The 122,752-nt window shown below is 49.5% G+C and overlaps 5 protein-coding genes across 5 annotated transcripts; 4 read left to right on the plus strand and 1 right to left on the minus strand.

Annotated features, from left to right (window-relative positions):
* The first annotated feature begins 5,507 nt into the window (after positions 1-5,507).
* On the plus strand, positions 5,508-27,909 carry TMEM8B (transmembrane protein 8B). The gene is made up of 14 exons (XM_078615107.1): positions 5,508-5,786; positions 9,274-9,463; positions 11,810-12,017; positions 12,798-12,931; positions 13,912-14,016; positions 15,342-15,523; positions 15,829-16,115; positions 16,826-16,919; positions 18,171-18,291; positions 19,591-19,736; positions 20,258-20,436; positions 23,058-23,204; positions 23,785-23,901; positions 24,193-27,909. Exons 1-14 carry the CDS (start codon positions 5,723-5,725, stop codon positions 24,523-24,525), a joined length of 2,307 nt encoding a protein of 768 aa, XP_078471233.1. The 5' UTR covers positions 5,508-5,722; the 3' UTR covers positions 24,526-27,909.
* Positions 27,910-28,752: 843 nt separating this feature from the next.
* On the plus strand, positions 28,753-50,435 carry NADK2 (NAD kinase 2, mitochondrial). The gene is made up of 12 exons (XM_078615105.1): positions 28,753-29,542; positions 30,974-31,062; positions 32,811-32,899; positions 33,801-33,882; positions 35,261-35,344; positions 35,944-36,080; positions 37,012-37,099; positions 37,418-37,513; positions 44,069-44,124; positions 44,564-44,617; positions 45,533-45,656; positions 47,130-50,435. The coding sequence occupies exons 1-12, from the start codon at positions 29,162-29,164 to the stop codon at positions 47,266-47,268; spliced, it is 1,419 nt and encodes a 472-aa protein (XP_078471231.1). The 5' UTR covers positions 28,753-29,161; the 3' UTR covers positions 47,269-50,435.
* Positions 50,436-50,529: 94 nt separating this feature from the next.
* On the plus strand, positions 50,530-57,742 carry LOC144733283 (thioredoxin domain-containing protein 12-like). Its single transcript, XM_078615106.1, has 8 exons — positions 50,530-51,175; positions 51,415-51,556; positions 53,580-53,643; positions 54,130-54,182; positions 55,076-55,149; positions 55,877-55,940; positions 56,216-56,296; positions 57,233-57,742. The coding sequence occupies exons 2-8, from the start codon at positions 51,475-51,477 to the stop codon at positions 57,280-57,282; spliced, it is 468 nt and encodes a 155-aa protein (XP_078471232.1). The 5' UTR covers positions 50,530-51,175; positions 51,415-51,474; the 3' UTR covers positions 57,283-57,742.
* Positions 57,743-60,561: 2,819 nt separating this feature from the next.
* SPEF2 (sperm flagellar and cilia associated 2) lies at positions 60,562-96,443 on the plus strand. The gene is made up of 34 exons (XM_078615108.1): positions 60,562-60,858; positions 61,956-62,058; positions 62,782-63,034; positions 63,439-63,609; positions 64,146-64,286; positions 66,007-66,083; positions 66,997-67,117; positions 67,561-67,749; positions 68,229-68,416; positions 69,727-69,889; positions 70,926-71,145; positions 71,814-71,902; positions 72,545-72,616; positions 73,537-73,640; positions 74,380-74,657; positions 76,112-76,166; positions 77,457-77,626; positions 78,728-78,895; positions 79,689-79,784; positions 81,126-81,247; positions 82,224-82,351; positions 83,077-83,215; positions 84,144-84,281; positions 85,864-86,229; positions 86,515-86,674; positions 87,433-87,549; positions 88,244-88,382; positions 88,792-89,021; positions 89,965-90,071; positions 91,697-91,879; positions 92,535-92,612; positions 93,440-93,610; positions 94,107-94,247; positions 95,051-96,443. The coding sequence occupies exons 1-34, from the start codon at positions 60,801-60,803 to the stop codon at positions 95,216-95,218; spliced, it is 5,103 nt and encodes a 1,700-aa protein (XP_078471234.1). The 5' UTR covers positions 60,562-60,800; the 3' UTR covers positions 95,219-96,443.
* A 1,213-nt stretch (positions 96,444-97,656) lies between these two features.
* On the minus strand, positions 97,657-115,857 carry LOC144733287 (uncharacterized). The gene is made up of 12 exons (XM_078615109.1): positions 114,782-115,857; positions 111,980-112,103; positions 111,031-111,224; positions 109,475-109,629; positions 108,119-108,275; positions 107,825-107,927; positions 106,959-107,143; positions 105,683-105,837; positions 105,045-105,225; positions 103,215-103,293; positions 101,978-102,062; positions 97,657-100,271 (listed from the first exon to the last, which is right to left on the minus strand). Exons 1-12 carry the CDS (start codon positions 114,879-114,881, stop codon positions 99,114-99,116), a joined length of 2,676 nt encoding a protein of 891 aa, XP_078471235.1. The 5' UTR covers positions 114,882-115,857; the 3' UTR covers positions 97,657-99,113.
* Positions 115,858-122,752: the final 6,895 nt, after the last annotated feature.

Genomic DNA, 122,752 nt, shown 5'->3' on the forward strand with positions numbered 1-122,752 from the left:
GCAGTGAGGAACCCCGCAAGGGCACGTCTCGATTGTGCCAGTAAACAAGGGGTATTGGCGAATTGCTTTCATTGTATCTGTTTCCATGGCAGCAGGCTCAACGTCCATTGATTCCATTGGATCAACATGTTTCCATAGAAACAAGCTCCACTTGAACTGCTTCAATTGGACCTGTTTCCACGAGAACGGTCTCCATGCCAACTGCTTCCAATGGACTTGTTTCCATGTGAACGCGTTTCCATGGGAACAGACTCTGTAAACTGGTTCCACTCTGGACCTGTGTCTGTGGGCACAAGTCAACAGTGTTCATGGGCACGGTCGCGTTGGTGGACTGTTATTGTTTTACATCAGAACAAGACTCTGCGTGAACCGGTTCTATTCGGCCCGCCCGCACGAGAACAGCGACGAGCGTGAACTGCTTCCGTGGCAACATCGATACGAGTCAACTGGTTCCCGTTGGACCTTGTTTCCATGGCGACGGCTCTCGGGGATAGGGGGGGGACCCAATTTTGGCAGGAGAAAAAAGACCCCCGGCTCCACGGGGAGGCGCGGCGAGGGGGCTGCTGCGTCGTTCATCCCGTGTACACGTTCTCTGTTACCGACAGTGTCATGTATATTTCAGTGTACACAACCCTTAGGCATGTTTGCGCCTGTGCGTTCTTCAGTTCTATTTCCATGCTGTGTAATATGCTGTTATTTCTTGCTTTCTCGCGGAGCCATGAACTACCAACAATTAAATAAACATCTTTTGTTGTCGGTAGCCGTGTTGTCTGTCCCGGGCCCCCCAATTTGGGGGGCTGCCTCTCGCAAATCTTACACCTTTGCCTGGTTTTACCCCGACTATGTTTTTTTTCTTATGGGGGGGGGGGTGGGGCAGCTGTCATCGGTGGGGGGTGCCTTCGGCCCATAATAAAACAACTCCCGTTGGCCATCGAAATGATTGAGACGTGATGATGCAAGACGCGTTTCGGCTGCGGTGGTGGGATTTCATGCAAATCTTTACTCAGGTTGCGTCGCAGCAGAGGGCAGGGGAGGGAGGGTGTGGTGTTCCATGTTCGCTGTACAGCTGCGCTCATGTCCAAGTGTAATCCGAGGCAAATGACTTACATGAGTGCGGTCACCAATGACTTACAAAGCCCTTTGTTCCACACGTGGTTTGGTCAAATTCGGGTTCCCGAGATTTTGCAATGTCAGTTCGCCACGGAACGAAATGTTATTATTGTGCGGCAGGTCAAGGTGGGAAAAGTGCTAGCCCTGCCCCGAGTGTTGATAAGACATCGGTTGTCGGAATCTCGGAAGTAGCTCTCTGATGGCACGTTCCGCGGATCGGTTTTCTCACGACGGGGGGACACCGCGATGCTCTTGAGGCGAGAGCAAACCTTTGCAGGGAGGGGGGTAGACAAAAACATTGAAGTTGATGGCCGCGGCGCCTTTAATAACTAAAGGCGTGGACGACTCGATTGCGTACTTTAAGAATAAAAAAAAATATTCCCGATAAACATGCAGCAACGTGGTTGGGAACCGTTAGGCGAACGTTCCAAGTTTTTGCTGCCGTATGGGGCCATCCATTTAGTGTCAACTTTACCCCCCCTGTACGCAGGCGGACTTTTTACACCTTTCACCTGCGTACGTTCGCCTGACGCACACCCCCCCCCCCCCGAATCCTATAGAACGGCCGATATTTATTCCACGCAAAAACGATCAAGGGTTCCTGCGGAGGGAGCTGGGAGGAACGTTGGGTTGCTCGGTCAATGGCCAGGGTCAACGGCGGCGTGGTGTATTCTGCAAATATGCCCGACTGTGCGGGCGGGCACAAGCCGGCGTGAGTAGGTTAAACGTTGAGTTTTATAAGGGCACCACGGGGTGACCTGCCCCTCCCCACCCAGCCCCACCATCCCCACCCAGCCCCTCCCTGCACGACGGACACAATAATCCCCTGTGGGCTGGTGTAACCAGGAGGTTCCTACCAGTATAATATTAACGTGTTCAAACGCCGACTGAACCCAGTCGAACAGGTGACTCATTGTTGGGATTTGGTCAACACGTGCAGTGTCAGACTGAAGCACAGCAGAGTGATTGCTGCAGTCAGGGGCACGGTGACACGTGACATCTCTACCAAAATCCCACGTCTCCCGCTAGTACTTGGGCTGACAGCTGAAGAAACTGAACTGTGGCTCATTTGAAGGCCAATGTCGACAAATAACACTTGTCAACACACGTTTTCTGGCATAAGGTATTCCAAAGGTGTTAAGGTAATTTTGGGGTGCTGATTCCAAATTTGGCATCAGTTTTTGTCTATCACATCAGGTTTTTGAGATGTCAAATATTGCATTTTCAAAAAAACTGCAGAAGAAAAATATTAAATAAATGTGGATATCTACATTAAATTATATAAACACTATCCTAAAAATACAGCACCATATTTTAGCACTAAAGCAGTCACTGACTCGCAACAACTTGCAATCATAAGTGACAGAGTTAATTTCGGGTAAAATCAAAGAAAATGGGGTATGGCGATAGCATAAAAATTAGATGTGATAGAGCAGGAATCGGCACCCTGAAATTAGTCTAGAACAGCTGCAAAAGTCGAGGCCAGAAAAAAATGATTTTTTTGTTGACCAGTGTAATTATCGAGGCTTCAACCCCTCCCCCCCCGTTACCTATCCGTACGTACAATGTCAGTAGACCCCCCATACGCAAACCGACACATTTGGGTTAACCCCTCCCCCCTCTCCATGCGTACGTCCTAAATGGATGGCCCCATGCACGGCGGCGTGAGCGTCCGAGCCGCGAGTTTTGAGAACCGCGTGACATTTGTTCAACACGCCCCCTGCTGACCATTGTTGTGTACTACGGCGTGTAGCAGATGCGCATTACCTTGGGTTCACACCGTTCAGGAACATCCAATAGCCATCGCTCTTGATGATTGGCCACAGCCACAATGGTCCCCAGTTACAAATTGTTTTTTTCTAACTGGCAAGGCACACTGAGCTCTGTGTGTATCTTTTTCAAAAGCGACCTGGGCATCAAACACGGTGGACATTTATAGCAGCCAAACTCTGAAACGCATGTTTATAAATGTGGAGGGGAAAACCGGACGACCCAGAGAAAAAAACTCACGCGACCATGGAGAGAGAGAGACACGCAAACTCCAAATATACAGCAGCAGGCGTCAGGGTCGGGACCGAACCCACGACCTCCTGTATACCAGGCGAGGTAGTTAACATCTCCCAGCCACTGATGATGAGAGAGAGGCACGCAAACTCCAAATATACAGCTGGCGACAATATACAGCTGGCGACAGGATCGAACCCACGACCTCCTGTATACCAGGCGAGGTAGTCAACATCTAGCCGCCGTGATGATGATGAGAGACACGCAAACTCCAAATATACAGCAGGCGTCAGGATCGACCCCACGACCTCCTGTATACCAGGCGAGGTAGTCAACATCTCGCCACCGCGGCGTTTCCATTCGTCCCTCCCGGCACCATCCTGAGCCGTCTTGCATGCATTGAGAGCCAGATGAGCCAAAATGTGATTTTGGAATATTTACGTGATTCACCCATGGACTTCCACGCGTTCACTTTTCCAACTGAGCGGATCTTGGCGAGTAATGCCCCGTCTGTGTGAGTTAAGTTAATTTACATGGCACAGTAGGGGGCATAGCTGCTGCATCTGCCAGTCATCTCGGTCGGTCAACCCATGGCACCTGGGTCTATCCCATGACCTGGCAGCGAGCCTTCGACACTTCACGTGGCCTCAATGTGCACGTAGCCTGGCACAAGCGCTGTGGTGACGTCACCGCCATTTCGTGGCGAATGGCGGCTTATACATTTCACGATATATCATACTCTGGTTTTTTTTGGTAAAGTCACGTAGGTAAAAAATAAATAAATGAAAAAACAACTAAATTAAATCACGGCGGTTCGGAGGCAACACAAGCTTCCGTCTTCAGGTGGAACCGTCACAGCCAAATTCACTGTGATAAGTGAAGAGAGCTTATAGAGAAACGCGACGATATAGGGTAAGAGGGGGGGGGGGAGGAGCCAAGGTAGGGGGGAGGGGTGTCGGGGTAAGGGGTGGGGGGGTGTAAGGGGTGGGGGGTGTAAGGGGTGGGGGGGTGTAAGGGGTGGGGGGGTGTAAGGAGTAGGGGGGTGTAAGGGGTGGGGGGTGTAAAGGGTGGGGGGGTGTAAGGGGTGGGGGGTGTAAGGGGTGGGGGGTGTAAGGGGTGGGGGGGTGTAAGGGGTGGGGGGGTGTAAGGGGTGGGGGGGTGTAAGGGGTGGGGGGGTGTAAGGGGTGGGGGGGTGTAAGGGGTGGGGGGGTGTAAGGGGTGGGGGGGTGTAAGGGGTGGGGGGTGTAAGGGGTGGGGGGTGTAAGGGGTGGGGGGGTGTAAGGGGTGGGGGGGTGTAAGGGGTGGGGGGTGTAAGGGGTGGGGGGGTGTAAAGGGTGGGGGGGTGTAAGGGGTGGGGGGGTGTAAGGGGTGGGGGGGTGTAAGGGGTGGGGGGTGTAAGGGGTGGGGGGGTGTAAGGGGTGGGGGGGTGTAAGGGGTGGGGGGTGTAAGGGGTGGGGGGGTGTAAGGGGTGGGGGGGTGTAAAGGGTGGGGGGGTGTAAGGGGTGGGGGGGTGTAAGGGGTGGGGGGTGTAAGGGGTGGGGGGGGTGTAAGGGGTGGGGGGTGTAAGGGGTGGGGGGTTGTAAGGGGTGGGGGGGGTGTAAGGGGTGGGGGGGTGTAAGGGGTGGGGGGGTGTAAGGGGTGGGGGGTGTAAGGGGTGGGGGGGTGTAAGGAGTAGGGGGGTGTAAGGGGTGGGGGGGTGTAAGGGGTGGGGGGGGTGTAAGGGGTGGGGGGTGTAAGGGGTGGGGGGGTGTAAAGGGTGGGGGGGTGTAAGGGGTGGGGGGGTGTAAGGGGTGGGGGGTGTAAGGGGTGGGGGGTGTAAGGGGTGGGGGGGTGTAAGGGGTGGGGGGGTGTAAGGGGTGGGGGGGTGTAAGGGGTGGGGGGGGTGTAAGGGGTGGGGGGGGTGTAAGGGGTGGGGGGGTGTAAGGGGTGGGGGGTGTAAGGGGTGGGGGGGTGTAAGGGGTGGGGGGGTGTAAGGGGTGGGGGGGTGTAAGGGGTGGGGGGGTGTAAGGGGTGGGGGGGTGTAAGGGGTGGGGGGTGTAAGGGGTGGGGGGGTGTAAGGGGTGGGGGGGTGTAAGGGGTGGGGGGGTGTAAGGGGTGGGGGGTGTAAGGGGTGGGGGGGGTGTAAGGGGTGGGGGGGTGTGAGGGGTGGGGGGTGTAAGGGGTGGGGGGTGTAAGGGGTGGGGGGTGTAAGGGGTGGGGGGGTGTGAGGGGTGGGGGGTGTAAGGGGTGGGGGGTGTAAGGGGTGGGGGGTGTAAGGGGTGGGGGGTGTAAGGGGTGGGGGGTGTAAGGGGTGGGGGGTGTAAGGGGTGGGGTAAGGGGGGGTGGGGGGGTAAGGGATGGATGGGGGAGGGGATCGTGACGTCACCGCGCTGCCATTGGCAACCCCGCGACGGTCACGTGGCGGCGCCGGCCGCGGTGACGTCACGCGCAGGTGCGGCTTCCGGGCGATGAGGAACGCGAAGCGGCAGGCGGCACGAAGAGGAGGAGGACGACGATGATGATGAGGTGGTGGAGGTGGTGGTGCGTCGATCAGTGAGGAGTGCCCAGGTAGCCCAGTGACCCCGTGAGCTCTCGACCACCACCGCCGCCGCGACCGTTCCGAGTGGCCATGGACTCGAGGCTCTTCCTGGGCCTCGTCCTGAGCCTCGCGCTGTGCCTGCGTGCCGGCTCAGGTGAGGGCAGTGGCGTGGGGGGGGAGATGGGCCGGTCGGGGACGCGGGCAAAAGGGCTGACGGGGAATGGAAGGGGGTCGAAGGGTGGATTGGGGGGGGGGCAGAGGGGAGACAAAGGTTGTTGGGGTCGTTGGGTGTTGTGGTGGTGGTGGTGCTGTCTGTGCGTTGTGTGGTGACTGGTGTTGCCTCGTATACTTAGCGTTACATATGGGCCTGGGTGTTGTCATCGTGTCATTTTGTTGTGCGGTGCTGATTGTTATGGTGGTGGTGCTGGGTGTTGTGGTGGTGCTGATTGTTGTGGTGGTGGTGCTGATTGTTATTGTGGTGGTGCTGATTGTCGTGGTGGTGCTGGTTGTCGTGGTGGTGCTGATTGTTGTGGTGGTGCTGATTGTCGTGGTGGTGCTGGTTGTCGTGGTGGTGCTGATTGTTGTGGTGGTGCTGATTGTCGTGGTGGTGTTGGGTGTCGTGGTGGTGCTGATTGTTGTGGTGGTGCTGATTGTCGTGGTGGTGCTGATTGTTGTGGTGGTGCTGACTGTTGTCGTGGTGGTGCTGGGTGTCGTGGTGGTGCTGATTGTTGTGGTGGTGCTGATTGTTGTGGTGGTGCTGATTGTTGTGGTGGTGCTGGGTGTCGTGGTGGTGCTGATTGTTGTGGTGGTGCTGATTGTTGTGGTGGTGCTGATTGTTGTGGTGGTGGTGGTGGTGGTGCTGATGTGGTGGTGCTGGGTGTCGTGGTGGTGCTGATTGTTGTGGTGGTGCTGATTGTTGTGGTGGTGCTGATTGTCGTGGTGGTGGTGATTGTTGTGGTGGTGGTGATTGTTGTGGTGGTGCTGGGTGTCGTGGTGGTGCTGATTGTTGTGGTGGTGCTGATTGTTGTGGTGGTGCTGATTGTTGTGGTGGTGCTGATTGTCGTGGTGGTGCTGATTGTTGTGGTGGTGCTGATTGTTGTGGTGGTGCTGACTTGTGGTGGTGCTGACTGTTGTGGTGGTGCTGACTGTTGTTGTGGTGGTGCTGATTGTTGTGGTGGTGGTGATTGTTGTGGTGGTGCTGGGTGTCGTGGTGGTGCTGATTGTTGTGGTGGTGCTGATTGTTGTGGTGGTGCTGACTGTTGTTGTGGTGGTGCTGATTGTTGTGGTGGTGCTGGGTATTGTGGTGGTGCTGATTGTTGTGGTGGTGCTGATTGTTGTGGTGGTGCTGACTGTTGTTGTGGTGGTGCTGATTGTTGTGGTGGTGCTGGGTATTGTGGTGGTGCTGATTGTTGTGGTGGTGCTGATTGTTGTGGTGGTGCTGACTGTTGTCGTGGTGGTGCTGATTGTTGTGGTGGTGCTGATTGTTGTGGTGGTGCTGACTGTTGTTGTGGTGGTGCTGATTGTTGTGGTGGTGCTGATTGTTGTGGTGGTGCTGATTGTTGTGGTGGTGCTGATTGTTGTGGTGGTGCTGACTGTTGTTGTGGTGGTGGTGCTGATTGTTGTGGTGGTGCTGGGTATTGTGGTGGTGCTGATTGTTGTGGTGGTGCTGATTGTTGTGGTGGTGCTGACTGTTGTTGTGGTGGTGCTGACTGTTGTTGTGGTGGTGCTGATTGTTGTGGTGGTGCTGGGTATTGTGGTGGTGCTGATTGTTGTGGTGGTGCTGATTGTTGTGGTGGTGCTGACTGTTGTTGTGGTGGTGCTGACTGTTGTTGTGGTGGTGCTGATTGTTGTGGTGGTGCTGGGTATTGTGGTGGTGCTGATTGTTGTGGTGGTGCTGATTGTTGTGGTGGTGCTGGGTGTTGTGGTGGTGCTGGGTGTCGTGGTGGTTCTGGGTGTTGTGTGGTGCCGGGTGTTGTGGTGGTGCTGATTGTTGTGGTGGTGGTGCTGATTGTTATTGTGGTGGTGCTGATTGTTGTGGTGGTGCTGATTGTCGTGGTGGTGCAGATTGTTGTGGTGGTGCTGGGTATTGTGGTGGTGCTGGGTGTCGTGGTGGTGCTGATTGTTGTGGTGGTGCTGGGTGTCGTGGTGGTGCTGATTGTTGTGGTGGTGCTGATTGTTGTGGTGGTGCTGATTGTTGTGGTGGTGCTGATTGTTGTGGTGGTGGTGATTGTTGTGGTGGTGCTGGGTGTCGTGGTGGTGCTGATTGTTGTGGTGGTGCTGGGTGTCGTGGTGGTGCTGATTGTTGTGGTGGTGCTGATTGTTGTGGTGGTGCTGATTGTCGTGGTGGTGGTGATTGTTGTGGTGGTGGTGATTGTTGTGGTGGTGCTGGGTATTGTGGTGGTGCTGATTGTTGTGGTGGTGCTGATTGTTGTGGTGGTGCTGGGTGTTGTGGTGGTGCTGGGTGTCGTGGTGGTTCTGGGTGTTGTGTGGTGCCGGGTGTTGTGGTGGTGCTGATTGTTGTGGTGGTGGTGCTGATTGTTATTGTGGTGGTGCTGATTGTTGTGGTGGTGCTGATTGTCGTGGTGGTGCAGATTGTTGTGGTGGTGCTGGGTATTGTGGTGGTGCTGGGTGTCGTGGTGGTGCTGATTGTTGTGGTGGTGCTGGGTGTCGTGGTGGTGCTGATTGTTGTGGTGGTGCTGATTGTTGTGGTGGTGCTGATTGTTGTGGTGGTGCTGATTGTTGTGGTGGTGGTGATTGTTGTGGTGGTGCTGGGTGTCGTGGTGGTGCTGATTGTTGTGGTGGTGCTGGGTGTCGTGGTGGTGCTGATTGTTGTGGTGGTGCTGATTGTTGTGGTGGTGCTGATTGTCGTGGTGGTGGTGATTGTTGTGGTGGTGGTGATTGTTGTGGTGGTGCTGGGTGTCGTGGTGGTGCTGATTGTTGTGGTGGTGCTGATTGTTGTGGTGGTGCTGATTGTTGTGGTGGTGCTGATTGTTGTGGTGGTGCTGATTGTCGTGGTGGTGCTGATTGTTGTGGTGGTGCTGATTGTTGTGGTGGTGCTGACTTGTGGTGGTGCTGACTGTTGTGGTGGTGCTGACTGTTGTTGTGGTGGTGCTGATTGTTGTGGTGGTGCTGGGTATTGTGGTGGTGCTGATTGTTGTGGTGGTGCTGATTGTTGTGGTGGTGCTGACTGTTGTTGTGGTGGTGCTGATTCTTGTGGTGGTGCTGGGTATTGTGGTGGTGCTGATTGTTGTGGTGGTGCTGACTGTTGTGGTGGTGCTGATTGTTGTGGTGGTGCTGGGTATTGTGGTGGTGCTGATTGTTGTGGTGGTGCTGATTGTTGTGGTGGTGCTGGGTGTTGTGGTGGTGCTGGGTGTCGTGGTGGTTCTGGGTGTTGTGTGGTGCCGGGTGTTGTCTTGTGTGTGTGCTGGATGTGGTGTACGCGACTGGGTGTTGTTTTTGTGTTGTCTCGTGGCCGTTGTTATCAACCCACACTGAAGTACAATCAAACAACCCCCACAGTCTGCACGGTGTGGGGAGTCGTTCATCAGCAGTGGATTGACGATGGCGACTGTGTACGGACAATGTTTTCGTGACTCACCTCTCCCCAACTCTCTGTCCCCCTGACACCCTCCCATGCTCAGGATTGCGAGTCGTCACTGAATACTTCACCCAAGGTCCCGAGAAACTCTCCTTTTACCACTTCTACACCAACGTGAAGCTCTTCCACTTCTCGCTGCCCGAGGACACGACGCTGGCGCTTTGGAACCTGGTGGCGTTTAAAGAGAGAGGCGCAGGGCTGGGACAAGACTGCCCCGACCATGACATATTCGTGTACGTGATCTCCGCACTTGAAAAACTAAATTTTTTGTCGTCTTCGCCAGTGGTTATGCCGATTGTGTAAAAACAGCACTGGCAGAAATACAGAGTTCCCACCCCCCATCCCATCAACGAGATCATGCGCTTCTGTCAATGCCGTTGTGTGCATTGTAGTTATATAAGTGTGTCAGTACTCGGCACACTTAAAAATGCAATTGAGTTGCATTTGTTGTTGTGTGTGCAGCCATTGGTGGTCGGGCTGACACCCATTGCCTCGCGGAGCCTTGAGAACTCGGTTTAATCGCAAGCGGCTGCCCGTATTCGAACACAGGTTCACGGCGGTTGCTCATCTCTCTGACCTCTTGAGTCGCTTGGACCACCTCTCGCTATGATGGAACTTGGTGTCCTTAAACCGGCAGTGCCGGTATTGTAAATAACCCTTCACATTCCTCCGAGCGATTCGAATTCATTGATATATGGGTTTGTGGTTGGAGTCAAGAATGTAGTAAATGTTATCGTGTGTTTGTCTTCATGGAGGTGTTAAAACGTTGCATCAGTTCACACGTCGAATCGCAGGAAGTAAGAATCGTAGTCACAAACCGCACCTCTCCATAGCAAAGGCTCAGTCTTTTGTTATGCAGTCTATTCTTAGTCTTAAGCCTCATCTTACCATATTAATAAAAAGTGTGCCGTACTTGGCCCTTCCCCTCTCCAACCATTATATATACGGAGTGGTAGCTCTTGTAATCTCTCATTTACTTGATACAGCTGTCGTGGCTGTGACGGTTCCACCTGAAGACGGAAGCTTGTGTTGCCTCCGAAACGTCGTGATTTTTATTTTATTTTACTTTTATAAAAAAATTTTACCTACGTGACTTTACCGAAAAAAAAAAAACCTAACAATAAGAATACATTTGTATCAATTAGACGTAAATGTATTCACGTAATCTCTGCTGCTTACGGCTGGCCTGGACATTCACCTTTATGTAAAACGAAATCAATATTTGAATCGGCACTGTGAGTCATGTTGACTATTCGTATTGATTTTCGCCCGCACAACGAGTTGATGTTCGCAATTACGAGAACAAGAATTTATTTCAAGTGATGAATCACTCGTTGTAACTTTAAACCCCTAATCTTAGGGATAGGAATCAATGTTGATGCATTTTAATCGATGCATCATTACGTGCCTCGATTTTCTTAGCCCCGTGTGTTCGCTGGCTTTTGCTAAATAACTGGAACGCGCCCGATCGTGACCACTCTCGGAAGCCAAAGCAGGGTTGAGCCTGGGTTGTGCTTTGATGGGTGCCCTATGTGCATAACAGGTGTTACAGGCTGCAGGGCCACGTTGTGGGCAGCAGAAGACAGCTTGGCAAAATCTATCGCACGCCACCTCTCACTTCCATGCCCCCTGCCCCCCTTTGTTTGAGCTCTGCGGTCGCCACATGGTGAAATGTTAACTACCCCGCCTGGTATGCAGGAGGTCATGGGTTCTATTTCGACCCTGACACTTGCTGTATATTTGAAGTTTGCATGTTTTCCCAATGGTCGTGTGGATTTTTTTCCGGGTCCTCCGGTTTTTCCCTCTACATCTAGAATCAATGTGCATTTAGCGTGGATTTGGCTGCTATACATTTCCTCGTGATAAGCCACTTCGTTAAGCTACCATTATTTGTGGCCAGGTCTCTTGTGAAAAAGAGTTGCATAGCTCAGTGGGCCTTACCTGGGAAAATAAATAATACTGCTGGTGTATTTTTAACAAAACATGTGGTATCTGCTTTATAGTGGATGTTAAATATCGTTGGCAAGTAATTTTTTATAGTGTAGGTGATGTGTGCCAGAGTCATGGCCCCAAACTTGCCAAATTATTCGGGTTGTAAAACTCGCCTGGCAACATAAGCCCCCTTTTTGGCATATACTGTACTCATTTTGCAATCCTGTGCTGCGCAGACCTTGTGCCTCTTGAGGTGTGATTGCCACTGGAGTTGCCTTAGGCTCGACCCCCACAGGGCAATGGAATAGTTGAGGTGGCATGTGACGTGTTAATATTAATGATACTTTTTTTTTAAGCGCTCGCTCAAAGACGCCCCGGCATATTGGGCACGATAAACGACTTGCGTCGCGGCTCCCACTCAACACTTTTGAAAGGGCGGCAACCCCCAGTGGCAGCTGTCCGCCCCTGTGTGGCACAAGTTGACTTGGCGCCTGCCCAGCCAGCGGGGATTAAGTCACTAGGTGGGCGATGATTCCCATGCGTTTATACCGACTGAGTCATTTCTTGGGCCGCCTCTCTGCGTGATACCGAGGCGCTTCGATTACAACTGCAGCGTGTAATTTTTTTGCGCGTGGCGCTGCGTGCAGGTACCTGCGGGCGGGGGCACCTCCGGTTGTAAACCCCCTCAACACCAGCTTTCCCGACAACACGCTCGTGCCCGGCCTGCTGAGCCTCACGTTGCCTTGGGTGTCGCCCAACAAGACCACGGGTAGCCTCAACATCACCGCCCCACTGCCCGGCCCGTGGTTTCTGGCTGCCCATCTGCCACGTGACGATGGCAAGATTTCGGTCAAGGTACGTGCGGAGGGGGGGGACCTGAGAAAAGGTTGAGTTGGCGTGGAGGACTTTGATGCAGTGGGCTCTGAGAAGGAATTCAAGAGGCGTATTGTTTTAGCAGGGTAGGTTTTAGTTTGAAATCGCACTTGAAAAGAGAAGAGAGATAAGTGTATATGTGTGTAGTGTAGAGGTTAGCACGCTGTGCTACGAACCCGGCCTCCCGAGTGCAATTCCCGCTCGCGGCCAACACCAGTGACGATTATCTGAACCGGTCCTGGGCCTCCTCTCGGTCAACTCCGTCTCAAAATGAGTAGCTGGTGCGGTGTGTAAACATCGCCACTTGGGAGACAAAGGCGGCCGGGCGTGGTGCTGGCCACCCACCCTCTCTTGTGTCATGCCGGCCTTCATAAGTGCTCGCTAACAGCACTTGCTCCAACATTCTGTCAAGGTTATATGGGGGATCTCTGTGTGTAAAGAAAAGGGTATTTGAGGCAGGGGTGATATCTGTTTTTACTGTGTTAATCGGAGAGCTTGGACCCGAACTAAACAGCCCGAAAATCAATTATTGGCATTCGAGCACAAGTTTCTGAGACGGTCGATAGGCATTTCTTGGCGAGACGGGATAAACAATGCACACGTCCAGGCTTGTAATGGAGTCTTACACGCTTGTTTAACACTGAAGTTCGTATGCATTTGTGCATGGGGGGGCTATTGTAAGACTCTGTGCTGGGGTTGTTGTTACTATTGTTGCTGTGTGTATTTATTCTGCGTATTGTTTGTGTGCGTGGAACCCCACAGGGCCTCACGGCCGAGTGCCACTACTTGTTTCAGCCACAGCTGATTGTGCAACGCGTCACGGGGCTGCCCATCCTTTACCCGCACTCGCCCCTGCCGCTGGAAATTTTAAATGGCAACAGCAGTGTGCTGAGCAAGTGAGTGGCTCGATCCCCACGTGGATTCGTTTTTCGTGACGGTGGCTCTGCGTTTGACACGTTACGGACGCGTTCCTGAAAAGGGCCGCATTAAGCGAAGAATGGTGAAGCTAAAACATCGAACAGAGAACAGCAACGGAAGTATGTTGCGCTGTCCCTCCCTCTATTGGTCACAACAAAACCCCACGGCAGCCTGTAACAACAACAACAACAACCGCCATTCACCACTAAGCGTTTGTCTGATGAGATGGAATGCATTCCAGGTGGTTTGATTGATCATAGCCACTGAGAATTATGACTAACCATAATGCCTTTTATTTACTGATGATGAAAGCCTCATAACTAAGGCTTGAGACTTGTTTTCAAGAGGGCCAAATTCAGATGGTTGGCCAATTCCTTCAACTGTTTGGCCTCGTGCGGGAAGAAACGCGAGGACTCGGAAAAAACCCACACACACACGCTGAGGGTTTATACTGAGAGATCGGCACAGCCGGATAGAGCGCACAGTGGGCGAGTCGCGTAAATATTCCCTCCCAAAGCATCACGTTCCGGCTAATCCTTATCTTTGATCGTACTCGAGACTCAGAATCACAGTGCGGGGGAGGCCAATGGATTAATTTGGGAAGACAACAACCGGAGAACCCCATGTGATTGCACCGTGCACGTCAAAGGGATGCGCATAAAACTGCGGCCATCTCACCACCTCGAAGCCCAAGCCTACAGCGGCTGCTATTCCCGGGCAGTCACCCACGCAAGTACTAACCGTGCTCAACCTTCCTTTAGTTTCCAAATACGTGATGACGTCAGGGGTCTTTGAATGGTGATTGGGTTTGGAAAATATCGTCCAATTGGGAGCACGGCGCAGATGTAGCGGCGTGTCCTCTAAATGAAACCTATAATTTGCCTGCAATCAGGCGTGACATTTATGTTCAGTGTCGCAATGCACTTATGTTTAGCGGTGTGACCGCGTGTCTCTGCAGGGTGTACGTACCAGAGTTCTCCACCCTCCTGACTCTCTCCGTCACCAACTGTTCCGTGGCTGGCAGCCAGGCGGGGAATGGCTCCCTTACCAGCTGTCCCGTCAGGTAGGGCGGGCGTAAAGAGATGCGTCAACACGACGCAAACTCGCCTCTGATTGTGCTCAGCGTTGACGGTTCTTTTAAATGCGAAGCTTCAAAGATGAAATGGCGGAGTGGGTGGCCGGGTGTCTCGGAGGTTGGAGCGTTGAGCCGGCACCGCCGAGAGCCTGGGTTCGAATCCAGGTTTAAGCCACTGCCTGTGGTTACAGACCCGCTTCTCAAGTTGAGTGAGATGATGGTCTCAGCCTGGTCACACCCCCCCCCCGCCCCCCCCAAAAAATATGATCTCCAATTAATTTGTTCAAATTTCATCTCAGAATATTAAAAATATTGGATCGACTGTCGTGTGATAGAGATTACTCTCTGTGAGCAGTGTGGGATGAAAAAGTGCAACCCCCTACCATGCGGATCAGAGCTCACTTGAAGGAATCTCAAGAGGCAACGACTCTGCGATACCCACTCCCGTGGGCCGTTCTTTTCACGTGAAAAGATTCCAGCGCTGTTGTGAGAATTCCGAATTGGTTTTTCATCTCGTGACGTGGCACCGATCACTCAATCGGGAGGGGGAGGGGGGGGGGAGTGACAAAATTCGTTTCACTGCTACGTCGCTATTCGTGGCTGCGCTGTTGGGCTCTCCGATGTCGTACCGCGTGGCGTCGTTTGGTGCAACTGAAGAAGCCGCCCGGCAAAGCAAGAGAGAAACGTCAAACAATGCCGCTCGGTAACGACCAGAAAACACGTGGGAGACCTATAGATGAATACACAGTAAAACCTTGGATTGCGAGTAACTTGGTCTGCGAGTGTTTTGCAAGACGAGCAAAATTTTTAAATAAATATTAATTTGATAAACGAGCGAGGTCTTGCAATACGAGTAGCACGTGTTTACGCTTTGTCTTCCGAGCGTCACGTGATCACAACTGATATACGAGTGATTCTAGATTTGAAGCTTTCGTGACTGCAAGGATTCATACTCTTAGTTTTTTCGGTAAAGTCACGTAGGTAAATAATTAAATTAAAATTAATAAAAGTAATAATAGAAATTAAAGGAGGTTTATTATTATAAAAAGTTTTTATATTATTACTTTTATTAATTTTAATTTCATTTTTTTACCTACGTGACTTTACCGAAAAAACTAAGAATATGATATACGAGTGCTTTGATATACAAGTGCTTTGGATTCCAAACACGTTTCCGGAACGAATGATGCTCGCAATCAAAGCTTTTACTGTATATATATACTGTAAACTAATTTAAATGAGTTAAATTGCAAACACGCTTTCGCGTCGCAAAATCTCTTTTGCCCGTTTTTGTAACCCGACCCCGAATTCAGAATTCAGCTCCGCCCCAAAGCCCCGCCGGTGAGCAACTCGAGCGCCCGGGACTGCCCGAGGAGCGGAGGAGCCGAGTGCTCGCTCTCCGTGTCGCCCCTGTGGGGCGTGTGGTACTACATCTCCGTGGAGAAGCTCGCCACAAACGGCAACGTCACCTTCCTCATCTCCGCGCTCGTCACAGGTGCGCCCGCGCGTCGGGGGAAGGGGGGTGTGGGGTGGTGGAGCGGGGTGTCCGCACCCGTCCGCCATTTGCCGCTACAGCGGAATCGTACCGAATACATGCGCGTGCGCGCCACGTCTTGTTTGGCAGCGGAAGCTAAGCTGAGTTGAACCTGGTTAGTACGCGGGTCGATTATGCCATCGGGGTACGGCACCTTCTTCCCGCCATCTGCGCGGGAACTCGGGTCATTAAACGGATAATGTAGAGGGTCAGAGTTGACCACCATTCCACCCCGCCCCACCCCCCTCCCCACAACCTCCTCACAGACTGCTCCCAGTATGGCCCCGTCGTCAGCGGGTACCAGCGCGACGCGGACCTGTCCCTGTCGGGAAACTGGAGCGCGAGGATGGACGCCCCCGCCGGCGTCCCCGAACTGTGCCTGCCCGTGCGGCCCACGCTGCGCAACGACCTCAACACGCTGTCGACGCAGTTCTTCGTGTTCTACGGCCCCAACGTGACGGTGACCAGCGCTTCGCCCGTCACGCTCAGCCTGCAGCTGGGGCCGCTTCTTGACGGGGGAGCCACGCTCAACTTTGAGATCGCGCTCAACATGGTGAGATGGGAGGTTTTTTTTTTTTTTTTCGGAGGCGGCGGGAGATGGAGCGGCAATTGTCGACTCGTGCACGGGGACTAGACTAAATCGAAACTATTTTTATTTTAACAGGTATGGCCCACTGGGCTTGTATAGTCTTTTTTTTCATAAGCGACCCACCCACAAATGATAGCTCAACGAAGTGGCTTATCATGTGGACATTTATAGCATCCAGATACTCTAAACACATGTTGATTCTAAATGTGGAGGGAAAACCCGGAGGACCGGAGAAATATCCACACGACCACGGGGAGAACATGCAAACTCCAAATATAAATGCTTCAGGGTCGTGATCGAACCCACGACCCCCTGCACACCAAGCGAGGAAGTTAACACCTCGACACCACGACTTGGGCGGGGGTGTTCGATTTCCTGTAACGACAAACATCGGTGACGAATATCTGGACTGGTCTTGGGTCTCACCTAGGTCAACTCAGCCTTCAATGAGTACCTGGCACAGTTTGTAAACATCAGCACTGGGTATACGAAAATGGTCGGGCGTGGTGCTAACAACACCCCACCTGCTTTTGCGCCGTGCCGGCTTTCATAGGTAGGCACACTCACAGAATTTTCCACAACAGCCTGTTTTAGACTATACGGAGGGATCTTTGTCATAGACATACACGTGTACCCCCGCCCCCCCCCATGCCCACGTGTGTGTGTGTGCACAGAGCTCCGTGCAAGGCCACAACGTGACGGTGCTCGCCTGCCTGAACCCGGACGTGCCGCTCGTCTCACTCAACTCCACCCTGGCGTGCAGCACCAGTGAGCACCGCAACCGACACTCACCCTACGCGTCATCACCACGACGCCACACCAACACTCATCCTACGCGTCATCACCACGACGCCACACCGACACCCTACGCGTCATCACCACGACGCCACGCACCGACACTCACCCTACACATCATCACCGCGATGCCACACCGACACCCTACGCGTCATCACCACGACGCCACGCACCGACACTCACCCTACACATCATCACCGCGATGCCACACCGACACCCTACGCGTCATCACCACGACGCCACGCACCGACACTCACCCTACACATCATCACCGCGATGCCACACCGACACCCTACGCGTCATCACCACGACGCCACACACTGATACCCTCCCAAGACGTGGAGTGTAGCATCTGTATTTATCACGTCGTAATCCATTTAACCCGCTCGCCAGCTACGTGTTTGCGGCCACGTGGACACCGCTTGACTCACCCACAACAAACGAATAGCAGCTGCTAAATAATACAAATACATATACAAAATCAATTCGTGAGCACGGTTAATCCACAACCCAGGTAATCCGCCCACAGAGGGTGGAGGTTTAAATGTAGGTCTTTGTAGTCAATGCTTTGATCCACATACATTTTTTTATTTGGGTAAAAACTACATTTAGTAGTTTTATGCCAAAGTTCTTCTCATTTAACCCTCACTGCCAAAAAAGTCTGTTGGCGATGCTGCTGCGTTGGCAGCGGTCCACAAGCACAATTAACAGCAAAAAACAACCCTCAATACCTTCATCTATATCACAACTACCTTAAAAATAACAACTGTGCAATGGGCAACGTTTCGGGAAAGGACCCTTTACCAGGTAAGGCCCACCACTGAGCTATGTAGCTTTTTTTCAGAAGCGACCTGGCCACAACTGATAGCTCAACGAAGTGGCTTGTCACGTGGAAATTTATCGCAGCCAAATACTCTAAACCCACGTTGATTCTAATAAGGAGGGAAAACCGGAAGACCCAGAGAAAAATCCACACGACCACGGGGAGAACATGCAAACCCTAAATATACAGCAGGCATCGGGGTCGGGCTCAAACCCACGACCTCCTGTATACCAGTCGAGGTAGTTAACATCTCGCCACAGTGGCACCCCATATAGAGAGGCCACCATTACCAACTAAGTGGCCGAACCCAAACTATCTATCCGAACGTGGATCAGACGGTGGCGGTTGAGCGGTGCGTGTGCTGTGCTCACGGAGTTGCTTGTGCGCCGCCTGCGCTGCAGTGAGCTCCGAGGGCAGCCTGGTGTGGGTTCGGCCCGGAGCCGAACGGGCTCGCCTGCTGCTGCCCTTTCCCCAGCCGGGGCGCTGGTACGTGACGCTGCGGACCCTCTGCGGGACAAACAGGTACGCATGAGACACTGGCAGCCACCCACAGTCGTATTGGTGTGTGTGTGTGCGCGTCTGTGTGCACGTCTGTGTGGGGAGCGGTAGTGTCGCGGTTAGTGCGCTGCGCTACAAACTCGGCAACCCGATTTCGATTCCCGCTCATGGCCAACAGCAGGGACGATTACACTGGTCAACAAAAAAAATACATTTTTTTCTGGCCTGGACTTTTGCAGCTGTTTTAGACTAATTTCAGGGTGCTGATTCCAAATCTGATCTCAGATTTGCTCTATCACATCTCATTTTATGCTATCGGCATACCCCATTTTCATTGATTTTACCTGAAATTAACTGTCACTTTTGATTGCAAGTTGTTGCGAGTCAGTGACTGCTTTAGTGTTAAAATATGGTGCTGTATTTTTAGGATAGTGTTTTTATAATATCATTTTATGTAGATATCCACATTTATTTAATATTTTTCTTCTGCAGTTTTTATTGAAAATGCAATATTTGATATCTCAAATACCTGATGTGATAGACAAAAACTGATGCCAGATTTGGAATCAGCACCCCAAAATTACATTAAAACCGTTGAAATACCTTATGCCAGAAAAAGTGTGTTGACCAGTGTTATTTGAACAGGACCTGGGCCTCCCCTAGGTAGACTCAGCCTTAAATTAGTACCTTGTCCAGTGCATATGCATCGCCACTCGGGAGACGAAGGCGGTCTGGCTTGGTGCTAGCCACTCACCCTCTCTTGTGCCGCTCCGGTCTTCAGAGGTACTCGCTAACAGCACTTGCCCCAACAGTCTCTTAAGGTTATATTGGGGGGGGTCTTTGTCTATGTTTGTATGAATGTTTGTGCGTCTGTGAGTGACACAGTCATCCGCACCTCCGATTAACACGGTTGGCTACGCACGACACAAAAGAAGTTCAACATACATACAGTGGGGAGCTCAGGTGGTACATCTTGCAGTCAGTTAACCCACAACGCCTGGGTCTGGCCTGTGATGTCCTGACAGCAGCGAGTCTTCCACACGTCACGTGGCCTCACAGTGCACCTAGCCTGGCACAAGTGATGCGGTGCAGGCGCCGTCTCTTAGTGGCAACTGTTGTAGCTGTGTGAATTTGCTTGTGTTTCTGTGCTGTGTGTGTGTCTCTGTGTCCCTCCGTGTGTTTGCGTACGAGCTGTGTGACGCCAAACACACTTGGCCGTGTGATCATTATAGTCACGTTGTGTGTGCACGCGCGCGCGCCTGCCTTGTACATCGCGCGCTCCAACGCCTCCCCCCCCCTACCCCCCCGCGTCTTTGTTGTCAGCTCCCTGGCGGAGTGCGCCAACACGAGCGCACAGGTCAGCCTCCGCATGTTCCTGTCGCCGTGCATCGACAGCTGCGGGACGTACGGGGAGTGCCACCTCTTGCGCTCCTACTCCTACATGCTGGCTGCCTGTCGCTGCCGCGCCGGTGAGCACTCGACGCACCGGCTGCCTGGATTCTATTCTGACCATTTCCTGAGTATTGCTTGACGTCGTTTCAAGCAGGAACTTCGCGTTCCTGGTCGCTAAATTTGGTTCGTGAGAATCGTCCGCCGGCTCGCGACTGCTTGGCGAGTCGAAACGGTGATAATTGTCACGTTCGACGCTTGCACACCACGTGACATTTTTCTTTGTTTTGGCTGTGCATAGATGTTGCTCACTCGCAGTACCTACCCCAACAGTCTGTATGGCTATACGCCGGATCTTTGCATTTGTCCTGCTTGTGTGCATGTGCCCACTGTCACTGGGGAGCACAGGCGGTGCATCTTCCAGTCATCTCAGTAAGTTAGCCCATGTCACCTGGGATCGGGCCTGTGACATCCTTACTGCGAGCCTAACCACACTTGGAAGTGGCCTCAAAGTGCACCTAGCCTGGCACAAGCGGTATGGTGAAATCGCCATCACTAAGTGGCGAATGGCGGCTTCTGCTGCTGCTGTTGTTGTGTGCAGATTGGGATGGCTGGGGCTGCACGGATGGCAGCAACGCTCTGTCCTACGGGGAGCAGATGATCCACGTGATTCTGCTCACGTTCAGCAACCTTCTCTTCATCCCGCCCATCGTCATCGCCTTGCGTAACCACCTCCTCATGGAAGCCTCCGTCTACACCTACACCATGTTCTTCTCCACGGTGAGGTCGCGCCGTGCGGGCTTGCGCCTGCTGAGGCTGACTCGTCGTTTGTATACGCCACGGGTTGTGCCATCATGCGTTGCCTTGCTACGCCCGCGGTGAAGTATGGGTGGAACGATTTCACTCGTTCGCCGTTCGGGTTGCCACCTGTCCTGGTTTTTCCAGGTTTGACCTTTGCCGAGTAGCTTTTCCTGGGAAATCTGTAAGTCTTCATAATAATAATACCACCCAATGCAATACATTCACATACCGTTCCTCTCCTCTTCTGATATTGAGATAATCATCTTCCCATGATATTTCCCGGTTTTTATTCCCTCCGCAAAGTCAACGCTACTCGTCCACTCACCTTCCTCGGTGATTCTGACGAATCGTAGTAATTCGGGGGACTACATTTGCTTTGAAGACTCGAATCTCTGTTCAACAATCTCGTGAATGTAGCTCCTCCAATGGCTACAGGGGGTCTCGTGAACCCATTGCGCGTACACAATAAAAAAAGACAAAGATCCCCCGTTTAGCCTTAACAGACTTTTGGGGCAAGGGCTGTTCGCAAGCCCATATGAAGGCCCGTAGAGCGCACAAGGTGCTGAGTTGAGTGGCTAGCACCGTGCCCGAGTGCTGATGTTTACACATTGCACCAGGTACTCATTTTAGGCCGAGTCGAACTACAAAATGTAGACAGATCCAAAAACACTCGATTCTTACACTCGTGATTCAACGCGTGTATCACGAGCTTCGGAAGTGACAGTCGAAGAATCTTTGGGGATCGATTCCTACTTGAGGTGTTGTTGGCAGTATGGTTGTTTTTCAGTTTGCAAATATTTTCTTTCACGAGTCGACATTACCACCTGCAGTCACAGGGGTCATTCTATGACTAGATAATGAATCGCTGCTCGAATAAGCAACAATTAATTGAATCTGTACACCCCTATTCAATCAAGCCTAATGGAGGACAACACTTTACACATGAGAAAGAATAAAAACAATACAAATGTGATGACTAGAAAAACACATTATTGTATGTAATCACAATCCCAAATTGTGGCTTTTTGTCAAATAGCTAGTTGGCGAATCATCACGTGCATTGTAATTAGATTCAGAGTTAATATATTGAATGCTTTGGGGACATGCTCTCACGTGAAAGAAAAGAATGATCATCCGCGAAGCTCACTCACACGAGAGCTGAGCTTTTCTCAACACCTGATGATGCCGGCTGTAATTTCCAGCGAAACGTAAAACACACGTAAAAAAATATATTTTAAAAAAACGTTCCTCGTTTTTCATCTCTCCACCGGTTTGTTGATAAACCAAGGCAGTTGGCATGTTTACCCACGTGACGGCTTGATTTGATTTGCTCTGTCGGGTGGGTGACGGAGGGCCTCGTTGAAAATTAGCATTATACACTACACGTTCAAAGAAACAAATTATCATTCATGATATTGGTCACGGAAGCCCACGTATGAAAGTAAATTAATGTATGGAAGTATGTTGAGCTACTTTCGCGCCGTACATAGCCAAACGTGCTGATGATTCTTGAATTGAATCGTGACCGTGAATCGTGCTTGACAAGTGATTGAATTGGCTGTAGATGGCAAAATGAGGAGGGGGGGAGGAAATGAGAAATGCTACAAACGGAGATGACAAATAACCCGTTCATGAATCTAATCTCAGTTCCAAATCGTCGTAATTTAACAAACTACTGTGGTGGGTAAATTGTTTACAGGCAAAATATAAATCACTGAAGCTGCATGCCCTGCGCATGCCTCGACTTGTGCTGTCTTGTGTAAAAATACCCGCAGGTGAGGAATGTACGGCGTCCTTCGTAGATGTAAACGGCATTATTTTAGCTTTGTACGTCGGCTTTTTTTAACTTCAAGGACAGTGCATATCATTATCAGAGTTGTTTCTTTTTGTTTGCATTTTGACTGCTTGTGTTGTGGTTATTGCAAACATGACCCCTTGTATAAAGGTGCCAGTTTTTGTACCAGTTGAAAGGGTAAAAACCTATTACTACAATGCACTGTGAATTATACGTGTGTTTGGGCGTGGGGAGGCAGAGACACAGCGATTAGCGCGCTGCACTACCAATTTGGTGACCTGAGTTCGATTCCCGCCCACGATCAAATAACAGTGGCGAATATTTTAACTGGTCTTGGGCCAGTTAAATGACTACCTGTTGCGATGGTGTCTAAACATCAGCAGCTACTACTCTCTAACCAGCTCTTGCCGCCCCAACAGTCGATGTAGGCTTCACGGGGGATCTCTTGTGTCGCTTGCAGTTTTACCACGCCTGCGACCAGCCCGGGGTGACCGTGCTGTGCATCATGGATCTCTTGTGTTGCTTGCAGTTTTACCACGCCTGCGACCAGCCCGGGGTGACCGTGCTGTGCATCATGGATCTCTTGTGTTGCTTGCAGTTTTACCACGCCTGCGACCAGCCCGGGGTGACCGTGCTGTGCATCATGGATCTCTTGTGTTGCTTGCAGTTTTACCACGCCTGCGACCAGCCCGGGGTGACCGTGCTGTGCATCATGGATCTCTTGTGTTGCTTGCAGTTTTACCACGCCTGCGACCAGCCCGGGGTGACCGTGCTGTGCATCATGGATCTCTTGTGTTGCTTGCAGTTTTACCACGCCTGCGACCAGCCCGGGGTGACCGTGCTGTGCATCATGGATTACGACGTGCTGCAGTACTGCGATTTCTTCGGCTCCCTCATGTGCGTCTGGGTCACCCTCATCTGCATGGCTCGCCTGCAGACCGTTGCCAAAGAGGTTCGTACCCGGGAACTAGGCCAACACGCTCGCCGCAACGTCAGCCTGTCGTCTCCTGTGGGTGGCCACATTCACCACTCAACAAATGGCTTTTGTCTTCTTGGTTCTTTCGATAAAGTCACGTAGAAGGAAAATAATAAAATAATAAAAATCAAACATAATAAAATTATTCTCACGACGTTTTGGCCACAACGCAAGCAGCCGTCCTCAGGTGAAGAACAGGTCTGTCGGAAAGACAGCGTCTGAATCATTCAGACGCTGTCTTTCCGACAGACCTGTACTGAATCATTCAGATGAATCCCTGCAGTCACGAAAGCTTTAAATCGAAATGGCTTTTGGTTTGGTCAGATCACGAAAATAAAATGTTGTGTCGTACACCCTCCTCTACCCAATAATGTACTAGCGTCATCTCTCGGTAGAAATTCGTATTTTTTTACGTACGAATTCCTATTCGCGGATTGTTATTTTCCATCAGCCCTAATGAATGTTGTCTGCCTATGTTAGTGTTTGTTCTGATTTTGATCGCGATCCACATGTTGGCCACCCGCTGCCTTGTGACGTTGATGCGTTGCCGCCGCAGGTGCTTTACTTGCTCGGAGCGCTCGTGCTCGCCATGGTGGTGCAAATGGACCGACACGGACTGTGGAACCTGCTGGGGCCGACGCTCTTCGCCCTCGTGTTGCTGGCCATTGCTTGGGCAAGGCACCGCACCGCCACCGTGCAGCAACCACAGTCAGCCACACCACCACGAGAGAGCGTGCGCACCCCACGGCGGAATCTTTACGCCACGGGAACTTTCCAATCCGGGAGTCACCGGTTCTGTTCGATCTCCCGGCACGGCATTTGAAACTAATTTACTAAATTTCCCCCCCCCATGTCCCACCACCTCTGTCTACCCAGTGGTATAGGTGGGTACACCGCAGTTGATTGGTAGGTTGCGTGTGGTGTAATGCGGCTCTTGTGTTTGCGTTGTTGCGCCCGCGCGCAGGCGGTGCGGATGGTGCGGCGCCGGCACTGCTACCCGCCGTCGTGGCGTCGGTGGGTTTTCTTCCTGCTGCCGGGCACCGTCATCGCGCTGACGGCCGTGATGCTCTACGTGGTGGTGGAGACGGACAAGAACTACTACTACACGCACTCGCTCTGGCACATGCTCATCGCCGGCTCGCTCTCCTTCCTGCTGCCGCCGCGCGGCCGGCGCGTCACGCCGCTGCAGAAGGTGCAGCGCAAGGGCTGCGGCTACCGCCTGTGCATCGACGAGCCGGACGACACCCAGCCTCTCGAGCCAGTGCTGCTCAACGTCAACAGCGTGTGTCCCTTGTAGCACGGACGGTGACCTGCTTACTCATTCGGAGCCTGCGTTGTTTTTTTTATTAAGCGGTCGCAAGATATTTTTCCGCCGCTCAGCGAGATCGCGTTGCAGTGCGCCTTGTCAAAGCGTTGACGCGCAGCCTTGTGATGGCCACCCAATGCAAGAGACGCGACTGGCATTTTTCTAAATTTAGGCTGCAGATGGGAAACGAGGCAACTCTACGGCAGTTTTATCCTTGCTAGTGCTTGCGATCAACATCGATACTCGTCCGTATGGGTTCTTAAGTTCACGAAACATGCGTTGAATTGTGCAAGGGTAAATGTTTTTTTAATTGCCACCAAATCCACTAGACGCGCTGCCATTCAATGCTTTGTTAAAATGGTGGCCCGGTGCATTAATGGTCACCCAGACTCTAAATTATTTTTGCACCTAATTTGGATCAATTCCAACTCTAAGAATTAAATGTATTGGTTTTACTGTCATGCGATTAGCACCACTCTTTGTGGCACAGCAGGTTGGAAAGTCCGCTTCTGTGGTACTCACTTCGGTGAGAGCTGTTCTCTGATGTAAAGAGGTGCTACAAATACTAATTGACTATTGAATCACGACCCAGAATCGTGACAATTCGTCCAATCGCAGGGAACGGATTAATCATTCCACTCCGAGAATACAGCTACCCAATTTTGGCCAATCGCTGGCTACCACTGGCCCAAGAGGCAAAACAAACCTTGGCTGCTGTACATTTAGACCATCAGAGGACATGTCGGTTGTGTGTTTTTGATGTTGTCGCAATGCTGATGCAATGATGCAATGCAATTGGACGGTTTAATGTGGACTTACCGTATTGGGATCGATTCAGTCTATATCGCACGGGCTGTGGAAACATTCGCGTTGGCTTCCTGCGTTATGTTTACAACTGTCCGAGGTGTTTGCCGCTGACAAACGTGCCATCGTGCCGTGACGTGGACCGGCAGGGTTTGTAAGGTTAGCCGATTGCTAAGTAGCTCCAAATTGGTGCCTGATCCAAGGGGTTTATGTAATGTCACCAGACCTTCTGATTTGGCAGGGACACTCTCCTCAAAATCAGAAAAGCTGTCCTGGTGTCCTCCAGACGCTTGTGTGTAAATGGGGATTTTGTCTGCGGGTTTAGAATGTTCTGCCCCTTGTACTGGACTTGTGATGATACATGCAGAGTAGTGGGCAGGGTCGACAGAGAAGAGTAGGCGAGGCCTATGAGCATTGGGTGAGGCCCAGTGTCGGAAAGAGTGAAGCCCACTCTTATGTCGATGCCAGGAAGGGGTTCCAGCCCCCACAACTATGCCCTGGCGGAGCCTCCCAAGAAAATTGGTAGTTTCAGATGATTTTGGGCGAGGTTGTGGCCTCGCGTAAATGTGTGCAACAGGTTTGGTACATTCTACCGTCCTGTGTCAATGCACTGCTGGATGAAGGCATCAACGCGCCATGCGGGCTTGTGGAGTTTGTTTGACCGTGCTTCAATGCTGGTCAGCAGGGGTTGGTGAAGGCAGGGGGGAGTATTTGAGAGCAGTGAAGTAAAGCTGCGCAATGGCGCACCGTGCTGCCCACCACATAACTCCACAGCCTAACACAAGCTGTGGTGCGCGTGGCGGTCGCCTGTCCAAGCACCGGCCAGGCCAGGGCACGCTTAGCTTCTAAGCTCCGATGAGATCGGGTGCTTTTCCTGGCGTTGTTGGTCATTCGGCGTGCGACAAGTGACCGTGCGAATTACAGTCGCGACTTCACCGCACATCTCTCTGTTGGCTGCTATGGACGTGCGATTATTGGTATCTACAAGTTGCACATACAGGGAACGGTGTCTTTTTCTTTTTTGTATAACCTCTGACTTTTAACCTTGCATCTGTTAAGTGGGCGGGGGGCGGGTGATTGTGATGCACGAGAGGAAATCACTGCACATTGATCATTTACGTACATTCTACAAGATATTTATTTTGCATAACGTGACGAGGACTCATGTGTGCGTGGATTTTTTTGAGTACCGTATGCAAGTGTCGAGTGAATCGTACGCGCACGTGAATTGTGTGTGTGTTTCCTACTGCTACAGCTCAGGTTAATGGACTAATGGAACTACTGTATAAAATGTAACAAATTTGGTGAATGGACTTATTTTGCAAGTACACTGGGTTTTTTTTTTATTTAAACGATTACATGTACATTTTGTCGGTGATATGATTGTGTATTTTATTAAGGTAGAGGACTACCTTCCGTCTCTGTAGATTGCGGGTGAAATAAATTGAGTGGCACAGTTGTCCCTGCAGGTTTTCGTCCAATGACAGACCTTCCTTGGTTTTTGGTTCAGGTTTAGTGTTGTTTGGGGTTAGGGTTTAGTGTGTTGGGGTTTCATCAGGAAAATAGCAGTGAAATTAACAAAGGGCAGCACAAAAACAAACACGACTGGTGGACAATACCCATTTGCAGGCTGGTGCTGCACCTCCGATCAGCACGGTTGGCTATGTACGGTGTGAAACAAGTTCATCAAACGTACACGTGCTGCGTGGGGACAGTTGCCGCTTGGGGTCCCCTAGACTAAAACAACTGCGCTCTGAGATGTCTTACATCAGGGGCACAATAATACACACGTTGTTGATGTAATGTTTGATCTCTCCCAGACTGCCACAGGGCAATGGAATAAAATGGTTGAAATTCGATTATTTTTTTACATAAGGCGCTTTAAGATGCTGAGGCATATTACCGTGGGTGTAATAACCAGAATACTGGACTACTACATGCCATCTGTTTCACGTTGGACGTTAAAGATCCCCTGATGTCATTGGCAAGAGGAAGCCATTGTGTGCTGGCGCCAAGGTCCAAAATTTGCCAAATTCTAAAGTTAACCACAAATGAAATAAATGGGATTTTTTTCATGTTTTTTTTGGGTTAGAATGAAATTACACGATCTAGCCCCAACCCCCCCCCCCCCCCTCTATTATAGATATTGGTCGCAAAAGCCTATGTGTTTAAATGAGATTTTACACCATATTCATTCCCCATTATTAGGAGAATGATGCCTTGCTCCAGGTCACGCTTGCAAATGAGACTCATCCTGGTCTCGCCAGATTAAACAAATCCACCTTGAAACTGAATGCACATCTTTAACCCTAGTTTTAGGGGTTAGTGTTGGGAATTAAGGTTATACTTAAGGTTTAGGCCAAAGTTTCAGTTGGGAGTTAGGGGTTATAGTTAAGGGTTTTGGTAATAATCAAAGACCAATTTTCTTGCCATGAATCTGCAGGGACAGTACCATATACGTTTATTAATGGTAATGTATGACTTGCAATCACCATTTTCGGTATTTATATGATTCTTTTAACGTGTGTAAATATTCTGTACTTATTAAACAGCTTCAAGCATTTGAGGGAATACGTCGTTTGGGTGTTCTTGACGTTTTACTCATTGATGGTCTGCCACAATAACCCAGATTGTCAATTTAAATGTGATTGAAATAAAACTGTAGACTATTGAAAGACAAAATAAGATGTTAACTACCTCGCCTGGTATGCAGGAGGCCCGTGGGTTCGATCCTGACGCCTGCTGTATATTGGCGTGTTCTCTTAAAGAGTATTTGGCTGCTATGAATGTCCGCACGATAAGCCCACTCCGTTGAGCAATCATTTGTGGCCAGGTCGCTTGTTAAAAATAACTTCAGCTCAGTCAGCCTGACCTGGTAAAATAAAAAATATATGTATCGTTATTGGAACCGCATTTGCCAGTAGCAAAATATGATAATTGTTTTTTTTACCCTTTTATCTGGCAACAAAACTGACACCTTTTTTAGAAGGAGTCATGTTTGCATTGACCACAATACCTGCAGTCGGAATGCAAACAAAAAACATAACTCTGATAATGTATGCACTGTCCTTGAAATTGATTGGTCCACACCCGAGACAGCTTTCTGGTGCATTGTCTTTGAGTTGTGTGCCTTTTGGCGTCATATGGTCCAACACCATGTGAGACTAGGCTCTAAAGAAAGCTGTCTCGGGTGTGGACCAATCAACTTCAAGGACAGTGCATACATTATCAGAGTTATGTTTTTTTGTTTGCATTCCGACTGCAGGTATTGTGGTCTATGCAAACATGACTCCTTGTAAAAAAAGGTGTCAGTTTTGTTGCCAGATAAAAAGGTTAAAAAAACAATTATCATATGTATCGTTTTTAAAGTATAGTCAGGGTCCTTGACTGTTTAAAGGATATGGGAGGGGGAGGAGAGAGAGAATATCTATTGTGGAAGACAGGATGATGAGAGAGGAGTTGGTGTGGTTGAAGATGGGAGGAGGGTTAACGGGAGACTTGATGAACAGAGTGGGCAGTAGGTGAGGACTTTGAGACCTGAAGGATAAGAGTTCAGACGACTAAAGGACTTGCGAACGACAGGACCGAGGAGGGGTGGAGGAGAGGACCTGGGGCAGCCAGGAATGAGGAAGAGAGGAACGGGGTTGAACTACTGGTGGTGGGAGAGACCACGGGGGGTGGAGGGGGTGAGTGAGCACTTGCAGGGCTCGAGCTGATAGGAAAGGAGAGAAGTGGGGAACAGTCGTAAAAGGGTGACAGGAGGAGAGGTGGTGGAGCAGGAGGAGGGGACAATCTCACTACCTCGCACTCACTCAGCGGTGCCATGAGACGACTTCTCTGTTCGGGTTTCCTCTTATCTCCTCTGGGCCGCAGAGCCCTGAGTGTATCTCCCTGTCCCCACACTTCACCACCATCGTCACCACCACCACCACCCGGCTTGTCTGCTTCTATCGGAGAGACGACGACATCGGCGGCGACTGCTGCGAAACCATCGGGCCGCGTGGACCCCGAGGGGGGCGGTCGGTCGGACTGCGCCCGCCCGGCGAGGCGTCACTTTCCCGGCGGGCCGAGCAGGAAAGGCGCAGGCTCCACGGAGCCGCCCCGCGTGGCCCGGGCTCTGGTGCTCGAGAAGACGACCCGCTACGAGTTCGAGCAGCAGCGATACAAATGCGCCGCCCTGTCCGAGGAGGACCTCAGGCAGCTGGTGAGCAACAGGCGCTCACCCTCACCATGTGAGGAGCGGCTTTGTAGCGATACTCAACACACGCGGCTCGCATCTTCACAGTGGGCATGTGACTCGGCTCTGTCACCTTGTCCTGCACGCTTCGTGTGCATTTAGCACACTCGCCAACACTCACCAACCTCACCAACACTCACCAACCTCACCACAACACTCACCACCCTCACCACCACTCGCCAACACTCACCACCGCTCATCACCACTCAACAACACTCACCACAACACTCACCAACACTCACCAACACTCACCACAACACTCACCACACCACTCACTACCACTCACCACAACACTCACCACAACACTCAACAACACTCATCACCACTCACCAACACTCACCACCGCTCACCACCACACTCACCACAACACTCACCACCACACTCACCAACACTCACCACAACACTCACCAACACTCACCACAACACTCACCACAACACTCACCAACGCTCACCACCACTCACCGCAACACTCACCAACATTCACCACAACACTCACCACCACTCACCACGCTCCTCACCACGCTCCTCACCACACTCCTCACCCACTCCTTGAGGAAGAACTTTAGGCAACTGGTGAGGACCCCTCACCCTGTGCTCACCTTACAGACACATGCACAAACCACTCACCACGCTAACTCACCCTGACTCGCAACGTTTGAGCAAAAAAATCTCTTCAGATTGTTGCAGACCAGTCAACCCCTAATCAGTGCCTACCTTATTACAGACCAATTCAGACTTTATTGGTCATCTCGTGCCCTGACAAATCTCAACGTTCATCCTACAAAGTCCCATCACAAGGGAGAAACACAACACAAATTGACACAAACATGACTTTGCCCGTATATCAACGGCCGTACGCCGTATGGACCTGTACAACTAACTTTCCCTGTACAAGAATAAGGGTTAAACGGATGGGTTGACAGGTCTGCTGTTGCTACTTTTGACAATTCGGTGCCACGGTGGCAAGATGTTAACTACCTCACCTGGTATACAGGAGGTCGTCGTGGGTTCGATCCTGATGCCTGCTGTATTTTTGGAGTTTGCATGTCCAACTCCCCGTGGTAGTGTGGATTTTTCTCCGGGTCCTCCGGTTTCTTCCTTCATATTTAGAAACATGCGTTGAGAGTGTTTGACTGCTATAAATGTCCACGTGATAAGCCACTTCGTTGAGTTATCATTTGTGGCCAGGTCGCTTCTGAAAAAGAGCTGCATTGCTCAGTGGGCCTTACCTGGTAAAATAAAAAAAAATCATCACCATCACTGGGCAGATAGTCCTCTGTACATGTCATTTGTTTCCACTTTCTTCTAGTCTTGTGCCAATATGCTCAAGTAAAACAAAGATGTAGTTTATAGTTTGTTGTTGAGTTCAGTCTCTCTCCGTGTGCCTGTTCTCGCTAGCTGGCATTGCGGGGCTCCAACTACGGCGGCCTTCTGGAGCGCTACCACGTCCACCGAAAGCACGTCCTTCACCTCATCAGCAGCTTGCAGTACGTGCCGACCTCTGCTGCTGTCTTGCACGGCGGTGGCGGTGGTGGTGGTTGGGGTCCCCTACTGACCGTGGGAGGCCAGACACGACCCAAGACTTCACTTCGCCCCGGCCACATAAAGGGCCGAACGCTTTTGTAACGGCCTGCAAACAACAAATTGTCTGTGCGCCACTCCGAGCGTCTTGAGCTGCACTAAATTGGCAACAACACTGGGTTTCTAATTTTGTCAGTGTCAGTCAATTGTGTCACTGCAAAGACCGTCTTGTAGTGACAGAAGTGACCAAGGTGTGTGTGTGACACATTAACACACACACCAAGGTGGGTGTGTTAATGTGTCACCAAGGTGTGTGTGTGTGACACATTAACACACACCAAGGTTGGTGTGTGTGACACATTAACACACACACTAAGGTGGGTGTGTAACACATTAACACACACCAAGGTGGGTGTGTGACACATTAACACACACACCAAGTTGTGTGTGTGTTAATGTGTCACCAAGATGGGTGTGTGACACATTAACACACACCAAGGAGTGTGTGTGTTAATGTGTCACCAAGATGGGAGTGGGACACATTAACACACACACCAAGGTGGGTGTGTTAATGTGTCACCAAGGTGTGTGTGTGTGACACATTAACACACACCAAGATGGGTGTGTGTGACACATTAACACACATAAAGGTGGGTGGGTGTGACACATTAACACACACCAAGGTTGGTGTGTGACACATTAACACACACACTAAGGTGGGTGTGTGACACATTAACACACACACTAAGGTGGGTGTGTGACACATTAACACACACCAAGGTGTGTGTGTTAATGTGTTGTTGCCGACCAAGTGGGAGCGGTGGTGCAGTGGTTAGCGCGCTGCACAACTAACCCGACGACTCGAGTTCGATTCCCGCTCACAGCCATCGCCAAGGGACGATTATCTGAACCGGTCCTGGGCCTCCGCTAGATCGGTTCAGCCTCAAATGAATACCTGGTGCGTTGTGTAAACATCCCCACTCGGGTTACCAAGACGGCCGGGCGTGGTGCTGACCACCCACCCACCTCGTGTGCGGTGCCGGCCTTGATTGGTGCTCGCTAACAGCACTTGACCCAACAGTCTGTTCAAGGCTATACGGGGGATCTTTGTCTTGCCTGCCAAATGTATTTATATAAGTCCCCTTCGGGGCAGGTTGTACATTGCAGAGTGGATCAATTCCCTCTCTCCACCCCTCCCCGAGTGATGCAATGAAGAGATTCCGGTTCAGTGATTCATTCGTTTGTTTGAGTTATTGTGGTGACTCGAGGTGCACCTGGTGGCTGCGGGGGTTGCATTAACGCATTATGTTCTTCATACATTAATCATTTATCATTTACAGCCCCTCTGCCAATCCACTGCTGGATGTAGGCCTCCCCAAGCCATGTCAGTCATTGGGAATGTTTGACCATACTTCACCGTGCTCGCCAGGGACTCCCAAACTCGTGCTGCTGGGTTTATCGTGCGGTGCAGGAACCAATGCACCATCGTTTCCCCTGTTAAGTGATGTCCTTGAATCCACCCAGGCAAACCGTCACTGAGTCTCGACACTCATTTCCAGGAGGTTCCCGCTACATCGACGATGTTTGGCCGATTGCATTCACGGGCGTTTGGCGTCATGTGGACGGAAACTCAGAGAGCCCGGCAGTACGCAGAGCTCCACGCAGATGGATTCAGGAATCTTTGTTGCGCCATCATACGCGCGTTGTCTTGCAGGGAGAGCGGCGTGGAGGTGCGCGTGGTGAAGAGGCACGACTACTGCGAGCACGACGTCAGTTGGGCTGACACCATCATCTCTGCGGGAGGTGCGTGTGTTGGGGCGGGGGGGGGGGGCGCGCCGGCGTGCTCGTTGCCAAGTCCCCTTGCCCAAGTGCATCGTGGTGCGTGGTCCTACGCCAACGCGGCGATGAGCAGTCGTTTCTCTCAGTCAAGGCGGCCGACAGTGGCGTAGCTATCGAGTGTGCGGGCGGTGCAAATCCACCGTGGCCCACGGGCCGGATGGGTCCAGGCATTGGGATACGAATAGGTGGTGGATGGGGGGGGGGGGGCAATGGATGGGGGGGGACAGGGGGGCATATCATTTCTTGCACCAGGGCACATGCCAACCACGCTACGCCCCTGGTCACCTCGTATGTATCGTTCCTCCTTTGCTGCGTCTCGTTCGCATAGTTTTGTTCAATTCGTTGGCCTAAATGCAGCATTGGCGTATCGTTTACGTGTCGCACATCCAAGCGTGGAGCGGTCGGTGGCGCGGGTGTCGGTGCACTGGCGTGGTGAATGTCGCAGCGGTGAGCAGAGGTCTCAAACGGGTTTTGATTCCTTACCCGTACCCGTACCCGGCCGCACCAGGGTCGCAAATGGGTACCCGTACCCGGCCGGCCGGGTACGGGTACCCATTCCCTACCCGTACCCGTACCCTACCCGAAATGAGTGACAAACTCACGGCCCACCCGTACCCGTACCCGGCCGCACCAGGCTCGCAAACGGCTAACCCGTACCCAGCCGGGTACGGGTAGCCGGGTATCGGGTAGGGTACCGGTATCGGGTACCCGGTTGCAACCTCTGGCGGTGAGTGATATCAAAACCGCCCAGCCCAGAATTCTCATACCTCTGCCTGGCAGAATGAGTTACGATTCCCATGCGGCAGCGTCCCCTGGGAGTGCTCACGGAGGCGTGTGTTGTGTTTGCTCTCTGGTTTCGTGGCAGGCGACGGCACCCTACTTTTGGCGGCCAGCAAGGTCCATGACCCCAGGAAACTAGTCATTGGTGTCAACACCGATCCAGAGAGGTACGCGCCCATCGGATTGTTCTTGAACGTTTTCAAGGGCTACGCCACCGTGCAGTGAGGCGGGGGTGTGGAGTGGTGGCGCCGTGGTTAGCGCACTCCGCTGTAACCTTTAGTTTGATTCCCGACCACGGCCGACGTCACTGGCAAATTATTATTGTTACTGTTTTCATGATTACGCTTGTTTACCCAGGACAACCTCACTGAGTCTCAAGACTGTTTCAGGAGGGTCCTGCCAAGGTTACGCAGTAGGGGGCGATGTTGCTCCTCTGTGTGTAATCCCAAATGCGTAATTTGCAGTGTCAATTTTCAGCATTGGGCCAATAACAGTTTTGGCCATAACAGTTACGTTTTCTTTACGGAAGTAAACCGGAGAACCCAGGGGAAACCCATGCACAACAGGGAGAACATATGAACTCCTTACAGAAAAGCACCAGAGTTGGGAATCGAACCCAAGTCCCTTCTCACTGTAACACACAAGTGTTACCAATGCACCGCCTTGCCATCAAAATAATGTATTGCACGATCCTGATCGCCCGCCCCCTAACATTCGTCGGTTTTCTCCGGGTGCTTCGGTTTGCTCCCACGTGCAGTATAAACACTCACCAATTGACTGAAAATATCTTAACGTAGTGAACTGCAGAGCAATCTTTGGCGACGGCTCGCCGCACGGCCAGCCTTACAACTTATCTGTGGTTCCTACTCAGCGACTGCGAGATGCAATTTGCATGAACGACGACATCGCTATATACAACTAAACATTCGATTTTTTTTTTTTGCAATCGGAAGGTTACAAGGTCAAATCCTGGTTGGCAGGGGTTGACTTGGTCCATCGTCTTCCCTCCGAGGTCAATAAAAGTGAACATCTATTTATGGCGAAGTCAGTGGTGGCTGTCCTATGGAAAAACCCACCCCTGCCATAGGAACATGGAATTCCCTCCACTGGCTCAGCACTCATAAACAGTAGATGAGCATTCATACCTCATTGCTCATTTGAGTAGGAATTCACAGTTGTAAGTATGTTGAACTTCTTTCGCACTATACAGTGAGGGAAAAAGGTATTTGATCCCCTGCTGATTTTGTACGTTTTCCCACTGACAAAGAAATGATCAGTTTATAATTTTAATTGTAGGTTTATTTGAACAGTGAGAGACAGAATAACAACAACAAAATCCAGAAAAACGCATGTCAAAAATGTTATAAATTGATTTTAATAATTATAGACTGATCATTTCTTTGTCAGTGGGCAAACATACAAAATCAGCAGGGGATCAAATACTTTTTTCCCTCACTGTACGTAGCCAACCGTGCTAATCGTGTTGAGCCGGGGGATCGCGTGCCGGTGTTGTTAAGCTACCGCTGTTGTTGCCGTTTGCTGTAGGTCTCAGGGCCACCTGTGCCTGCCCGTCTGCTATACCACCAACATGCCTCTCGCGCTGCGGAAGTTACAGAAAGGTGATTTCAGGTGAGTGTCGGGCGTGCAATTGGCCCGCTGAGGCCACAACCATTGGGCGTACCCATTGCAACACAACGTCTAAGTAGGTTTATCACAGCCAATGCCACGGTTTGTAATAGTTTTTTTTGGGTTCGGCCACATGACGGGTCTGGCCGAAAGTTATTTGTGTAACTCTCCACCGCCCGACATAGCCAAACAAATGAAATTGTCATGTGTGCACGCGTTTAACATGCCGATCATTATCGATGAAGGTCACTCATTCACCATGAGCTAAAGGGTTCTCACAATCAAATGTGGTCGCGATTAGTTACGCGCCGCGTTTCGCTGGAGTGTGCGCCAAGCAACTTCAGGTCCGAAACCAAGAAATCACAACGACTTCCTGGTTTAATCCTGTGACACAATGCATCTGCTCAGGTTCTCATCTGCCTATCTCTTCTCTGAAGTACAAAGAAACAAAAACATTGGTAATCACAGAATAGTCTTTTGACGACGGCACTAGTGTGACCCCTCTTGGCCACCAGACGGAGTATTCGCCAACGTAACCATCCCCCGAGGCGGCGCTCTGACCCAGGCTCGTGTTGGCGCGCCCGCGACCCAATCGCGGCCAGGTACCTGTGGCGCCAGCGCATCCGCGTTGAGACGGACGGCTCGGGGCTTGGCCTCGTGCCCGTGGACCTCCACGAGCAGCAGCTGAGCCTGGCGCAGCACCGCTCGGCGCATCTGGCCGCCGCTGCCAAACACGCAGGTGACCGGCGGACAGGCGGGTGGGCGGACAGGTGGGCGGTCGGACAGGCGGGTGGGCGGACAGGTGGGCGGTCTGACAGGCTTGTGGGCGGGCAGGCGGGCGAGCGGGCAGGCGGGCGGGCGGGCAGGCGGGCGGGCTGGTGTGTGGGCGCCTTGCGCCACTTGGTGCCACCTTGTAGTCCACGGGCCAGAGCAGAAACCGGTACCGCCTAACGTAGAAAAACTTCAGTCGTGCCAATGTATTTATGCGTTAAAGGGGAACTCTTGGATAACCCCATTAGTTTCAAATTATTATCATTTGATTCACTGTTATTGGTCGCGTAAATAAATTGGAACCAGCTAAGGTTACGGCAGCGCAGGCGATACCGACAAGTGAAATATATGTTCATGAAGCGTTGTGCTGCATTCGCATGTGCTCCGGAGTGGGTGCTGGCCCAGCTGGCTTTGTTTTTCCTTGATTGGTCTCGGGTGCAGTCTCAAGGTGAGTCCACCGCTGCTCGGTGTGTCAATGAGGGTTAGGGTGGGAGGATGTGACGTATGCAGCACCCAGGGTAATGGAGTCATACGAAAGATGAAAAGGGCACAAATGAGCCTGGAGAGATGCATGCTTGGAGTTAGCAACGAGAGGCAGGAGGAGAGGAACGCATGGATTAAAGAGTTCGCGCGCGTTATGGACATCGCGTGAACTGTCGAGAAAGGGGAGCGGCCTCGGGCAGGCCGCGTCGTCACGGCGAGAAGAGACGACGACGGTGGAGACAAGCGATGGAGCGGCAGCCAAAGGAGGGAACGCGCCCGAGAGCACGTCCGACGCGGAGAGATGGAGCGATGGAGTCGGCTGGTGATAGCTGGCGAATGCTTCAGGAGGGCTCCGTCTGGCAGTGGATAGAGCATGGCTGGTGACGATCTCGGCGTTGGTGTTGTTGTGTCGACAGGGACGACACTGGGGTTGGTGGGCGGGCCCAAGCGACTTCCTGTGTGCGCGTTGAACGAAGTCTACATTGGCGAGTCCATCTCCTCCAGGTGACTGCTATGCCGAGACACGGTGTACCCCACATCTGTCTACAGCGAACTCAGCCTTAAATGAGTACCTGTTGCAGTGTGTAAACACCAGCACTGGGAAGGTTGGGAGGCAAAAGTGGCCGGGAGCCGTGCTGGCCATCCCCACCCCCCTCGTTTGCCGTTCCGGCCTTCATAGGTGCTCGCTAACAGCACCTTCCCCGACAGCCTGCGTGGGCTACATAGGGAGTCTTTGTGTGCCTGTGTGCGTGCGGGGAGCGGCAAACGTCGGTGGTGACCTTTTTTTAGACGTTCACATCTCCCGTTCACGTGTGCACCCAGGGCCTCCTACTACGAGCTGAGCGTGGACGGGGGCCCCTGGGAGAAGCAGAAGAGCTCCGGGGTCAGCGTGTGCACGGGCAGCGGCTCCAGCGCCTGGTAGGCCATTGCTGCTGCCTCCGCAGACCCCACACGTTACGCGCCAGCGTGGCCTGCAGTGGTATCAACGCATTGCGGCCCATGCCATGCTCGCGTCTCTGCGCGTCTCTGAGCGTCTCTGCGCGTCTCTGAGCGTGTCTGCGCGTGTCTGCGCCAGTTTGCGCGAGTGTGGGGAGCGATGGCGTAGTGGCTAGCGTACTGCTCTACGAGCCCGGAGACCTGAGTTCGATTCCGTCTTACGATCAGCATTGGTGGGAAATACCTCAACCGGTGCTGGGTCTCTCCGAGGTCGACTTCGCGTTGAATTGAGTACCTGGTGCACGGTGTGTAAAAAAACATCAGTGCCGGACGTGGTGCTGGCCGTACCCCACCCCCTTCGTGCACCGCCCCGGCCTTCACAGTTGCTTGCTTAACAGCACTTGCCTTCATAATCAACGATTTTTGGGTTTAGATCGCGTTATTTATAAATGTGTCGTAACCCTCCACCACCCGACACGGCCAATCAGTAAAAAAAGTGTCACGTTGACAAAAGACAAATAGTTCACTGCTTTAGCCCACCGGTGTGTTGAAGCGTGAAACCACAACATTTACAATTTGAGTACGACGTTTCGCTGGTAATTGCATCCAGCATCATCGGGAAATTCGCCAGAATGGTGAGGCTCTGCTGTGTCTCCCGTTCTTATATAGAGCAGCAGCAGGGTGACGTCATCATTAACTCATTAACTCATCAGGTGCAAAGATTTGAGGGGGGGTTATTGTAATTATATACTTGATTAGTAATAAGGCTATTGTTACGATGCGAGTTGTAGATTAGTAATCATTTGGAATGTGTTCTATTGTGATTATGCTACATTAATAATCAGTTAGTGCTTGTTTCCCTTATAAGGAATTGTAATGCATCTTATTTAATAATACGCTTCCAGGCCGCACTAAGCCTGTAGCTGTCTGAGCGATTAAAGTTATTTCTGTTTCTCTCAATCTCAATGGATTCTCTAATTAGTCTTTGCCAGTAGTAACTAGTTTTACACAACACTTCAACGTTGTCAAAATCAATTGAGTGTCCCTGTTGACAAGCATGTTCTGCCACTGCCGACAGTTGTGTTTGCGATAGTTTAATATTTCTCTGGTGTTCTTTTAGTCTTACACTAACGTTACGCCCTGTCTGTCCAATATAGCATCTGCCACATACACAATTAATCCGATATACACCTTCTGTTGATAATTTAGGTAATTCGTCTTTAGTGCACGTTACTAATTGTTGAATTTTGTGTACTGTACCAAATCTTACTGTAATGTTTTGCTTTTGCAAAACACGGGCTAATTTGTCAGTTACTCCTGAGATAAATGGTATTTTTATTGTTTTAATAATCTGATCGCTTTCAGCAGTGTTGCTTTGCGATCGTGATTTGGCATTTAGTGCTCTGTTAATTTGAGCATTATTGTAGCCATTCTGTCTTAGTGCTTCTTTAACATGTTTAATCTCTCTCACTAGACTTTCATCATCTGACACTGTTTTAGCCCGATGTATGAGCGTCTTGATTAGAGAGGATTTCTGAGCTGGGTGATGATGCGATTTCGCATTCAGATAGGCATCAGTGTGCGTTTGCTTTCTGTAAACGCTGTGTGTTATTTTACCATTTAGGCCATGCCCAAGTAAAATATCTAGGAACGGGAGTGTGTTATTCACCTCCATTTCCATGGTGAACTGAATGGCCGGGTTTTGTGCATTGAGATGATTTAGAAAATCGTTAAGTGTATCTTTACCATGTGGCCAGACAACCAAAGTGTCATCCACATATCTAAACCAAAAGGATGGTTTTAATGTGCTCGAGGCAAGTGCTCTGGTTTCAAAGTTTTCCATGTACAAATTTGCTATAGCAGGAGATAAAGGAGAGCCCATTGCTGCTCCCTCCCTTTGTTTAAAGAATTCACCTCTCCATAAGAAGTAAGTGTTATTTAAACAATGGTCAGCGAGTTTCGGAATATCTTTTGGTAAATCTGTATTCTTTACCAGTGTATCAAGTAATTTAAGCGACTCGCTCACTGGAACCTTAGTGAATAGCGAAATCACATCAAAACTCACCAAAATATCATTAGGGTTAAGCTTAATATCTTTGATCATATTCACAAGATGTTCTGAATTTCTTATGAATGATGATGTCCTACCGATGTAGGGCTGTATTTGTTTAGTTACATATTTTGCTAATTTATATGTGGCAGAGCCAATTGTACTGACTATGGGTCGTAAAGGGATGCCGATTTTATGGATCTTTGGTAGCCCATACAGTCTAGGTGGTTTTGAAGCCCTTGGCTTAATTAGGAATTGCTCATTTTTTGGGATTAATGAATTTGCAATGATTGCAGTAGTCTTACGTTCCAGAGTATTAGTTGGATCTCGTTTAATTTTAATGTAGGTACTTTCCTCTAATAAATCTTTAATTTTATTATCATAATCGGCTCGTGACATCACTACAGTAGTGCGGCCCTTATCCGCTGCTAGGATTTGAATATCTTTATTTAGACGAAGCTCTCTTAAGGCTTTTGCCTCGTTCGAGCTAATATTTACTTTCGGTATTTTACTATTCTCAATTATTTTGGCAACCTCGTGTCTAGTCATCTCTGCCTCATTATGTGGAAGAAGTCTTACTGCTGATTCTACCTCAGCAATTATCTCATCCACTGGAATTGTGCGTGGGGTAACGGCAAAGTTAAGGCCTTTAGAAAGGACAGAAATCATGTCAGTGGTTAAATTAGTGTTAGTCAAGTTCATTACGGTTTTGTTTTTAAATTGTTCGTTTTTAATAGGGATTTGTTTATTGTAAAGTCTAGAAAATTTGTTAATTTGGTTAGCATTTGTTAGATTAAACACATTATCAGCCGATTGTTGTGTTATAGTATCGATTATATTCCAATCATGCATGGACACACTATTGCTTATATTTAAATGTAAATGCTTTAGCGATTCAGAAATGCTGGATAATTCACTCCTGTTGTGTTGTATTCTCTCTATTAATAATAATTCGCTAGCTTTGTGTAGTATTTTGTTAGCTTTAGAAGACTTTATGTGATGTGTTATTTTAACTGCGTTTGGTATTACCTTCGAATCTCTGCACCTTTTGAGGAACGCCAATGAAGATATCAATTTCATCCGCTTAATGCGGAGCTTCTCCAATTTTCTGGTTTTAAGAAAAGTATCCTCCCCATAGAGGTTAGTCAGTTTAACACGTAGGCTTTCGCGACCAATATTGTTCAGGGTGACGTCATCATTAACTCATTAACTCATCAGGTGCAAAGATTTGAGGGGGGGTTATTGTAATTATATACTTGATTAGTAATAAGGCTATTGTTACGATGCGAGTTGTAGATTAGTAATCATTTGGAATGTGTTCTATTGTGATTATGCTACATTAATAATCAGTTAGTGCTTGTTTCCCTTATAAGGAATTGTAATGCATCTTATTTAATAATACGCTTCCAGGCCGCACTAAGCCTGTAGCTGTCTGAGCGATTAAAGTTATTTCTGTTTCTCTCAATCTCAATGGATTCTCTAATTAGTCTTTGCCAGTAGTAACTAGTTTTACACAACACTTCAACGTTGTCAAAATCAATTGAGTGTCCCTGTTGACAAGCATGTTCTGCCACTGCCGACAGTTGTGTTTGCGATAGTTTAATATTTCTCTGGTGTTCTTTTAGTCTTACACTAACGTTACGCCCTGTCTGTCCAATATAGCATCTGCCACATACACAATTAATCCGATATACACCTTCTGTTGATAATTTAGGTAATTCGTCTTTAGTGCACGTTACTAATTGTTGAATTTTGTGTACTGTACCAAATCTTACTGTAATGTTTTGCTTTTGCAAAACACGGGCTAATTTGTCAGTTACTCCTGAGATAAATGGTATTTTTATTGTTTTAATAATCTGATCGCTTTCAGCAGTGTTGCTTTGCGATCGTGATTTGGCATTTAGTGCTCTGTTAATTTGAGCATTATTGTAGCCATTCTGTCTTAGTGCTTCTTTAACATGTTTAATCTCTCTCACTAGACTTTCATCATCTGACACTGTTTTAGCCCGATGTATGAGCGTCTTGATTAGAGAGGATTTCTGAGCTGGGTGATGATGCGATTTCGCATTCAGATAGGCATCAGTGTGCGTTTGCTTTCTGTAAACGCTGTGTGTTATTTTACCATTTAGGCCATGCCCAAGTAAAATATCCAGGAACGGGAGTGTGTTATTCACCTCCATTTCCATGGTGAACTGAATGGCCGGGTTTTGTGCATTGAGATGATTTAGAAAATCGTTAAGTGTATCTTTACCATGTGGCCAGACAACCAAAGTGTCATCCACATATCTAAACCAAAAGGATGGTTTTAATGTGCTCGAGGCAAGTGCTCTGGTTTCAAAGTTTTCCATGTACAAATTTGCTATAGCAGGAGATAAAGGAGAGCCCATTGCTGCTCCCTCCCTTTGTTTAAAGAATTCACCTCTCCATAAGAAGTAAGTGTTATTTAAACAATGGTCAGCGAGTTTCGGAATATCTTTTGGTAAATCTGTATTCTTTACCAGTGTATCAAGTAATTTAAGCGACTCGCTCACTGGAACCTTAGTGAATAGCGAAATCACATCAAAACTCACCAAAATATCATTAGGGTTAAGCTTAATATCTTTGATCATATTCACAAGATGTTCTGAATTTCTTATGAATGATGATGTCCTACCGATGTAGGGCTGTATTTGTTTAGTTACATATTTTGCTAATTTATATGTGGCAGAGCCAATTGTACTGACTATGGGTCGTAAAGGGATGCCGATTTTATGGATCTTTGGTAGCCCATACAGTCTAGGTGGTTTTGAAGCCCTTGGCTTAATTAGGAATTGCTCATTTTTTGGGATTAATGAATTTGCAATGATTGCAGTAGTCTTACGTTCCAGAGTATTAGTTGGATCTCGTTTAATTTTAATGTAGGTACTTTCCTCTAATAAATCTTTAATTTTATTATCATAATCGGCTCGTGACATCACTACAGTAGTGCGGCCCTTATCCGCTGCTAGGATTTGAATATCTTTATTTAGACGAAGCTCTCTTAAGGCTTTTGCCTCGTTCGAGCTAATATTTACTTTCGGTATTTTACTATTCTCAATTATTTTGGCAACCTCGTGTCTAGTCATCTCTGCCTCATTATGTGGAAGAAGTCTTACTGCTGATTCTACCTCAGCAATTATCTCATCCACTGGAATTGTGCGTGGGGTAACGGCAAAGTTAAGGCCTTTAGAAAGGACAGAAATCATGTCAGTGGTTAAATTAGTGTTAGTCAAGTTCATTACGGTTTTGTTTTTAAATTGTTCGTTTTTAATAGGGATTTGTTTATTGTAAAGTCTAGAAAATTTGTTAATTTGGATGAGTTAATGAGTTAATGATGACGTCACCCTGCTGCTGCTCTATATAAGAACGGGAGACACAGCAGAGCCTCACCATTCTGGCGAATTTCCCGATGATGCTGGATGCAATTACCAGCGAAACGTCGTACTCAAATTGTAAATGTTGTGGTTTCACGCTTCAACACACCGGTGGGCTAAAGCAGTGAACTATTTGTCTTTTGTCAACGTGACACTTTTTTTACTGATTGGCCGTGTCGGGTGGTGGAGGGTTACGACACATTTATAAATAACGCGATCTAAACCCAAAAATCGTTGATTATGAACAATATTGGTCGCGAAAGCCTACGTGTTAAGCACTTGCCTTAACAGCCTGCGTGGGCTACGCAGGGGATCTTTTTATTTGTCTTGCCTGTGTGTGTGGGACACTACCCGTACTGTTTAATGGGGGGGGCAGTGGTGCGGTGGTTAGCGCGTTGCGCTATAAACCCGGCGACCCGAGTTCCGCTCGCGGCAATGACTAATATCAGTGGCGAGTGATTTGTCTCCCAGATGGGGAAGTATGGTCAAATATACCTCCATGTAGCAGGAGGGGGTTGAACAAATAAACTTCCCCTCCGCATGAAGGAAGCACCCTCCCTTCTAGTTTCCACTCCGACCTCAAGGCCTCCACCTCTTCTCCCTGGCCTATCAATCCCTCCATTTCTAGATTGCCCCCGTAATTCTCGTATGCACTAATCTCCCTCCCCGCACCCCATCCCTATTCACTGTATCACCTTTAGCTACCCTCATTGTATCACTCATAACCCTTGTAAAGCGCCTTAGATAAAGGCGCTGTATAAATATAAGATTTCAAAGCCTCTCCCCACAGACATCCCACTAATCTCAAGATGCATTGCCCAGCACGGTCACTCCCGCGTTCAACGAAGCGTTGAGAAGGAAGGTCGGGTTGTTGATGCGCTGGAGGCGGTGAGAGATCGTTGATCGATGTTCAGGTCGCCACGCTGATATGATGGCATTCGTCGTGGTTCCGCACTGAACCAGAGTAGGGGGGCCGCTTGCAGGCTGCTGCCGTACCCCACCCAGAGAAGGGAAGTAAGAGGGCCATGGGAAATCGGTGGGGTGTCTATAATTGGATAATCCTGCATAACCATTGGCTCTGCGTGTCATCCACAGGTCGTACAACATCAATAAGATTGCCAGTCAAACGGTGCAGGATGTTCTAAAAATAGGTAAGGCCATTTTTTTACACAACCAAGCCTGACTGCTGATGAGATGCTGGACGTGGAACCTGGTCCAGTTTGCTTGTGTTGAACCAATGCTGCTGAGCTGATGCACTCCCAGAAGGCCCTACGGCTGATGGGATATTTTTTTTTTTACTTTTATACATTTGTTTTATATGGAGGGATGGATACGTGAAGGAGGAGATTTGTCTGCTTAGTTATTCCATACAAATAGAACACCTTCCACACAGATATAACCGTGTTTTTGTAATACTAAATGCACATCTCTGTCGCGATACACGCTGCACGCACACGGGCCACGTTTGCCATCGTGGAACGGCGAAGGAGGGATGATCTACCGGGATCGGCGCGCTGTCTGTTCCACATAGCACGTGTGCGTAGGAGCGTGCATTCTTGACCTCGTCTGTGAACCTGTGTATCGTTGCAGCTACCGATATCAGTGGACAGTCCATGCCCAACGACGCGGATTTCTGCAGGACAGGTCAGTCCCACGTGCCCGTACTATGTGTCAGTGCCGTACGCGTGCGCACCCCTCCTGTACGCAACGCACCTTTTCTCGTGTCCACAAGGACGTCAGGATGAGTGAACGCGGAACCTTTGACGGGTCTTGGTTGGGGCACCACGGTGGCGAGATGTTAACTCCCTCGCCCGGTATGCAGGAGGTTGTGGGTTCGATCCCGACCCAGACGCCTTTATATTTCGTGTTTGCATGTCTCTCTCCCCGTGTTATCAGCGTGTTGCGTTCCGGTGCACCGTGATGATAATAGTTTTATGTTATACAGTGTTATTCGCGAAAATTGCATCGCAAAACGCCGTAGAATTTGTAACGGGCCCAGGTTTTTGCACGGGAAACCACGGGGAAGAGGGCAATCGGAACCGCTGCCAGCAATCGCCCAAGTTCTCTTGATCCTATATTTGGATGTTTGGTCAACGCCATCAATGAGAGTTTGTACACGTGGGAGGAAGCCGGAGTGCCCGGAGTTAACCCACGCGTGCCAGGGGGCGGGGGGTAAGACTCAAACTACGGCTATCGCTCAATGTAGTTGTCGGTGGCTGTGTGCAGAATCTTAGATTGTGTGTGTGTGTGCATGCGCTAGATGGGGAGCAGTAGTGCAATGGTTAGCGCACTGCGCTATGAACCCGGCAACCTGAATTCAATTCCCGCTCACGGCCAACATCGTTGACGAATATCTAAACCGGTCCTGGGCCTCGCCTAGGTCGACTCAGCCTCAATTAAGTACCTGGTGCGATGCATAAACATCGCCCATTTGGGAGACGAAGGTGGCCGGGCAAGGTGCTGGCCACCCACCCACTCGCGTTCCGTGCCGGCCCTTCATAGGTGCTACTCGCTTTAACAGCACTTGCGAAACAGCGGATCTCTGTCTTTCCACGCTAGTGATGGAGCGGTATTGCTCCTCACTGGTGTTTGACCCCGAGGAGCCACAGATGTTCTTCAGCATCCGGGAACCGATCGTCAACCGCGTTTTCTCCAACTCACGCCCGCACGGCCACGCCACCAGGTGCGCCACCCGGCACGTCACCCACGCCACCCACGTTACTCACGCCACCCACGCTACCCACGCCACCCACGCAGCAATAGGTGTTTGGACACCTATCGCAGTCATGAACCTGTGGCACATCACCCCGGCTGCGCTGAGGGTTCATTTGGTGAAGGGTCCTGGTAGCTCACCCCAGTGACGAAGGGCATCATCTGGTCCAACACCATGTGAGACTAGGCTCTAAGAAAAGCTGTCTCGGGTGTGGACCAATCAATTTCAAGGACAGTGCATACATTATCAGAGTTGTGTTTTTTGTTTGCATTCCGACCGCAGGTATTGTGGTCAATGCAAACATGACTCCAGTTTTGTTGCCAGATTAAAGGGTAAAAAAAACAATGATCATATTTTGCTACTGGCAAAGGAGGTTCCAATGGAGTAGAAGCCCTCTTAACGACGGTAATTGGTTCCACGAAGCTGATCCTTAAGTGATTTGGTAGTTAAGCGAGGATAATAAATACACGTCAAAGACGTAATTCATTCCGATAGCATCGAAAGTTACCTTTTTCACCCAATAAACGTACTTTATAATATTTAAACAATTGATATTAATACATAAAGATACTAACAACATTATAAAGACATAATATTAAGAGAAGCATGGTTAATAAATGCATTAATTAATATTTACTGTACCTACAACAGCCCGTCGTTAACAGGGGAATGGTCAGTAATCGAACACATTTGGCTCTATGGAGGCACTACATGACTATACACTACTCTACACTGCACTACTATACACTACACTTATACACTACTCTACACTACACTATACACGACACGTCACACTACACTATTCACTACACATTGGGCTCTATGGAGGCCCATCATTAAGCGATTAGTCGTTAACAGGGTGGTCGTTAAGAGGGGTTCTACTGTATATGTTTTTCTTTTCAAGTCCACACACACACACAGAGTGCTTTTATTGACGAACGTGTTGAGTTATTTGTTCATTATGCTTACCACTGCAACGCACCAGCGGCATCACCAGATAGTCGGTTCGCTGTACTAAACTATGACATTTATTTTCATTTAACTATTAAACAATTTTTTTTGTTTTACCAGGTAAAGCCCACTGAGCTCTATAGCTCTTGTTCAGAAACGACCTGGCCACAAATGATAGCTCAACGAAGTGGCTTATCACGTGGAAATTTCAAGCAGCCAAATACTCTCAATGTATGCTGATTATAAATGTGGAGAGAAAAACCGTAGGACCCGGGGAAAATCCACGCGATCACGGAGAGAGAGAGAGAGAGAGACACGCAAGCTCCGAATATTACAGACGTCAGGGGTAGAATCGAACCCACGCCCTCCTGTATACCAGCCGAGGTAGTTAACATCTCCTAGCCACCGTGGCGACACGTGTCACCGGATATTGTTGTTGTGCACACTCGCTGGCTTGCCGATCGTCGTCGTCGTTGTTGTCTCCATCGTCAGGATGACGATTCGCTCGCGGTGCTGGGATGCCTGCCTGGTGCTCGATGGCGGGACCTCCTTCGAGTTCAACGACGGAGCGATGGCCACGCTTTCCACGCACCCGGACGATGCACTCAAGTCCCTGCACCTGGACCCCTGACCACGAGAGCCGACCCCCTACCCCCCCCTACCTCCCCCTACCCCACTCCCCCGCCCTGACCGCTCAGCCGCCGCTGGCTGCCCGACCGCCCCCGTTACGCACGGAGGGAGGACCCGGAGGCGGATTTGAGAGGCGTTCACCGCCATCGCGTCCGCGGTGTCAGGAGGGCTCCTCCAGTGTCTCGGAAGATTCAGAATATTTATTTAATGCTGCGGGGGGAATCCGATGGGGCTGTGTGAAGCTCTCTTTCACACAGATGTCCAGTACGCGACAGGCCGGGCTGTGATCCGGTTATTCAAGTAATCGGTCGCTCTCTCGGTCAACGGGCTCGGTTTACTCGACCGATCGGATCCACGCGAAAACAGCCGGAGAACAAGAGTTTCACCGCCGCGCCCCCCGCACACGCGCACGGTGACGGACGAGTCTTGGTCACGATGTCTGTGTCATCGTCATCGGCCACATAGTGCACTGGGCCTGGCTCGTAGGGGGGTTTCCCGCCTTTGTGTGTGTGTGCGCGTGTGTGCGTGCGTGCGTGCGAGTGCGTGTGTGCGCGTTGTGAGGTGGTGTAGTGGTTAGCGTGCTCACGGTTGACACCAATGACGATTATCTGAACTGGTCCTGGGCCTCCCGTAGGTCGACTTGGCTTCAAATGAGTACCTTGTGTGGTGTGTAAACATCGCCACTCGCGAGACAAAGGCAGCCGGGCATGGTGTTGGCCACCCACCCACCCTCTCGAGTGCCGTTCCTGCCCTCAAAAGTGAACGCTAATGGCACTTTCCCCAACAGTTGAAGGCTAGTAGTCTCTCACTGTGTGAGAGACGACATTTGCGTTACTTTTTTTGACACCGGCCACATGTTTTTGAGTGGCGCCACAACTGAACGCCGTGCCCGCGAAGACCCTAATGCCGATGGCGCCTTTCCTCGGCTGCCTCGCAAGTCTGACTCCCGTGCCAAGTGTTTGTGCTGGGGATAGAAATTACGACCGCTGCTACCTCAACGCGTTGCCGCCGCCACCGCCGTCGAGTGGCACCTTGCGCAATACGCCACGCCCGCGGGCGGCCATCACGTCGGCCGCCAAAGCGATGGAGGGGACAGCGCCGAACTCGGGGCCTGTGCCACATTGGCAGGGAAACTGCCAACCAGTCGCCGTGTTTGCGGTCAGCACGCTTCCTGAGCCGGCTCCAGCCCGAGCTACGATGGTTTTCATTGTTATCAAGATCGTCGTCATCGGCAGCTGTGATTAATCCGCTGTTAGGTGAAGTCATCCCCGCGCCGTCGCCGTCCCCGCGATCTAATGATCCATCGAGCGATTTCATCGCATCCACCAGATCTCCGTGGTGGCTGCCACTCCACTCATAGTCTCGCCCACCGGCCCAATCGCACCACCTAGCCGTGACGTGTCCTGCTCAAGCCCACTTTCATTCCCGCTCAATGTAATCTCTCCTCCAAGCGTGCCTCTCGGCTTCTCGTCACAATTGAAACCGCAAACCTGTCCATGCTTATTTGTGCACTTTTCGGCTCTTGTTCCATTTGCATTGTCAAATGTCTTTGGCCTGCGATCCATGTGACGTAGCAGGTGAATAACACTGGTCAACACGTTTTCTGGCATAAGGTATTCCAACGGTTTTAAGGTAATTTTGGGGTGCTGATTCCAAATCTGGCATCAATTTTTGAGATATCAAATATTGCATTTGCAATAAAAACTGCAGAAGAAAAATATTAAATAAATGTGGATATCTACATAAAATTATATTATAAACACACCATCCTAAAAATACAGCACCATATTTTAACACTAAAGCAGTCACTGACTCGCAACAACTTGCAATCATAGGTGACAGAGTTAATTTCGGGTAAAATCAATGAAAATGGGGTATGCCGATAGCATAAAAATGAGATGTGATAGAGCAAATCTGAGATCAGATTTGGAATCAGCACCCTGAAATTAGTCTAAAACAGTTGCAAAATCCCAGGCCAGAAAAAAGTTTTTTTTTGTTGACCAGTGTTGTTGACCAGTGTTGTTTACCGATACCATTCATTATATTCTCCATCACGACACGAGTATATTGAGTGATGCATGATTATCAATATCATCTTACATATCATCGCCATCATTTATTGCCCTCCGATCCATGTGACGTAGCAGGTAATAATACATTCATTACAAACGTGCTTCTGTAGACACCTTAGTGTGGTGTTGGTACGTGTCCCGACTCCTGCAGTTTGATCGTTGCTCTGCAGCTGTCATCGACATACACGTGCCTTGGTCGGAGCTCTCAACGATCCCAGCTGAAGCTGTGGGACTAATTGGATGTGCTCGACTTGTCAGCCAGAGAGATGTTTGGAACTCCTAGACTGCCTGGCTGAGTATTCCTCCGTTCATACAAACACTTAAAAGTAAAAAAAAACATTTTTTTGAGTTGTGTGGGGTTTCACGAATTCGGCGTGCGGTCAGAAATATTTCAGAGTGGTGTCCTTCCGCTGTTTCGCATAAGCCAGGGGGGTTGCAAACCGACGGCCTCCGGGCTGAATGCAGCCCGTAATTTCATTTCACATGACCCCCCTGACTTAACGTCACACGGACTTGTGCCCGCAAACCGAGTTCATCCGTCGCCGCAGGCATCTGAGCCTCGCTGATCGGGTCCTAGAGGGCGGAGTGTTTTTGACCTGGTAACGCCGTGTCTTATAACTTTCTAGAAACGCCGTGAGCCGTAATATATTTTTCGCGTTGCCGTTGGTTCACGTTTAAAGTGTGGTGTGCGTTGAATGTGCGGTTGCCCGCCACAAAGTATTTAAAACTCCTTTTCAATCCTCGGTAAGGAAACGGATTCCCTCACCCCCTGACGTTTGACGCATTTTGAAGAAAAATATTTTCAATGGCATTTTCAGGAAACTGGGGGTGGGTCAGCCATCCCTCCCCGTGTGTTGGTCTTTCGCGTGTTTGTGGCGATTTCGTTCCACGGACGTGGAGTTCGCAGGGCCCTCCACGGGGTCCTTTTGTCTCGTGCTCCGTGACTGTGCAGTGCTGCTGCATTGTTACGGTCGCGCAACCTCTGGCTAGACGGGAGTGATTTTTTTGCTGCCAGGGACATCGCCAAGCCAACTTTGAAACCGTTTTATTGGGTTTTTTTTATTACGAAATAAAGACACGTGTTTTCTGCATCCGTCCCCGATTATCGTGCAACTCATTTCCGTTTCTTTCCATGGATTGCCGCGCGCATCCGATTGCCTCTTTCGATGCGGTTTCGCGTTGCACCGAGGCGTCGTTCACCGTGATGTCCGACGTTTCGCTCCACGACTCGGCGAGCGACTAAAATCTCGCAGTGGCGTTCGGAGACAAACGTCGACGTCGCACGCAAAACCGCACCGCGGAGGTGTACGGCGACTGCTGCGCGCGTTCGGCGGCCGTACCGCATCGTGATGTTCGGGACGGTGTCTGACGTTTCGCTCCACCTACCGGCAGCTTCTTTCAGGAACTGAACTACACAAGCTCCCGGCACGTGGAGCGAATCGCCGGACGTGGTGTGCCAGCGTGCCGAACAACACTCGTGATACAAACTACCGACATCCTACGTAGAAGTCGCTGTAGTGTCTGTGTGTATTTGTGTTTAACTGCTTTCGCACTGTACAAAGTGAACCGCACTAATCGGAGGTGCGGGGAAGGACAAAGTAAACACTACAAGCAGTTGTAAAGAAATGCGTTTTCAATCTAGATGATTTCAACGTGCATAGCGCCAGTGGCTTCTTAATATCGGAAGGAAAAACGTTCCAGACGGCCGCAGAAGCGCATCTGAAAGCGCGTGATGCGGTGACCGTCTTTGTTCGATGGTCAGCCAAAAGCCGCCGCTGCGAGGATGGACCGGAGTTCACGTGATGATGGTTTACACTCCTTGACGAGATCACCGAGGTAAAGTTGTCCTTTACTTTTGTAAAAAATTTTCTTTCTATTGATCGTTTGGGTGTGTCTTCTCTAATGCCTTACGTGTACTTTGTCCACAAGGGCCCTCGAGACCTCCTTCGCGGCCGTGACGAGGGCCGGCCGGCCGCACTCCCGGGCCGGATAGACCCAGGCGACAAGGGCCCTCCCGCTCACTTTATAACCGCTCCCGCGCACGGCCCCGCGTGCCCCCCACCCCCTCCTCACAGGCTGTTACAGCCGAGACTACAACCACGGACTTCTCCGCGACAACCCCATCAACCAAAGCCATGCGCGGGACAGTGCTGCTCTTCCTCCTACTCGGCCTGCTGGCTGCCAGCGAGGCACGCAAGAAGAGGTCCAAGGGAGATGGTGAGTAACAGCACCGGGGACTCTTAGGGGGTTGCACCGATGTGGTTTGTATGTGCGCACGGTGAACTTCTTTCGCACCCCCGTACGTAGCCAACCGTGCTCATCGGAGGTGCCGGGGGAAGGACAACAAACTCGAACGCAAAAGGCAGTTCTAAAGAAATGAGTTTGTCAATCGAGATTATTTAAAAGTGCGCCGTCCCGGCGGCTTCCTAATATCGGAAGAAAAAGCGTTCCAGATGGCCGCAGGAGCACATCTGAAAGCACACGGTGCGGTGACCACCGTCTTTGTTTGACGGCCAGCCAAAAGCCGCTGCGTGGGGTGCGGGGATATTAGAGTAGGGGTCGCCAGCTGTCCAGGGTTTGATCCGGGGTTCAGAGCTAAATAGCCCGGTAATTGGCAGGATGTCGATTGGCAACCTAGAGATTTGGTATTGCAGTGTTGAACTTGATTACAGACTACCGCGCAGTTTGTATAGACCGAGGCTGACGGAATGATGAGTCCGGGTTTGGTCTACGATGGAAAAGGTGGCTACACTACCACCGACTTAACGCAATCATCAACTCATTCTCCCAGTCACTGAGTAGACTCGTCTACTCACCCCGTCTAATGGGGTCGCCACCTGTCCAGGTTGAACCCGGAGAGTCCCAGGCATTGGATGTCTCTGTTCGGGTGGTGGTAGTGGTGGCAGGATTTGATTCGATTGACCTCGGCTGACTGAGAGAAATGTTGTCCGGGTTTGGTCTACAGTGGAAAAGGATGCAGCCCTGTACTGGAGTAAGTGCTTGACATACCGGGCTCATTCAACGGCGGTTGGGTACCCCTGCGATATCCGCCTCATTAACAAAGCCCCCTTGTTTCATTGCGGCCCAAATATAGGCCAATTTACACCTTGCAATGCTCCGTCAAAGCGTTCAGCGACTGATAACATCAAGGCTGATAGTATCTAACGACGAGGTGTAAAGTCAGTGGTACAGGCGACTCAGTGGTAGTCGAGTGGTTTGGGGGGTTGATTCGGCCTATTATTAACCCATTAACTGTGAACCCGTACGGTCTACCCCGTCTTCTTGTACAGGGAATTGAGTTTTCAGGTCCATACGGCGTACAGCCGTTTCAATCCGGACATAAAAAAGTGTCTGTTTGTGTTTCTCCCTCGTGATGGGACTTTGTAGGATGAACGTTGAGATTTATAAGTGGCACGGGGTGACCAACAATGTCTGAATTGGTCTGTAATAAGGTAGGGCACTGATAAGGGGTTGACAGCTGTGTTAAACCCTCCACCTGGGTCGATAACAACCGGCACAAATTTTGTGTCGAAGTCAACAGCCGTTCGTTTATTGGACAAACCCGCCGCCGCCAGTTATTTACGGGAAACTGCCATCACTATACTCCTTGTTTTGATTGTTTAAGACTATTTGGCTGCTGTATATTTCCACATGATAAGCCACTTCGTTGAGCTGTCATTTGGGGCCAGGTCGCTTCTGAAAAATAAGTTTATACCTCGTTGGGCGTTACCTGGCGAGAAAAAAAAAGAGTTTTATTTTTATATTTTTTTAAAGTGATTTGTTTGCCTTTCCTATACTTTGCACTCCTATCGTGTTTTTGTATGGTTTGTTGTAACCTTCTGATCCCGTGCCCCACGCTGGACATCTGTGACAAAGAGCTTTATAGCTGATTTGAAGCTTTCGTGACTGCAGGAATGCATACTCTTTGGTTCTTTCGGTAAAATAAAATAGATCACGACGTTTCGGGCGCAACGAAAGCGTCCGTCATCACTTTCCCACCTGATAACGGACGCTTGTGTTGCATCCGAAACGTCGTGATCTATTTTATTTTATTTTATACCTACGTGACTTTACCGAAAGAACCAAGAGTATAACTTTATAGCTCATCGGATTCTGTATTGATACATCTCGCATCGTCGTATCGCGAGCAATGAAACCGCATTGACGCTAACTTCATGTCCTACGGGGGTGGGGGCGGTCAATGAATGTCCATTTGTTCGGTTGTGTTCGTTGCGTGCAGGGTTTGGGGAACACATCGACTGGGTGCCCACGCTGGAGATGGGTCTGGAGAAAGCCAAGGCCAGGTACTGCGTGCGGCTAAAATCTGAATATTTGTTCATACTGGAGGAATCCGATGAGATGTAAAGCTCTTTTTTCACAGATATCCAGTCGCCGAGCCCGGCCCCAGGTCCTCCCAGACAGGGAGGAGAGGCCAGTCAAGCTGTTGTGATTTGTTGCGCTGTATGTTGAACTTCCTACGCACACCGTAAGCAGCCAACCGAGCTAATCGGAGAACCACCTCACTTGTCGGCGCCAAGTAAGGTGGGTCTCCATAGCTAAAACAACCATACAGTGTAGACCGGTGGTATTAGACAAACCACAACCCAATGCTGAACCGCCTGTAAATCACCCAATTGGGATCGCACAGCAGCAGCGACATCTCCCCCCTCCCCCCCTACTGCCCACAATAACCTGGCAGGACCCTCTGGACAAAGAATGAGGCTTTCCTGAGTAAGCAAGCGTAATACTGTAATATGAATTAACATGCTCTCTGTGTTGTTCTGTGGCAGTGGAAAGCCGCTCATGCTCGTTCTGCACAAGGATTGGTGTCCCCGCTGCCAGGGTAAATCCCCATGCATCGCGTCCTGACACGGTACTCGGTGGTAGGGTTTCTCCTGGTGCTCAAGTTTCATCCCACGTGTATTAACGCTCACTAGTTAGCAGGTAATATCTTCGTATCTAGAGGACCGCAGAGCATGGGTAATTGTCGGCAGCACCGGCTGACCGGTGGCTCTTTCCTGCTCGTCTGTGTTTCCTCCTCGCACCTCTGAGAGCGAGCGAAGACTCCAGCGGCACGTTGCAAGTTTTAAATATGTACTCATTAAGTCGGTTGAATTTTAGTGAAGAGTCCGTTGATTGGCACTCGCGACCGTACAAACGCCACAGCGGTGCGGGTGAATAAAAGGCACAGGCGCAGCCCTGCAATTGCCTGCTCACGCCACTTCTCGCGGAAGGGGCCTCCACTCCTCGAGCGAGCTGTATGTCAGGTAGTTGGCCTACTCTTCCACGCTGACCACACGTCTTGAAAGAGGTGGACGTACCCACCCTTTATCTTACCACCACCACGCGCAACCTGCCGATTGGCTAGCTGTGGTGATTCTCATTTATAACGCTGGGTGGACAGAGATCGCGGGAAATTAAGTCCCTTGTCCATTACTTTCAACTGCCGCACCCGGAGATGGAATCAAACCGGCGACCTTCAGGTTGCAAGTCCTAGCACGCTGATGACCGTTACCCCACCGCCGTGGCAGCTGCTTTCGTTTTTCGGTTTTTCAAAAAGTCGTAGCCGTGATCCGCTCATTGCCATAGACATTTATTTCTTAACGTGACACAAAACGATGACACGGTGAGCATCGCTCTCGTGACTCTATCCAGTCCATTACTGCCATGTGTGTCCAGGCCGTTACTGCCGTATGTACCCCGCATGACCTGTGTTGTTGTTGTTTTCGTCTCCAGATTTGAAGCCTCAGATTTCCGGGAGCACGAAGATTTATCGAATGAGCGGGGACTTTGTGATGATTCAGACAGAGGTGCGTTGCACACGTAATCACCACCATCATTATCATCATCTGTCTAACTAAACCAGCTCTCGCCTCCTGTAAGTCACGCAAGAAGGGAGTTGGAACAGATGAAGATTATCCCGCACTTATACTGCACGGCCTTCTCCTGGCAAGCCAGTGTATGGTACATGATCGACACTCAAAAAGAATTTTACTCTTTGTTTGCTAGCCACCAAACCTCACTGCTGCCTCCAAAAATGCTGAATTACAGGCCACGTGCAGCGTAACCACCACCGCTGCTGTCAATCAGCCGGACGGTGGCAGCAGTGGTGTTTGGGATCGTCTGACGTTTGGAAACGAGGCCAGAGGTCGAATCGGCACGCTCTGAAGGCGAGGTCAATCTGATGGTGGCTGATTCATAAATGGTTTTTTTTGGGTCAGACCTTCGTGCCGGTATAATGTTTAACTATAACCCTCCACCACCCAACGACAGAGCCAATCAAGTTGCCAGCTGATGGGCGAATCAGCCGGCTGGTTTTGTTTTTTCAGGACAAACCCGGAGGATGAGGAATGTTGAAAGGCCCGAGCAAAATGTTGACACTTTTTTTTGGACGACGGTTTGCTGGAGACGACACCCGGCATCGCCAGGTGTTTTAACAGCAGCTCAGCTCTCGCGTGAAAGAGCATCCTGGTCCGGGTCCTCAAGTGGAATAAATTTAACGGGTTGTGTACGCGTGTGCGTGTGCGTGCTGGGCAGGAGGACCCCAAAGGAGACCAATTTGCGCTGGACGGACACTACGCCCCACGCATCTTGTTTCTCCGTGAGTTATGGGCGCCGGTGTAAAATTCTGCACATTCTGCTGCTGCACTACCTGCTGAATGCCCTGCTGCACTACCCGTTGCACTCCCTGCTTGGGTAACTGTTGGCACCGGCTCACCACGTGGCTACCTTCCTGCTTGTCTGCAGTTCCTCGCGCCTCTGAGCCATTCTCTGCTTTGGAGAGCGAGTGAATACTGTGCGCCACGTTAAGGGTTGAATTTTATTTTTGTATCATCATGATGGAAGAAAGGCTCAAGTGGTACGTTCTCTGTGCAGATCCAAATGGGCAGGTGATGAAAGAGGTCTACAACAAGAGTGCCCATCAGTACAAGTATTACTACTCTCTGAGCAAACAAAGTAAGTATTTCGACAAGTGAACCGTTTTTCTGCTTTGCTCTCGTCTGCCTATAATCAGCCCAAGCCTCCTGTAAACCATGTGACTTCTGTGCGGTCACCCCCACGCTGAATCCCTTCCTTCTCCTCCCCACCCCCGATCCTCATCTCTCCTGACCCTTTTCTCCCATGTTTCCATCCTTTTCCTCTTATTTCTCATTCTTTCTCTTCTCTCTTCCCTGTTTCCCGTCCCTTTCTGTTTCCACACATTACATCCTTAACTCCGGGAATAAAGTTGCTCGTTGTTTACAGAGCACGAGGTTTGCACGGGTGGCAATGACTAAACGTTGCAGAACTTCGCGAATTATTGTGGCGTTTACACTCTTTGCAGCTGTACAGGTAAAGTGAGGCTGCATAATCATCCACATGTCCTCGTGCTGTCTACCAAACCATGTTCACGAATGTATGGACCATCAACTCACGACTTTTTCTAACACCTAAACTAACACTCAACAATTTTTTATTTCCCCAGGTAAGGCCCACTGAGCTATATCGCTATTTTTAAGAAGCGACCTGGCCACGAACGACAGCTCAAAGAATTGGCTTATCATGTAGAAATGTATAGCATGCGTTTAAGATACTATTAAACGCATGTTTCTTAAATGTGGAGGGAAAATTCCACGTGACCACGGGGAGAGAGCATGCAAACTCTGGAGGACCCAGACAAAAATCCATGTTACCACAGTGAGAGAGAGAGACACACAAACTCCAAATATACAGGCTGTCAGGGTCGGAATCGAACCCATAACCTCCTCTATACCACGCGAGGTTATTCATATCTTGCTGAGGCTTTTGTGGGTATACAAACGTTATAACAATAACAAGGATAATATAAACAGCATTATAATTATAATCGTCGTCTCGTTTATAATGTAACGTTTTGCCCTCTCTTGAACGCAGTTGAGGAATCCATGGACAAGGCGAAGGAGTTGGCCTACCGTGAGCTGTAGTGACTACACCACAACCAACACCACCATTATCATCATCATCGGACCACCATCGTCTCCACGTGATACCACCGTGACAGCTGCCCTGCTGCCTACTTTGTTGCGAAGCCATCACCAGAATCGCCGCACGTCTCTCTGTCTCGATACGTTCACACCTCAAGCAGGCCACACTAACTCAACGAACACGCTGAACAACGTTGGGTTTACTAGGGTAAAGCTCTGCTTGCCTACCTACACACGTGTGTGTGTGCTGAGCTGTGCAGAGGATCTGTAAATAAAGAAAACCGTCATGGTAACGTGGAATTTCAACGGCGCACCTCCTCACTCACTCGCGTCGTTACACCAAGAAGCGCCGCGCAAAGTGGTTCCACATCGCGATCGCTAATCACGGCGACAGCGGCCACAACACCATAGACCATTCACTGTACAAAGGAACGTGCAAATTAAAAACATACAACCAAAATGCAATGTCCGTCGTTCGTCTGTCTCCTGATACACCAGTGGTCCTTAAACTTTACTGCAGCCTGCACCCCTTTGGTTCTGGATCGTTAAAAAAATGTATTATGTTAATAAATACGTAGGAGGTTTAATGAAACTAAATTGTAACTTACGTGCCCGTGCTGAATTTGTTTTCGATTATTTACCTTCTCAACAAAATGTTGCCATGTCTCGCACCGCCAGAAAGAGCATCTCGTGTCCTCAGGGGGTGCGTACACCCCAGGTTAAGAACCACTTGCCTTATAAAATGCACACACATGACGAGTATGATGATAATAATACTGTAATGGTGAAGTCGTCTTCTTTCATACGGCTGATGTAAATGCAGAGCAACGACTACAATTTCACATTCAGGTGGGTCAAGCCAGATAACCGCGTCAGGAGTCGCGGAGTGTATCATCGCTGTGATGTCTCCTTCGTATTTGCGAATTGGGGGCATTGCGTCTTTATACGTTGCTGGATGACCACAGTCACAGTTATATACAGCTGTTGCAACAATCAAGGATGCGGTGGTGGGGTTTTTTCCCCATGTCTTCCAAAGGTGTTTTTTGTTGTTGCTAAGAATGATTAAGAAACACGGACTAACTTAAAAAAAAATACTTTGACTGGTCACGGGCCCTCAACAGGTTCAGAACTGCTCATGGCCCACGTCTGGCCAGCCTCCAGCGCTGGGACATGAGAGCAAAGCCCTCTATGTGCCTGTGAGGTGGAGAAAATCGTGTACCACATCCTAGAAGTCTGCCCAATCCACAAGCTCAGTGGAGGTCAACTCGCCCTCAATGCAGCTGGACGGGAAGCAACCGCTTGGCTTAGGGAATTTGTATTCTTTAAATAAATACATTGAAATGTCATCTCGTTCGTGAATGGAAAATTAAAGGCAAACCACACTGCTGGGATTACGGTTATGCAACCAAAACTATGGACCGTATAGTTATCATATCAGCACCGGGAAGACGAAATCATCCGGGCGTGGTGCTGGCCACCTATCCCATTATGAGCCGTGCCGGCCTTAATAGGTGCTCGCCAACAGCACTTTCCCCCAACAGTGTGTTAAGGCTATACGGGGGGTTGGAGGGGTCTTTTCTATGGCCAAATTTGCGCCGGTTTGAAACTTTCAGGATGGCCTGCTTACGATTCACCATGGGTTTAACTCGGCCGGATTGTATGAAGAGCTCGAAAATCATTCAAAGATCTGGACACAGTCCCATCGGTGAACTCCTTCGGCAGGCGAGGCTGCGTTGGCTGGGTCATGGTGCCCAGCCACCGCAAGCCCAAGCAGCTTCTGTTTGATCGGATCCAGGGGGCTAAACGGGCACGGTAACGGGCTAGAGAAGAGATGGGCTGATGTGGCACAGGAGAATGTGGAGATTATTGGACCCTCCAATGACCGGTAGCAGCGGTGTAAAGATCGGCCTCTGTGGAGGAGGAGGCTCGTGAAGGACGCAGCTGCTGGACAGTTGGAGGCAGTCGCCCTCCAACAACAACAGAGGGCAGAGGAGCAACGCTCACAACGAGCGGAGCGCTGGGTGGATAAAACGCAGCCAAGTGGCACGGTGGGGGGTACAGCTAGTGGTGCATCTACCGGTCATCTCAGTCGGCCAACCCATGGCACCTGCTGGGTCTGTCCCGAGGTCTCCTGCACCTAGCCTGGCACAGTAGGGGGGTACAGCTGGTGGTGCATCTACCGGTCATCTCAGTCGGCCAACCCATGGCACCTGCTGGGTCTGTCCCGAGGTCTCCTGCACCTAGCCTGGCACAGTAGGGGTACAGCTGGTGGTGCATCTACCGGTCATCTCAGTCGGCCAACCCATGGCACCTGCTGGGTCTGTCCCGAGGTCTCCTGCACCTAGCCTGGCACAGTAGGGGGGTACAGCTGGTGGTGCATCTACCGGTCATCTCAGTCGGCCAACCCATGGCACCTGCTGGGTCTGTCCCGAGGTCTCCTGCACCTAGCCTGGCACAGTAGGCGGTACAGCTGGTGGTGCATCTACCGGTCATCTCAGTCGGCCAACCCATGGCACCTGCTGGGTCTGTCCCGAGATCTCCTGCACCTAGCCTGGCACAGTAGGGGTACAGCTGGTGGTGCATCTACCGGTCATCTCAGTCGGCCAACCCATGGCACCTGCTGGGTCTGTCCCAAGATCTCCTGCACCTAGCCTGGCACAGTAGGGGGGTACAGCTGGTGGTGCATTTACCGGTCATCTCAGTCGGCCAACCCATGGCACCTGCTGGGTCTGTCCCGTGACCTGTCAGCGAGCGAGCCTTCTACACTCCACGTGCACCTAGCCTGGCACGAGCACCGTGGTGATGTCACAACAACAACAATAACCGCGTTGAATGACGGTTGTTGTTGTTGTCGTGAGTGCTCACTTGAAGAGGACAGAGGACAGACCGGTAAATAACTACTGTTCATTGAGCCGTTCTGGAGGTTGTTAAATTTAAACAAAAATAAATCTTGATTTAAAGCTTTCGTGACTGCAGGGATTCATATTCTTGGTTCTTTCGGTAAAGTCACGTAGAAGGGAAATAATAAAAATATAAAACAACAAAAATTCTCACGACGTTTCGACTGCAACACAAGCAATCATCATCAGGTGTGAAATCCACATTTTAAATCCAAAATTTCTTGCTGTAGATTTCACACCTGATGATTGCTTGTGTTGCAGTCGAAACGTCGTGAGAATTTTTTTTGTTTTATATTTTTTATTTTATTTTATTATTTCCCTTCTACGTGACTTTACCGAAAGAACCAAAGAATTTAAAAATAAACCTGTGACCGCGGTCACGTGGTGCGTGGCCGCCGTCGCCATGGAGACGCGTCTCAGGCCTCACCACCCCCGTTGAGGCCTCGCGCCACGGGCACCGCGCGTTGTTAAAAACAAACAACAAACTAAACAACAAACAAGACAACAACAACAACGACGACAACAACAACAACGGCGTCAGCAAACGACGTTGACCGACGTTAGCAGGGACGCAAGCGACGGCGCGAGAGAGCCGACGGCGACGTTCGGCGCGGTGAGATGACGGAGCTGCTGTGCAGGTGGCTCAACGAGGAGCTGCAGCTGTCGCGACGCCTTGGTGAGGGTCAGGGGTGAGGGGTCAGGGTGAGGGTCAGGGGTGAGGGGTCAGGGTGAGGGGTGAGGAGACGTGGTGAGGGGTGAGGGGTGGGGATGAGGGGTGAGGAGACGTGGTGAGAGGTGAGGGGTGGGGGTGAGGGGTGAGGGGTGGGGGGTGAGGGGTGAGGAGACGTGGTGAGGGGTGAGGGTGAGGAGTGAGGGGTGGGGGTGAGGGGTGAGGGGTGAGGAGACGTGGTGAGAGGTGAGGGGTGGGGGTGAGGGGTGAGGGGTGGGGGGTGAGGGGTGAGGAGACGTGGTGAGGGGTGAGGGTGAGGAGTGAGGGGTGGGGGTGAGGGGTGAGGGGTGGGGGGTGAGGGGTGAGGAGACGTGGTGAGGGGTGAGGGTGAGGAGTGGGGGTGAGGGGTGAGGAGACGGGGTGACGGGGGTGGAGACGCGGTGAGGGGTGAGGAGACGGGGTGATTGGTGGAGGGTGAGGGGTGAGGAGACGGGGTGGAGGGTGATTGGTGGAGGGTGAGGGGTGAGGAGACGTGGTGAGGAGATGGGATGAGTTGTGAGGAGACGGGGTGAGGGGACTGGGTGAGGAGAGGGGGTGAGGGGTGAGGGGACGGGGTGAGGGGACGGGGTGAGGGGTGAGGAGACGGGGGGACGGGGACGGGGTGAGGAGCGAGAGGGTCGAGGGAGAGGCGATTTGGTGAGGTTACACGGCAGAGAGAGGATGAGGGGGGTTATGAATTAGGAGATTAGGTAGGTGAGTAAGCGAGTTTATGGGTGAGCACGTGAGTGAGCGAATGGGTGGGTGGGAAGCGTATGGGTGGAAGGGTGAGTGAATGAGTGGGTGAACAGGTGGGTGAGTGGGCATGTAAGTGAAAGGGGTGAGTGAGTTGGTGTGTGAGTAGGTGGATAAGGGAACGAGTGAGTATGTGGGTTAGTGGGTAGATGACAGTGCACGTGAGTGAACGAATGGGTGGGTGGGGGAGTGAATGTATGGGTGGAAGGGTGAGTGAATGACCAGGTGAACAGGTAGGTGAGTGGGCATGTAAGTGAATTAAGGTGAGTGAGTTGGTGTGTGATCATGTAACGTGTTTCCATTTGTTACAGAGCCCCAGACAATATCACAGGAGCTGGCAAGTGGGTTTATAATCGGGGAGATTCTCCACCGTTACAAACTGCAGGATGACTTCTCAGCCTTCTCGAAAGCAAGGTGTGTCATCATCAACGCTGAAAAATTACCTGAAAATTACTCAAATACGATTACACGTAGCAAGATCGCCCCCGTATTGTGGAACCTTCGCATATTGAGACTAAAGTGAAGCTCACCTGGGTTAAACAAGCGGAACAATATCTTACTAAACTACTGAACTATTTTTATTTTACCAGATAAGTCACACTGAGCTATATAGCTCTTTTTCAGAAGCGGCCTAGCCACAAATGATTGCTCAACGAAGTGGCTTGTCTTCTTGGTTCTTTCGGTAAATACTCTTAGTTCTTTCGGTAAAGTCACGTAGGTAAAAAATGAAATTAAAATTAATAAAACAATAAAAAATAAAGTCACGTAGAAGGGAAATAATAAAATAATAAAAATAAAACATAATAAAATAATTCTCACGACGTTTCGGCCACAACGCAAGCAGCCGTCCTCAGGTGAAGAACAGGTCTGTCGGGAAGACAGCGTCTGAATGAAACACCCCAGGCTTCGAGCGTATATTTAAGCTGGGTTGGAGGGGGAATAGCGTCTTGACAAAAGAATTTGCATATCAAGAGGAATTTAGCATATTTATGGGAAATGCAGATATTGGATTAGTACTACTTGTGAAATGCGTAGGAGGCTTGTCATATGGAAATGTATATAATGTATAGCAGCCAAATACTCTTAAACGCACATTGATTCTTGACGTCGTCGTCTGTGCGTCTCCATCTCTTGCAGCACGGCCGAGGCGAAGCTCAACAACTTCACCCGCGTGGAGGCGCCGCTGCGACTGCTCGGTGTGGCGTTCGACACGAAGGTGGCGCGTGGCCTGATGCGCGCCGAGCCCGGCGTGGCCACGCGCCTCCTCTACCAGCTCCACGTGGCCCTGCAGCGCATGCGGCGCGCTGGCCTCACGGGGGCCGCCCTGCAGGCAATGCAGCCGCCGGCGCCCGCGCGCCTTCACGCGCTGGGCACCGAGATGTACCAGCAGGTGAACGAAGAGGGAGAGATTACAACTGGACATCTGTGAAAGAAAGCTTCATAGTTCATCGGATTCCTGCAAGATTAATGCATATTTTTATTCTAATTCTGACAATAGGTAAAAATCAATATGTTGACAGTACGCCTTCCCATATTTGTCTCTCGACACATTCCATCGGCCATAAATTTTAAGGCGCATTCGCCGCTGGTTAGCATTATACACAGAGCAGTTAACGCCCCCTACTGGCAGATTAATACCCCAGGTCACTCTTGGAAATTAAACTCGCCTGTTCTTTTGAGCTCTCACCCGATTAAAGAAAATAAATATGAATAAATATGAATGAGTGACTATTGAATGTGAGTTGTTGGCAGCATCATCATCATATTCATAATGCCTTGTCTGCCCGTGAACAGCAGCTGAAGGGTAAAGTCCCGCGCCAGGTGGAGGTGAACCTGCAGCAGCTGACCAACACGTTTGAACAGCGAGCCCGAGAGCGGGAGGCGGGGCGCGTCATGCAGGAACTCAAGCAGCGCGAGACTCGCGAGCAGACCCTCATGGAGCAGCGCAAGCGAGAGCAGACGAAGGTGCACGACCCCCGTCGTTTTAATGCCCTCGCCATAATAAATACAGTAAAACCTTGGATTGCGAGTAACTTGGTCTGCGAGTGTTTTGCAAGACGAGCAAAATTTTTTAAGTAAATATTCATTTGATAAACGAGCGAGGTCTTGCAATACGAGTAGCACGTATACGCTTTTTCTGCCGAGCGTCACGTGATCACAACTGATATACGAGTGCTTTGGATTACAAACACGTTTCCGGAACGAATTATGTTCGCAATCCAAGGCTTTACTGTATATACAAATATTTAATTTGCATGCCTTTATCAAACCACTGCCTATGACCAAATCACTCGGAATGTGCCCACGCTCGTTAGACCTCAGAAGCTAAGCACCGATTAGCATGGTTGGTGACGTATGGTGCGAAATAAGTTTACCGTACGTACAGGCGCTACCGCTAGGCCATGTCACCGTTCGTTGTTGTTCTATCATGCTTGGACGACAGCAGGGGGTGGGTGGCCCTGTTGCTTGTGGATAATGCTTTGATATTGCCTGTGCTGCAGCTTCACCAGAAAAGGAGACGACAGGATGAGCTGATGGCGCAGCTGCAGGCTGCTACGGTGCGCCTTCCCGCGCCACCACTCAACCGCACGCTCCAGGCGATCACTGCCAGGAGGCACCAGCAACAGCAGCGCATCGCACAGGTAGTTTGCGCCACAACTTACAATGATGTGGCATTGCGTAACATTGAGAATGAGTGGATTTGCGATGGCGGGTGGCTCAGAGGTCAGAGCGCTGAGCTGGCACGGCTGAGATCCTGGGTTCTGATCCAGGCAGATGCCTGTCATTAATCCAGGTTCTGCAGTGTAGAGAGTCGATGGTCTTAGCCTGGTTTTTCAGTTTTTTCAGTTTTCATTTATTAGGTATAACCCTGTGAGCCATGCGGCTCTTGACTCGGGTGCAACCGCAACAAACAAAAACATTAACAAGAAACATCTTAAAGTGACAACACGCAACAGAAAAATCCAGGAAAAAACAGCAAAGTCTTCCAGAAAAAACGCCGTATTTCAATGCTGTGTGCAAAAATCCCACTGGGATGAAAGTCAAACAATAACACCCATAAGACAATTTAGATTAAAGTTATCAGGCTAGCTCTGTACTACAACAAACACACATGGCTAAACCAAAACGTTTTCAAAATCACCGATATAAAGCTATAAAAACAATGGAACAGTGATCATAGGAACTGTGATTCAAATTTAACAATACACGATACACATAACATGTACGACCAAACTTTGCAGCCATAGCTGGCTGCATAAGTCACTCCATAACAGCAGGAGTATCAGTATAAAAAAATTTCAATACACCTTTAAAGATCAGCACACTATAATTAAAACTCAAGATCAGGCCATTCTGAATATCAGTGGCAGCTAGGGGTGTACAACTCCTCTAGAGCAGTTTTGAGTGAAGATCTCACAGGTAGTCTCAACAGGTAACAAACAAGTGCACGCAAAAAACCCCATTATATTAAATTCCAGTTCTGAGAAAGAAAAGAACATTATTTTGTCTGCCATGTCACCAACTTTACTCTTGGTGACAGGGAAGGTGGGAAAGTGCTGCCCACTACTGTTTGGCGAGAGGTCACTTTAAGGGGTCTCAGAGGCAGCTCTTTGTTATCCGTTTCCGTGGACCATTCCATAATACACAGAGTTGCACTGCCGCTCTGTAACACATCTGGATAGATTCTTCATCTCGTTATATGCTTCCGATAGTGCAATCAGGATAACATTGGGGAAAAAAAGCAAAACAATATATTTTTTAAAATATTTAAAGTGTCGTAAACTAAGTTTACGCCAGTTGATATGTATAATGCACGGATTAATCGAGTAAAATCGTCTCTTAAACTCACCAAAATGCATCGAATTGTGTAAGCGTCAATTTTTTTCGTTTGTACATGTATGTAATGGGTTCATGTGACTTTGAGTCAATTTGAGTCAAATTAGAAGCCCGAATTGTCGAAGCCAAAGTGATTCCTTGCTCCAATGAGCATTGAGGCAGTGCAAGCCTCTCATTTACAGCTCTGAGCCAGTTATGGCAATTCCGCATTCCTATGGCGGGAGGTGAGTCTATTCAGAGGCCAACTACTGTTGCGTTCCCCACAAGGGTGGTATTCGTTTTTAACGACCTTGGATGATGATGGGCTGAGTCAACCTCTTCATTAGTATTTGAACTCGCGACCTTCTGATTGTGAGCCGCCTGCTGTACCGCTGATCGACCTCTCTGGATCAACTCTGCCTAGCTAGACACAATTTAATCGTGAAACGGGAGTAAATCATGGCATCCCAAGTGTCCAGCGCTCACATATTTATACCTGACTATTTCCTGCTGCATTCATGCGTGCTGCATGTTTTGTTTTTTCAGAATACATTGATGGAAATACATCTCTTTGAGAAAACCTTGAAGTTGAGGGTCAGTACCGGATATGACAATCCAGACAAGTAGGTATACAGGTGCACACTACACATAGAATTAAATCATGAATAAATATGAATGATTCATGATTTTGCTAGTGCTATCATTAATTACTCTTGCCACACTGTGTACTGCTGACAAACCTTATTTAACATCATGGTTCATAATTGGTATTTTGGGTGAGACCACATAATTACGTGGACAAATTTTTTACATGTAACCCTCCACCATCCGACATAGCCAAACAAATAAAATTGTCACGTGTACAAGCATTTAACGTGTCAATTATTATTGTTAATATCATTATATCAGTTGACCTGTTTAGCTTACGTTTAACATTGTGGGTGTCTCAAAGCAATATCTAAATATGTTGGCGGTGTCCACAAGCCCATGACCCCCAACACGGTGGCTTTGCCCCAGGGAGGTTGTAATACCTGCTCAAGTACAAAAGTGCGCTTCGTAAAAGTTTACGAGTGGGATGTTAAATCTTGATTTAAAGCTTTCGTGACTGCAGGGATTCATATTCTTGGTTCTTTCTGTAAAGTCACGTAGAAGGGAAATAAGAAAATAATATAAATATAAAACAATAAAAATTCTCACGACGTTTCGACTGCAACACAAGCAATCATCATCAGGTGTGAAATCCACAGCAAGAAAATTTAAAAAAGTGGCGGTTTTTCCTAACGTCAGCACCACAGACAGCGATTTGGCAGTTGGCCAGATGGACGAGTCCATCTATGTTCGGAAAAGAGGAGGGGGGAGCAGAACATGGAATGTGGTCTGAAAGTCGCCGTAAGCGTGAACACAATAAATTAAGACCCGAAATGGTTGATCAAATCCTTCCAATGATTGCCAAGCCGGAATCCATCTTCTCGGTTGAAATTGTCTCTGTGTTTGTATATGTGAATAGCCTCATGAACGATGTTGACTGTCTAACAGGGTGGAGTACGTGGGGGAGATTCGGCGCAGGCTGCAGGAGGATGGACAAGCGCGGAACCAGCGAGAGAAGCGTCGCAGGGCGGTTTTGGTGCATCAACTTCAGGCCCAGCGGGATATGGAGGTTATGAAACGTCTCTATAAAATATATATTAAGTGAGGGGTTCCTGCGATATTTGCGATGCTCTGAAATATTGTATGAGATAATGGCGTCATCTGTTTTGCTAAATATTATTAAATCGTGAATATTGTTAATCATATTCTTTTTATGAATTATTTGTTCATCTCGACCATCAGCCGTCATCCGTTCTTGCTCAAGCTCACTCAATCTTAAGGGTCCATTTGGTGCTTCTAACTTTGCATATTTTCTGAAGTCCACGTATTCCTCTTTCTCTCCGTACAACTCCAAGCATGCACATGTCCACGTTTCTTTGCTCCGATTTCAGTTCTTGTTCTCTCCTGTAACGATTCCATTTCAGAGAAGTGGTAATTTTCCCTTCGCAGAAGGGGTGGTTTCATAAGCAGGGGGTGTGGGATCACTGGAAAAGATGTTGCTGTATTGTGCAGGAGCTGGATCGGGTGGAGGAGCTGGTGGGACGGCTGATGAGACAGAGCCAGCAGGAGCAGCGTGTTGCCGTGCAGCTGCTGCTAACGCGGCAGCACAAGGAGACGGTGCGGCAAAACCGTCTGGAGCGCCACTACCAGCTCGCTGAACGCCGTCATCGCGAGTTCACGGAGGCTCTGGACGCTGACGCTGTGAGTCGGTATGCAGATGACACACTACGTCGGGGGTGGGGAATTTACGGCCCATGGGTTAGATCTGACCCACACATTTCATACTGACCCATAGCCAAATGAGGCCCACCGCTCCGTAAAAACCCCACGAACAACATTTATTCGTCACTGTAAGCATCTTAGCAACAGTAATTGGGTCATAGATTTGAATATTTTCAACGTGCCAACAGTGTTTAACATTTTTGCGCGCTCAGCCGCTTGTGTCACTAAAAGCAGAGTTACATACAAACGTTATTTTTTCTATGATTATTGAACAGCACTAAGATGTGCGTTCATGTGTGGTCCGCTGGATGCAATATAAAAGTCTTATTCGGCCCTCACTAAGGTAAAGGTTCCCTGCCCCTGCTTTATGTTCAGAGAGGCATTGTTATGCATCTTCAGGACATACACGTGTGTAAGCGTTGTGGTGTGCATGCGTGCGCGTGCGTGCACGTACGCAGGCGCGTTCGCGCTGGGAAAGCGAGGAGCAGCGAGAGCAGGCAGAGCGCGAGCGGGAGCTGCACGCTCGCCTACTGGCGGAGCGCCTGGCTGCTCGGCATGCCTGGCACAAGCAAATGTGCATGGGCATCGTGCTGCATGTGGTGGACCTGGCGACCCGGCAAGCCGAGTATAGGGAACTCACCGGCAGGTGTGTGTGTGTGTGCTTCATAGAATTTCAGGAACAGCACTTGGCTCAACAGTCTGTTAAAGACTATATGGGGAATCTTCTTGGTTCTTTCCGTAAAGTCACGTAGAATTGAAATAATAAAATAATAAAAATAAAACATAATAAATAATTCTCACGACGTTTCGGCCACAACGCAAGTAGCCGTCCTCAGGTGGAGAACAGGTCTGTCGAGTCTGAATGAGACTCTGGCTCCTCGACAGACCTGTTCTCCACCTGAGGACGGCTACTTGCGTTGTGGCCGAAACGTCGTGAGAATTATTTTATTATGTTTTATTTTTATTATTTTATTATTTCAATTCTACGTGACTTTGCCGAAAGAACCAAGAAGATGAATCCCTGCAGTCACGAAAGCTTTAAATCGAAATTTATATGGGGAATCTTTGTCTTTTGTTGTTGCACGTGCTACTCTTACTACCTTGGGAGTGGCGGAGTAGTGGCTAGCGCACTGTGCTACGAGCCCGGCGACCCTAGCTTGATTCCCGCTCACGGCCAACACCAGTGACGATTATTTGAATCTGTCGTGGGCCTCCCCTAGGTCGACTCAGCCTCAAATGAGTACCTGGTGTGGTGTGTAAACACCGCCACTAGGGAGACAAAGGCGGTCGAATGTGGTGCTGGCCACCTACCCCCTCGTGTGCCATGGCAGCCTTCACTGATGCTCGCTAACAGCACTTGCCCCAACAGTCTGTTGAAGCCAATACGGGGGATCTTTGTCTTTGTGTGTGTGGTTCATAGGTTTTTGGGAACAGCGCTTGCCCCAACAGTCCGTTATAGACTATATGTGCGATCTTTGGGAGCAGTGGTGTAGCGGTCTATGCTACAAACTCGGCGACCAGAGTTCGATTTCGGCTCACAATCAACATCAGTGCCGAACTTTTGATCCGGTTCTGAGCCTTCACGAGGTCGACTCACCCTTAAATGAGTACTTGTTGTAGTGTGTAAGCATCTGTACTGGGGAGACAAACTTCAAACTAGAACTTCTTTCGCACCGTACGTAGCCAGCCATGCTAAGGCAGCCGGGTGTGGTGCTGGGCACACCATCACATCGTGTGCTGGTGCTAGCCACACGCGATAAGTCAATTACATAAAATCTCATTTCAACACAGTGGCAGCTGTCCCTGTGCAGCATAAGGTGACTTGTCTCCTGGCCTGCAAATAGGTATTCTGCCATTTAGGAGCAATTTTTGCTATGCGTACTCCCAATTAAGTGATTTGCAGGTAATTCATATACGCCAAGTATTAATAGCATGCACACTTGCGTTGCTGTACAGGAATGTCCCGAAACAGCTGCTGCGCGAGTGGAGGGAGCTGTTTGTGCTGGAGCTGCCTGTTTACGACCCACCCGACCCAAAGGACACTTCCGAGTCCACTGTCTCAATGGCCCACAAGGAAGCACAGGCAGCGCTTGATGAGCAAGACTTCTTAGATTACATGGTGCGGCGTGCACACTTCTTTCAACGATACTACACCACCACCACAATCGTCCTCATCAACCACAAGCAGTCCACAGCTGGATGATGTCCTTCCAAAGTTATCGTCATGCCCGACCACGGTGCTGTCCATCTAGCACCTGAACATGAGCTAATTTTATCGCTCCATCTCCTCCTTGGGCTGACAATTCGTCGTTATACTCAACCACTTACCCAAGGCCACTTACTTTTCATAGCGTCGTTATCTCTTTGTGCAGTTTTCAGCTTTTCTTCTAATTTCTTTGTCATTGTCGATGTTTCTGATCCATCTGTCCATATATGGTAAAACGAGGGTGAAAGGTACCTTCACAAGCAGTGTATTTTAATAAATGCATGTGGATTTCTGCAAGTTGCATAAGTTTTCCAAGACCACGTCTAGGGTCTTTACGATTCAGTGTTTCTGCCAGAGGCTCGCAACAGCCAGACCAAAGCAACTTATCCAATACCCTGAGAGTAGCGGGAAAAGTGTGTCAGGCCTTTCCGTAAGGCTCCTTTGTTTATCGGTGGGTTTATTTCTATTATTGTAGTCATTATTTATGAAGGCTTCAATGAATTAATGAAAGAAAGAAAGAAAAATCTACATCACATTCGTGTCGTTTGTTGCAGGAAAAAATCCATTCATTAATGGGTGATCTTTATTTAGCACCTGGTAAGCGCTCAATGGGACAAAAAAATATTTTGTGAAGGAGGTCTTGAGTAAATGTAAGGGAAATCAACAGCAATGTACAGCTGCGCTTAATACGGAACCACCCTGCCAAGCTAAGTAAACCTTCGTCACGTTGCACCGCCTGTTGTTTTTGTCGCGATGTTCGACGTTTCACTGCGCATGCTGAGAGCTTCTTCGTGAACCGAATCGAATCGGTCACTTGGTTCAGTACCGAATGAAATTCCCAGAACATGGAGCGAAACTTTGAACGTTACGACGGGCAACGCGTGCTAAGACTCGTAAACGCGTCGGAGACTTGCCCAGTTAAAACTTCTCCTTATCGCTAACCCTGCAGGGCATGAAAGGAGAGTGGCAAGCTGTGGATGGCAGTTCAGCCGTGGAGCCGCCCCCCAACAATGCCGTCTTGGGTCACGTGGTACGGCATATTTGCACATTAGTGCGTCCTCCACGGTCACTCGCACCACCCGTCGCCTTGCCTCCGTCCTCCATCCGTGCCTGCGTTCTGGGAAAGCCCTTCTCGGGAAAAACCAGCTGTCTGCAACGCCTGTCACAAGGTACGATGCCTGTGTAACACCCGCAGCCATACACCAACGCACTACTCTGTTGTAAGAGGGATGAATCCCACTAAAAGCCATAGACTGTGAATAATGTATTGCATTTGGAGGGAGTGATGACTTTGCGGTTAGCTTACTGAGCTACAAACATCGCAACCTAAGTTTGATTTCAAGCCATGACAAGCTGAACCAGCACTTGGGCTCTCCCCTTCACTGACCCGCACTGACCAGCGTGGTGAAGTATGTTGATAATATGCCTGCTCGCATAAATTAATTTATTTTGTGGGCACAATTGAATGTGTGGCTGAGCACACGTTTGTATAAGTGTGCTCTTTGTTGTCCTTCCCCCACACCTCCGATGAGTTGGCTATGCACACAGCGTTGGTGTACGGTGTTTTTTCTGAAATATTTTGCTGTCTTTTTTTGGATTTTCTGTTTGCACTTAGTCACATATTCACTTTAAGATGTTTTTTGTTCATGTTTTTGTTTTTTGTTTGTTGCGGTTGCACCCGATTCAAGAGCCGAATGGCTCACAGGGCTATACCTAATAAATTAACTTGAACTTGAACTTGAACGTACGGTGCGAAAGAAGTTCAACATGACGACGTGGCTAAGTGTGCATTTCTGATACTCTGTTAATGGACGTGCCGTGCTGTCTGTGCCTCCAGATTGTGGGCTGGTGACGTTGAACGTGTCTGCTCTATTGCTCGAGTCTATGGAGACCTACAATGCAAGCCTCTACCCCATTGAGCACGAGGTCTCCACTGAGTGATTGAAGGCACCCTCGTTCATTTCTGACCAAATATAATAAGCAGGAATTGAAAGCACTTGTTCTACCAAATTCATTCGTTTGTAGGAGAGGACACGAGTGAGCAATGTACAAAAAGCTACAGTTGTTATCCGCTGAATTGTATAACATCCATGTTCTGCTGTTGTGCTGAATTATATATAGTAAATTACACAATCATTCTCGCCATATAAAATAATAATATTAATCGCACTTTGGTTCATAAGCCTATGGCCATTCTGAATCAGCGTTTTCTGGTATCATTTGCTTAATAATAATAAAACTAAGTTTAAAGTTGGATACGTTGGCTAAGTCATGAGTTCAGATTCTTAGGTTTTTTCGGTAAAGTCACGTAGGTAAAAAAATGAAATTAATAAAAATAAAATAAAAATCACGAAACGTGATTTTTATTTTATTTTACTTTTATAAATTTTACGTCGTGATTTTAATTTTACTTTTATTTTACTTTTATTAATTTTAATTTTTTACCTACGTGACTTTACCGAAAAAACCTAAGAATATGAATCCTTGCAGTCACGAAAGCCTCATGAGTTCAGGATTGGATCGTTCTTACGTGAACGCTTAAGTGAAGTTTGTGGAACTTTTTGTTAGGAGGACGATGAGAGGATCGTGGCAGAAGGGGATGACAATCATGAGGAGGCCGACCCTGTGACCCATGCTGAGGTCTGGTACCGCACCTACGTGGGGCATCATCACATCATCACAATCCATGGGCAGAAAGCCCGTCGGTGTCCACTGCACATTTTGTCATTTGTTTCCACTTTCCTCTGTCTTGTGCCAATATGCTCAAGTAGTGCACGTTTTTCTGGCGTGAATCTCTTATGTCGCCAAGCCATTCTGTTAGGTCTTCCTCTCTTTCCTGTTCCATCCATTTTTACGAATAATACACTTTTAATTTTCCTGTTGTCCATCCTACACATGTGTCCAAATAGTGACAGTTTCCTTATCATCACTGCCTGCATCAGGTCTTCTTCATTGTACAAGCATTTTCTTACTTCTACGTTGGTCGCTCTTTGGATCCAGCTGAGATGCAGTTTCCTTCTGTAGCAATAACTGCGGGGGCCAGCACTCTCAAATTACCAGCCCTCGCTGATGCACTCCTGTCACCCGCTCACCGGTGGCCTGTTGCCTCCTTATCATTCTTCTATCGCTACTACCACACTGTTACTGTTCCCATCACCGTCACTCATTGATTCCTCCACCCGTGTTGAGGATTCGGTCTACCAGACACTGACTTTTTTTGGCTCATCTGTACCGTGTTCAATCACCCAGACTTCCCTAACACTGCTCCTCCACTTTGGACTGTCATCCATTTATCCAAGCTCTCGTAAAAACCATATTCAATATAAGAAATGCGTTAGACCCTTAGCTATTGCAACTTCGAATGTGCCAGTTTATTACTGGCTGCTTGAGGTTTTGGGCCTTTGGGTCCTGTGCTTAGCAACTGTGTTAAAAAAAAAGTCTCATGTTCACCCCAGAAATTTGGCAAGTCCTGGGGGGGGGGGCGCTATCCTCATTGTGGTGCCACCACCTATGCCCAGGGAGAATTGCTGCTGTGGTTGCCGTTGTTGTGGCTGATGTAGCTGCCGTGCCGCGTGGAGCTGGGAAGACAAGCGTCTGAAGTTCTGGCGCAGGGAGGCGTGGTCCCTGACCAGCTTCTCGTATTTCTTGTGCTGCAGGCGTTGAGGTATGTGGGGCAGTTTCACTGACTGCCACTGTGCATTCACGTCACCCAATCACGTCACATTTATAGGAGACTCAGCCAGGACACATGGGGTGCTGGCAATCCTTCCCTCTGTCTGCATTGGCCCTGCCTACTGCTTATGCTCTCACCCACTTATTAGCCAACACTGCCCACTACTCGGGGTAACACTACCCTTTGCCTGTATCATGAGTCGAGCATGAGGCCAGAAAAGAATGAAGCTAGACTATTATCTGTACTTTGGTGCAGTTAACAGGTTGGATGCCATAATAGGATGAATGACGTGCTCCACTCACCGTCCAAAGCACAGATGAGATGCATAATAATCCCAAAGTGGCAGGAAATCCATCCTATTTCCCATGTTCATTGACGCCTATTTATGTGGATGACAGAAGTGAAATGTGTGGGTAAGCGTGGGTCTTTGGACCTGCCCATTGCGCCCCATTGTCATCGCTGAAAAGAGAAGCAAGCTCTTCTGTATTTGCTTCCTTTTTCTTTATGATGCACGTTCTACTATTTTGTCTTACATTTAGACGCTATAAATACATCCTGAAGTGTATTGACATATATCAATCCTATTAGATTTATTTTTGTACATTTATTGGTCTGGTTCAATGGCAAAAAAACAATTAAATACCGTTTTGATTTTATCCCTGTATCAGGCATTGCGGAGGTTTGGTGAGATGCACCCAAAGCCGTGTGTATCCGTGTGTTGGTGGTCCAGGGAATTGCCGGAGCAGACAGGCTGGATACTAGATGGCTTTCCTGCGACAGTGCAACAGGCTAAGCTGTTGGAGAAGGCCCTCACTGGATGGGATGAAGACCTCGAGGAAGGAAGCTCGAAGGAGCTGGGGCAGCAGGGTAGCGGCACCGCTAGCGGAAAGGTGTCACTGCTGGTGCAGGACCCCTTTGCCCCACCCAAAGCGCCACCTCCTCCACCCGCTCTGGACCTGGCTTTGGTCCTCACGCTGTCCGACAGCGCTGCGTTCGAAAGAGCTGAGAGTGCGTCTTGTGAGGACTTATACGCGCACACACAGTGGCCTGGTATACAGGATATCTTGGGTTCGATGCCAAATCCTGACGCCTGTATAATTGAAGTATGCATGTTCTCCCCGTGGCCGCCTATATTTTACTCCTAGTCTTCTGGTTTTTACCTCCAAATTTAGAATCAACATAGGTTTGGAGTATTTGACTCTTAGAATTTTCCACATAAGCCACTTCGTTGAGCTATCACTTGTGGCTAGGTCGCTTCTGAAAAAGATCTATATAATTCAGCAGACCTGCTGAAATAAAAATAGCCGTAGTCATACACATCACTTCATTCATGCCCAGAGTTGTAGCACTTCATCAGAGGCCCTGATCTATCCACTGCTTGATGATAGCTTCCTCCCAAAGCCATCACCATCTCTGGCATGCACTAAACTCTATTTATTTCCAGCGCTATACCCTTCATTCATCATCATCATCAACCATGACCTACCCACTGCTGGATAAAGGCCTCGCTGACACTATCAGGGTCTCACAATGCAAGAATGCATCTAAGTACCTGCACATGAGCTGATGTCGCTCCATCTCCACAGTGCATGGTGCATGTCCTCTGAGGCGTGTGTCCCTCATAACTCTGGCCATCATCCGTGCTATAGCAATGTATCCTGCCCAAGCCCGCTTAATTTTTCTTAACAGTTAATGCAATGTTTGTAACCTGCTTATATTCTCTAAGCGATGTGCTCCACTTCCTGTCTATCAGTTGAATTCCAAGCGTGCAACTCTCTCTGCTCGTTTGTGCTCTTTTCGGCTTTTGTTCCATTTTCTTTGCCACATTTCTGATCCGTACATGATTGCGGGTAATACAGAGTGATTAAAAACGTTCTCCGCTAGGCACGTTGGTATGTCGTTTCTCACCGAAACGTTCAGTTTTCCTAAAGCACTCTAACCTGCTTCTATCTGCCTCTTCATTATTGGCCAATAAAAAAGTATATTCAAGGAATGTGTGGCTTGCAATGAGAGTATGTACTACCACCTAGGCTTTCGCGGTTGGTGCTGTATAGCTCTCCGATGTGTCCATAATCAACGTGTTTGGGTTTAGATCGCGTTATTTATAAATGTGTCGTAACCCTCCACCACCCGACACGGCCAATCAGTCAAAAAGTGTCACGTTGACAAAAGACAAATAGTTCACTGCTTTGTGTTGAAGCGTGAAACCACAACATTTACAATTTGAGTACGACGTTTCGCTGGTAATTGCATCCAGCATCATCGGGCAATTCGCCCGATGATGCTGAACACACATCTCTGATGTGTGTTACGGGTTTTTTTCGGAATGAAGTGTTCAGTTGCTGATGAAACTCTCCCGGCACGTCGAGCGAAACGTCGTACGTCACGCAGAGCGACCCGGAAAAACAAAACACACCTAAGAGAGCATTGAGAGCATTTGTTAAGCGCAGTTTATCTTGCAGGTGCCGAGGCTGTTGAAAACGGAGCGGAGGTGGACCTGGATCAACTTCCCAACAAGTAAGGCTTGCCAGCACTTAGTCCTGGCACCACCCTAGTCTCGCCGTATCACCCTTATTTATTCTTCTTGTCTGCCTATGGTCAGTCACAAGGTGTTGTTTCCTCAATCTAAAAGCTTTTGTCTCGTTACTTACTTGCTCATCCATAATGTCCATCTGAATGACAGGTGGCCGGGTAGCTTAGAGATCAGAGCACACCGCTGAGATCCTGGGTTTGAACCCAGACAGCCGCTTTTGATTAAGCCAGGTTCTCAAGTGTATTGAGTTGATGATGTCATCCTGGTCAGGAAAGATTGCACAAAGATCTACGATTAATTCTAGATTTGAAGTTTTCGTGACTGCAAGGATTCATACTCTTTGGTTCTCTCCCAAAAATGTCCTTGCTGTGGTTGTCACACCTGATGATGTTTGCTTGTGTTGCAATCGAAACGTCGTGATTTATTTATTTCTAATTTTTATTTTATTATTTTTATTTATAATTTTTCACCTACGTGACTTTACCGAAAGAACCAAAGAGTATCTACGATTAAATTTAATTTTGTCCTTAATTTGGCTAAATTCCATCTTGAAGAATTGAAAGAACATCAGTTCAAACAGTTGTGCGACGAAATATTAACCCTCAATGGCAGAGCGAGTTTAAAAGTGCTGCTGTCTACTGTGTGGACCAGAAATCACTTGAAGGGATCTCAGAGGTAGCTCTGTAACATCTGCTTCCGTTTACTGCGAAGGGGTCGTGCTGCTCTGTGAGGGATTCAAGTGAATGCTCGTCCTCTATTGCATGACAGTGATAGCACGGTCGAGAAAATATTTAACACGTAGGCTTTCGTGACCAATATCATCCATAATATAGTTTTTTTTTGGGTTGGATCGTGTAAATATAAATGTGTCGTTAAACCCGCCGCCACCACCCGGCACAGCCAATTAGTAAGGTTTGTTAAGCAAACATAATATGCCAATTCGTTACTAGTACAGCACACCGGTGTGTTGGAGAGAAAATATACAATATTTACAATCTGTGTACTCAGATTTACAATCTTACCTTACTAATTGGATGTGTTGGGTGGTGGCGGGTTTAACGACACATTTATATTAACTCGATCTAAACCAAAAAAAAACCTGTATTGTGGAGAAAATATTGTTTACTGGCACTGAAAGAAAAGAAAGCTCTCAAAATGTTTGTCACACTAGCCATTGCGAAGACGACACATGAGCAGAGACGTACCGTTGAGTAGCGACTAGTATTTGCTGTTGAGGATGTTTAAATTTTTGTGCGCGTGTTGTGTGCATGTAGGCTGGTAGGATTTGAAAAACACTGGCCTGACCTGGAGCAGTGGTTTGGGCCTAGGCACGGAGTGCTGCAAAGCGTGTGTGCCGAGACAGATCAGGACTTGTTGTACCAGGGAATGAAGCGCATCTTTGAACAAACCCTTCTGCACAAGCAGCAAATCAGTAAGCCCAAAGGTAATACAAATTCCCATCAGTGGATTTGCATAAGCCCATTGATTTACACATATCATCAGAGGCAGCATTGCGTTCAATTCTTTGCATTGTGACTGCATGGCTGAGAGTACGCAAATTATATCCTGATCGTCGTGTGTGCCCCCCCCCACATTAAACAGTGTGTAAACAGATCATTTGGACTTAAGGAAATATGAGTAAGACAAAAGGCAGGTATAACAAGTTTTGCTGAGAATTCTAAATATTACGAAAGAATGAACTGCAGGAGATGTTTGAAGAGGTTATTTGAACAAAAACTGCTGCAACAGTTGGACTCGATAGAAATACGTGCAAAACTTAAACGATGTACTCACAAAAATCACAGAGAAACTAGCAGAAGAACACAACAGGAAAACAATAATGTACACACCGTATATTTCTTGCAATGATTAAAGGTTGACCGGGAACAAAATTATGAAATGAAGAGGCGAGCGATATCAGGATGGAGTGTTTTTGGAAAGAAGGACTTCGTTCTGAAAAGCAAGGCCTGCATGGGATTCGATACATGTGTAGTGACATAAATGGTGTCACTCGGGTGTTCGCGCCAGCTACTGTTACAGGAGCGCAACTGTGCGTCTGGAGCCTCTCTCTAGCACCAGAGTAAGTGCGGCATTTCAGCCAGCCCTAGGGGCTTAGTCCTGGTGATGGCCTGAGACAGGGCAAGGGGGGACGTGGTAGCGTGAGTGGGGCACATGATGCTCGGTCGGGATCCTTCAGGAAAGGTCTCGAAGGGGGAAGAGCATCAAGGGGCAGTCCCGGGAGTGTTCTGGGCTCGTCTGTGGAATCAAGCCTGGGTCCCGTGTCTCGTCGTCTCCGGGTCTTCGTCTAGAGTTAACTCGCTACTCTCATAGTTAGCCATATGACCTACTATAGAACCTGAGTTACGTTCAGTTTTACCCGCTAGGGAAGTTGTTAAATAAAAGTGTTGCCTCCCAGTCCAGAGTGTGTGCCTCCGTGTTGAACACTGCACATGTACCGTGAGCTTGAGAATGTATATTAATGGTTCAATTAATTATTGGATCTTGACGCCCTTTGTGAAATCCTTCTGCCTGATTGTGTGCATAGAGGAGCCTTTGTTGGAGGATAACACAGCAGCCATTATCCAAGAGCCTCCTATGGTCGACAGTGACCAACCACAAGAAGAAGAGATTCCTAGCATGCTTGGGGAAGTACCAAGCACACCAACCATGAGCTCCCAGCAGAAGGGCGCCTCTCCAGGCCGATCCCCTAAAGGTGGGTGGCAGAGCTGGCATCATCTTCCCTTGGTACAACTGCACAGCTCGCTTCAACGCCCACATTCACTTATAGCGCTCAAATATGTTCACGTGTGCTTTGTAATGTACGGAAATTCGTTGTAATCTGTCAAAAGGTGTGCTGTGCAAAGTTTCAAACAATAGTGACCCTCCAATTGTTTTATGTACCATTTGGATGTGTAGAGCGTATGTTACTGGGAGATAGAGGTTTGTGACCATTGGATTGATCCTCCCATCATACCTTGCGTATCACGTGACATCAGCATATAGCGAGCATAATTTTGAGTCTTGTTTTAGATCACCAACTCAAGAGTCAAAATTATGGTCATAATATTTTAGACAGCAGCAGGAAAATTGGACAACCTTATGCATAACGCACTCATCCTTGTAAGGAACAATTAGTTCAGTGTAGTCATTGCCTCGTGGTGCCTTGTGATTCAGGGAATTAATGCGGACAAGCGCTCCCTGATCACTGTGGTGACATGTTGGCTCTGCCTGAGGGTGACATTAAAACAATCATTACAATCGTATAATGTGGAAGTGTTTGTCCATCATGTGCAGTATCTCACACACCTATAGGGCTGTGTGACGCCGTGATGACGTCATAGCACTTAACGCCAGATCCTTACGAAACACGTGCACGGGCAAGGTCATGGTGAAGATATATTTCGTGCAAATGGATTCTTTGTTTAGTCTGACACAGGCTGGTAAATTATCGCTCGTGAATTTGTAAATACGGAAACGATGGTTTGGAATACTCAATTGCTTCGCAGGCTCACGGAGAAGAACATCAAAGTCCCCGGCATCAGCGGACAAGAAGGAACGGGCGAAGGGCAAGGAGAAGAAAGGGAAATCTCCTCCTCGTTCTGGTGGGTGCTGTTCCTTTGCTTTACCAATGAAGGCCTCCCCACGCCGAATCTGTTATGGGAGTTATTTGGCCCATAGTTGTTTTCTCAATGATAAACTATATATGTTAAAGCAAATATTTATAAATGATGAAACACATATTTTTTTATAAATTATTAAACTCTTTTTTATTTTGCCAGGTAAGACCCACTTGAGCTACGTAGCTCTTTTTTCAGAAGCGACCTGGCCACAAATAATCGCTCAACAAAGTGGCTTATCACGTGGAAATGTATAGCAGCCAAATACTTTTAAGCGCACGTTCATGAATTTGAAAGGGAAAAACCGGAGGACCTGGAGAAGGATCCACGCGTCCACGGGGAGAGAGACATGCAAACTCCAAATATATAGGCGTCAGGGTCGAGATCAAACCCACGACCTCCTGTATGCCAGGTGAGGTAGTTAACATCGCGCCGCCGTAGCGCCCCTGCTAAGACATGAAGGGGAGTACCCCAAGATCCGGTTCAGATATCACTCCCCACCAGTGTTAGCCATGGCTAGGAAGTGAACTCATGTTGTAGGATTTCCTAGCGCAGTGCGCAAACCACCTCGCCTCCTCTTCACCCCTATATGACTGAGATTATGTCCATAGGAGACATCAAGAGATGAAATCAGCTGTTGTGCTGGTGCTATATGGATTTTTGCATTGCAGGACCATGACAGATGGCGACGGTTTGAAAAGGCCTTAATCCAGCAGTGGTTGTATTACGGCTGATAAACGTGATTATTATAAATACATGTATTGTTTTATTATTATGATTGCGGTTATTTACCCAAGAAAGACCGAGTCTCAACTCTTTTTCAGGACGGTCCTGCCAAGTTTTAGCAGTAGGGGGCGATGTTGCTGCTGATGTGTGTAATGGCAATCTTTCAGCATTGGGATGTTTGGCTAATACCAGTTGCAATATCAGGGGTTGGGAACGTCCGGCCCGTGGGCCGTACAAGGCCCACAAAATCATTTTGTCTGGCCCTGCCAAGGCAACCGCAGGCAGGACTCGAAATTCAATAAATCTAGGAGCAAACCTGGAAAAGCAGTTGCGAGTAGCAACATCATCAACACCAGCTAACATCACACGCCTCGCCAAAGAGAAGCAGTTCCAGCCATCACATTAGGGGTGAGTTAATAAAATGTTTGATCAAATATAACAAGCTAATTTTTAAGTTGATCATTTTGTATGGCCCACGAATGATGTTATAAATATCCAAATGGCCCTTGGCAGAGAAAAGGTTCCCCACCCATGAGTTACATCGTACGTTTGTCCTGAATCTGTGTCTGACTTGTTAAACTATGCCACGCGAACGTTTAGGCAAAGCGAAGGGTGGCGGGAAGGAGCAAGCCATTCCGGAGCCCATCGCAGTCGAGACCGTCCCTCCAGGCCCAACACCTGGGAGCTCTGAGTGGGAGTATGTGGACCAGCCCCTGACTCTGGTATCTGGATACATTGTTATCAACACATTACGTCTAGAGCCAAGGGGAAGCGTTTGCGAACGGGAAATAATTTGTAAACATACGGGATTTGTATCGCCATGCTACCTGCAGTCTGCACCTCCGGTTAGCACGGTCGGTTACGTACAGTGCGAAAGAAGTTCAGCATACATATGTAGTGACTCAGAGACACTAAGATTAGGAGGCACTGTGTTAATTAACACGGGCTGACAGTAACACTTAGTAACTACAGTTTCCAGTCAGGACAGCTGTTAGACTGCCTGACTGGCGACGCCGAGATGGTGAAGACGGCGACGACGGCGAAGACTCCAGCAGCACGACAGGATCCCACTCCAAACGACAGCCCCAAGGTCCCCTCCCAGGGCCCCTCTTATACTGGGGGGCGTGGCCTGGCTCCGCTCCTGGCCACGCCCCCTTCTGGAACCTACTAGCGGGTTCTCGATGTGCCCCTTCCGTAACCTTTCCCCGAGATCCCTCTCTGGTCTATCACGTGGCCTTCTGTCAGTCAGGGCTGCTGTAAGCTGCAAATCCCCTTCCCTGCCAGCAGCCAGCACTATGCTGCTACGTGACCGATTCTATGTGACTACACATACATACAGTCAGCGGAGGTCCCTGCCCGCTGGGTTCCCGAAGCAGAAGTTATTTTTGGGTGCGTCGTCAGACTAAAAACATTATAGGATGGACAAGCCACGTAAAGATATCACAATTGTTCAAAATAAATAAGGTAATAATTGCAATAATTATTTTTCAATATTGCCGTTAGCATTATGAGCTGTTTTTATATTTTTTATAAGGATCTGAGATCTCGCTGATAATTGGTGCACCCTAATTTATTTCATGAATTAGAGGCCCCTTCAACGATTTGGGCCCTAAACTTTTACTTGATTTACCTTATGCCTAGCGGCAGCACTCCTTACAGTGCTTCACATGCACCAATGTCCACCCTTCCTTTGTGTAGGAGATGGCCACTTACCTCAGTGGTTTTTGGGACAACATGGAACGGACGTACATTTCCGACTGCAAAATGGTGTTTCACAATTTAAGGCGGGAAAGAGAAGCCATCGTGCACCATCTTTACGATATCAGGTGTGTCTCTGCACTTTCACGCACCCACGATGCATTTTGGCAAAAAGGAAGCGGCGTCAAATCGGTCAATCTCACACCTCGTTCGCGACGCAAACCTCACCCCTCCTGGCTTTGATCATTCCTCCTCGAAGATATTGGTCTCACCATCAATCACATCAGACCATCAACAGGCCGATGCACACATCTCCAAAGATGTGAATTAAAGGCACGAGCCACAGTAGTGCGACTGTGGCCATGCAACCCAAACTACGGACCACGTAGTAAACCACCGTAGTCTGCGCTCCTTCAATGGAGGTGGAATAGCAACATCACGCAACATCTCTCCTGAAGCCCTCTCGTGGCTAGCAGACCTCGACGTCGGCAGTTAGCTCCTGAACATATTGCCATACGCAAGAATAGAATCTCACTTTTGGTTTCACTTTCATGTAATTAATATTTTTGTGTTATGTGTACATGTCCATGTAGAGTCCCTTGTTGAACCAGTGCTGGATGAGGACCTCTCCATGCCATGGGGGGTTATTTAACACCACGCTTGAAATTGAGTCGTGTGCAGGGACTAGGTGAATCGTTGCATCCCGCTACATGGGAGAGATGGCGATGGCTTGGGGGAGGGCTTCATCCGTCAGTGGATAGATCACGGTTGGCAATGATGGTACTTAAAGTGAGAGGCATCTTTACATCGTGTCATGTGGCGTACGCTGTTTTCTGCACGCAATCGTGTGCAGGCAGGAGTTTGTGGAGTTTCTGCGAAGACCCGACCACAAGCAGGAGTTTGTACAGCGCTGGCAGATTGAGCTGAATGAGCTGCCAGGCTACCTGAGGGGCGATGATGACACACGAGCAGAGATGCATCAGCGCGCACAGGTAGGACGCCTCCAAACACCGCGATCAGCCAGGGTTGGGCCAAGTCAAGAAGTATACTCCTACATGTTTACAACACAACAATATTGCAACGACCACCGCCACACGTTCTTCGCTTTACTAAGAGCCTTCATTGTGGACACGAACACTCTTCTTGAAGCCCGAACTTCGTCTTCTCTCCAACCGACCCTTCCCCTTGTGCTATCCCATTTTATATCCCTTGAGCCCCCTTTCTCGAAGGTTTGCTCACCCTATTTCCCTCAGCCAATCCCCGTCCTCCTTCTCCGACGGTTGTCAACCGTTCCCCCGTCAGTCAACCCTCGTTTCCCACCTTCTACGTTTGTATTTCTCCTCCAATCACTTCAATTTCTGCCTCCAGCCAATCTTTCAGGCCTTACCACACCAATCAGAGGCCTTGATTTACTTCCTAACTGTCCACGCCTGCACGCACACCATGTCAGGTAAGTGGTCTGTTGTTTTCGGTTTTTACAATATCAATAATATATGTATTGCCCTTTAGCCGATCCACTGTTGGATGAGGTGCCTCCCCATGCCGTGGGATTCATGGGGCCTGTTTGACCCTACTTCGCCACGCTGTTCAGTGCGTATTGGTGAAGGCGGAGAGAATAGACGAGGGAGCATAGAAAGTACAGTACGACAATGGATTTTGCTGCACTGACTTTCGCTACACACCACAGCCCCACAGCAGATGGTCGCCCATCTAAGCACTAACCAGACTCAACCCTGCTTAGCATCCAATATCTGACAAAATTGGGCGCATTCCGTGTGATTTTGTCGTAGGTTTGATAATCTTTCAAGCGATGTTAATATTACCGCAGATGACCACATTGTGTTTTATTTTTATAAAAACGTTGGCCTGGCAGTGTTTTGAGTTAATACATGTGCGTGTAAACGTGATCGACTCGTGTAGGATCTGAAGGAGATGTTATGGGACATCACCGATGGGCGGAAGGAGGAGGCGGAGAGGGAGCTGCTGTCGGTGATGCATGATGGCTGGCTCAATGCACGGCTCGCTGCATTCGCCAACCACCACATCGCACTCATGCAGGTTCGCCACCCATCCCGTCCTCTACGCCCCCCATCTCGACTGTCCATCTCTGCGCCTCCCTCGCCCTGCACCAACTACAAACTCCCACTGCAGCACGTAACACTTTCACCTTCACTCACCTGGTTCTGTTCCTCTCTTAAAACAACCTCCATCGTTTCTCCCTAGCCCATCCTGTTACTGCTTCTCCCTGGCCCGGCCAACTAGATGTGACCTACCCCAACCGCTATCACTACCACAAATCCCATCATTATCACTATCACAATCCCAACCCCTATCACTACCCCAATCCCTATCACTACCCCAACCCGTCACTACCACAACCCCCATCACTACCCCTATCACTATCCTAACCCCTATCATTCAGACGCTGTCTTTCCGACAGGCCTGTTCTTCACCTGAGGGCGGCTGCTTGCGTTGTGGCCAAAACGTCGTGAGAATTGTATTTTATTATATTTTATTATTTCCCTTCTACGTGACTTTACCGAAAGAACCAAGAAGATGAATCCCTGCAGTCACGAAAGCTTTAAATCGAAATTTGATTAGCATGATGTTAATATGAGGAATTAGCATGTAACTGGTCACGGAAGTGGCTATGTTAAAGTCAGAGTTTACATATCAACAGAGGCATTTAGTATATTGACGCTAAACAATACACCACTGTCATCATCGTCAACAGCCATCGTCTCGCCGATGCCGGATGAAGGCCTGGCAGAGCCGTTGCCATCTCTCTCAGCCTCGCTTCGCAACAATCCATTTCGTCCCTGTAACACGATCTGCTTTTATCGCTCCATCTCCGTGGCGGATGTCCTCTTGGGCGTGTCCCCTCTTTTGGCTGCCACTTGATCGTTAGTCTCCACCACTGCCCGTCATCCCTCCCATTGAAGTGTCTTGCCCAAGCCCAAATACTCCTCTCAATTAGCAATAATATTGATCTCGCTTGCGTATGATTTCTGATCCTCGTATTCCTCATCCTGTCTCTCGGTGTAATTCCAAGCACACATACTTTCCACCTTTTGTTCTACGTGCTTGTCAGTGCCAACGTTTGTGATCCATATGTCGTAGCAGGTAAGAATAAATGCATAATCGAGGTTTTTGGGTTAGATCTTGTAAATGCGTCGTTAAACCTACCACCACAACAGTAAACCCACAAAATGTACAATTCGAGTACAAGAAGCAATACTTTTTTTTAAAATTATTCTTCACACAAATTCGTGTTGTTTTTGCATCTACAACTATTTAAACAATCTGTAGGAGGGACTCATTTGCAAAGCACAGTAGAATATCATTGTTATTCAGCTTGTTTACCCAGGAAAGCCTCACTGAGTCTCATGACTATTTTTCAGGAGGGTCCTGCCTATTTTTCGCAGTCGGGGGTGATGATTGCCTCACACAGTAGATTCTAATCAAGTTAATTTGTATGTAATTTTACAAATTTGCCAAATTTGGTGTATACCTAGGCTAGTTATTGAATGTGGATCTGCACAAAGTGGTTAAATAAAGATTTGCATGAGAGCAGGCTGGAAAGTTGTACTTGCGGGTAACATAAACTGATGTACAATGTGCGGCATTGCGTTGCGTTCAGGTGGAAATGGAGCGCTGGCAGGACGCCGTTCTGTTCTTGCGGGACTACTACGTGGGCATTCAGGGCCGGGTGGGAGCCGGTGGGCTGGGAGGGGAGCGCGAGGCATTCCGCCTCCCCCTGCTTCCGCCGCCCCCGCTGGCTCCGGCAGCAGACGAAGAGAAAGCGTCGCGTGCTGCCCCCGGGAAGTCGGGGACGGACGCGACGGTCACCGGGCCCGGCAGCCCGAGCAGCCGAGAGAGAGCGTCGCGCGGCAGGGGCGGGCGCGACAAGAGCGATGCGCTGTCGGCAGAATCGCCAACGTCGCACGCCTCCCAGGAGATCATCCAAGAGGCCTCGCAAGCGGCGCTGGCTGTGGCCGCCCTGATGGTACGACGGACCGCATGATCAAGGCATTGCGCTGCATAGCTCTCTGATGTGTTCTTGGGTTGTACCGCGTGTTGTTCGACATGATGATATGTCCGATTATCACAGTTGGCTATGTACGTTGCGAAAGATGTTCAACATGCATACAAGACTGGAGCTATAACCAGTACACCGGCCCTCTTATATTCCACCGAGGTCCAGGCCCTACTTGTCTAGCTCCTGTCATTACGACATAGGTCCCATATTAATATTACGTTGTTTTGCTGCTGCTGTGGATGCCTGTGGAAGGTTTCTGAGGAGCTGGCAGTTTTGGAGCAGAATGGGAGAGACGATGAACAAATAGATGGAGAAAGGGCAGCATCTGCAAGTCGAAAACCCACCTCTGGCAAAGCGAAAGGTTCTAAGATTGCCAAGCAGAAGGAGCCAAAAGGATCTGGGAAAAAAAAGGGTAAGGTCATTACTTTGAGAAGCTATAACTATACTCAGAATGGGTGGATAATGTTCATTAATCTCTTTTACACCCTTATGCTGTGTATAATAAAGATTATGCATTGCTGGGGATTCATGTATAGATCGTTAAGCGAGACGTGTACTTCTAAAAATAAGTTGCCGGTATGAAACCTCTTCGTCCTGCAGCGACCCATCATGCGTGCTCATTTCCTCTCTGCGGAAACATCGTAACACAGCAACGGGAACCGTTCTGAAAAGCACCGGCGTTTTACATGCGTGGTGTTGTGAGAAGTGCTGGTACGGTGTAACGTCGTTTATCGGACAATTTCGACCGCTGGGGATGATTATATTCTACCAGGAGGGAGGAAACCTCTTCTTGCGTTTCTATACAGAGGTGGATTTTTTTACATTATTAAGTTTTCCAAGACGGTAAGTATAATCTATCGATTAAAAATTCTTCAACTGGTGCAGTGGCACAGTGGTTATTGCTCTGTGCTATAAACCCGTGTGTACACCTTGGTTGTATCCCCTGCCACGGCTAACATCAGTGGTGAGCGATATCTCGACGAGTCCTGGACACCAACTTCACCGACTCGCACTGGCTAGTGTGGTCAAAAAACACTCTCACGACGCGCATGGTATAAATAGGCCCTCATCCAGCAGTGGATTGACAAAGGGCTATGGTATGTATTTATTTACTTTATAACTATTATAAGTGAATTGATGTTGTTCCAAACTTGTACTTGAGGAGTGCAGGAGCGCCCAGCCCCAGTGTGCCAATGCAAGTGGAGGAAGTGAATCCTGAAGTGGTGGCACAGAAGGAGCGCAAAGCCAAGATGCATCAGGAGCATGCTTGTGCCTTAAAGCATGAGGGTGAGGCTTGAAGCACAGCAATACTGCCCCACTGTGAGGGGCACATTCACATTGCATTAATTGTAGGGACCACAACAGTGGCATAGTGTTGTAGGCATGGGCCCCTTAGTGCAAGGAATTTAATTATTCAGAATCTTAATTTTGACTGGAGGAATCCGATGAGCTATGAAGCTCTTTTTCACAGATGTCCAGTAAAATGGGGAGCCCCTGTCCAATCCCCCCCCCCCCCCACCGCTCTTCATAGCCGGGAACCTGGGAACCTCTGGCCTGTGGGTCCTGGTACAGTTGCACCACCTGCACACTTGAACGCTACGCCACTTGACCACGAGGACTTTTTAAAGCTCATTGCTCATTGCCTTGGCCACTGAGAATAAGGCCATTCCGGTTCACAAAATAAGCCAGCGGGCTCAGCCCGGATTCTCACAGCAACCTCACTGTGGCAAGGGAGCTGCAGTTGGCCCATCTGATGACTTAAATAATTGGATTACAGCCCAGCTTCAATTCCAACACATCGCTATGACAACTATACAGACAACGGCATTATTCGTGACGTTAATAACCGTAAAGATAATAACGATCCTGAGGTGGTCAGAGAAGAGTAACTTTTGTGTGCGAATTGTATTGCTTTCACGAAATGCTTTGGAGCATAACACAAGTGAGCTGTGGTCTCTGCCCTTGTGTACGGGGCCTATAGAAACCTGCCTGAGACAGCGACTGGACACGGTGAAGGAGCAAGCTCTTTCGGCAATCGGGGCCCTCCGCGCGGCGAGTGCAGAGGCGTACCAGGCCATGCAGGACTCGCTGGGCCAACGCTACCACGCCGAGATGCACAGGTGTTGTACCAGCCACAAGACAACGAGTCCTCCTGCGGCCTGCATAGGCTTTTGGCGGCAGGCGTCCGTTAACAAGCGGCTATGAAAGTCAACCCACAGTGTTATACGACCCGAGGTCGGGTCCCGGCCGCAGTTAATATCAGTGGCGATTAACTGAACCAGACATAGCTACATCAGCATTGGGGGGACAAAGGCACCCAGGTGTGGTCCTGGCCACACCACCCGCTTGTGTGCCATATGGCTACATTATGTTTCTCGCTAATGGCGGTCCGGCGGCTTAGAGTCGGTGTAAGCTATACGGGAGATCGTTGTCTCTCTCTGTGAGAGTCTGGACGTTTCCCGACACGCGTGGTGGTAACGTATGCACTGCGTGCGATGACGCGGCAACATGTGTGCCGCACTTGTCCAGCATTGAGCAGCTGCTGGATGTGATTCAAGGCGCCGTGGAGTCGGGGACTCCGCTGCAGCCCGAGCTGGTGCTGCAGCAGGACTCCTTCTACCTAAGCATAGAGGCGCGCATGTACGAGGAGCCTCCTGCCCCCGCCCCGCCACAGCCTTCCGAGCCTCTCCACCCACAGCACTTCACTGTGGAGCAGCTGATGTCCTTCCATCGGCACCTGCTAGAGGCTGCACCTGCAGGTAGCTGCTGCTTGCTCACTGCGTATGTGTGTGTGCACTTGCTCCTACAGTCTGTTAAGGCTTTATGGGGGATTTTCTTCGATTTAAAGCTTTCGTGACTGCAGGGATTCATCTTCTTGGTTCTTTCGGTAAAGTCACGTAGAATGGAAATAATAAAATAATAAAAATAAAACATAAAATAATTCTCACGACGTTTCGGCCACAACGCAAGCAGCCGTCCTCAGGTGGAGAACAGGTCTCTCGACAGACCTGTTCTTCACCTGAGGATGGCCGCTTGCGTTGTGGCCGAAACGTCGTGAGCATTATTTTATAATGTTTTATTATTATTATTTTATTATTTCCATTATATGGGGGATCTTTGTCTTACCCGAAACCCAGTTGTGTAGCGTGATTGGCATGGCCCTTGGGGCAAGGAATGAAATGGGGCCACCCCACTGTCCACCTTCCCCCCCACCCCTCTTCGTGGCCTGGCACCTAGGCTCCTGAATCCTGTGGGCTTTGGTGCAATTGCACTACCTGTTTACTCAATAGTTGCGCCACTGTCTGAACCCTCACTGGAACAAACCTTCTGACCACGTCCCAAACTAAACCAGACCGGAGTTCGATCATTTTAGGTTATCATCATCGTGATCATCATCAGGCTTGATTGATCCACTGCTGGGTAAAGGTCTCCCCAAGTCCTAAAAATCTCTCACGGGGTCCTGCAATGTAACAATCGTGGGGGGGCTCCAGAAATATACTGGAAAATGTATGATGAGTTTTGGTGGTCAGTGATGGTAAATCGAGTGATGAGAATCTGTTTTTGGTGCAGTTGACCAACTTGTGAATATATGAAGACGGGTAGGCCTTTGGAAGATATAGATACAACATCTGTCACGTTTACTCTCATGCATATGTAGCTATAAATATTAATCCTAACAACGAACCCTATCTTTTGGTACAGGATATATTTCCACTTTAGATTTCATCGACTTCCTGCATGATCTGGGTTCTGGTGGTACAGGGAGTGAATCTCTGCCAGAGGCCTGGCTAAACATGTCGCACACACAGGTGAGTCGAGACCTGGTCACATTCAGACACTCACGATATATATATACAAGTTGTGGATGTGGCCGAGTGGCTGGCACCGTTGAGATCCTGGGTTCGAATCCTGGTTTCATCTGCCTGTGATTAAACCTGATTCTCAATTCTATAGAGTTGGTGGTCTCAGCCCAGCCACCAAAGGCTGCACAAAAAGCCCATTACATTCAGTTTTGTTCTGTGCCAGCTCTGAGGACTTGATACGTTTAGATGAAGCCAAATGACAAGAGCAATGCAGTAAAGTGTATTTAAGTATTAATTTATTTATTCATACACTTGTTGAGATTTGCCTCGGCCATGCTGCAAGAGATGGGATGCAAAGATGATGACAATAACCGCCGTTCGCCACCAAGAGGTTGTTTCGCCCAGGGGAGCCTCGCCGAGTCTCAAATACTCTATTTCAGGAGAGTCCTGCCAAGATGTAAATTCCAATTATATAATTTGTGGGTATTTTTTTTACATTTGATCAATTTGGAGCATGACACCAGCAATGGCCTACTCTTGCGGACAATATAACGGAATCTTTAACGCCCCCAGTTGAAGTAGATGGCCCCCCGTAGTATCACGACGGTTATTACACTCGCAGCATTAATCAGGGTGGCCGCTGTATTTCGAACCGCGAACCTCCTCAACAGCAAGCGGGGGGAACGCGCGACCGCTGGGCAGCGTCACCGTCCCTTTGTGCTGTACGTGGTTGTGTGCTATACATTTCTATGTGATAAGCCACTTCTTTGAGCTATCATCTGTGGCCAGGTCGCTTCTGAAAAAGAAGCAAATTGCTCAGTGGGCTTTACCTGTTAAAATAAAAATGGTAAAGTTTTACTATTATTTGTTTGTTGTGAATTTCTTGCATTTCCTATAATTTGCACTCATATCGTGTTTTTGTATTGTTTGTTGTTGTAACTTTCTGACCCGTCCCTACTGGACATTTGTGAAAAAGAACTTGATAGCTCATTGGATTCCTCCAGTATAAATACATATTTTGATTCTAAATCTTGACTTAAAGCTTTCGTGACTGCAGGAATTCATATTATTTGGGTCTTTCGGTAAAGCCACTTACATAGAAGAAAAATTAATAACAATAAAAAGAATAAAAATAAAGTGAATAAAAAAATAATAAAAATATCACGACGTTTTGATCGCAACACAAGCAATCGTCTCCTCATAACGATTGCTTGTGTTGCGATCGAAACGTTGTGATATTTTTATTATTATTTTATTCACTTCATTTTCATTATTTGATTGTTATTATTTTTTATATCTACATGACTTTACCGTAAGACCCAGAGAATATACAGTATTCTGATTCTTCTTGGTTCTTTCGGTAACGTCACGTAGAAGGGAAGTAATAAAATAATAAAAATAAAACATAATAAAATAATTCTCACGACGTTTTGGCCACAACGCAAGCAGCCGTCCTCAGGTGCTTGCGTTGTGGCCGAAACGTCATGAGAATTATTTTATTATGTTTTATTTTTATTATTTTATTACTTCCCTTCTACGTGACTTTACCGAAAGAACCAAGAAGATGAATCCCTGCAGTCACGAAAGCTTTAAATCGAAATTTATTCTGATTCTGTTTGCGGCGTGTTCAGATTGCGGCGATCGCACACGAAGTGCAGGGCGGCGTGGAGCTGTTGGACTGGCGCAGACTGCTGGTGCTGGCAGCCTGGCCCTGGCCACTGCCCTCGGTGACCCAGCTGCTTGCGGTGCTTGCAGCCTGCCGGAAAGCCGACCCTGAAAGCTCCGGCTTCTTGACTCAGGAGCAGTACGACCAGGCATGTGCTCCTCTGTTGTCCCCTATTTCTTGCCACGTCTCGACCCACTCTTCTCCTTCACTCTGCAAATGCCCCCCCCCCCCTCCCCGCTTCAAAACGATCGGCAGAGTACAGCGTATCCTCGGAGTAATGTGAGCAGAGATACCGTTTCCCACATATATCAGAATTGTTTTGCTTGTGTGTAGTATGAGAACAATTTAAATGTATTTATGATTTGTGTGTGCCACGGTGGCGAGATGTTAACTACCTCGCCTGGTATACATGAGCGCGTGGGTTCGATCCTGACCCTGACGCCTGCTGCTGTATATTTGGAATTTTCATGTTCTCCCCGAGGTCATGTGGATTTTTCTCTGGGTCCTCCGGTTTTTCCCTCCACATTTAGAATCAACACGCGTTTGGGGTATTTGACTGCTATAAATTTCCACATAAATCACTTCGTTGAGCTATCATTTGTGGCCAGGTCGCTTCTGAAATAGAGCTATATAGCTCAGTGGGCCTTTCCTGGTAAAATAAAACTAGTTATAGTTAGTTCGTGAGACTAACACTTTGCATTATTATGGTATTGCTAAGTTCAATTGTTACCTGAGAATATGCTGTTAACACTAATACTATTATTGAATGTCAGGAGTAAGAGTTTTGGTGTGTTGCCCCACAGATCGAACTGTGGTTTAAAGATGCTGTGCCAACAGAAAATAAGTGTGACTTATACGATCGGCTGGGGAATCTCAAACAGGTACATTATTATACGAAATGATTATTGTCATCCTGGTACTTCCCACTGCTGTGTAAATGCCTCCCCTATTTTCTTCCAGTCCATAATTTACTGAATTGCTTCTGTCCATTAGTGGCCTCCGAAATCTTAGATTTTTGTAAATGATTTAGAGAAACCTGTCATAAGAGAACAATCATTCAGGCCAGAAAACCATGAGTTTCAAACAACAACAACGACACCAAAAAACACAGAAACGTGTAAAAAGCACTCAGCCTTTGTGAGGCTCACAATGCTCTTCTTCAGGAAATCCTGACAGTATTTCGCAGAATGCACAAAGGTCGAGTGCTTTCAACGATTTTGCGTGTTGTTTGAAATCCATTCCGCTGCTTCTCTTCCCTTCCCTCGGCCTCTTTCATTTTCTCTCTCATCTCTCTACAGTTGCTCTCGTAACATGTCCTGCCCATTTCCATGAGATCTATTTTGCTTTAAACTCACTTTAAAACCCCATGGTCTCATTCGCTCTGTGCCCTCTGCGTAACAGTCTGTAGGTTCTATAAAGTGAAGTGCTTGCCACAAATGAACCACAATACCTTGCTGATCTCGTCAAGGAGCCATACATCATCACGCGAACTCCGGTTATCTTCCCAGCGGCTTTTGGCTAGCCGTCGAACAAAGACGGCCAATGCATCGCACGCTTTTAAATGCGCTTCTGCGGCCCTCTGGAATGCTCTTCCTTCCTTTGTCTTTAGTATGTTGTCCTTCCTCCGCACCTCCGATCAGCGAAATAAGTTCAACATGCATACAAGCAATCTGTTCTGGCAAGTCACCTGTGGTGCGTGCGTGTATAGGCCCTCTTTACCTTGCTCGGACAAGGGGAGAAGATAGACTACAAGAGCATGTTGCTGTACTTGGCCTGTGGTGAAGATGGACAGGATGGCTTCTATCGAGCACTGAGTGTGGCGGCGGCAGCAGCAGCAGCAATGGCTTTGCCTGGGGATCCATCTACTCCCCCTCCCCAGGTAATGTGTTGCCATCGCAATGGCTCGGGTCGATTTATCAGCGCACTCTGTATTTGCAATGTGGCCCTACATTCCAATTACGGTTGTCTACAAGATGCAAAGGATGTGTGTCCGTGGGTGTGATGTGCATAGACTCAGACCCGCAATGCTCCTGATCTCGAAAGATCTTGGAAGCTAAGCGGGTTTAACCCTGCATGTTGGCTGGACGGGTGACCATTATGCATTAACAGGATGTAATAGCTGCCCAGAACAGGTTGTTGTTGTTAAAGGCTCCGGGGCTACATGGTGGAGAGCAGAGGGAAGGCAGTACAGAAATATCCGTTGTATTGTACTTCTATGCTGCCTAACTCGACCAACCCGCACTATCCAGCAGTGGTGAAGTACGGTGATATAATCCCCATGACCCTCAGGGTGCGGAGTGACACAGGGCTGTGCATGTGTAATTACGTGCACGCATTACCCTGTTCGAGAGCTGTGTGTTGCCGGGTTCTCACAGACAGAGGATCTGGATTCTGGGCCTTTGGAATCTGTCTCTCTGGACGCTTTGCTCACGGTCCTCCACCACGCCGGGGCGATTGCCGAGGACACCCATCGCTTCAGCCACCCGAACGAGACACGTGCACACCCGTACCTCGAGGTATCGTCACAACTCGCTCGCCGGGCGTCAGCGACGCGTGTTTAGGATTGTTGTGGACTTGTTTAACGATGCACGGAGTGGATCCGTTGCGTGCCTCCCGCGCGACACAGTTGAAGCCAGCGAGTTTCTGGGAGGCTCAACCGAGACACACGGTGAGCTGCTAGCCCCTCCTGTCTTCGTCAGTCCCACCTACAGGGACTCCTCTACTTACGAACGAGTTAGGTTCCAGAGGTCTGTTCGTAAGTCAATCTGTTCGTAAGTTCAACTTTACTCCAATTCAGAACGTGTTGTACGGCATGTACACTAAACACGGGGAATGGCTTTAAAAGTTGTATAATCTCCTGTAGATGTAGATGACACTGGTTCTTCACGTTCTGCAGAAGTAGATGCCACCTCCGCCATCTATTGCGCTGTGGTTGAATTTACGACTATCAGTCCGAACAGACAGCTGGACATGCGGACAGGTTTCTTCGTATCTCTGAAAGTTCGTAAGTCGGACGTTCGTAAGTAGGGGAGTCCCTGTACTTTTACATAGCCACACCCATTGAATCGCTCGTGCCGCATGCAAGGCGAGTGGCCTAGTCGCTCTCTCTTACGTTGGTCCTGTCTCCTGCTCATATGCCGCGCCTGCTCCTCTGCCAGACGATTTTAAAGCGGCAACAAAATCACCTATTCTCACAAGAGCTGCAGGACATCGCAACAGACATTTGCCAGATTTACTCTAACATGTGCAGCGTGTACCGCTAATGTGATTTATGTGTTAGCCATTTACGCCGCTTACTTTAAACCGTTTATCGTTTCAGGAACACATCGTTCAGGTGTTCCGAGATCTGGGATCGGAAGACCTAGAGCCTGTTCGCTTCCAGGCACTAATCAAGCATCCACTGATTGAAGAAATGATCAGCTTGATTTTAAAATTCAAATTAGTGGTCAGGGATGATTTGCTCATCCCGACGAATGTACTACCCTAAAACATATGTCATATGCAGTTAAATTCAATTAACCTGTGGGCGGATTATCCATGCCGCAGATTAACCGCGCATGCGAAAAAATCTTAATATTTTACGTGGGCACATTTTGTTGGTTGCTCCTCAATCGTTGGGGGTCCGTGACTCTGTGCCCCTGCGATCGGCTTCAGAACGGCAAGTAAAACCAACAATCTTTAGGAAGCAATGAAAACAGACGACGCATTCAATGTTCTTACCCCTCCCCCGCCCATTCTACGTAGCTAAACAATTAATATATTTTGATGGTCTAATTTACGTGTGTTTTGCACTATCGTAGATGACCGAGAGTCGATTATATTCGGGTTTGATAGACAGGAAGCATTTAACTCTCGAGTAACCAAATGTAGGATGGTGCAACAGGCGCGATAATTATTTATATCGATAATTCATTGAAATTAGACTGCTTTTCAAATCTCATTCTCTTACTCTTAGGTTTTTTCGGTAAAGTCACGTAGGTACGTGACGTAGGTACGTGACTTTAGTAGGTACGTGACTTTACCGAAAAAACCTAAGAGTATGAATCCTTGCAGTCACGAAAGCTTCAAATTTAGAACTCATTCTCTTAAATGTATTGGATTTTTGTTTTGAGATTACAACTAATCTTCTTTGGAATTGCAATCAACCTCCTTCAGGTACTCTTCATAAAAATGGTCTCACTCTAAAGCAGAGGTTGGCCAATCCACCAAGCAGTGCGATGCGCTCTGGCGGATCTGCTAATCCACCAGAAAGCTATGACCAACAATTACCCTTGTAGAGTATAACACATTAAGTACTAGCACCCATCTATTGGTAGACGTTATTATCTTGTATTCTTTCAATGAATCCTTAGTCGTGGGTTTTTTTTTGTTTGCTATCATCCGTACTGAAAATTGTTGTTTGCTTATGGTAGTGTTCTGGTTTGTCCTGAGATGCACAACACATGTTCTGCAATCCACCCGTGGATCGCAATCAACGTATTGGCCACCGCTGATCGAGACAAGTATTTAAATTGTGATCTCACTGGTCCCAGTTACAGTGGTTGCGTTCCCACGCATGCATATTTTACTCATGGTAACAGCGTATTGTAAGAGCAGTAGGTAACCTCGTAACATATCAAATCATATTTTAATCATTCCCATACAACAGGCGCTACAGTCTTATTCCAAAAAAATGTTATTGTATCCAGTGTCCAATAAAGAATTGAATCCAATGTCTAAGCTCAGCATGCTTACTTCTCATGGCTGCTGTTCCGACGTTGCTATTGGCTCGGCTTCCCCTCTCCATTCCTGTCTGCGGAAGGCATAACCCCCATCCCTTGTTGTTGTAACTCGATCCACTTTCACATCCTTCGTTTTTTGTATCCTTCATCCTCATCTTCATTCTCCCTCTCCCAACTTTCTCACTCTCCCTCTCCTACCATCTCATCTCCACTCTCCATCCATTTCATCGCCACTCTCCAATTCATCGTCTGTCTTGCCCTCCTTCCTCTCACCTCTGTTAAACACTCTGTTCATTACGTTTCCCTCCCCACTCCGCACCACGTGGCTAAATCGTCTCGGTCTTGCTTCCCTCGGCCTGGCGACAATGCTTCGCACCCCCATTATTCTGCTGTCGCACGCATAGTCTGTCACTAACAGCACGACGTTTATATGATGGGTGAAATATTGCGGATGTCCTCTTATCCACATTGAATTGAGACAAATCTTTATGGATAAGAGTATATATGTTTGTTATATTCCACCAGCTTCTAAGACCATATGGACCAACGTTGCATGAGAGCATGTGCTCAAGTAGAAAAGCTCTGGACGAGTTTTTCATCTGGCTGTCACCTGATGAAGCTGGTTGTAATTACCGACGAAACGTCGTACTCAGTTTGTAAATGTTGTGGCTTTGCTCTCCAACACACCGGTGTGCTGTACTAGTAACGAATTGGCATGCTCTGTTTACGTGACAAACCTTACTAATTGGCTGTGTCGGGTGGTGGCGGGTTTAACGACACATTTATATTTACACGATCTAACCTCAACAAAACCTGTTTTATGGTTTTTCATGATTTCCGTTACCATCGTGTTCTCTGTTCCAACATCGTAGCCCTTCCTCATCGTATGGCTAATGTTGGTGTAGAGCAGTAGCCGTAATTGTACATTGAGGTGATTGAGCCAGATGATTGTGTCAGGAGTGACGGAGTGGGGTGTCACTCGTATTGGTGAATCGGGCGTCGAGCCTGCGTTATATGTTCCACGGTTCCATTCCGGGAGACCACACAACAGAGAGGTTTTTAAAATATTCCATTTGTGAAAGATACAATTTTCCATTTGTGGAAATTCGTAGCCCTAACTGGTGAGCAACACTCCGTGTCTCCCTTCCTTTTGTTCGTTTCTCCTTTTTCCCCCATGAAAAATAATGACAGAGACCTGAACCGATGGTTTTGTACGTTGTTATTATTTTAAAACACTTGCAAAAACTCATTCCTGTGCTCGCAGGGTCACACGTAAAATCATGCGTGCAACATTTGGGACTTGGGATGCAAAGTAACACGATTTGGCGCACGATGCATCATTAGCTTAACAAAGAGAAAAACCAATGTTGTCGTTCCACCCAGAATCACCAACAACGTTATAACAGCTTCTTGGTTCTTTCGGTAAAGTCACGTAGAAGAGAAATAATAAAATAATAAAAATAAAACATAATAAAATACAATTTTCACGACGTTTCGGCCACAATGCAAGCAGCCGTCCTCAGGTGAAGAACAGGTCTGTCGGAAAGACAGCGTCTGAAGGCAGCTTCATACTAAATCCATTCACGTAGCCCGCGAAACAAAAACTCATGGTCGCGAGCATTCACGTACAGTGCTTTGCATTTCTCGCGAAGTTCGACGCGCAACTCGTAACAACGCAACACGTCCCTCTCCAACTCCGTACACACAACGCGTAACAGTACCGTTGTGATTGGATGTTTGGGAAACGCAAAATCTAAATGCACACAAACCAAACGTATTCGCGACAACAAGTTGGGACACAACAGCCTTTTATATCACGAGTGCGGCGTTCGGACTCCCGACAGAGATTTGTATCTTGGTCTGCGAGGGGGCCAGCATCTGAAGTCCGCTGATCCTTGTGTCAGATTGAAACCGAGCTGTGTACATAACTGTCCAAACCGTTACTCCACCGCCCTTCAATGGGTTCTAAATGCTAGATTGGGGGTGGTGGTGGTGGTGGCGGCGGTAGTTGTAGTGGATGGAGTGAATACGCATCAATAGCAGAGTGAACATTTATCAACAAATAAACACTATCATTAAAAAACGAATCATGAAAACCCACGTAATATTACTAATATCCTCAGTATAGGCTACGAACACCGTGACATGATGCTCGCTGTCCAGTACTCTCCCAGAAAGCAGCGCGCCTCCTTATGGCTAAGAACAGTTCTCTGGAAGATAACCACCGCAGAACCACTCTAAAAGGGCCTCTTTATCCACGCTCATATATATACCCTCTTTTCCACTGGCACATCCGAGCCGAGTCAGCGCGGGACTCCTCATGGTGCCGGTGGTTTTCCACCGGATATTTGCCGTGCCGAGCCCGGAAGCAAACCGTGATCAGGTGGCCGAACGAGACGTCCGAATCCGGCTCGGGGTGTGCCGAGCAGGCCCGGGGGGGGGGGGGGGCCTGGGATGATGACGCGTCCACTGCGAGTGCGGCGTCAGTCGGCAAAGTGTGAGGTGGAGACAGCCGTCACGGGGCCACGTACACGCGACTTGGCTCGTTGATTGCGCGTGACGGTGCACGCTGGGAAAAAAAAACGGTGATCGTGGCACTCGATGGCGCACGCCAGCCAAAGGAGAGCCACGCTTGCACCGCAACCGACCTGCCTCCCGCACTCATGTAGCGTTCACGTAGCCACCACTCCCGGCTTCTCCTGCTTCTTTGCGCATCACGTACGCCATGTTTGTGATTTCTTGCGACCCCGCGACCTCCAGGGTCGCCGATCTTCCTGCTCCTTCTTTACCACCGCCTCCTCCTGCCCGCGAGTTGACGGGGCTGCGTCGGCATCCGAGCCCCGGTTGCCCGCCTCCGATGCCCCACCACACGCGCTCGTAGCGGAGGGCGAGCAGTTGGACTCCTGGGTAAGGGTCTTGGCTGCGTTTGCCGGGCACCGGGAGAATTCTGGGATTTTCTGAGACCTCACCGTCTGGCTCGGATCTCGATTCCGTGGGTCTGCGATGGTGGTGGTTGTAGTCATCGTTGTTTTCATCAGGAGTAGCTGCAGCAGCAGCACCTACATCATGAACAGATCCAACGGCAGCTTCGTCATCGTCATCAGCAACATCTTCAACATAAGCATAATAATCATATGTAGAGTCAGCATCTTCATTTCCAGCAATTTCATCATTATCCTCATCATGATCATCATCCTCAGCAACGGCATCAGCATCATACCCACGAACATCAGTGGGATCAGCATCTTCGTTATCAACAGCAGCATTGCAATCTTCATCGGCGGCAGCAACGTTATCCTCATCAGCAGCATCTTCATAATCGTCATCTCCAGCAGAAGCAGTTGCAATGTGAAGTCCATCAGCATCATCCTCATCATCATCGTCGTCCTCATCATCGTCGTCGTCATCATCATCATCGTGTGCGGCACCCACTTCGTTTTCATCAACAGTTACCGCATCTGCTACATCATCACCATCACCACCATCGTCGCCGGCATCTTCTTCGTCACCGTAACCGTGAAAATCCGGGCTCAGCAGCTCCGCTTCCCTCTCCGCCTGCTGCCTCCCCGCCGCGTCTCCTCCCCTGAGCACGTAGGCGTTCTGCGCCTTGCGACGCGGCCACGCGTGGAGCGGAAGGCGCCCCTCCACCCGCCTCTCCACCTCCTCCCGCTTGTCCATCTCTCCCTCCTCCGCCTGCTCCGCTTGCTCCTCCCTCTGATCTCCCTCGGAGACGACCTCGACCAGGCAGATGAGTCGCTCCTCCACCTCGCACGCCGGCCGCACCGCGATCCGCCCGCCCCTCTCGGGCCTCGCCCACTCCTGTGCGGAAAAACGCGAGCAGTGACCGCTGTGCCGATTTGCTCCCACACCACCCGCGCCTCCGAAAACAACAGAGCACGCGACTCAACTGGAAACCGCACGACCCGTGACACGCCGGATCCGATCGCCACCTTCGCAAGCAAGCGGGAAATTCAAAGAGGCCCCCGGCATGCGACCGCAGAGAACGTGGCGCAAATCATGGGGCGACATTACAAGCGCCCGGGGGCACAGCGCTAAAGTCGCCAGGGGCACATTGCAAGCCCCCTGTGCGTCACAGCAAGAAGGCCCTCGGTTCAATTCCCGAGCGGGGCGCCGCTGCCGTGAGGAGTTGTTACGTTCCGCCCCCCCACGTTCTGCATGGGGCCAGTGTCCTCCTATAGCTGAAACAAAACCCCCACACAATGTGACTGGTATTGGCGGAACATCCCATTGCTGGTAAATTCCACCGCAAATTACTAATTTGGGATTACACATAGCAACATCGTCCCCCCTAATGGTGAACTTGGCAGGACCCGACTGAAAAACAGTCTTGAGACTCCGTGAGGCTTTGTTGGGTAAACAAGCGGCTAGTATAATAATAATTGGTGCACGGTGGCCCACAATTTTGTCAGCGGTCCGTACGTCCAGAATGGTTGGGGAACGACTGCACTAGAAGGTCGGTGTTCATATCAAGTTGACATCGTCGTGTTTTCCTGATTATAGTTTCAAGTTGATTTTGTTTAACAAGATGAGAACTCCATAGAGACCAAGATGAGTCATTTGCAAGCGCGATTAACCGGGGTCACTACAATTACAAAAGAAAACCAAATAAACTTTTTATCTAAGTATGTTGGACTTATTTTGCACCATACGTAGCCAACCGTGCTAATCGGAGGTGTGGATAGCAATGAAGAAAATAAGAATTCAGCTCAACAAGAGCTGCATCGCCACATGGGAAACCTAAAATTTTAGCGCAAACGTAAATCGACGTTGAACAATTACATTCCCTATCTTGTGAGTCGGCAGATTGTTATTCGCAACTGCAAAATTAAGTTACATTGAACAGACTCAGGGGCGACTATTGTACCCGTGCTTAAAGAAGCCTGTTTTGTTCGTGGCGAATGGCGGCACGGTCAGGAGCTGGAGGCCGAACCGCGATGCGCGTCAACAAGCGGAGCGCTGAACCAGAGGTCGCAACCGGGTACCCGATACCCGTACCCTACCCGATATCCGGCTACCCGTACCTGGCCGGGTACGGGTACGGGTACCCATTTGCGACCCTGGTGCGGCCGGGTACGGGTACGGGTAGGCCGTGAGTCACCGGTGAGTAACCGTTTGTCACTCATTTCGGGTAGGGTACAGGTACGGGTAGGGAACGGGTACCTGTACCCAGCCGGGTACGGGTACCCATTTGCGACCCTGGTGCGGCCGGGTACGGGTACGGGTAAGGAATCAAAACCCGTTTGCGACGTCTGCGCTGACCTCCCTCCCCCCCCACCCCGGGCTCCCTGTTCTGGCGAAAATTCTGCCACCAGATATCCGCAGGGATGCAGCGCACACAGGAGAAGGGACACGTGTCTCAGCTGCGATTGCAAGTGTAATGCGTTGTGACTATCGGAATGTTTATTTATACTGGAGGAATGCGAAGCGCTCTAAAGCTCTTTTTCACAGATGTCCGCGCGAGGATCGTTGTAATTATGGCCGTGGATCGTTCCACGCTCTGGTACCTGGAAGTTGCCCTTGAAGACCGTGAAGAGTTCGTCAAAGGAGGACTCCAGGTTTGGAACGGCGGGCCACACTTTTTGCTTGATCCTGTTGGGAGGTTCATCATCATCGTCATCCGCAACAACATCAACGACCATCGAAAGCGTTTCCAGCGCGTTCGGCGTGGCCTCGCCCGCCCGGCGCTTGGCGCTATAGACGCGACACCGCAGTTGTAGTCTAATTCTCGTTGCCATTCATCACTTCTTATTTTGAATATCAAATCCCAATCTAGATTTGAAGTTTTCGTGACTGCAGGGATCCATACTCTTTGGTCCTTTCGGTAAAGTCACGTAGGTAGAAAATAAAATAAATTAAATCACCACGTTTCGGGCGCAACACGAGCGTCCGTCATCAGGTGGGACAACCACAGCGAGAAACAATTGCTGAAGTGGGCAAAAGGGCTGCTTGTAACAACGTCGTGATTTAATTTATTTTATACCTACGTGACTTTAACGAAAGAACCAAGGAGTAATATAAAATCCCATTTTCTCAAACGTATCTTCCGCCAGTGCTATTCTTCTAATCAGCTATATTACGCAACCCTTCTACCATCGACTGTTATCACGCTACCTAAATGGTTAAAATGCTCCTCCTTTTATAATATTGTTCAACAATATCAACCACAACAACGATAAACACCACATCAACCACGACACCGAGCGCACGAGCAACACCACGGCAATAAACTACGTCTCACTCGCTCATCCACTCATGCATCCACTCACTCATCCACTCGCTCACCCACTCAATCACTAGCTCATCCACTCACTCACTCATCCACTCACTCACCCACCCATCCACTCGCTCACACACATCCACTCTCTCGTCTACTCACTCACTAGCTCATCCATTCATTCACCCACCCATCCACTCGCTCACCCACTCATCCACTCACCCGCTCAGCCACTGACTCACCCACTCAGTCACTCACTCGATCATCCACTCACTCATACACTCATCCACTCTCTCACCCACCCATCCACTCACCCACTCTCTCACCCACCCATCCACTCACCCATTCATCCACTCACTCACACACTCACCCAATCACTCACCAACTCATCCACTCGCTCACACACTCATCCACTCACCCACTCACACACTCATCCACTCACTCACACACTCACTCACCCGCTCATCCACGCACTCACCCACTCATCCACTCACTCACTCATCCACTCGCCGAGTCCGGGACCTCACCTCCTCATCCTGCCCTTGATAACGACCAGAACTGCGCTCATCAGCAGGGCGAACGGGATCACGTAGGCCAGCGTCCACCCTGTGGGGGGACGGGATCGACGCAAGTCATCGCCGCTCCAACACGACATGGACCTGGCCTGAGAACGGCCCCAGTACCGCCCAGGGTCGGTGCCCCCCCCCCCCCCCGACGTGGCCGCGATCGACTCGCTATGCCACGGTGCCTGTGAATAATAATCTAAATAACGTCACGCATTGAGATTATTTAGATGATTTCGGTGCTATAAAAGTCCAAATGATGGACCACTTTTTTGAGCCATCATTTGTGGCCAGGCCGCTTCTGAAAGATAAGTAAATGGCTCCGTGGCTTTGCCTGGTAGGATGGGGATGGTTTCGTTGCATTTGTATGTGTCTGGGTGATTTGTTTACCTCTCTTGTACTTGGCACTACTGTCACGTCTTTGTACTGGTTTTTGTTCTTCTTCTTGGTTCTTTCGGTAAAGTCACGTAGAAGGGAAGTAATAAAATAGACTCTGTCTTCTCGACAGACCTGTTCTTCACCTGAGGACGGCTGCTTGCGTTGTGGCCGAAACGTCGTGAGAGTTATTTTATTTTATTATGTTTTATTTTTATTATTTTATTACTTCCCTTCTACGTGACTTTACCGAAAGAACCAAGAAGATGAATCCCTGCAGTCACGAAAGCTTTAAATCGAAAAATTGGTTTGTTGTAACGTTCGTACCCGCACCTACCGGAGATCTGTGAAAAAGAGCTTTATAGCTCATCGGATTCCTCCGCTATTAATACATATTCTGATTCTGCTTTGGTGGATCGCGTAGGGTTCTTGTGGGACTCTCCAACCGGCTGACTTGGCTGCGAGGTGGCCAGGAGATAATGCGGCGAGGAGGTTTATGAACCCGGATGCTCGGGTTCGTTAATCTCCTCAATTGAGCGTGGGGGATTTCTCCAAGCTCTCCGCTCTCTTCCCAATGCGCAGGAAAACTCCGGATGTGGATTTGGCCAAACATCCCAATCAGCATATCGGAAAGCTAAGCAGGTATGGAAGACTGCACTGGAATTCTCGTTGTGTTGTAGGATTAGCCTGGGAGGTGGCCATGAAATGCCAGCACAGAGGTGGGCTATTGATCACATAGTACACCACTGTCCTGGAGTCTGCGCTCCTTCAACGGAGGAGGCGCAAGAGCAAAGTGACGAGAACTCTCTCTCTCTCTCTGCTGAAGCCCTCTCATCGTGGCCAGCAGACCTCGACATTGACATCGGATCTCCTGAGCCACATTTCTACCATGCCGCTGCCATCATGCGCACGACTTGGGCCGAGGCAACTCACTTGTCCTGTTTGTGTGGTGGGCTGGTTGAATTGGAGGCTGTGAGGGAGGCGCGAACTGGTTAGTAGCTATCCGACTGGTTATACATAATCGCGTGGTTTGTCACTAGTTATCGGTGGGTGAGCGAGAAGCCGTGACACGCACCCTTGCAGTGTTTACGGTAGAAGCCGACCGTAACTGAATTTCTGGTTTCGGCCGAAATCGAAAGTTTAAAATCGACTTTCGGCCGAAACCGAAAGTAAACCGAACGTTTACTTTTTTGCTTCGACCGAAACAGAAACTATGCTGAAAGAGGCCATTTGCCAACTTTCGGTGCCGAAACTGAATGTCGGTCGGCCTCTAGTTTACAGCGCTATTGAAATTGTCACAATTAAAAAATAAATGTTTATTATCAGATGGCTGGTTAGTTTTTTCGATAAGCACGGTTGGCCACGTACGGTGCGAAAGAAGTTGAACACACGCACAACTAAGTCGGTGGGCTTACTCACCAGGCCGTTCAGAGGCGTTTGTGACCACAGCCACCGTGTTTCCACTGCCACCCCATCCACCACGCCAGCCCGCTCTGTCGACCCCCTCGGAGGGGTCAGGGGCCTGGAGACCACGTGACTCGGCCCCCTTCACCGCACCCTCGAGCAGGTGGGACCCCTCTCCCTCCCCGAGCCGCACATCCTGGGGGGGCCGTGGGAGTTATGGGCGTGGGAGGGGGGAGGACGTGGGGGGGTGTGGGAGGGGGGGCGTGGGAGGTGGGGGGGCGTGGGAGGGGGGGGGGGACGTTACAGGTGCGGGACATTTTCAAGTTTAATTTTATTGGGTATAGCCCTGTGAGCCATGCGGTTCTTGAGTCGGGTGCAACCGCAACAAACAAAATATGAACGGAGAACATCTTAAAGCGACGACGCGCAACCGAAACATCCTGGATAAACCAGCAAATCTTCCAACAAAAAAAACGCCGTGTGCACAAATCCCAGTGTGATGCAAGTCAAACAATAACAACCATAATACAATTTAGATTACCCATATCTTTTCGAAATCACCAAAATATTTGATTGGGATGGGAAGTGAACGAGACGCCACCGCCACCACCACCACTACACGGTACAGCACAAACTCCCTCCCTCCACCTCACCGTGCACGGTTGGTCCGGGCCTCCGTCGCAGCCTGGCGCTCCCAAGCCGGACTCGGACCAACTCAGTCTCAGTTCCCCTCCGCCCATCTCCGTCCGGACCCCGCCAGGTGGAGTTTGGGGATTCGTGCGGTCCCCCAGGAGAGCGCCGTTCGGATCTAAGAACGACGCGGGGAATGGCGGTGAAGACAAGTGCGATGCCGTGCGGCGATCGGCCTGCCTACAGAAACGAAGCCATCTTCCCACACCGAGTGGAGCCTAAAGCAGCCGAAGAATCAGAACTTTTATTTAGACTGGAGGAATCAGATGAGCTGTAAAGCTCTTTCTCGCAGATGTCCAGGAGGGCATACCTGTCAACCTCTTATGCGTGCCTACCTGATTACAGACCAGTTCAGATCTTATTGGTCACCCCATGCCCTTATAAATCTCAACGTTCATCCTACAAAGTCCAATCACAAGGGAGAAACACAAACAAATAGACAACATTTTTTTTTGCCCGTATTAAAACGGCTTTAGTGCCGTATGGACCTGAAAACTCAATTTCCTTGCACAAGAATACGGGGTAACCCGTAACGGATTGACACTTACGAGTAGGGGCACAGGCGGTAAGAATGTCACAACATCTTCTTGGTTCTTTCGGTAAAGTCACGTAGAAGGGAAATAATAAAATAATAAAAATAAAACATTAAATAATTCTCACGACGTTTCGGCCACAACGCAAGCAGCCGTTGTGGCCGAAACGTCGTGAGAATTATTTTATTATGTTTTATTTTTATTATTTTATTATTCCCATTCTACGTGACTTTACCGAAAGAACCAAGAAGATGAATCCCTGCAGTCACGAAAGCTTTAAATCGAAAAATGTCACAACAGTAACAGCAACAAGCGAATCGCACACACCATAAATCCTTTATATGCGTGGCATCGGTTTTATTTTATTATTCATTTCTGTTTTTCTTGAGTAAGAGTTTCATTTTTATCACATTGGTATTTTAAATTAAATATTAAACAAAAAAAATTCCTAAAAGTGGAAAATTTTGGGGAAAAAATTTTCACGAAAATAAATTGTCACGCACAACGAGTCTGTGTGCAAAATGTCAGCTCGATTGGATCACGGGAAGTGGGTTAAAAAACGACCGAAAGATTTGCACGGTCGTAAGCGCGCAAGCAAGTGAACTTAATATAAAGGATTTCAAAAAGAAACACGATAGGAGTGCCGACGTTTTGTGTCGTCCCAGGATCATTGGCTCAATCCGGCGAGAACGCAGCGGCCACCCACCGACGTCGGCCATGCAGAAGGGCTCGGTGATGAGGACGCGGTGCCGAGGGGGGTCGCGCTGGCGCACGGACAGACGCACGCGCGTCAGCGGCGACGGCGGGGACAGCGAGCAGCGCGACCCGGGCTCCTCCTGGGAGCCCCAGCGCGCCGACTCCGAGCCGCACTTCCACTCCGAGCCCAGCTCCCTGTGGCCACAGCACACGGCGGAGGTAAGAGGCGAATTGGGGAGGGGGGGGGCGTGGAGGCAAAAGCGCAGGGCGGTCCCCGTGCGACGAGTCGTCTCGCTCGCACGGGAATTTCACGTGCGACGTTTGCTCCGATCGCAGGTCCCAGACGGTCGTCCGACTTCTCGATAAAATAACCAAATAACAGCCACGGAATATTTTCCTCTTTTCTGCTTTCTTTCTCTCTTTCTCTCTCGTGCGTCTGTTTTTTTTTGTAACGAGCGCTCTTCCCCACTCCCCGCTCCCATGCCGCCTGCGTGCTCGGTCACCGTCTCTCTCTCTCTCTGTCTGTCCTCCTCACCCCACACATCCAGCCTGCACTCCCCCGCTGGAACTGTGTCTCCACGGCTATCCCTGCCTCGGCTCTTTCCCTATCCCCCCCCCCCCCCCCCCCCCCTTCAAGCCTCGGTCGTCATACCTGCTTGCTCGGGCCATCCACTCGAAAGGAGCTCTACGGAACCCTCTTAGATTTGGCCAACAAATCCCGCGCTGGCCAGGGCAAGGCACCTTGGAGGACGTGGAAACAACCCACGCTTTGAGAGTCCCCCCGATGGACTAATTGTGGTTGTACCCATTTCTACCGCTGGGTGAGTAGTTGTGGAAGTAGCAGTTGTGTTGGTGGTGGTGGTGGGGAGGACTCACTCGTCCTGGTAGTAGAGCGAGTAGTTGCTGCCCGGGCTGACACTCGCCCAGTGGCACAGCAAGGTTCGGAGGTCACGCGTCGCGCACTGCAGATGGAACCCACCTGCACCACACGCACCGGTATACCGCATCACTACACCACACTACTTCACCACATTGCTACACCGCACCGCTACACTGGACTGCTACACCGCAGGCACCGCTACACCGCACGCACCACACCGGTACGCCTCGCTCACCGCTACACCGGCTGTACCCACTCGACACCGGCTGTACCAGCCGCACGGACCGTACCAGGCGATGCGCGTGGCGTGGCCATGACGGGCTGGGACCACTCGCTCCAGGACCCGCGCAGGGTCTCCCCGTCGGGACCCGTCCGGACCCTCAGCCAGTAGGGGATGCCGGGGCGTAGCCCCCGTAGACGGTGCTCCGTGGCACCGGTCTGCACCGTCTGCGATCCGGAGGAGTTGGGGGGGAGTGTGGGAGGGGGTTGGTTTTTGGTCAGGTTTGGGTGATGCTTGGGGTCAAGTTTGAGTTATATACGGGGTCAAGTTGGGATCGTGTTTGGGTCGTACTTTGGGTGAAGTTTGTGTCGTGTTCGGGTTATGTTCGGGTGAGGTTTATGGAGAGGCGTGAGTCCGGCATTCCAGTAGTCTACGTCCGTCCTATATCCTGTCCCTCGGGCCCAGCTCCCCCACATGGGGAAGACACCATTTTGTTTCGATTCAACGTCGACGGTGTCACTTGGGCCACCTCCAACGCCTCCATTCCTCTTTGTGAATATACGTTGAACTTCTTTCGCATCGTACGTAGGCAACTGCGTTTACCTTGGCCTCCTCATTGCACGGGCGACGCTGTAGCCTTGTCGTGGTGGTGGTGGTGCTGGTGGTGGTGATGCTGGTAGTGGTGGTACTGGCGGTTGTGGCGGTGATAGAAGTGTTGCGGTTAGTACTCTGCGCTACAACTTTGGCGACCCGAGCTCGATTCCCGCTCACAGCCAACAACATCGGTAATGAATAATCTGAACCGCACCTGAGCTTCCCCTAGGTAAACTCAGCCTTAAACGAGTACCTGTGGTGCTAGCCACCCACCCTCCTCGAATTCCGTGCTGTCCTTAATAGATACTCACAGCACTTGGCCCAACATGATGTTAAGGCTATTCGGGAGATCTTTGTCTCTCGGTGGTGGTGGCGAATGGTGGTTATTGTTGGTCGCGATAGCAGTGGTGATGGTAGGTTGTAGTGGCGGTAGTAGTGGCTGTGGTGGTGGTAGCTGTGGTTGTGGCGGTAGTGGTGGTTTTAGTGGTGGTAGTGGCGGTGATTGTAGTGGCAGTAGTAGGGGCTGTAGTGGTGGTGGTGGCTGTGGTGGTGGCGATAGCGGTGGTTGTGGCTGTGGTGGTGGCTGTGGTGGTTGTGGCTGTGGCGGTGGTGGCTGTGGTGGTTGTGGCTGTGGTGGTGGTATTGGCTGTGGTGGTGGTGGCTGTGGTGGTGGCTGTGGCGGTAGTGGTGGTATTGGCTGTGGTGGTGGTGGCTGTGGCGGTGGTGGTGGCTCTGGCTGTGGTGGTGGTATTGGCTGTGGCGGTGGTATTGGCTGTGGTGGTGGCTGTGGTGGCTCTGGCTGTGGTGGTGGTGGCTGTGGTGGTGGCGGCACCGTGTTGGTGCGGTTGCGCTCCCGCGAGTAGGAGAGCTGGTAGGTGAGCGTGGACGTCACGATGATGTCCGCCTCTGGCGGGGTCCACCCGGCCCTCAGCTCCCCCGGCCACTCCGTGTCTCTGGCCCAGAGAGCTCTGGGGGGCTCTGTGTGGACTGGACTCACACGGGGGGGGGGGCGACTTGTACTAAGCAACCGCACAAGGAAGAAGAGTCTGGGGCAAAATGCGTCAAAGTGAATAAACTATCAACTATTTTTTATTTCACCAGATAAGGTCCCTCTGAGTTATGCAGCTGGCTGTCACAAATGGCAGCTCAACGAAGTGGTTTATTACGTGGATAATTATAGCAGCCAAATACTCGAAACGCGTGATGTTGATTCTAAATGTGGAGGGGAAAACCGGTGGACCCAGAGAAAATTCCACGCGACCACAGGGAGAGAGAGAGACACGCAAACTCCAAATGTACAGCAGGCATCAGGATTGGTATCGAACCCACGACCTCCTGTATACCAAACGAGGGAGTTAACATCTCCTAGCCACCGTGATGATGATGAGAGAGAGACGCAAACTCCAAATATACAGCAGCAGGCGTCAAGGTCGGGATCGAACCCACGACCTCCTGTGTACCAGGCGAGGGAGTTACGAGGGGGTGGGTGGCCAACACCACGCCTGGCCGCCTTTGTCTCCCACGTGCTGATGTTTACACACCGCAACAGGCGAGTACTTATTTAAGGCTGAGTCAACCGCGGGGAAGCCGGTTCACATAATCGTCATTGTTGTTGGTGGTGGCCGTGAGCGGGAACTAAACTCGTGTCCCTGCCCGGGCTCGTGTCGCACTGCGCTAACCGCTGCACCTCCGCTCCCCGCGCACACTCGCGGCGACTCGGGCTGTGTGGACAATCACTGCGGGTTTGGGAAGGTGAGGTGGTGGCAGAGGGGCCCGATTCGAGCGAGGTCAGTTTGTGGAGGTGAGTTATCGAGATGGGGAGAGGGTGGTGGTGCTGGTGGTGGTGGTGCTGGTGGTGGTGCTGGTGGTGGTGGTGCTGGTGGTGGTGCTGGTGGTGGTGGTGCTGGTGGTGTTGCTGATGGTGGTGCTGGTGGTGCTGGTGGTGGTGGTGGTGCTGGTGGTGCTGGTGGTGGTGCTGGTGGTGGTGCTGGTGGTGCTGGTGGTGGTGCTGGTGGTGGTGCTGGTGGTGGTGCTGGTGGTGCTGGTGGTGGTGGTGGTGCTGGTGGTGCTGGTGGTGGTGGTGGTGCTGGTGGTGGTGCTGGTGGTGCTGGTGGTGGTGCTGGTGGTGCTGGTGGTGGTGCTGGTGGTGGTGCTGGTGGTGCTGGTGGTGGTGCTGGTGGTGGTGCTGGTGGTGGTGCTGGTGGTGCTGGTGGTGGTGGTGCTGGTGGTGGTGGTGGTGCTGGTGGTGGTGCTGGTGGTGGTGCTGCTGGTGGTGGTGGTGGTGCTGCTGCTGGTAGTGGTGGTGCTGGTGGTGATGGTGGTGGTGGTGCTGGTGGTGGTGGTGGTGCTGGTGGTGGTGGTGGTGGTGCTGGTGGTGGTGGTACGGACCCGCCTCCTCCACACGCACGGTGCTCCTGGTCCGACACGAGGAGCCCGCCTGGCCGTGCCAGGCCCTCATCTCGATGACGAGGTCCTGGAACATGGAGACTTGGCGAGCCGGGATGGCACAGGCGTAGCTGGCGCTCGTGTTGTCGACACGGCGCTGCACGGTCACGTGGCAGTTATTGAGGCGCTCTCCAGCACTGGGGTGGGGGAGGGAAGAAAGAGGGGGGTCAACGTTGCTTCAAAAGCAAAGGGGACCTCAAAAAGTCTCCTCGTGACAAATGTCACCGGGAGGCAAGTCACCGCGTAACCACGCGGGAAGCACGGAACTGATGTGGAATGTTTAATGCGGCTCATGCCTCGCATCGTCCCGCGAGACAATTTACACGCCTCAGTCTGGTTCACCTCATGACTGCACGCAACAATAAGCACGGAATTCAATTGGGTTTTGAATTTTATCTGGCTAAAAATGACGGCTCTGAGAAAAAAAACCATCGCGAGTTTGACCGTCGTCCGACGAACATTACTCTCATATGGCAGAGCGGGTGCGAAAGTTCTGCCCTTGACTGCGCGTGGGCGCAGAGGTCATTCGAAGGGTTCTCGGAGGTAGTTTTGTGATATCCACTTCCGCAGGCCATTCACTAACACGAAGAAGGGCTCCGCACCGCTCCGAGAGATTTCCGAACGGATTCCTCGTCTCGTTATGTGGGTGCTGACAGCGCGATCGGGATGATCTTTTAAGGGGTATTTACAATATTTAAAAAAATGTGCGGTTCAAAGTGTGGCTTGGGCCGCGAGCTCTTGAGCTCTGCCTTAAAATAAATGAAAGACAACGGCCGACGATTCGGGCAATCATCCACGCGTCGAAAAAAACGGGACAATCTCCAGCGCCGGGTCGCTCGCAAGCGGCGGCGGCGTCTGACGGCGAGTGGCGTGGATGGAATCGTCGACTCACAAGTGGTACGTGAAGCTGGTGGTGACGAGGTCGGGCCGCAGCAGATCCCAGGTGCACTCGAAGTCGAAGCCACGGCGCGTCAGGCAACCAGGTGCGCGCAGGAGCATGGCACACACCCCGCCGCCTGCGGAGAGTCTCCCGGTGTCAATTCGATTTTGTCTAAAAACCAGGTAAGAACTTTTGTAGAAGCTAAACGAAAAGACTATGAACTATTTTGTATTTTACCAGGTAAGGCGCACTGAGATATATAGCTTTTTTTCAGAAGCGATCTGGCTATCACGAATGACAGCTCAATGCAGTTGCTCATCATGTGGAAATGTATAGCAGCCAAATGCTCTAAAAGCGCGTTTCTAAATGTGGAGGTATACACCGGCGGACCCGGATAAAAATCCACGCGATCACGGGGAGAGAGACATGTAAGCTCCAAATAGGCAGGCGTCATGGTCACGATGGAACCCACGACCTCCTGTATACCAGGCGAGGTAGTTAACATCTCGCCACCGTGGCGCCCGTGTATTTACGTATGTTGAACTTGTTTCGCACCGTACGTTGCCAACCGTGGTAATCCGAGGTTTCAAGTTTCATTTATTAGGTGTAGCCCTGTGAGCCATTCGGCTCTTGAATCGGGTGCAACCGCAACAAACAGAAAACAAAAACATGAACAAGAAAACATCTTGAAGTGACTATGTGCAAACAGAAAATCCAAGAAAAGACTCTCGGATGCGTTTCTGGTGAGGGGAAAGGACAGCAAACTAAACCCAAAAGCAATTATAAAGAAAGGAGGAGAGATTTAAAAGTGCATAGCTCAAGTGGCATCCTAATATCGGAAGGAACAACATTCCAGACGGCCGCAGAAACGCATCCGAAAGCGGAGCGATGCAGCGACCGTCTTTGTTCGATGGCTATGGCGTGATCTTTGTCTTCGTTGTTGGTTGTAAAGGGTGCGGTAACTCCCACCTAAGTTCAAGATGTTCGGCGAAACCAGTGGGGGGGGGGGGGGGGGGGGGGGGGCGGGTGGCACGTGCCCCCCCAATGATCTGATCGAAATCCCTAATTTCGATCGGATCATTGGTGTTTATTATTAATAATAAATCGGCATTTTGCGACCCCCACTGCCACTGTATAGCATGTAGTTACGTGCCAGGGACTCTATGAGATGATAGGACGATGGTCTGAGTCTATAATTGGCAATAGGTAACGGCAAAGCAGTTATAAGTGACTCATAGAATTGTGCGCAGTTGCCTATACAGCACACGACTTCCCTGAAGGCATCAACAGCTTCAGCGAGCGCGATGCCGATCACACAACGCGGTTCGAATTCGACCCTCGATCGATGGCTGCGCCATCGCCGCACACGCATCGAATAAAAAGCAAGGGACAAGTCCTTCTTACTAACAACTCCTATAATTTTTCATTGTTGGAGGGGTTGCCCCCCCCCCTACCTGAAAATCCTGGCTCCGCCATTGGTAAGAGTAGGCCAATTACCCTCTAGGATGGAGGAACCATACTGATAAGAATGGCGTGGGGGGGCAATTGCAGGGGCTGCGCTTTGGTCGCGACACCACACGAATCGTGTCTGCGATACTGCGGTGGCAAGCGGTGCGAGAGCGAAATTCACAAAAGCTCAACACGTTCGTCAATAACCCACCCCCCACCGTACATAAATTGTAATAGGTGACGTTTCGGGCAACAGCCCTTCTTCATAGCTGAGAACATGATTTGTAGGTCAGGAACGTCGGCACCCACGCGGTAAAACCCGAACACGCAGCAAGAAGCACGTGCTCGGATTGATGTGTTGCTTCATTTGCTGCAGTTTTTATTTATTTTACTTTTGTCATCTCTAGCGAACCAGGTTCACTGTTGCAAATAAAACGTTTATCCAGGTCTTCCTGAGTTTCTCACATTTGTTAAGCAAAATGAACGTGACCAATTCACCCACTCGCTCATCCACTCACCCACCCACTCGTTCACTCACGCACGCTCTCATTCATTCACCTACTCATTCACTCACTCATCCACTCATTCACTCACTCACGCACCCTCTCATTCACTCACCCACTCATTCACTGAACCTCTCACCCATCCACTCATTCACGCACTCACCCACGCACCCTCTCATTCACTCACCCACTCACTCATGAACTCAACCTCTCACCCATCCACTCACCCACTCATTCACTCACTCACCCACTCATTCGCTCACTCACCCACTCATTCACTCACCCTCTCACTTGCCGACTCATTCACTCACTCAACCACTCATTCACTCACCCACTCATTCACTCACTCATTCACTCACTCACCCACTCATTCACTCACTCACCCACCCACTCGCTTCATCGTTAAACCGCTCTTGCAAATGAGACTCCTCTCCTCGTCTCTTTTGAGTTTTCTCAACCCGGTTTAAACGCAAAATCAACTTTCACTGGAATCTTTATTTAGACTCCAAAACGAATCCGATGAGCTATGAAGCTCTTTCTTCACAGATGTTCCAGTATGGGCGGGTCAGCAGGTTACAACAGCAAAATAAAAACAAAAATATAATGAGTTGTAACATAGAGAAAAGGGTAAACAAGTCACTAAGTAGAAATAAATAATACAAGTAAAATGTATCAAGCTTGGGCGAGGCAGCAGTAACACCGACAAAACAGTTCCACACCACACCAAGATAACACACACAGACGCAGTCCCTCAATTAAAAACACAACCCATTAACATTGAACTATCGATACTGCACGGGCCTTAGGGGTCAACTTGGGAGGATCGGGGGGAGGCTTCAACGCGCGTTGTGGTGGCTCTCACCGTCCTCCTCGGTCGAGGCCGCCGCAGCCACGAATCCAGCAGCGAGCAGTGGCCCCAGGGCCCACAACGCGGCCACCACACACACCGGGCTGCCCGCCATGCAGGCGGCGTGGGTGGGATGGCCCGGCGTGGAGGAGGAGGATGGTGGTGGTGGTGGTTGATGGTGGTGGTTGATGGTGGTGGTGGTTGATGGTGGTGGTGGTTGATGGTGGTGGTGGTTGATGGTGGTGGTTGATGGTGGTGGTGGTTGATGGTGGTTGATGGTGGTGGTGGTGGTGGTCTCGCGGGTCGTGGTAGTCGTAGTCGGCAGTCCGTCACACGGAGGTCACGTGGAAATCAATGGAATCCTCCAGGGGACCGACGAACATCCAAACCTGTGCTCTTGTGCAAGTCTTGGGGATGATGGGGAAGTGGGTGGTTGCTCTATTTGGCGAAAATTATTTTTAAATGATAACGCTTGTGGAGCACAGGACCCAACGTTGCAAAGCACCGAGCGGCCAGCAACAAACAGCACTACCCCCGTATTAAAGTTGCAATTGACAAGGGTTGCGAATGCGATTCTTCAAGTTGAGCAGCAAGGTTGTTGCTAATAATAGTATTGTTATCGCTGGAAAGACTTGGGGGGAGAGAATTCAAAAGCCGAGTAGTAGCGAGGGAAGAAGCAGAAAAAGAAGTGTTGGGAGCTGCAGTGTGGTGAGTTGGGTGGACGAGTGAGTGGGTGAGTGCTGTGACCTGCAGTGTGGTGGTGGTGGTGGTGATTGAGCGCAGTGTGATGAGTTGAGTGGACGAGTGAGTGGGTGAGTGCTGTGACCTGCAGTGTGGTGGTGGTGGTGATTGAGAGCAGTGTCGTGGATGAGACAAGACAGTCCGTGTCTGGTATAGACCCAAGCCCTGAACACGAGTGGAGGAATCAACGAGCGAAGCTCCGAGGGAACGGTCACCCTGACTGATGGCAGCGATACAAGAGTGACGAAGAGGCGCCCGTGAGCGAGCGAGCGACCGACCGGAGTGACCCAGCGAAGGCTGGACCATACGTGGGCTAAAGATGATTATGATGTTCGTGATGATGATGGTGGTGGTGGGTACGCTGAAGGTGGTGGAGGGGGGGGGGTAGATGAAGGAATACGCTCGTGGTTTGCGGTTCCTCTGTGTTTATCTCGCTCGCAAAACCTCAGGGCACACTTTGAAAAAAAAAGCACACGCGCGCTCGTCTCTTTCCCCGTGTCATATTTCAGCGACTTCGCGGCCTATTCGGACCACGTTGCCGTGTCGCGTGTGTGCGACACGGGCAGCCAGCGAGAGCGCGTTCATCGCTCGTTGCAGGCGTTCGCGGTTCGAACCCAGCGGCCGCTCTGATTAATATCGCGGTGTGCAATGACCGTAATTATACGTAAAACAAATTCTCCCTCATCTTCTTGGTTCTTTCGGTAAAGTCACGTAGAATGGATTTATTTATTTATTATTTCCATTCTACGTGACTTTACCGAAAGAACCAAGAAGATGAATCCCTGCAGTCACGAAAGCTTTAAATCGAAATTCTCCCCCGTGTCATTTGTAAGAGTATAGGCCATTGTGTGCCAGCGTCAGGATCCAATGATTGCCAAATTCAAATGTTACCTGCAAATTGTTCAGTTGAGATGTATACACAGCGGCAATCATCGCCCCCTACTTGCAGACTATTGCGCCAGGTCACTCTGGGCAAATGCGACATTATCCCAGCCTCTTGAAGTTCTCCTCTGGTTCAACAAAATCAACTTTAAATCCACCCACTCGATCGTTCACTCACCCACTCGTACATTCACTCACTCTCTCACTCTTGCAAATGAGACAATCGCGGCCTGTACGTACGTACGTTGAACTTCTTTCACGCCGTACATAACTAACCGTGTTAATTTGGGAGATACGGGCCCCTTTCAGTTCTCGCCTGCAATACTGCACCGTGAGAAATTGAATCGCAGAAACCAAAGAGTGAGTTACGTTGTCCGTGCTGTGGAAGGAATCTCTAGTACCTGGGTGCTTTTGTCCGTGGATAGAGGCCTCCCCGCCGTGCCCTCCCCGCGGGTTCATTGTTCAGCACGATACGGGTTGGCAAGGGGGAGCCGGGGCCCCCAGGACCAGTTCAGGAGTCACTCGTCCAATTGTTAGCCGTGGCCTGGAATCGAACTCAGGTCCGCCGTCGGATTCATTGCCAAATGCCACCGCTCCACCTCCACGCGCCTCCTGGTTACTCTTGCAGTGCTACTCGCCGACGTGGGGCGCCACGGTGGCGAAATGTTAACTCCCTTTCCAGGTATACAGGAGGTCGTCGGTTCAATATTTGGAGTTTGCAGGTCTCTCTGCCCGTGGTCGCGTGGAACACGCGTTTAGAGTATTTGGCTGCTATCAATTTCCACACGATAAGCCACTTCGTTGAGATATTATTTGCGGCCAAGTCGCTTCTGAAAAGAGCTATATAGCTCAGTGGGCCTTACCTGGTAACATACAAAAAAAATGTTTTAGTGATTTACGTTGGTGAATCACGTGGCCTCGACGTTGCAGTACAGAAAGTAGGTGCGTGTGTGTGGGTGCGTGTGCGCGTGTGCGTGTGTGTGCGTGCGCGCGTGTGTGTGTACACGTGTGTGTGTGTGTGTGCGTGTGTGTACACGTGTGTGTATACACGTGTGTGTGTGTGTGTACACGTGTGTGTGTGTGTACACGTGTGTGTGTACACGTGTGTGCATGTACACGTGTGTGAACACGTCAGTGCAACGGAGCTTTCAGCAGAATGATGATGATAACGATCGTGATTGCGAAGCTTACGCAGATTACTGTGACGATGTTGTTGATGATGTTTACGGTGAAAATAGTTGTGGTTAATGACGACGCTTGGATAAATTATAGCGATGATAATGATGATTGTGATCACAACGACGTGGTCACAGTTATGATAATGATGGCAATGACGATAATGACGATCATGAAAGCGATTGCAGTGACAATGATGATCAAATCACGCTGATTATTATTCGGATTAGCGAATGACGACTACCGTGACAATGATTGTGACGACGATGACAATGATGATAACAATGACCATGATAAGGATTGTGACGACGATGACAATGATGATGAGCCAATGACGATCATAACGAGAATTATGATGATCACAATTATGACAATGGATGTGATGACAATGCTTATGATGATGACAATGATCACGATGGCGATGTTGACGATGATGTGTGGTCTGAGTGAACTCTACCCCCCCATCCCCCCCCCCCCCTGCCAGTGAGTGACAGTCCCATCAGCACACGTGCTTCCTGCACCGCTAATCACGGAGCCGCACACGCACGCGTGAGGTCTGGGGCTGGCTTGGGGCTTTCACATCAAAATCTTGAGTCGTGGTTGAAGTGTCTGGGGGGGGAGGGGGTGAAGGGGGAGGTGGGGGTAGGGGAGGAATGGAGCGGTGGGGCGAGGGGGGTTTGGGGAAGCCGGTGTACGATTATGAACACGAAGGGCTTGTCTCATGCGGCACAAAACATACGTTATAAGAAATAAAAAATAATAGTAAAAATAATAAATGGCAGTTCCACCTGATGACGGAAGCTTGTGTTGTCTCCGAAACTTCGTGATTTAATTTAGTTATTTTAATGTTATTTTTTTTACTATTATTTTTATTTTTCATCTACGTGACTTTACCGAAAGAACCAAAGAGTATGGATCATTGCAGTCACGGAAATTTCAAATCTAGAATACGTTATAAGCTGGAGTGTGTTCACCATGCTTCGCTCGCAGTGGACGTTAAAGATCCCGTGGCGTAATTCGCAAGAGCTGGGCCATCGTGTGCCGACGCCACGGTCCAAACTTGCCAAATGCAAACAGGTTGCCTGCAAACTCCTCATTTGGGATTACTCAGGCACACACGTAGCAAATCACACCACCGATTGGCAGACTAGCCCCTGCTTACAAGGCAGATACAGACTCATATTCTTAGGTTTTTTCGGTAAAGTCACGTAGGTAAAAAATTAAAATTAATAAAAGTAAAATAAAAATAAAATACAAATCACGACGTTTCGGAGGCAACAGAAGCTTCCGTCTTCAGGTGGAACCGTCACAGCACGATAGCTGTATCAAGTGAGAGAAATTCCAAGAAAACAGTATTTGTCAGCAGATGTGAGTGTGAAAGCGATGGGTATTACCTTGTTATCTCGGCATCGCTTTAGGAAGGCCAGCGTCTCGAGAAGCTGTGACTTCTTGTCTCGTTGTCTGTTAAAAACTCTAACAGATAGGTGGAATTCCTCCCCGTAGAGGGCATTAATTCTAGATTTGAAGCTTTCGTGACTGCAAGGATTCATATTCTTAGGTTTTTTCGGTAAAGTCACGTAGGTAAAAAATTAAAATTAATAAAAGTAAAATAAAAATAAAAAAGATACAGACTCGCCTCGTGGCGCGCAAGGACAACTGCTCCTGTTGCGGGGGGTTTGGAGCCTCAGCTGGACCACGTGGTAATCGTAGCCCCCTACCGGCAGACCAATGCCTGCCTACAGGCTAGCTGCCGCGTCACCTCGTGGCGCACAGGGACAGCTGGCAATGGGGGTGCCCTTCAATATAAGAATTTGATTGTGGGCCTGCACCTTCAGCAGTGTCACCGCTCCCGACGCCAGGGGACTGGGTAGTGAGCTGGTTGAACAGCGCACTGCGACCTCAACTGACGAGAGAAGAGCCGGGTTAGATGCCTAGCCCAGGTGTCTCTTGATGAGCGAGAGAGGAGTGAATTCAATAGGTAAGCGGGTGGATGCGTGAATGAGTGAATAGGCTCGCGAATGAGTGGGCGAGTGAGTGCGTGCAGGAGTGAGTGAATTAGTGGACGAATGGGCAAGTGGGTGGATGCGTGAATGAGTGAATATGTTCGTGAATGAGTGGGCGAGTGAGTGCATGCAGGAGTGAGTGAATTAGTGGATGAATGGCTAAGTGGGTGGATGCGTGAATGAGTGAATATGCTCGTGAATGAGTGGGCGAGTGAGTGCATGCAGGAGTGAGTGAATTAGTGGATGAATGGCTAAGTGGGTGGATGCGTGAATGAGTGAATATGCTCGTGAATGAGTGGGCGAGTGAGTGCATGCAGGAGTGAGTGAATTAGTGGATGAATGGCTAAGTGGGTGGATGCGTGAATGAGTGAATATGCTCGTGAATGAGTGGGCGAGTGAGTGCATGCAGGAGTGAGTGAATTAGTGGATGAATGGCTAAGTGGGTGGATGGAGAATTCTATTAAACACATCGTCACGTGTCACTAATCATCTTTTGTATTGTTCGCTGTTGTAACTCGCTGACCCGCCCATACTGGACACATGTGACAAAAGCGCTTCATAGCTCATCGGATTCCTCCTCCAATATAAACAAAGATTCTGAATAATGATAATTTCTGTAAGCGTGGACATCTTGTCGGATAGTGGAGGGTTAATGACTCGAACATTGGCATAAAACTGCAAGCACGTGGCTTCAGCCTAAAAAAAACACCCATTGGTCAACATGCTTTCGAATATTTCACAGAGCGAATGACCGAAGCAATAAATCAAATCAACAAGCGTACGAATTAGGGAATGAGTTTACCCCCCCACCACCATCCCCTCCAACCCCCCCCCCCCAATGTATATCTCTGAGACCGCGACCCCAATGACCACCCCCCCGCCCCCCATCCCCTGGCTTAGTCTGACGCAACTTCCACAAAAACAATGATCTGGACACTTGAGTCCCGCCTGAAGGCTTGTGGGGGGGAGGGCGCGGTGGGAGGTGGGGGGGGTGCTAGTGGGGGCTACGGGGGGGGGGCGTTGTCATGGGGGTTTCACAATGGGGGCCCAGGAGGCCCAGACTTGGGGGAGGTCTGGCGGTTGGGGTTTGTGGTTTGCGGCGAGAACAGTCCAAGAGTTCGTGGGCACGTAAACAAGAGAGGTGGTGACGGGGGGGGGGTGACCCTGCCAGGACTCCCCCCATCCCCTGCTACCCCTTCCCAAAAAATATATCCTACGTTGGCGTACAACCTATTAACTATTAAACTACAGTGGGTTTTTTTTTTACCAGATAAGGTCCACTGAGCTATGTAGCTCTTTTTTCAGAAGCGGTCTGGCCACAAATGATAGCTCAACGAAGTGGCTTATCACGTGGTCATTTATAGCAGCCAGATACTCTAAACGCGTGAATGTTGACTAAATCTGGAAGAAAAACCCCGAAAATCCGGAGAAAAAAAAATCCACGCGACCCCGGGGAGAGAGAGAGAGAGACACGCAAACTCCAAATATCCAGGCGTCAGGGTCAGGATCTAACCCTCGCCTTCCTGCAGACCAGGCGAAGGGAGTTCACATCTCCTCGCCACCGTGGCGTCCAATCCACTGCTGGATGAGGGCATCCGAGCCAAGTCCTAACCGCCAGCCCAAGACGCGGTGCCGAATCGGCCACGATCCAAGGGCTCCGTGACACTGACAGGTTCACACGCACGCTCCCACTTGCCGTACTGGCACCTCGAAGCCACGTGATCCGCCAACCAAAATAACAAAACTTTTCACTATTTTATTTTACCAGGTAAAGGCCCACTGAGCTATATATCTCTTTTCAGAAGCGACCTGGACACAAATGATAGCTCAACGAAGTGGCTCATCGTCTGGAAATGTATAGCGGTAGCCAAATACCCGAAACGCATGTTTCTCAATGTGGAGGGAAACACTTGAGCACCCGCAAGAAAAATCCACGCGACCGGGGAGAGAGAGAAACTACATAAACTCCACTGCTAGATGAGGGCCTTCGAGCCACGTGAAAATTCCGTCATAGTTCCTATGATTACTGTTTCATTGCTTTCATGGCTTTATTTTGGTGATTTCGAAAAGTGTATTGGTTTGGCCATGTTTGTGTTGTTGTAGTACAGAGTTAGACTGATGGCCTTAATCTAAGTTGTCTTGTGGTTGTAGTTGGTTGTTTGACTTGCATCCCACTGGGATTTTTGCACACAGCGTTGGTGTACGGTGTTTTTTTCTGCAATATTTTTCTGTCTTTTCTTGGATTTTCTGTTTGCACTCAGTCACATATTCACTTTAAGATGTTTTTTTGTTCGTGTTTTTGTTTTTTGTTTGTTGCGGTTGCACCCGATTCAAGAGCCGAATGGCTCACAGGGCTATAACTAATAAATTAACTTGAACTTGAACGTGGTAGCCACCAGCCCAAGACGTGGTCACGATCCCGCGAGCCGCGTCTCCATCATCGCTCCGTCTCTCCGCCTTAAGCTGCGACTCCTCCGTCACGGGTCTCGTGATCCCCTTCCTTGCAAGCGACGTGTGGTGGCTCTGAAGAGGTGTCACTTTAAGGCAGGGGTGGGGAACCTTTTTTCTGCCAAGGGCCATTTGGATGTTTATAGCATCATTCGCGGGCCATACAAAATTAGCAACTTAAACATTTGCCTGTTATATTTGGTCAAACGTTTAATTAACTCAACCTCTAATGTGATGGCTGGAACTGCTTCTCTTTGGGTGAGGCGTGTGATGTTAGCTGGTATTGATGATGTTGCTACTCGCAACTGCTTTTATAGGTTTGCTCCTAGATTTATTTAATTTCGAGTCCCGCTTGCGGTTGCCTTGGCAGGGCCAAATGATTTCGCGGGCCGGACGTTCCCCACCCCTGCTTTAACACGTGGTAGGCTTTCGAGACCAATATCATCCATAATAGAGGTTTTTTTTGGGTTAGATCGCGTAAATATATAGATGTGTGGTTAAAACCCGCCACCACCCGACACAGCCAACTAGTAAGGTTTGTCACGTAAACAGAACGTGGCCAATTCGTCACTAGTACAGCACTAACCGGTGTGTTGGAGAGCCAAGCCACAACATTTACAATCTGAGTACGACGTTTCGCCAGTAATTACAACTGGCTCCATCAGGCGACAGCCAGATTTGTGAAGAAGTCTAACTGTTTACTTCCTCATATAGAGGCGTAGATGTGTTGACCACG

Source organism: Lampetra planeri, chromosome 46 (assembly GCF_965212315.1).
Source record: "Lampetra planeri chromosome 46, kcLamPlan1.2.h2, whole genome shotgun sequence".
Lineage (NCBI taxonomy): Eukaryota > Metazoa > Chordata > Hyperoartia > Petromyzontiformes > Petromyzontidae > Lampetra > Lampetra planeri.

Coding starts and splice junctions, on each gene's coding strand:
- SPEF2 (XM_078615108.1), top strand. CDS start 60,801: ATGACGGAGCTGCTGTGCAGGTGGCTCAACGAGGAGCTGCAGCTGTCG. Junction 62,059..62,781: donor TCAGCCTTCTCGAAAGCAAG/GTGTGTCATCAT, acceptor CATCTCTTGCAG/CACGGCCGAGGCGAAGCTCA. Junction 64,287..66,006: donor AACAGCAGCGCATCGCACAG/GTAGTTTGCGCC, acceptor TTGTTTTTTCAG/AATACATTGATGGAAATACA.
- LOC144733283 (XM_078615106.1), top strand. CDS start 51,475: ATGCGCGGGACAGTGCTGCTCTTCCTCCTACTCGGCCTGCTGGCTGCC. Junction 54,183..55,075: donor TTGGTGTCCCCGCTGCCAGG/GTAAATCCCCAT, acceptor TTTCGTCTCCAG/ATTTGAAGCCTCAGATTTCC. Junction 56,297..57,232: donor CTACTCTCTGAGCAAACAAA/GTAAGTATTTCG, acceptor TCTTGAACGCAG/TTGAGGAATCCATGGACAAG.
- TMEM8B (XM_078615107.1), top strand. CDS start 5,723: ATGGACTCGAGGCTCTTCCTGGGCCTCGTCCTGAGCCTCGCGCTGTGC. Junction 14,017..15,341: donor CTTACCAGCTGTCCCGTCAG/GTAGGGCGGGCG, acceptor CCCCGAATTCAG/AATTCAGCTCCGCCCCAAAG. Junction 19,737..20,257: donor TGCCTGTCGCTGCCGCGCCG/GTGAGCACTCGA, acceptor TGTTGTGTGCAG/ATTGGGATGGCTGGGGCTGC.
- LOC144733287 (XM_078615109.1), bottom strand. CDS start 114,881: ATGGCGGGCAGCCCGGTGTGTGTGGTGGCCGCGTTGTGGGCCCTGGGG. Junction 105,838..106,958: donor CTTCTGCATGGCCGACGTCG/GTGGGTGGCCGC, acceptor CGTCGTTCTTAG/ATCCGAACGGCGCTCTCCTG. Junction 103,294..105,044: donor AAACGCCTCTGAACGGCCTG/GTGAGTAAGCCC, acceptor GTCCCCCCACAG/GGTGGACGCTGGCCTACGTG.
- NADK2 (XM_078615105.1), top strand. CDS start 29,162: ATGAGACGACTTCTCTGTTCGGGTTTCCTCTTATCTCCTCTGGGCCGC. Junction 36,081..37,011: donor CGCCGCTGCCAAACACGCAG/GTGACCGGCGGA, acceptor TTGTGTCGACAG/GGACGACACTGGGGTTGGTG. Junction 37,514..44,068: donor GGCAGCGGCTCCAGCGCCTG/GTAGGCCATTGC, acceptor TGTCATCCACAG/GTCGTACAACATCAATAAGA.